Below are 143,331 nucleotides of genomic sequence, written 5' to 3'. Positions count from 1 at the left end.
TTGGGAGGAGACTACTTCCCGAGGACATGCTTACGCTTGGAGCTATGCAAAGTGAAGCTTCACCGTGCTGGGAGCTTGATCTTCCCTCCAATCCCATGAGCACCCCATCCTCTCCTCCCCTTCTCACCTCACTGTTCAATACTCAAAGTTTAGACTCGTCCCCCACATGTGTGGATCCTTTTTTCTTGAGAGCATATAGTGGCTACCTCAAGGACAGTGTCTAGGTTCCTCTCTTGGATTGTAGAGTTTGGTTCAAGTGTGTCATGACAGGTATTTGCAACAGTCTTTCTACTATTGACACTTGACCACCCCTGGCCCTGCTGATACCTACACCTTTACAAAGACTATGGGATGGCAGGTGGGTGCTTACTTAGTGTGAATGACATGACTGCTGGGCATCTGTGTTGGGCCACACAAAGATGTCCAGATGCCTAACATTCTGTACCTATTGTCTGGAGCTCTCCAGTTGGTTAGGAGACAATTATAAGTCTTCAGCAGAGGTCTGTGGGGGGGCAGGGAGAGTCAGAATGTTTTCATTTTCCTTATGTGATAGGGAGGGACAGACAGGCTTTTGCCTGTGGAACATAGGACCCTTCCTGGTGTTCAGGACTGCAGCCATAGGAACTGGGCAGTAGAGACTTGAGGGGACAGTGTATCTCCTTGGCATAGGAGATTGTGAGACAGTGTTCTGTGCTCTCAAAGCCTGTGTCTTTCTTGGTTGCAAATCGATAGCAGGGGAATTTGGCTCAGGGATTTCTTCAAGGTCACTGTATCCCATTGCCTCTTCCTTCTTCTCTTGGCTTCAGGCTGAGTGCAAAGGGGAGGGTCCCATGTTGGTGGAATCAGCAAAGGGTTTGCTAAGGTTGTCACAGCCAGTTATCACAGGCTGGGGGGCGTGGACAATAGTCATCTATCTTTTCTCAGTTCTAGAGATGGGAAGCCCCAGTGAAATTGTTATCCAGGAGTTGTCTTTCTGTTGGTTCTAGGGATATGTCCCTCTGTAGGTACAGGGTACATGTTTTTCTGTAGGTGCTAGAGACATGTCCTTCTGTTGGTGCTAGGGACATGTAAGCTCCAAGCCTTTCTCCTGGCTTCCAGGCTTACTTGGCCATGGGAGCATTAACTCTAGTCCTCACATGGCTCTCTCCTTATGTGTAAAAGTTCCTTTTCAGGTTCTGGAGAGATAGTTCAGCTGTTAAGAGCACTTTTTGCTTTTCCAGGGGACCAGGGTTCAATTCCCAGGAAATGGGTAGCTATAGCCACTTGTAACTCCAGCTCTAGCTCACACACACCCTTTCATGTATATAATTACATAAATATATACGTTTCATTAAAATGTATATTATACATAATTTAAAAATTAAAACTTCCCTTTCAATAAGGTTATCAGTCATATTGCCAGGGGTCTACTATAATCTCATATCTAATTTTGTCTACAGTGACCCAGCTGGTGTTCTGGAGGTAAAGATTTGGACAGGAGAATTTCACAGTTTAGTCCATCATCATTACCTTCTTGACTCACAGGGGCTCAAGATGAAGTGACATATTAAGAGTGAGGGAAGCAGAGAGGAGGGGCTGTCGTCACCTTGAAAATCTGGTGGGCTTTTTTCACATTGTTTGCTCAGTGGTTCATTTCATCTAGTTAACAGTTTGGTTCCCAGGAAAAACTTGGGGACTTTCAGGGCAGGTATTACTTTAGATTTCTGACCTGGATCTGCCTGCCACCCTCCTCATCTGGCCTCTCTAATGACTCTTTGGCTCTTTGTATCTCTGTAATCAGTGGGGATTGGAAATCCACTTGATGATTGACAGGTGCAGCCACTTTACTGATACACAGTTGGAGACAGGCATGCTCTGTTGAATAAGTGGAGAAAATAATGATGGAGTTCCTGACCGTGAGAGTAATCTCCACTCTGACAATCTCAGGGGAGTTAGGAGAGAGGATGGCTGTGTGAGTGCTGGTGAAGGCTCAGTGACTGCTCAGTGGGTCCCTCAGCAACTCCTGAGGGTCACTGTCCTCTTGGGGGTACAATGGTTACTATCACATACATCTCCTGTCAAACCAAGGAAATGTGTGTATAAAACAGTGTGGGATCATTTACTGTGACTTCCTGATGAATCAGAATATAAGCCAGCCCACTGTTAAATCTGCTCCTCTCCCTCTTCCAGCTTCTTGTTGATAAAAGTCTGTGCATTACTGACCGTTTTCATATGTTATGACTTGGTTCAGTGAGTGAGTATTTTCTCCAAAACTTCATGATCTTTGCGAATGAATTTTTTTTTGTTTGTTTGTTTTCCTACTTGCTTCTGGTTTTAGAAATAAAGGTCATGGCTCCCTGCAGACTCTTATAAAGTATCTGTTGTACATGCCGTTAGAACCTTTTGGACTTTTGGAAAATATGCTATTTTAAGTGGTTGTTCCTTGACATTTTGGCTGTGTACCTTGTTTCTGTGTGACTGACAGGAGAGCAGATAATGAAGGGTTTGTAATACACCCAGCTTTTGGTTCCATGTCAATTTTGCCTGCTAGTTTCTTTATCTATAACCATGTGATAAAGTAGCCACTGTGCCCACCTGGGTATATACTGACCTCTGTGTGTGTGTGTGTGTGTGTGTGTGTGTAGGTCAGAGAGCTACTTCTCACCCTTCCATCATGTAGGTACCAAGCACTGAACTCCAGTTGTCAGGCTTGGTGGCAAATGCCTCTACACACTTAACTGTCTTGCCAGCCCCTAGTCTCATTGTTTTGATGACAGGCCTTTGAAAATGTTTTGCCAGGAGGTACCAGTTAGTTGCTTGCTGCACCCTCTTTTGACCACACTAGCTACATTGCATACAACAGGTCTATATCTGTGCCTGGTGGAGCTACAGAAGCCAGGAAGGTAGACAAGCTCTGTGAGTTCCCAGATTGGAGGGTTCAGCCTATGCTGACATATTATTTGTATGATTAGATGGTTTTTGTTTTCTTTTTTGTTTTTTGTTTTGGAGGATAGAGTTTCTCACTGGTCTGGGCTCTCTGGCCCCTTCTAGGCTGCTTGTCCAGCCAGCTACAGGGACCTACCTGTCTCAAGTGCACAGCATCAAGTCTGGCTTTTCTATGTGAGTTCCAGGGATTGAACTCAGGCTCTTATGCTTGCAATGCTTGCATGATAAAGAAGTCTTCCCATGTGGGCTGGAGAGATGGCTCAGAGGGTAAGAGCACTGGCTGCTCTTCTAGAGGCCCTGAGTTCAATTCCCAGCAGCCACATGGTGGCTCACAGCCATCTACAATAGGATCTGATGCCCTCTTCTGGTATGCAGGTATACATGCAGAACACTCATACATAAAATATGAAATTAATATTTTCCTTTCATAATATTTCATAAAATGATGAAATAAAATAGAAAAAAGAACTCTGCCCACTGAGTTCCTCCTCAGCCCTATAATTAGACTTTTTTTGTTCTTTCCCTAAGACAGGGTTTCTCTGTGTAACAGTCCTGGCTCTTCCTGGAATTCACTTTGTAGACCAGCTGGCCTCGAACTCACAGAGATCCACCTGCTTCTGCCTTCTGAGTTCTGGGATTAAAGGCATGTGCCACCACCAGCCAACTGATCAGACTTTATCTGTTAGCCTTGATTCCAATGTGAAAGAACTCTGTGACGGACATTAACCAACAAAGAACTTCTTGTAACACATGCTTCTTCTTATTTTTTTTTTTAACATTTAGAAAATTTTATTTAACTTTTATTTTATGTGCATTGGCAGTGGATCCCCAGAGCTGGAGTTACAGACAGTTGTGAGCTACCATGTGGATGCTGGGAACTGAACCCAGGCCCTCTGGAAGAGCAGTCAGCCAGTGCTTTTAACCACTGGGCCATCTCTCCAGCCCACAGCCCATGGTTTGGGAGCATGACTGATTCTATCTTGCCTCCCACTTGGGTGACCTTGGGAGAGCCCTCACTTTTCTCCTCTTTGCCTCTTGGGGGTATGTGTGGATGAAGGGAAGTGATGCGTGACACCTAGGTGGGACAGTCTGTGTGCTATGCTCCTGGACGGGAAAGCGCCACCTTTGCAGGCTCACAAACTGTCCTCACCCACACTGCTTCAGCCTGTCTGAACGTCCTCTTCTCCCAGAAGGTCAGCACGACCTCCTAGTCTGGGACGGGTTTGGCCCTGGTCCGTTTGGTCTTATCGTGGCTTCTCATGCCTTGCTTTCCAAAACACATCACTCATTTCCTCCATCCTGGGCTGAACGGATGCTGGGCTCCAAGGACGCCTGTGGCAGACAGCCCTGCCCACTCCTCCATCTCCTTGACAAAGAGCCCTGACTGTATTAGCATAGCCAAGTGCCCAGCTGAATGCTTGATTTCCCAGGGCCCTTGGGAGCTGAGGTGGCTGTGAGGCTTCAGGCCTCACAGAAGCCCGATGGGTGGAGCTTCCGGAAAAGCAGTTGTTTTCTGGCTCGGGGGCGTTGTTGCTTTTATCCTTTGCCTGTATTCCTCCTCCTGATATGGAGTGGGATGAAATCTCCCTCTTAATGACAGGAAGGAAGGAAGAATAGAAGGGAGGGAAGGAAGGAAGGAAGGAAGGAAGGAAGGAAGGAAGGAAGGAAGGAAGGAAGGAAAAAATATTCTGCCGTAACGAATTTTTGAGTGTGTGAATTTGGAGTTGATGCAAGGGAGAGCTACAAGCCTTTGTCCTATCACAACAGTGCACACTGGTTTTTCTGTAACTGGTCTTTTTCAGACAAAAGTGAAAACGTTGACTCAAGACCTTTGCCCAACATACACAGCAAGGTCCAGAAGTATCCAACACAGCCTCCATGTACAGCTTCCCTGTCTTATGTATCTGGTTAAATGATCAATTCCACAACCCAAGACAACTCATCTTGAGATTCTATATGATGGTTCCATGAATGTTGTGGGGTATTTCTTTTAACTATTTAAAGATGTGTTACATTTATTTCTATTGCATTTAAGGATGTAAAGATGTATTGCTCTGCCTGCCTAAGGTACCTGATTGGTCTAAAAAAAAAGCTAAATGGCCAATAGCTAGGCAGTAGAGGGATAGGGGGGCTGGGAGACAGGGAGAATAAGTAGGAGAAGGAAAATGAGTAGAGAAGAGAATGAGTGAAAAAGAGAGGGAGATGGCCAGTGCCAGCCAGCCAGGAAGCCACAAGACAAACAGACACAGAGTAAGCAGGCAAAGTAGGACACACAGAATGAAAGATAAAAAGCCCCAGGGCAAAACATAGATGAAGAGAAACAGGTTAAAGTAAGTTATAAGAGCTAGTGGGACAAGCCTAAGCTACGGTCAAGCATTCATAATTAATAAGTCTGATTTGGGAGCTGATTGGCAGTCCAAGAAAGCCTGCTACACATGGCTATTTGCAGAAAGTAGATTAGCCTTCATAAATGCTAAAGGGAAGGGAAATTAAGGGCTGCAGGGGCTGGTAAACTCTACAGCAGTTTGGAATGCTGTATTAACAAAACAACACAGGCGGTGGACTTTAGCATTAGGGCCTGGAGACACACCCTCTTGGAGCATCAGTCTCAATCTCAAATCTGTTTCCCATCATCCCACAAGACCAGGAACTCCAGACAGTCTAAGAGACATGCTGTTCACTGAGGCCTCAGGTACACTCTAGGACTCAAGTTTTACAAGACTCTTTCAACTCTTTGAAAACCAGGGATGGGACAGGCCCTCAAGAGTGATTTCATCTCATCACAAGAGTCAGAAGTCTTTGAGTATGGCTTTGTTTTGTGGGTCCTGACCAAAGTCTCACGGGACTCAAGGGAGGCCATCATTCTAAAAGGAAATCCACATTAAACAAGGACCCAGCCTACACTCTTGTTAAAGTAAAGACATGAAATCTTTAGTGTCATGTCAGGGTGAGTGGAGGGAAGACTCCCTTATAGGCAATCACGCCAGGTTACATGGACCGAGAACTGGACTCTGGAGGCTTGACCTTCCAGGTCAAAACCAAAACCAAAGCTCCTGATACATGTATGCCAAGGTGCATTTTTCTAGCCAGGAATGTAGCTCAATGGTAGAGTGCTTACCTAGCATTTGTAAGACCCTGGTTTCAATCCCCAGCACCAACAGTAAGTCAAAGTTTCCTTACTTAGGATTGGGTTTATAGAGCTGTGTGGGGTGACTCAGACCTGTAACCCTAGTTCTTGGGAGGCTGACACAGGAAGATGGTAAGTTGGAAGCCAGCCTGGGTTAAACAGTGATTTTCAGGCTAGCCCTTTCTACAGAGTGGGTTCCTATCTCAAAAAGAGAGCAACAACAATAAAATAAACAGAGAAAACAAAAAAATCCAAAATAAACAAAAAGCTACAAAAAAACAGGGTTGAAAATACCATCTTGAGCCAGGTGTGGTGGTGCATAACTTTTTTTTATTAATTTTTTTCATTTATTTTACATACCTCCCATAGTTTCCCCTTCCTCTTCTCCTCCCATTCCCTTCCTCAGCCTCCCTTCTCCCTACCCCCATCCACTTGTCTCCATTCAGAAAGGGGCAGGCCTCCCATGGGAGTCAACAAAGCATGTCATATCACATTGAGGCAGGACCAAGCTCCTCTCCCTTCATCAAGGTTGGGCAAGGCAACCCAGCACAGGGAATGTGTTCCCAAAAGTAAGCAAGTGGCACACACCTTTAATTCCAGCACTTGGGAGGCAGAGGCAGATGGATCTCTGTGAGTTCAAGGACAGTCTGGTCTACAGAGAGAGTTCCAGGACAGCCAGGGCTACAGAGTGAGAGCCTGTTTTGAGAAAACAAACAAAAAAACCAAAACCAAAACCAAAACAAAAGCCTCTGTGTGTGTGTGTGTGTGTGTGTGTCTGTGTGTGTGTGTGTGTGTGTGTGTGTGTGTCTGTGTATTTGTGTATGTGTGTGTGTGTATGTGTGTGTATACATGTATATCCCCCCAACCACACACATTAACTTTGAAGTTCCCATTTACCAGGATCTACAGAATCTGTCTTATTTGAAAGTGATGGGAAGGAATTATATAGAAGTTGAACTTGTGAAGATTGAGGAGAATCCCTCATCCCTCAAAGGAAAGAAACTTATAAACCTGTACAAAGAGAGAGGAGAATTCCAGGCAAGGAAGGAGCCAGAGTACAAGTGAGACACTGATATTCATAGATGTTTCTTTTATATTCGGAAAGAGAAATCCAAGGGATAATTTAAGAATGTAGAAAGGGACAAGAGAGAAATGGATAGATAAAAAGCATGAAAGATGTTGAATTTTACCTGTAAGGAAGGGAGAGCAAAATAAATCCACAGTGTGGCTGGAGCTCAGTTGGTGGAGTGCCAGTGTGTACAAAGCCCTGGGACAGCATGGTGCGTGCCTGCCATTCTAGTTCTAGGGTGGTGGGAGCATTCCAAGCTCAAGGCCATGCTTGGCTACATAGCTAATTGGAGGCTAGTCTGGGATATATAAGACCCTATCTGAAAAAACAAAATATCACGCCTCCCCCCAGAAAAACAGAAAAAAAAAACCCCTTATAATCAGCTACCATTTCATGTGTTACCAGCATGCAAAAGAGAGAAAAGATGGTAATGGGCAGGGGTGGACAAAGATGTGGGCACCTAGAACATGGTTTCACTGATGTTGGGAATGTAAGTTGGTCCAATGCCGTACTTTTGGGGATGCCATCTGTGTAGCCTACACAGCTCCATAGTTGTGTGCCAGCCTGTGTTTGTAACAGGGGAGGTAGGAGAATGCTTATCTAAGGGTTGTGTGCAGGAACTCAGGGACAAAACGAGCCCTGGAAATAACTCCACTAACCACTAGCTGTCCACCGGGAGAATAAACTGCACAGTGAAACACTACACACCAGTGATGGTGCAGGCCTTATAGGCAGAGGCTGTGTCGTGGATCAAGCTGAAGGCTGTGTATGAAGCAAAAAGCCCATCATAGAAAATGTGTGCCACACAAGTGCACGCGTGCAGACTGTAGCAGTGGGAAGACAAATGGCATGCTGCATAGGTCAAAGTAAAAACCAAACCGCTTGTTAGAGATGGTATTTCCTGCCTGGGAGGTGGCCCTGCAAATAAGTGTTTGCTATACCAGCCTGATAACTTGAGTTTGATCCCCACGGACCCATAAAAAGCCAGATGTATTATTGTCCATCTACGGACCTAGCATTCCTACTGTGAGGTGGAAGGCAAAGGTGGGAGAACTGATTGGTGGAAGCTTGTGGCTAGACTTCAGTACACGGCATGGCGAGACAAGAGAAACCCTGTCTCAATAGTGAAGAAGTTGGCCAGAGTCCACTCCTGAAAGCTGCCCTCTGACCTCCACAGACCCTGATCCCCACCCTGCTGTGATACCCACATGCCTTTCTCTACTAAATAATATATATATATATATATATATATATATATATATATTATATATATACACACACATTGAGACAGGGTTCCTCTGTGTAACAGCTCTGGCTGTCCTGGAACTCACTCTGTAGACCAGGCTGGCCTCGAACTCACAGAGATACACCTGCCTCTGCCTCTGCCTTCTGAGTGCTGGGATTATTGGTGTGCACCACCATAGGGTGACACATAATTCTTTTTAAAAGGGAAGAAGTAGTATTTTCAGCTCTAGCTCAGATCTACTGAAAGAGAGTTGTAACAAGGCCCCTCAGGCATCCCTGCATATATTAAAGCTGACCTTTGCAAAGCAGGAAGAAAGATCAGATTGAGTCTATGTTCAATGTTAAGCTAAACATGAAGTAAGAGTTAACATTGAAAACCATGTCAAGCATAAGAAGAAAACCATGGGACTAATAAGACATAAAATTCAGGCCAGTCACAGCAGAGTGAGTCCTAGCACAGCTGGGGCTACATAGATCCCACCTCAAATTAAAAACAACAACAACAACAAAAATAAAATGCAGATTCTTGATTACTTGGGAAGATTGAGTAGATAAAGAACGTGAGAGCTTTTCAGGGATGATGAGGGTGCTTGTTTTAACATTGCTGGTGGGGACCAGAGCCATCATTGTATGCTGAGTCTCTGAGTCCCGCTTTGCAGCATTAGTGTGTTACAGATATTCCTTGCATCTATTTCAATAGGATAGACACTATTTTTAAAAACAAAGAGTTTGGAGGGCTGGGGAGATGGCTCCGTTGGTAAAGTTGTTATGTAGACATGAGGACATGAGTCTAGTCCCCAACATCCGCAGGAAAGCCAGGTGTGGTGGTAGATGCCTATAACCCCAACACTTTGGAGTTATAGACAGCAGGATCCCCAGGGTTCACTGGCCCCCGAGTCTTGCTGAGTGGGTGAGCTCTAGGTTCATCGAGAGCCTTGTCTTAAAAAAAATAAGGTGGATGTGGCTGGGGAAGACACCTGACTTGACCTCTGACTTGGACCTGTGACCTCCTTGTGCACTTGGGGACTCATGAACACACAGTTGTCCACATAAACATGAATACCCACACAGAAAAGGAAGGAAGGAAGGAAGGAAGGAAGGAAGGAAGGAAGGAAGGAAAGAAGGAAGGAAGGGGTTAGTGACAGTTACATGGAGGAAAAAGAACTGTGGTTAACTGTGGTTAACTTGGTGCCCTGTTTGGGAATATTAGTTGGAGATGTGGTCCATTTGTTTATGCTGTGGAATGATTATTTAATGATGCATTCTTTTATGTTGCATTTGTTTAACTATGTAAAGCTGTGTTACTTTGCCTGTCTAAAACACCTGATTGGTCTAATAAAGAGCTGAACAGCCAATAGCTAGGCAGGAACACGGATAGGCGGGGTTGGCTGTCGGGGAGAATAAATGGGAAGAGAATTCTGGGAAGAGAGGATCAGGGATCGAGAAAAGGAGGAGCCGGGCGTTGGCGGCACACGCCTTTAATCCCAGCACTCGGGAGGCAGAGGCAGGCAGATCTCTGTGAGTTCAAGGCCAGCCAGGTCTCCAGAGCAAGTGCCAGGATAGGCTCCAAAGCTACACAGAGAAACCCTGTCTCAAAAAAAAAAAAAAAAAAAAAAAAAAAAAAAAGGACAGGAGGATGTCAGAGGCTAGCCACCCACTACACAGTCAGCCATGGAGTAAGAAGTAAAGAAAGGTATATAGATTAGAGAAAGATAAAAGCCCAGAGCTAGATGAGAACATTTTAAGTTAAGAAAAGCTGGCTAAAAACAAGCCAAGGTAAGGCCGGGCATTCATAAGAAAGAATAAGTCTCCGTGTGATTATCTGGGAGAACAAAGAGCCAAAAATATATGAGTTAAAAAACAATAACAAGAAGCAACAATAGTGCCCTGAGTCTCTTGTAGACCCAAGGATCTCCCTGTGACTGTGTGTTCAGTTTGTAAATTGTCCATGATTGGGACCAGAGAGATGCTCTTTCAGAGGGCCAGGGCTTGGTCCTTCCCAGCACCCACATGGTGGCTGACAGCTACCTATATGATTCCAGTTCCAGGGGTTCTGATGCTTTCCTCTGGACTCTGCATGCCTCAAGCTTACATGTGGTACACATACATGCATACATACATGTAGGCAAAACACACACATAGAAAAAAATCTTTAAATAAATTTTACTCTATCATTTGCATAATCAAAACAAGTAGAGTTAGAGGATACAGATTAGGAAGAAGGAAAAGATGCCCATAGTCTTGCTTCCCTCAACATTCCTTGTTTCCATTTTAGTGCATTTCCTTCCAGCTTTTCTGTGTATCAGTGAACAAGAAAGCATGGTAGTACTTGGAAGGGGGGATGATCAGGTGTTTAAGGTCAATTTTGCCACATGGTGGGTTTGAGGCCAGCCTGGGCTAATGAGACATGTCTCAAGAAACACACACACACACACACACACACACACACACACACACACACACACACACACTCTTATATAAAGTGCTAAAGTAGTGGGTCCCATGACATCCTTCCCGAAGTGTGTGCTCTCTGCTATTACTAATTCATGTCTTGTCCATGTATTTGAACATATCACCTTAAATGCTTTGATGAGTTATATGAGTTAAAAAACAATAACAAGATATTAATAACAAGAAGCAACAATAGTGCCCTGAGTCTCTTGTAGCCCCAAGGATCTCCCTTCGGCTGTGTGTTCAGTTTATAACAAATTGTCCATGATTGGGACCTGAGAGATAGCTCCATGGTTAGAGCATGTGCTGCTCTTTCAGAGGGCCAGGGCTTGGGTCCTTCCCAGTCCTTCCCATAGAAACCAGCTTTGTAATGAGCTAACACTAGCAGGAATAATGTGGAAAATGTTAATTATTTTTTTTCTGGAAGGTTTGGCAAGGATCTGATATTGAGGGTTTATTATTGCCTGCCTCTAGGAGAACATTCTCAGAAATACTCACAGTACTTGTGTGTGCTCCATGTTGGGTGGTGGGCAAGATCTCTTGCAAGTAATTCTGTCATTACAAGAAAAGAAGAAAGAAGAAAGTACCTAGGTGGTGGTGGTGCACACCTTTATTTCCAGCACTCAGGAGGCAGAGGCAGGCAGATCTCTGAGTTTGAGGCTAGCCTGGTCTACAGAGTGAGTTCCAGGACAGCCAGGGCAACACAGAGAAACCCTGTCTTGAAAATTGGGGGGGGGGGAGTTCTGTTATTGAAGAATTGTGTATGTGTATATGTCCCTGAAGAGTGTATTCATGGTCAGTTGTAGCCAGAAATCTAAATGCATTCATGGTTTCCTTGACTGGGACCTGCACTTCAAGGGCAGCGTTCCTAAAATTGTTGCTTGGAGTAAAAGCCACTGAACACTTATCTCTTCTTAAGTCTTTAGTTTTGGTTGGACGCAGCAAACTTGGGGGAGGGGGAGGAAAAAAAAAACCAACAACAAAACAAAACTGTGGCAGCTGGGTCACTCTGACCCAGAACCGCCTGGAATGCTTCTAATTGAGCAGCTGGCAGGGATGAGTCACCTCAGCCAGCCCGTGCCTCCTCAGTGGTAAGAGTCATTGTTTCACAGCCAGGGATACTTGCCCAAGCCTGTCTGGATCTGTATAGGAGGAGGCGTCAGTCCTTCTTGTAAGCAGTGAGCTGTGTGCACACTTACCTGTCTTGGTGGGTTCAGAAGGATGTCCTGTTCATGCTGCAGGAGAACTGATGGGACAGGATCCGTGCATAGCTTATTCATTTCATCAGAGACAGTTTCCTTGTAGATTGCATTTGCTGAGCGTCTATAGCGTGCCAGGGTTTATCGAAGGTTCCTTAGGGTCTCCCTACTTTTCAGAACTTTTCAACTCACCTATCTTCTAAGGGTATTTTAGGCCTCATTTTGCCAAGAAAAATGTAGGCTCTTGGAGTTGTTACTCATCCCCACTATATAGCAGGCACCCCTAAATGTTTGAGTGAGTGAGTGAGAAATTAAGTCCAATGCTAATGGAAGAAAAAGACCTTAAAGAGACAGACTGGCTGAAATGGACCCAAAGAATGGGTCTTAACAGTTCTGAGGTTTCCTAACTTCCCAATGATTCACCCCTCCCCACATTCAGTTCTTAAGTTCCAGGTTCAATAGGCTAACAACATAAGACAGATGAGGAAGTATGCTTATGGCCAACATAAAGATTTATAATCTTCATTTTAAACAAATGGCCAGGGGCTGGAGAGATGGCTCAGTAGTCAAGAGCACTGGCTTCTCTTGCAAAAGACCCAGGTTTGATTCCCAGCACCCATATTATGGCTTACAACTATCTATAGATCCAGTTCCAGGGGATCCCACCCCTTCTTCTGGCTTCCATGGGCACCAGACACACGCACGCAGTGCACAGTCATACATGCAAGCAAAGTACTCATACACATAAAATAAACAAACCTTTTAGAAAAGGACAAATACTGACGGCAACTACTGCTAAGTACATCATCCTACTTAATCTCCTCCAAACCCCCAAGGAAGCATCCTTCACTCCATGTACTGCCAAGGAGGCTGGAGGTCAGAGAGGTACGGGGTCTGCCATGGGTCACAAGGTAACAGCTGGTGAGGAGGCTGGGATTGGAACCCAAGCACAGATGTTCCAAAACTTCACTGGAGATTCTCCTTTGCTGTAAACCAATGCCGGGAACAGAATTTTTCACTGTGAGGACTGAACTTCATTGTGTATTCAACAGAGGAAAGAGACCAAATGACATGAAGTGTCATAGCTTTCTTTTGTAGAACCAAACTCCAAGTATTGGTCCTACCCCAAGAAGAGATTCTGTGAAGAGAGCCAAACAGATGGGGAAAGTTTTTGGTTTAGATTAAGAGTGTGTGTGGTGGAATTTGTATGGAGGGTTTTTGTTTGTTTGTTTTTAAACCAACACCAGCATGCTGTTCATTTTGGTCCATCCCTTACTCTTCACATAGACACATAAATCAGAAACTTAAGGTATTTTTGTTTGTTTGTTTTATTGAGGGTTTCATGTTTTTCAGGCTGGCTTTGAACTTAATATGTAACATCAAAGATGATCTTGAACTTCTCACCCTTCTGCCTCTACCTCTAGGGTTCTGGAATTATAGGCACATAACCACGCTTGGCTTATACTGTGCTGGGGCTTGTACCCAGAGCGTTTTGCATGTCAGGCAAGCATGCTACTTTTTATCTTGTATGCAAGCATACAGATATACTTCCTTACTCCAAGGGGAGGTGGTAAAAATAATACAGATATACAGTCATTTGTGCTATAATACAGTGTGTGTGTTCTTAAAAAATCATTGCACCATGCAGGACTGTGATAAAATCCTGTGTTTATTGGGATAGGGTTAAAGATGCAGCACTCAAATATTTCATCAGTGGCATGTTTTACAAATAGATAAAATCCTAATGGAAAGGTAGCATGTCTTGCACGTGTGAAAATGGTTAAGAAATAGATAAAAAGCCTACAATAAATACAAAATGATAACTTTGAAGGGCACAGGCAAATGTGGTGAAGTCGTACACATCCAGGTGGACATTGGAAGTAGCCTGTGTTACTTGTGGTATAGAGGAGAGGGGGAGTGTAGAAATCTGGGAAATTCTAGTACTCCATGTGCAGGGCAGGTCTCCTAACTATGTGCTGGCTGGAATAGCTGGTGGGGATTGAAATGTGTGCATTCATGCATGGTTTTTGTGTGTTCCTATATATTCCAATCCAGCTATATGCCATTTAGACCCACTTGCTTAGTATGACATCACTCCTAAACATGCACACATGCAACTTGAGAGGTGTTCCCTTTACTCCTCACATGTAATATAGTCATACAAACTGGAAGTTTCAAAGCAAGCATGGCTGCAGGCCTGACTGCATGAATAAAACCTAAAACTCTTGCTGGCCCTGAGTGTAGGAAGTGGGTCCCCCATCTCTCCTGTGTACTACCTTGTCTACACTGGACCCTTCCATGGGGACCAAAATGAACAGTCTCATCTCCCAGGGTCCCTCCAAGAATGTTTCTGACAGTCCTTTCAAACAAGGATTGTATAGGAAGCAGACTCTGACTCCCCAGCTCTCTGAAGACAGTAGCTGTTAAGTTTCATTCTTAAAATTTCTTGCTGTATGCTGGGCTTATCTGATTCCCCAGAGTCACCTCTTTCACTTCTGGGTGCCGCTTTCATGCTCCATTCCTTTTCTGAGTGCTGGGTGACCCTTGGCTTTTCCTGTGTGTTTAGGAATGAGGGCAGCTGACAGAAGCCACTTTGGAGGCCCAGGACAGAATCTGCTGGTATTCTGGAGGCCTTTGGAGGCAGGCTTGTAATTTGGGGGATGATGTTAGCTCTTGGGAGTTTAGCATGTGGCCTGAGCTAAGAGTGGGTTCCAGATGCCTCGAGGATAGCATTCCCACTCCCCAGACTTGCTGCAGGCAGGGCTGGGTGCCTCAGTGTGCTTCACCCACTAAAGCTAAGTGTGTACTTCCTGGCTTCTGGAAGTTCAATCAACTTGAACTTCTCTCACTGTCTATCAGCTTCCCTTAAAATTGTGGCTTAAAATAACTCCCCCATTTAAAGCTTAAAAACAAACAAATATGACATCTTTTTTCTTTTAGGGCAGGCATGGTGGCCCATGCCTCTTTGAGTTCTACATGGTGAATTCCAGGCCAGCCAGGGCTGCCGAGTGAGACTCTATCTCAAAAAGAACTTATTGTAATTTTTCAGTGTGTGTGTGTGTGTTGGAGGAGTGTGTACACATGTCACAGCAGCCATATGAAAAGTCAACAGGTAATTTGTGGGAGTTGGTCTTCTTCTACCATGGGGGTCCTGGGGATTGAACCCAGCTCATCAGGCCTGGCAGCAATCACCCCTGAGCTGTCCAGTAGGCACCAAAACTAGATGATTTCAGGAGGGGTAAGGAATAGTGGGTGTGGAGGTAGAAATTCATTGTCATAAAAAGTTTCTGTTTGTTAATCTCTTTCAGTTAGCTGTATTTCTAGAGAAAAGGACTTCTTTCTTTCTCCCCTCCCTCCTCTCTCTCCCCTTTCGATCCTGGCACCTAGCCCTTAGGATGACAGTTGATTGAGTTATATATAAATGAAAGGTAAATAATGCATTCATTCATTGATTAAAATGTACTAAACGAGTTCTTGGCACTTTTATCCTAGATATTCTGGAATTCACTTACTCAAAGGAAGGGGCTGAGCACGGTCTAGCTAGATGGGAAAATTAGGGCCCACTAAAGGTTACATCAGTTTGGTGTATGCTGTTTATTTTGTCTTCTTAACTTCCTGGCTATTCCCAAAAAATTCATAGGCTTCTCATAGTTTGCCTAAATATGGGTATTTGAAGTATTCATAGTGTTTATTGTCTTGTTGTAGCTCTGAGCTCTTTGCTCCTCCTTTCTCCTTCTTTCCTAATAAAAGGCAATCATTGCAAATAAGTTCTTTCAAATACCCTTTGTTGTGTGAGGCTGTGGCTCAGGGGCCAAACACACACACACACACACACACACACACACACACACTTTGGGAGGTAGGGGTTTCAAGATAGGGTTTCTCTGTATAACAGCCCTGGTTGTCCTGGAACTCTATTTGTAGACCAGGCTGGCCTTGAAGTCACAGAGATCCACCTGCCTCTGCTTTCTGAGTGCTGGGAGTAAAAGCATGTGTCACTACTTCTCGGTGCACAGATATATTTTTTATTTCCTGGACACTGTGATTGGCATGGGATGGTCACATTTACACTCTCTGTTCTCTTGAAGATCCCTCCATGTTAGAGGAGACAGCCAAGCATACAGACTGACTGTTCTGAGAGATAGATGTAAGTTTAACAGCCTACACCGAGAACAGTCGGGCTGTGAAGAAAGAAGGGAGTGGGGAGGATTCTGTCAGTACTGGAAGCAGGTCCTCCATACTGTGGAAGAGATGCTTGGCTGGTTATTGAAGAATGAGTAGGAGTTTGTGCTATGAATAGAAAGAAAGGGCTTTACAGTAGAAGGGAACATACAGCAAGGTGCTTGAACTTGTGTACGTGTGCATTCGTGTGTGTGTGTGCATGGGTGAGTGCTGGGATGTGGTAACTCCCTATGTGCACGTGGGAAGCTTCGAGTCCTAAAGTGATCTGGAAACCGCTCAGGGACATGTTTTGTGAAACTCAAGGCATATTTACTTGCTGCTGGTGGTTATCATAGTCTCTGGGGCATTCTGTTGGATAAACAGAGACTTTGCTGCCTCTTGAAGGCCATCATTTTTAGTCTTGGCGGTCAGGAAGGAAAAATAAAAGCTGACTTGGTAGCGGCTGGTGTGATGGTTGTGCCCATGACCTTAGCATTCTGTTTACATGGAAGGGGCTTCTTCAGGGTAGAGCAGCATGTGACATGGAGAAGGGAGGGACTGAGATTTCAATCAGGAGGTCAAGTCACACCACACCCTTAGCAGCACTGCACGGCGGGGAGGGGGAAGCTCTCTCTGCCTCGCTGTCTCCCCTGGTCCCCCTTAACCATGTGGGAAAGGCACATGGCCAGTGCAAAGCCCCCATCACTCAGACCTAAGGAAGACAAAACCTGCTTTGTGAAATTTCTTCTTATGCTAACTTTGACCCACTTAAAAAGTTAACAGAATAGAGCAAAGAGAGAGAGAGAGAGAGAGAGAGAGAGAGAGAGAGAGAGAGAGAGAGAGAGAGACTAAAAATGCTTGAGGCAGTAGCAGCACGTTTTCTGTCAGTCCCTTTATGATTTCTGCATATTCACTGGTTGATCGCGTAGTGATGATGATTGTTGCTGTGACCCTGTTGTACCCGGTGTTTTAATGTGCCAGGAACTGCTGCAAGCATCCTGTGCATAGTGACTTACTGAATCCACATAGTACCCCCCCAAGAAAGGGAGGATTTCTTACTCTACTTTTCACATTTGGGAAACTGAGGCACACAATGGTTGATTTGCTCAAGGGTGGACATCTAGAAAGGAAGGGTACAAACTCAATCCTGGAGCACATGGAGACACACGGATGTTTAACCGTCGGTGTTACAATCGATGGAGTACAGTAAGAAGAATATATTCTATTGTATGTCTACAGCTATGGAAACTTCATGTTATATGTATGTCTGTGAACCATGCATGTTCAGATGCTCATAGAGACCAGAAGAGAGCATTAGATTCCCCGAGCTGGAGTTAAAGGTTACCATGTGGGTTTTGAGAATCAAACCTGGGTCTTCTGTAAGAGCAGCAAATGCTCTTTTTTACCACTAAGCCATCTCTCCAGTCCCACAGTAGCAGTGTTAAATCTTTTTGTTTCCCCCTCCCTCCCTCCCTTCCTCCCTCCTCCCTCCCTCCCTCCCTCCCTCCCTCCTTCTTTCTTTTCTCCCTTGTAGTTTTGTATAGGGACTGAACTGGTGGCTTCTAGGTAAGCTCCATATCCCTCAGCCATATCCTCAGCCCATACATCATTCTCTTGCTGAGTGTTACAGCTTAAGAAGGTCTATGTTATTTGCAATGCCTTCTTGCATAGCTTTCATTGTATGTGGGTGTTGTAGGTTACCTAATATATTCCTCCTTCTCAGACGTTTCTTTAGCTCCCAGCTTCCCACCATTACCAACAGTGCTCTGGCAGAAGGCCACAGGTGTTTTCTGTATGGTGGTCCTTCTCCATTCTCCTCTGAAGGAGAGTAATGAGGGCAGAGGCTCTAGGAAGCTGTTTCAAGGTTCCTGGGTCTTGTCAAGCAGGACCACCAGGGGGCGTTACTCCACAGTTGCCAGGACGTACGTACGTACGTGTGTGTGTGTGTGTGTGTGTGTGTGTGTGTGTGTGTGTGAGAGAGAGAGAGAGAGAGAGAGAGAGAGAGAGAGACTGGGTGGTCTGGATGACACCTTTCCTAGGAGCCATTGCTCAGGCAGGGGTGGGGGTGATGGGGGTCTGAGGGTGTGTGGATATCTTAATTCCACCCTGTGGTGCCTGTTACCTTTGAGAATGACACTCAGAAACATCTAGGAACTGCCTTTGCTGACTTGAGCAATAACAAGAATAATTCAGCTCTTTAGATTTTGTCATATAGGTAAATGGCATTGAAATCCCCAAGTTATATTCAAGTAAGTCGTCATCATAGGGAGATAAAGATTAAAGTTGCCTACCACAGATAGAGTTGTCTCTCACCTCTCTTCTTCCCTGTTCCAGTTAGCATTTGATCTAGCATCATGGATTAATAGAAGAAATGTATAGAATGTATAGAGTACCAGCTGGGGTTTTCTCAAGGATTTGTAGAGTAGCAGCAACGAAGTTGAAATCTGCCCTTAGGGCCAGGGAGATGGCTCAGTGAGTAAAGGCACTTACAGTGCAAACCTGGCAGCCTGAGTTCAGATGCCTAGAACCCATGTGAAACCCATGTGGTTTGTCCCCACACTTCCACACATATGCGCACATGTATGTAGACACACCCATACAAAACTAAATAACTAAAAATAAAATCTGTGTCTCTTGTGATTCTCATGGGAGTTCCAGGTGCAGGGTGTACCCTGTGTTTAGGAAATGGTGACTTTGATGGACACCGGTTCCTATTGGTTCACGCCAGTGCAGTATACACCGCACTCATCACTCACAGCCCTGCACAGCAGAGAGCTCTGGTCACCACCCTTTGCTCTCCACACAAGCATGCTTGGTTTTGTACTCCAAGTACAGACACTTCTACATTGTTGAAAAAGGACCAGTGGACTGCCTGCGGTTAGACAGAAGGGTTGTCATGTACCTGCAGGGAGAGCACTGTGACCCACGAGCGCTTCAGTTCTGAGAATACTGACCTGGCAGGAGCGGGGCAGATGAAGCTCCTGGAACAGCCACTGCCAATTCCCTTTTCTTTTCTGAGGGGAGTGGTTGTAGCCGTGGTATGGCTAAAGATACTAGTTTTGATATCATTCAGTATCAGGGCTCTAAGCTATGGTGTCAGGTCACCAACCCCCCCCCCCCCCCACTGGGGCTGAGTGATGTGGGTGGTGGGGGACACTAAACTCTCCGGCCCTCCCTCCCTTATGAGGATTTGCAACCTGCTCTTAGCTGGTTGGTTTAGGGGCTGCCTGAAGTGACCAGCTTTCTGTCAGGTACAGTAGATTTGACTTGGGGGTTGAAGAGGTCTGTGTGGGCTTTTGCTTGTTTATGACAGTATTGGCTGGGATAAGCAGATTAGCTGCGGGGGGGGGGTGGGATGGGGGGGAACAGGCTTTGTACGATGTGAGAATCCATAACCAGAGGGAAGCTCATTTAAATTATGTCCTTGGTGCTGTTTGCTGTGGTATCTAAGGAGGAGGTAAATGATTTGTTTTGCACAAGGTGGATACAAAAGCCACACTCTCCATTATCACAAAGGGCAAACTAAGGAAACTTCAGACACCTTTTTGGAGCCCCCTTTGCTGGCCCTGGAGATGGGGCTTTCCAGTGACATCTTCCCCGGCTTTGTGCTTCCATTCACATCTCAATATGGCCAGAATGAAAAGCTTCCCTCTTTGTCATTCTTTTCGAGAGCACTCGAAGATCTCCCAAGAATCGCCCTGACCTTCTCTGAACAGATGTCTGCAAAAGGTGCAGGGAATGTGTGGAGCTTCCTCACAGGCTGGGCAGGCTCAGAGGAGGAGGGCTTGTAGCTTGGCCCCCAGCCACCTTCCCAGCCCCCACTTTCTTTCTCCATAGCACCTGTGGAGTTCATAGTTCCTGTAAGACAGACCAAGGAATCTCCATTCGAATGCCCACATTTCCTGCCAGCAGGGCCGCCAAAGGGTTTATGGGATGCTATTCTGCAGTTCAGTGCCTTTATTGCCATACCATATATTCAGGGCTTACTACTGCTGTAGTGTGGGAGCCACCAAGCCTGAAAGGGATGCCTGAGACTGATGAGCAGCATGTCATAGTCACAAGGCATTGCTTTGTTCTGCCCTGTTCTAAATTTTGAGCTCAAGTCACCGAGATGGCTCAGAGGGTAAAGGCACTTGCTGCCGAGTCTGACAATCTGAGTTTGATCCATCAGACCCCCATGGTGGAAGGAGAGAAGCAACTCCTGCATTACCTAAGCAGGCAATGTGAGTATGCGTTCACAAACATGCATGCACATATACACCAACTCTGGGCTCACTGGACACAAACCATCCCATTGTTGGGCATTGTCTGGAGGATCGTCCTAGACAGTTTGTTCAGCAGCTGGAAGCTGGAGTCAGAGTTAGTGGTAGCTGGAGTGTAGGGTGCTATGGAGAGACCTTGGGTGGTTTGTGGCCCCATGACTGCCTCTTTCAATCTCATCTATGGTCCTGGAAGGTGGGTAGAGATTCTGGGGGATGTCTCCAGAAAGAGCTAGAACTTAAAGGAGGCCCGGATAATGTTTGGGCTGCATTCAGAACAGACAGGACAGGTGGAAGGTTGAGAAGAGAGGCCAGTGGGAGCCCTGCATAGGGCCTGATCTGGGAGCCTGGCCTTTCTTCTCAAGGTGTAGGGGAGATTGGCTAGTGGTGGGAACACATGAGACTGGGCCCCATGAGTCCCCATTCAGGGAGCTTTGCAGGACTGGGTGAGGAGTTGGAGGGTTGGGAAGGACTGGTTTGTTGATGTCACTCATTCCAGTCTTGCACTGCTTCTAATATTTTCTGCATTGCTGAGACCACTGATGGCTTTTCACTGTTGTCAGAAACGGAGGCCAGCTGGGCCCCTCCACAGTCTTACACAGGGTGACGTCTTCATGCTCTCAGCATCCTTCCCCATCTCTCTATGCCATCTCTCTATGCTTCCCTAAATTCCTCTGTGACTCCATAGGGCTCATTCTGAAGGCTGGGACCATGTCAGGAGTCCTACACAGATTAAGCCAGATGGAATTTTCTACTCCCCATTCCCTTTCTCTCGAAGGGCTTCTGCCCTTTTCTTACCAAGGAAACACACAGCATTGATGTTCACACTGACCATCTGTACCACCTGCATATTTCAGGGCAGGATTTCGACCTCTGCATTGCAACAGGCTTAGCTCGTGGAAGCATTGAACTCTTGGGTCAAGTTCTACAGGGGGAGAATGGTCTTTGTTTCACACAGGAGCAGGGCAGGCAGAGGTGAGGCCAGAGCATTTGTAGCTTGAGATACACCACCTCTCTGAACTTGGGCTTTGAGATTTTTTTTAAAGTTTTTATTTATTTATATTTTGTGTATGAGTGCCCTGAATGTATACCTATGTGCTGGAAGAGGGCATTAGATTCCACTATAGATGGTTGTGAGCCACCATGTGGTTGCTGGGAATTGAACTCAGGACCTCAGAACAGCCAGTGTTCTTAATTGCTGAGCCATCTTGCCCAGCCCAGAATTTGAGACTCTTGAGGCAAGTGTACGTCTGTCTCTAGGAGCCTGGGGTGTCCTGGGTGGTGGAGAGACTCTTCTCCATAGGGAACTATTTCAGATTGGGAGGGAGATGGGGACAGCAGTGATGGGATGGGGACATCAGTGAACATCTTTGCTGCATTCTGCAGCTGATTTTCAGGGGGACTGGTAAACATGGACCAGTCTCTGTGGCTTTTGGGAGAATAAATCCAGGCCCATGTGGAGATGCAGGCCATTTACTGGGGATGGCGGGGCAGTGATAACTTCTGGCTGAAGCCTTAGCTGAAGGAAGGCCATATAGAAATGGTGGCTGAGTGTGTGTGTGCTCTAGAGAGAAAAAATGACAGGTGTGTAGCTCTTTCCCTGATTCTCACAGGAAAATTCCTCTTGGCTGCTATTGGAGCAGAGAGCAGTAAGGACTTCAGTTAATTCCTGGGGAGGAGAGTCAGCTGAAAGACTTTTTAGATTGTAATGGGGACATCCTGGGGATGTAAATTATAACTCCAACTGTGCTCATCTGATGTGGGTTGCATCTTCAACACTGCCAGACAGTCCCACGCTCCATCCTCCAGACCTCATTGTCTTCTCCCCTCACTCCTGCCTCCTCTGAGAAGATGGTGTCTAGGGTCTTCATTAGCCTAGCACCATGGGACATGAAGAGAACAAATATAAGTATATACTCAAATGTGTATCTCTAGCATATTTATTTATTTATAAATGTAATACATGGACTAAAGTGTCATATATTATTTATGCTATAAAACATAAATTTTATGCTACAAAATTTAAAATTTTATACAATAAAATGGTGAGGTGACTCTGTTGGTAAAGTCTTGCTGTGCAAGCATGAGGACCTGAGTTTGGATCCCAGGGACCCACTTAGAAAGCAGGGTGCTATGGCATCCTCTGTAATCCCAGCACTGGGGAGGCAGAGACAGGAGGGTCTCTATAGCTCAGTAGACTGCTGGTCTTGCTGAATTGTTGAGTTTCAGGTTCAGCGAGAGACCCTGCTTCAAAAAATAAGATGGATAGCAATAGAGCAAGATGATCAACATGGAGTTCTAGCCTCTACAGACATATACACAAGCATGCCTTGCATATCCAAAACGTTTTAAACAATATACTGGAAAGTGGTGGAAGTGAGTAAATAAAACAGCTAAACTCAAGTTTTATGTTTTTTGTGTTTTCTTTGTCACCATGAGGGACAGGTTCTGCAATGGGGACTATGTGGGCTTTGCCTGAGGTTGCAGCAGTCTAGGCAGGGCCTTATTCTCCAAATAGTTCCTAGTAGCTTCTAGAGACCTTGAATTTCTAGAAGTGTAGTCCCTCTCTTTTTTTCTTTGGATCTTGAGTCTGATTGGGTATAAAATTCTAGGTAGGAAAGTTCCCTTGGAATTCCAAGGGCATCAGTTATTATTTCATGTCCCCAGCATTGCTGCTGGGAAGTAAGATCCATTATGGTCACTCCAAATTGAGACTGTGACTCTCTCTCCTCTCATTTCCTCGTTGGTGACCTAATATTTCATGATTGTACACCTCGGTTTGTATCCTTTTCCTTTTAAGTTGCTGGGTACTCATAGGATCCTTTCAGTCTAGAATCTTTTATCCTACAGTTCTGGAAAGTTCTCTAGATTATTCCTTGAGGGCCACCACTCTCTCTTCCCTTTGTTTCTCTTCATGGAATACCTATGGAACTCCTGGATTAGTATTAAAATTTCTTTCTTTTTCCTTCCAAGGTCTTGGTTATCTTTCTTAAAGTAGGGTAGGGGGAGGATGATTAAAAGTATGAGTATTCTTAGTGACTTTATGAAATGTTTTATAGTTAACTGTGGCTAGTGTAGTTCTTTTTCCTCTCATCTTGGAAATAATATGACAGGACAATTACATGGTTAAATACTAAGAAAGTTAGCTTAATATTACAATTGTTTCAGTATGTAACAATTAAACAATACATTGTTTCAGTATGCAATAAATTATATTGTTTCTGCATGTAATAATTAAATAATACATTGTTTCAGTATGTAATAAATAATATGTTGTTTCAGTATGTAATAATTAAATAGTTCAAGTATCCTTATCTTTTCTGTCCTTTGATTTCTTTTTCTTTTTTTATTTTTGTTTTCTTGAAACAGGGTTTCTCTGTGTAGCTCTGACTGTCTTGGAGCTCGCTCTGTAGACCAGGCTGGCCTCAAACTCAGATCTGCCTGCCTCTGCCTCCCTAGTGCTGGGATTAAAAGTGTGTGTATCACTGCCTGTCCCTATCCTTTGATTTCTTAACTTCAACTTTGCTTTCAGGCTCTTCTTCTGGTACTTCAATTTCAGATTGAAACAATTCAGAAGAATTCCCTCTTGTTTCCTGCATATTCGTGTTTTGCAGCATTCTGTTCTTGTTTCTTGAATACAGTGTCCCAGTGAGAATGCTAATTGTGGGAATTTACTCTCTCTGTAGTTTTGTTCTTTGTCCTTTGGCTGTTTCTTTTGTCTGGAGTTTTGAGGATGAAGAGTTTCTCAATAGCCTTTGTGATGGCCCTATGTAGCGATGCATTGTTTATGATTTATTAAAGGCACTGGAGATCACAATAGCAAAGCAACCATACTAGTTAGCTATAGAAGCTAGGCATGGTGTTATACACCTTTAATATTTTTCATGCTACAGTCCTGCATATTTTTCTCTCTCTGACATCACATATGGATACTGGTTGTCATTTACTGCGTATGATCTGAAATTGTAATTCGTTAAACATGTGAATGCTCTGATTTAGCTAGAAACGAATGACCATGCTACAGGTACCATGCCAATCCTTTCCAGACACTATCTCTTTCACACTCTTTAGTGACCGATCTGCCTGTCCCCAAGCCCTCACTTTTGAACTGAGCCTGTGAGGAAAGTTCTTTGCTTCCTTCCAGCTTCTGTGAGCTGATGAGGATGGTGTTCTGATGTGGCTGCTACTCTGCCTGACAGAGTTTCTGACTGGGAGGGACTTCAGATGCTGAGGGTAAAGAGTGTGCTGGGGGCAAGGGTGGGGGGACTGCTCTCATCTTTGTGATGCAGCCACTGGGCTTCTGTTTTGGGACAGTGAGAGACTTCAAGAGGCCCTTTGCAACCTTGCATCTATGGCTACAGGAGTCCAACAGTGTTGTGTGGTCAGAGCTCAGGCAGGGAGGGAACCATTAGCCCAAGGAAGCCTTCTGCTGGCATTGACTTCCATCCATGAGACAATGGGCAGAATTTGTAAGTTGCATTTATTTACTCTGTGTGTGTGTGTGTGTGTGTGTGTGTGTGTGTGTGTGTGTGTGTGTGCGAGAGAGAGAGAGAGAGAGAGAGAGAGAGAGAGAGAGAGAGAGCGCTCAAGCATGTGCACATGTGTGTACTACAATATTCATGTGGTCAGAGGACAACTTGTGGGAGTTGTTTCTCTCCTTCCACTGTGTGGATCCTAGGGATCAAACTCAGGTCACCAGGCTTGCTGGCAAGTGCCTTTTGCTGCTGAGCTATCTGGCCCACCCTATTGAGCAGTTTTTAAGTGCTAGTGTTTGATCTTAGCTCCTTTGTGTGGGCCTTTGGTTCTCATGGTCAAGTGGATGATTCTGACAAGGCATACATGCTTTCCTCAGGCCATCTCAACCCTCCCTTAGCTGGCAGGGGAGATGTCATGGCCATGGTCTGTCTATAAGGCAGGCTATTACCATGGTATGTGGAAAGTGCTCACACTGCCTGGTTGTGCTCCAGTAGGGAAAACAAAAGGGCCCTGACATTTAGTAACATCCCCAATGCTGCTTCTGCAATCTTATCTACCAGGCTGTCCTCACTGCTGTGATGTCAAAAGCGCCTGCAGATAGGGAGTGGTGTACATTTTCTCTATGGCTATCTGTGGATATTAAAACTTAAATGTTTGCTTAGGGTTGTAAGATAAAATTATTTTCTTTCTTTCTTTTGAATTTATTTTATTTTATGTGGGTGGGTGGTTTGCCTGCAGGTATGTCTGTACACCACATATGTGCCTGGTATCTGCAGAGGCCAGAAGAAAGTATTAGATCCCCTGGAACTGGAATTATAGACAGTTGTGAGTTGCCGTGTGGATGTTAGAAATCAAACCCGGATCCTCTAGAAGAGCAGCCACTGAGCCATTTCTGCCTTTTTCTTCTTGTTTTAAAAATTTATTTTTGTTAATATTATTATTGGTGTGAGTGTGTGTGTCTGTATGTGTGTGAGGTATATGTGAACACAGGTACATGTGTGCTGTGACACAGGGGTAGAGGTCTGAGGACAACTTTTAGGAATTAGTTCTTTTTTGCATGTTGGATTTTGGGGAGTGCACTTAAGACTTTAGGCTTGGGTGGTAAGTGCTTTTACCTACTGAACCATCCTGTCACCCCAGTCCTTTAAAACCAAGAATAATTTTTTTTTAAAGATCAAAGAGGGTCTAGGTACTAATTGGCATTTCACTGAGAAGATACATAAATTTTGCTTTTTAGAGACAGGGTTTCTCTGTATAGCCCTGGCTATCCTGGAACTTGTTCTGTAGACCAGGCTAGCCCAGATGTCAGCACTATTTATAAATGCCAATAAAATCTTGTGCATAGAAAAATATAGAAGGATAAATGTCAGCAATAACTGGATCTCAGTGATGGGATGCAGGTAACTCTTTCATTCTGGTAAGAATTTATACATTTTAAACTTTAAAAAATAGAAGTGAAGCATAAAATTGAGCAATTGTGTTTATAGCATAGCCGTGAAAACTATGTGTCCACAGAAAAGCTTTATTTATTTATTTATTTATTTATTTATTTGTTTGTTTGTTTGTTTATTGAGGCAAAGTCCCACTGTGTAGCTCTAGCTGTCCTGGAACTCACTGTGTAGACCAGGGTGGCCTTGAACTCACAGAGATCCATCTGCCTCTGCCTCTGCCTCCTGAAGTGCTAGGGTTAAAAGCATAAGCCACTGACACCTGGTTCAAAATTTTAAAAATGTACATTTTGTTTTATAATTATACATATATATATATATATATATATACACACACACACATATATAATGTTCTTTAATCAAATTCCCCCATTATCTTTTCTAACCTCCTCCTCCCACTAAAGTCTTTCCTCTTCCCAAGTACCCTCCTACTTTCATGTCTTGTGTGTGTATGTGGGTATGTGTGTGTGTGGCCCACTGCATGTAATCATGGTTGTCTGCATAAGCATGAATGTGCAGTTATTTGCTTGAGTGGGGACAGTGTGTCAGTGACTATATCACTGTGGAATGTGACTTAAGCGAAGGACCTTAGTCTTAGACCCTATCACACCTTTAAAAAACAGTGGAATTTACAGCCTTGTTTGAGAACATTAAACTTTAAAACTTTTACTTTAATGTGTGCCATTAGAGGACAACTTGAGGGAGTTGGTTTTCTCTTTTCATCATGTGGGGCCTGGAAACTGAACTCAAGTCCTTAGGCTTGGTAGCATTCATCGTTACCCACTGAGCAATCTTGCTGGGCCCCTGCAATCATTTTTGTATTTTACGTTTGATGTGTAGTAAAAGCAGCTGGCTGGTTTTATTTCTACGTCATTGATCAGATGGACCCATTACTTTTTGGGTCAGGAATCCAGATGTTTTGTGCATGAGTTAGTTTATTCTGCATGCTGAAAACCATTGCTCTGGTCAGTATTCCATGCTGTGGATGGTGATGTTTACCTCTTTCTCCAGTGGCCTGTGTCTCTGCTAAATACCAAGAAGTTTGTGTCAGTCAAGCAGTAAATGTTGCAACCGGAGGAGAATATAACACGTTGATTTATGCTTGCCTGTCTTGAAATTTGTTGTCATGTTATGCCTTTCATTCAGAAAAACTTTCATTCTATGTTAATTGCTTAGAACATAGCAGCAATTTATTTTAAAAAGAAAATTTTAGGATGCCCTTTGACATGTTCAGACATGTATAAAATGTGTATTGGTTATATCTACCCTATCTCCCCCTCCCAAGGTAGCCATTTCTTGAAAGTAAGAACTTGCCTTAGCTGTTGCCCTTTTATACTTTCTCCTCCCATTTCCCTCAGGCTCTGCACCTCTAGGGTTAATCCATAGTCAGTAAAATGCGCAGTGGAATGTCCGTTCCCTGGCCACCATTCCTGAGAAGTAGGGAAGAAGCCTGGAGCCTGGAGCATGGCCCCCCTAGGAGGATCTGTGTTTGGTCCTCTTCCCTTTGGCTGCTCTCTTCACCTTAGGTATCAATCGGCCTGGGCTCTCGGTGCCAGTCTGGTACCACCAGGCAAATGGATAGGGTGTTGATAAGGTACGGTTTGCAAGGTTTTGAGCCAGTGTGCTAATAGAAAGCTCCTCCTGTGTGCCTGGCTTTGTTCAGACGAGGATGCTACATAAGCAGGAGGCCTTTGTGTGTTATTAATGGCGACAGCTTAGATGGTCCACCTTGAATTGAGAACTACACCAGGCCCCTAGAATGTACCTAACCCTGAATTGATAACTATCCGAGGCCCACCAAGGATGGCCCTGAAATATTCTAGTGAATATCTTAAAGTATGAGACAGGTAAAACAAAACAACAACAAACCCAAGCAGCTGGTGGACAGGAGACCAAGACTCACTCCTTCAGTTGTCCTGTCCACTCCAGAGAACTTTCCCTTTGTTGGGGGTGAGTTCCTGAGCTATTCTTAGGTCATTTCCCGGGCTGTATCGAGCTGGTGGAGCGGCCTGTGGGCGGTAATTATCACCACAGGCAGGAAGTGGTTAATAGGCTCCATTGACTGAGCTGAAAGAGAAAGGTTGTTGCCCCCTGCAGTAGAGGCAGGAAACTCACACCCCACAATGTTCATTGCCCCCTTAGGTATAACTGGAGCTTCTTAAAACCCACAACCACATCTTAGAGGCTTATCTGCCACCACAGAGCAAGGAACAGGAGAATTTGCTGCACACGTCTTAAGACAAAAAGTGATGGGTCAGACTTTGCTGAGCAGTGAAGCTGAGTTCCCCACTAGTGTGTGTTGTTATAGGCAGCAGCCAGGAACTGCTGTTCAGGCCTGCTGCTCTCTGTATCTGGTGTTATTCTGTGAATCCTAAAATGTTTTAAAGTCTAACAGTATGCTAGACAAGAAACATGCCAGGACATACAAGGAAGGAATAATTTGGCCTGCTGTCTTATACCCCTCGAACATGGACAGGGCTGTGTATTCCCTTTTGTGTACAGTAAACTCCCTCAGGCATCAGTCAGAAAGAGATCTTTAAACGGTTTGGGAAGTAGAGCATCTAAAGACTAGCCTTAATTAGAATTTGGTTAGCAAGACCCCCTCCCCCCACACACCATTTTGATTATTTAGAAATTGAACACTCTTTTATAGCATTGGAAAAAGGCAGAGGGAACAAAAATGGAGGACATAAGCTGTTCAGAAGGAAATGAGAAGCTGGCACAGTGGTACACACCTGTGATGCCAGCAGTCAGGAAGTGGAGGTGGGAGGATCAAGAGTTCAAGGTCAGCCTTGGCTATATGATAAGCTTGAGGGGAGCCTGGGCTTGTATCTCTGTGTGTGTGTCTGTGTCTTGTCTGTGTGTGTGTATGTGAGCATCTGTGTGTCTATGTATGTGTGTTTGTTTGTGTGTATGTGTGTGTTTGTGTATGTATGTCTATGTGTATGTGTCTGTGTGTATGTGTGTGCCTGTGTGTCTATGTCTGTGTGTGTCTGGGTGTATGTGTGTGTGTCTATGTGTGTCTGTGTATCTGTTTGTGTGTGTGTGTGTCTGTTTGGGTGTATGTGCGTGTTTGTGTGTGTGTGTGTGTGTGTGTGTGTGTGTGTGTGTGTGTATCTATGTGTGTGTATGTATATATGTATGTATGTATGTGTGTGTGTGTGTGTATCTATGTGTGTGTATGTATATATGTATGTGTGTGTGTGTGTGTGTGTGTAGGGAGGGAAGGAGGGCAAGAGAGGGAGAAGAAGAGATTAGCTGACTGACTTTATGGTTTAATTTACATACCATAGCAAAGAAATGGCCAGAGGATGGTTCAACCTTACATGTCCCTATTGTTGAAGTCACATGAACAAGTTATTATTTTAAGGGAGTTAGAAGGAATGCAGTGGATGAAACTAAAAGAACATGAAAAGAAGGAAGGAAATATAAACCCAAAGCTAACATTAATGTAAGAGCCAAGGAATGGAAACCGTCGGGAGGGTGTGGGAGTTGGATGCTTGCTCTTGGAAAGGACCGATTATGGAAACTTAACTCTCAGTAAATCAGAGAAATGTTTGGGCAAGTACCTGGGTCTTCAATCAGTGAGATGCCATGCAGTCATTAAAGTGATTTTAAAAGCATATGTAAGAGGGATGTGTGACATGTGTATGTCAAGTGAAATAATTATGATTAAATCTCTGTGAATACAACCCCCATCCCTTCTCACCCAAAGTTCTGAAGAGTTTAGTTTGCAAAAACACATCAGAATATCACAGTGGCAGGGCTGGCCCAGGAGTCAGTGGTAGAGGTTTCACTTAGCAGTTGATCCTCAAGATTGCAAGCAAACCAAACCCAAACACAACTCAGACAAATCCCAGTGGCAGCACACTGCTGATTCATACCATGATGCATTTGTATCTTGGAGTTACCATGTTAAGTGAAAGAAGCTGTGAGCAGAAGGCTTCCAGTAAAATGCTTCCACACGTGCAGTAGACGGAACAGGGAAGGAAATCCACAGAGAGACAATAGACTCTTGGTTGCAGGGTTGGGGAATGACAGCTCGGAGGCTTCTGTCTGGGGATGATGGACATGCCAGATCAGTCATGTCACAGTTACATAAAATGGTGAATATGCTAAAAAAAAAACAATGAGTTGTCTACTTTGGTGTGTGAATTAGTTATGAAGTTGCCACTGATAAAAATGAGGGTGATTGTCTGGGGGTGGGGGTTCCGGGTTGTTCTGCATTGCTTAGATGATAGGTAAAATATAGTCTAAAGCAGTTGTTCCCAACCTTGCTAATGCCCTTTAATACAGTTCCTTGTGTTGTGGTGACACCACCAATCATAAATTTATCTTTGTTGCTAATTCACAACTGTAATTTTACTACAGTTATGAATCATAGTGTAAATATCCAATGATTTTAGGAAACCCCAGTGGAAGGATCATTTGACTCCAAAGGGGTTGCAATCCACAGGTTGAGAACCATTGAGAACTCTTTGGACTTTAAAGGGAGAATTTTAATAGCCAGCCTTTTACCCAGGAACAGCAGTGATGGAGTCTGCTAATCCTGCCTTTGGGTATGTGTGTGCATATATATGCGTGTATGTATTCATTTGTGTGTATGTGTGTGCATATGTGTGTGCCTCCTGTAATCCTAAGACCTGGGCTTGTGCTCTGATCCTGTCTGCCTCCTGAAATCCTAAAACCTAGGCTTGTGCTCTGATCCTGTCTAGATGTGAATGGCCATTTATGGAATAAGTTGTATCATTTGCCTGGGGACCCTATCACTGGGAAAATCAGGAAAGCTGAAGCAGCTCTTCCTGGTGCGACGTTCAAAGAGGTGGTGGGCTCTGTGAGTGCAGAATCAATGGGGGTTGTTACTTATATAACTTCCTGTAATTGCCTGGCAGTAGCTTCGGAGAGCCGCCCTCTCCTGTCTGGGGCTGTGCAGAGGCTGCAATCCTTCCTTCTCACTGCACCGTTTACCTCCTCGCCGGGCATTGTGTGGAGGCAGCCCTTGGGAGAACTGAAATGTCATTTTAACCAGAAGACGCCATCCTCTCTGTGCTTTGGAGATGGGCAATTCCTATGCTGGACAGCTAAAGAGCACGAGGTTTGAAGAGGTCCTCCACAACTCCATCGAGGCTTCCCTCCGCTCCAATACCCTGGTGCCCAGGCCCATCTTCTCCCAGCTGTATTTAGAGGCTGAGCAGCAGTTGTCCTCTTTAGAAGGTAAGAAACATGTATTTCTTATGTTGGTGTGTGTGTGTTTTATTATGTGCAGCTAATGTGAGCAGCATAAGCCTGCAGTTCTCTCTTTCTCCCCCCCCCCCACTTTTCTCCATTCAGGAAATCTAGAGTCTAGCAAAAACAAAAACACCTGAAACTTGCACACAGATTTTTATTTGTTTAAAAGTAAGTTCAGGCCAGAAAATTCAACAAAACAAATGAGTCTTGGGCTCATAGGAGGCAGGGAGAGTACTGTGTGCTAAACCCTCCTGAAGCTGCTATTTGTACTCTGATTTGGTAGCTGGCCATTTTAGCTTTGCTGAGTAAGGGATTTTAATATGTTTGGCCCTCAGTTGTCTACTTTATTTTTTTTTTCCTCCTGTGAGTCATAGTCTTATCTTTGCAAAATAGTCGAGTGGTTGAGTCTCTGTGTGGTAACAGGTATAAGAACTCCCTAGAAACTTAAAAAAAAAAAAAAAAAAAGAGTATGCCTTTGTGAATTTTGCATGTACCGAGAGTTAAATTACAAGTATGGGGATGACTTTGGAATTTTCTTTATCTGGAAGATAAAGTGTGTGATTATAGGGGTGGAGAGATGGCTCAGTGGTTAAGAGCACTGACTGCTCTTCCAGATGATCCGGGTTCGATCCCCAGCGCTCACGTGGCAGCTCACAGCCGTAGCTCCAGGATCCAACACCCTCACACAGATATACATGCAAGCAAAACACCAATGCACAGAAAATAAAAATGAATAGATTAAAAAAGTGTGCGAGTGTGTGTTTTCATGTCAAAGTAAACCTGATGCAATGTACAGGGTAAAACAGCTACTGTTTTGTTAAGTTCATGTTTTTTGCTTAAAATTTCACACAAACGTCAGTAGTTTTGAAGTAGGAAGGGCCATGATTTTAAAGTAAAAAGCAAACAACAAAAACAAAAAAACCACCCTTAAACAAAAAAGAAAAAATGTCCACCAGGTTTGCACTATGTTAGGCTTCAGGTTCTGTGTGCGGGTTGCCTGCCTTGAAGTAACTCTGTGCTAAGTGTATGGATGCCTGCTAGCCCTTATTTTGCAGAAAGGATAATGTAAGTCATTATCTGGCTTCCTTAGTAAATTAACCTTGCAAATGGCACAGATAAGGACCTAGCCAACCTGGTCTGGGTGTAAGAGAAACTAGATTTACCCATCACTATCTATTAGGAAAACATGAAATTCTCTGATAGCCATTAAGAGAGTGTCAATGTTTCTGGCATAGTGTCACTGTGACTTCACCAGGAGCCAAGAAGTTATTAAAGAATTTGCAATTGATCCCAGTTTTGACCAGCCAGAAGCCTTCTGTGAAATATTCGTTCCAGGGCCATTCTTAACTACTTACTGTGTTGACAAGCCTTGCAGACAGCAAATTCACAGCAGTCATTGATGATAACTTAGAATACCCCAGTAGTGTCCTAAAATCTACCATCTGTTCACTTGCTACTGCTGAGACCTACCATGATTTGGAGATGTTGAGGGGTAACAGAATTGTGCCTTCAGTGTTGGCTGTCAGGGGTGGGACAACCATGGCGATGTGTGTGTGTGTGTGTGTGTGTGTGTGTGTGTAGTTGGGGGAGGGGGAAATGTGTGCCCAGCTGCTCACATGGGAGCAGAGAACAACAGAAAGACCTTGGGGCTCCCCTAGTTGCCTTCTCCCCATATTGAAGGCTGCCCTTCCTAGTTGGAAGGTCACATCTTCTCAGGGGCTCCCCTTTGATGGCCACTTGGTGTTTTCCAGGGATCCCCACCCCACCCCCACCCTGACTATACTGGCCCAGACCCAGGAGTTCCTAAGCGCTAGCCAGTTTTCTACCCCTGAGCTTCATCTCAGCCCCCAGGGACAGCATTGAGGCTCATGAATTTGATTCCTCCGGGTTCTGAGTGTTCCCAGCCCCTTGCCAGATGACGGTGGAATTGCTAGGCCTTTGAGTTCCTGTGCCAGCTTGACCCAGCCCCTCTGCACTTTAACTCTCTGCTCAGCAAATAGCCCAGAACCATCTCCATCTCCTGGGATTCTGTTTGTCCAGTGCAGAAGTCAGCCCAAAGGGTCGGTGGCAGAGGGAGACCTTTGGGTTTGTTAAATGTCACCATAAACCAAGCACTAAGCTTGGACCATATCTTCTGCATCATAAACCTTGGAGCAGACAGGCTTTTTGGGGCCTCATCTTGTTTTGTCTGTCTTTCTCTTGTCGGGGTCTCTTATCTGATGACTGGCCTTCCTCAGATAATACCATTGTTGATGATGCTTATGACCAGGGTGCCGGGACACTAAACTCCAAGGGATCTGGTAACATTTTATGTATTTGTGGAGGTAATTCAGCAGGGGGTCTTATTATAGCTTTGTTCTTTGAATTGGGGCTCTTACTGCCCACTTTAGGGGGAAATCCTTTCACACAATATTGACTTTTTAAGAGAAAGACCAACAGAACAGATGACTGCATCAGTTCTAGGCATCATAAATTGGCTATTTAAACAGGATGCAGGTAGATTCCTATAATCCTACCTGCTCAGGATGCCCGTAAGGTATGCCTCATGGCAAGAAAGGAGAATTGAGCATAAAACACCAGCATGGATAGCTTCATGTGCCTGTGTTCAGGGGTGCTGTGGGGTCCTTGGATTTGTGTTTTATTATTACTGCACTAACGCTTCAACCTGATGGTTTCCTCTAAGACCACTTTAAGACTCTCACCCTGCCAGGAGACCATCATAAACATGTCTGTTTAGTCTGCTCCAGGGCTTATGCTGGCTGAGGAGTCCATCAAAGTCCGGAAAGCCTGCCACAGACCCTTTGACCTTTAACCCTGCCTGCAGTTTGAGCCCTTTGGCTCTCTGTGGCTTAAGACTCTCTTCTCTTGTTTCTTTCTAAGTGTGTTGGAATGTCTGTTGGTTGGGCTTAGCAGAATAATGCACAGCCCGGTCCCTGTGAACTCAGGGCTGATCCCCAGCTCTGGCTTTGGGGAGGTTTGTTTTAGCTGTTGGGGATCTTGTGTGAATGTCCACTCGAAGGCTGTTATCTGTGCCACTCTTGGGGTCTCTGCAGAGCTAGAACAGAGTGCCATGTGGACTGTGCCATCTGCTCTGTTGCTAGTGCCTGCAGTCTGGCTGGATTCTGAGACCTGCTAGAGGGGTCAAACCGTGACTACTTTAAACACAGGAAGAAGATGCCAAGGATTTGTGCAGCTGGGCCCATTCCTCCCACCCTGTGTGTTCACCTTGTGTAATCTTTCCATGGTTTTCCTACCATTTGGTATTTGTCCTTTGCACCCACAAGGCCCAGGGCACTAAGAAGGTTAGAGAGTTGCCATTTCCTCCTCAAGGCCTTAGCCCCAGTCAAGTTATGTCCCCAACGGCTTGCACAGTTAAATCACAGGTAGAAAACTCGGTGCCACTCAGAGGTGCCATATTTTCTAGAATATCACAGCTTGCTGCTACCTTAGGGTTTACCTTGTAACCAACTCATTTTGCACAGAAAGGTAAATTGACTATCCTGTGGCCACACAAGCAGCAGCCATCTAGGTACCGAAACTTGACTCTCTAGAGTTGTGGTCTAGACTTTTCCATTACGCATACTTTTATTGTTAACCTAAAACCTTCAGATGGAGGGAGGAAATGTTAGAGCCAAGTATGAGAACAGTAGGGAGACATAAAAACAAGCCAGTAGCAAGAGATAGGGACCCTGTCCACGAGGAAATCTCCGTGTTGTTTAGTACTTGAAACTTAAAGACACTGAAGAGTATTTTTACCCACAACACCATGAGAGAAGAAGACATTGGAAGGACTAAATGTTACCAACTTTGAAACAAGTTGATTTTTGTGAACCTCTTGCTTTCCCCAAAGTGGGTAGGGCCTGAACAGTGGGCAGCTCTCTCCTCAGAATGGCCCCTGCACAGAGAACCTTGCTGGGTGCTGGACCACTGAGGGCACAGTCCTGCTACACTACATCGAGGCGAGGTGCTCACGGTCAAAGCTTTGCTCACCAGCTCCTCATTGGCTCTTCTTCCTTTCCTAAAGGCACAGCCTGCCCGGCCATATTCTAGAATTTCCTGGAATGTGTAGGCACGCATGTGTGTGTGTGCGTGTTTGCATTTCCAGCAATGAATATTTGCATTCTTTAGATGAACACTAATGTATGGCTCAGCAGCTTCCTTATGCAATATTGAGGCAGTGAATGCTACTCCTGTTTGCAAGAACACCCAGTGCACCTGCAGGCCCACAGGCTCCACTACAGGCTATTGAACAGCTGTGGGTCAGTGACCCCCTCTCAGCCCCAGGTTCCTTTTTTTTTTTGTAAAAGGGACTACTTGCTTCATGGTCTTACAAAAATGTTTTTTGGAATGCCTACTGTATTGTGTCAAGGCTTTGCCTGCGGTCCTTAGCAAGCTACCATATTGATAGCAACTCCCCCACACCCAGGCAGGCGTAGGCAGCTGTCGTGGCTAAAAGAGAAGTGAACTTGAGCCTTAAGTCTGTGTGCACCTTGGTCTGGGGGAGTCATCCTCCCTGAGAGATGGATCAGAGTGCCCAACTTCCAAGTGTTTCTGAGAATCAGTGAGTTACACAACAGCTTCCTAGAGGGGGTGCAGACCTCCTTTATGTGATGAGTTCCCCAGGCCCGGTGTCTTGGGTGTCTTCCTTGAGCTTACAGCTCCAGATGGAGTGCAAGGCCCTGGAGGAGGCTTCCGAGGCCCCACAGCAGCTTCCTTACAAATCATCACTCTTCTCTCCCATATCCAGGTGGTGGTCGAGTGGACAACGAGGATGAAGAGGATGAGGGAGAAGGGGGGTTAGAACCCAGCAGTCCTTCAAATGCCTACCAGCTTCCCCCTCCTCCTGAAGGCTGTTGCACCACGGATGGTAAGACACTCTAACTCTACTCAGGATCTGCAGCTAGGTCATAGCCTTCCTTGTCCCCTCAGATGTGAGCTGGGCCTGTGTCCCTACACAGGTTATGGGAGGCTGAGAGTCAGTCCCAGCTGCTATGTCTCTATGGGCACCCTCTGCTGTAAGAACCGCATGGGGTCCAATATTCATTGTTTTGGATCCGTTTTTTTGGAAATGAGAGTATACTTTCCTTGCTCTTGATTTGGAATGGGTTAGGATGGCCTTTCATGCCTGTCAGTTCTTGGCTGTGAAGCGAATTTTTCTGCATTATCTCAGGGCAGCCAGCGGTGTCACTGCCATTTAGCTGACAAGGAAGAGAGGCAAGGCATACTGGGTATGGCAACGTCTCAGTGCAGTGGCGAGAGCTTATGTTGTACTCCTGGGGAGACTGCAGGTTTATGTTTTAGACCCTATTACACCAAGACCTGTCCATCACTAGTAATTAGCAATTAACATATTGACCTCGTGCTCTGGAAGTTCAGAGATTAGAAATGAGAACTTGGGGGGGGGGCTTCTGGGGGCTTTGCCATCTGTGGATGGCAAGTGTAGCATGGTAGCCGAGGGAAACTCCAAATGCAGCTAGAGTTTTGGAGATGTTTCCTGGAGAAGGGTGTCTGTCCTTCCTCTGGGTTTTGGAGGATTGGTAGGAGTTAGACAGGAGGCTACTGGGGCTTAGGGAAGCTTGGAAACTGCAGAGGAAGCAGTGGTGCAAAGGCTTATGGGGTGAGATGCATGCTGCCTGAGAGCTGCAGGCAGCTGAACAGGACATTCAGGCAGGGCCTGGGGGTGATGACAGACTGTCACTGGACAGTGATCCGGGTAGTTGCCAATGCCCTCCACACTCTGAGGCCTGAACTTGACCCCTGACCCTGACAAAGAAGTGAGTACAGCTGTGAGACAGTCCCCAGAGGGGGACAGTGAGAATGGTGATCACAAAAGTGGCTTTCACAGGATTTGTAAGACACTGAAGTAGACCCACACTGCCCTAGCCCATATTCTCCAGCTGCCCGGAGGGTGGGCTACTTGCTGGGCTGAGAGAAAGCCTGAGAAAGGGACCAGTACAGATAGCCTGGAGCAGCCAAAGAAAGAGAAGCTCGTGAAGGGCGGCAGGGGCCTATAGTTGGCTCCTGGGATGGAGTGGGGATCTTGCATCTCTCCGATGGTTGACAGTGCGGAAAGCCCGTGATGTTAGCTCACCTTCATCTGGAACAGTAGTTCTCAACCTGTGTGTCTCAACCCCCTTTGGGGTGTTAAGCCACCCTTTCATCAGGGTCACCTCAGACAACTGGAAAACAGATATTTACATTACAATTCACAACAGTAGCAAAATTACAGTTATGAAGTAGCAATGAACATAATTTTATGGCTGGGGGTCACCACGACATGGGGGACTGTACTAAAGGGTCACAGCGTCAGGGAGGTTGAGAACCACTGTGCTAGAACAAGACTGGAGAAAGCCTCATGATCCCTGGCCATTTCCTCCTATTTTTCCTTTTCTCGGATACTTTTGAGAACTTATTTTCCACGTTGGAAATATGTTTAGAAGTTTTACAATACAAAGGTTCAAAGGCTACAGAGAGGCTTCTGCTATGGACCTCAAGTTCCCACAGAGGAAGCTGAGGTGGCTTGGCTCTGGCCCTCCTCCTGAAGGTACCCGTTCTACAGACCCATAAAGAATAGTATGTGAGACTACCCTCACCTTCTCATAGTTTTGTCTTGTCTCAGATGTAATTAATGGTGGTGTTTGGTGTTCCTGTGACCACTAACCCCGCTCTGCCCTTGGTTTTGGGATGTCTTGGGACAGTGTGTGAACCCTGTCTACCCCTTCTAGGCTTCTGCCAGGCCGGGAAGGATCTACGTCTCGTCTCCATTTCCAAAGAACCCATTGAGGTCCCTGCAGGCTTCCTCCTTGTTGGGGCCAAGTCTCCTAGCCTTCCTGACCACCTCCTGGTGTGTGCAGTGGACAAGAGGTTCTTGCCTGATGACAATGGTCACAATGCCCTGCTTGGTGAGTTATTGCTTTCTTTTCTTTGTGGCTCTCTGCTTGGTGTTGGAGCATGGCAAGGGAGGCCTCAGCTGCTGGAGACAAAATACTTGCTTGATGTCCTACATCTGTTTGTTTGCACATTTCTTTATGGAATGGCAGAAAAATGGGAGTTACATAAAAATATGACTGGTTGGGACTGGGTAGATTGTTCAGTTGGTAAAGTGTTGCCATGCAACAAGTTTGATCTTTAGCAGCCACATAAAATGGCAAGTCTGAACTGTGTGTATCATAACCCCAGAAAAGCAGGTCCTTGAGGCTTGTTGGGCAGCCAATTGAGCTGAATTATCAAGTCCAAGGATATTTAAAAAACCAGCTGAACAGTTGAACAGTTCCTTAGGAATGGCAGCTGAGGTTGACTGCTGGCCTTCACACTTGCTCACGCGCGCGCGCGCACACACACACACACACACACACACACACACACACACACACACACACACACACACTCATATGCCTACATGCATGCAATTAAAAAAATGACTGGTTGCTTCCCTCTAGAAAACCCACGATTTAATATTGCATTTTTCATAGTTGGCTGTTCAAACCTTTCTTTGCCTGTTGGGAGGAGAAAGGGGCTTATAATCCCTGAACCAGGTAGTTTCAGAACCTAGCAGGCAGGGTAAGACGGGAGAGTGAGGCCGTGTGTGTGTGTGTGTGTGTGTGTGTGTGTGTGTGTGTGTGTGTGTGTGTGTGTGTATGTGTGTGTATGTGTGTGTCTGTGTGTGTGTGTGTGTGTGTGTGTGTGTGTGTGTGTCTGTCTGTCTGTCTGTCTCTGCCCCTGCAGTGGGGTGGTCATGTCTGACTGATTGCCAGACTCTAGCCATCTTCTGCTTTCATTTATGGCTCCCCTTTGGGAGGTGGTATCTGTCACAATTCTGTAGGGGAGCTTAGACTTGTTCATGAATTTGTCCTAAGTCATGGAAGTAAAGAAGACACCAGGGACCCAAGTTCAAGCCTTTTAGGCTCCGAGTTCTCCCCTTACACATTGTGCTTTTGCTGTGGTCAAGGTTCAGTCAGGGTCTCGTTCCCTTGTGGCCATGGGAACCTGCCTACTGTCTTTTAAATCATCACTGTCCCACTAAGATCCTGATGACTCAGTGTGACACTGAAGCCATGCCTGACCTTCTCTTGCTCAGATGACATTATTATGTTCTTGCTGTGTACCATGCTCCCTTCCTGTGTGGCAGCATCAAGGAAGAGGCCAGCTAGAACTGAGAGACCAGAGGTCAGGATAGGGTTGATTTGTTGCTTACCCACTGACTGCCACCATGTGGCCTCCTGTACCCCCTTCATCCATGCAGTAGACAGGGGTTTGGACACATGTTCTGGTTTTGGACAGTTTGTTCTTGTTTAGCAACTTTGGATTTGGCCATTCATCCCTTTGGATAATGGACAAGTAGGCAGTGGTCCATTTTCACGGGGAGTCTTGTCACTGTACAAGAGAGCATTCCTGGTACAAACTTATGGATGGAGAAAATTGACAAGCTCTTCTGTATCACCCATAGGTTTCAGCCCTTTAAACATCCAGTTGTGTTCTTAGGGCCCAAAAGGGGGATGGGGGGGACCTCACTGTGGAGGAAGGGCTTGAGGGATTGGGGTAGAAGAGAGTGGGGATCAGGAAGAAAAGGAATTGTTCCTGTTTCCAGACCATGGGGGTGGGGTGGGGTCACAATGTGCGTAAGCTGTCAAACAAGGCAGATGAATGCTCCCGGGGGTGGGTGGGTGGGGGTGGGCAGCATATCTTGTGGGGGCATTCTAAGGCAGGTCTGTACACTTATTGAGATAAGCTCTTTAAGAATAATCCTAGAAAATTACCCAAGCAGTTGGCAGAATCCCTGCAACTGTGCTGGAAATTGCTTCCTGGGTCTGTGTAGCCTGCCCCCTGGATCTGTGGTGCCTGCTCCCTGGTCCATGGAGCTCGCCCCCTGGGTCATTGAAGCCTGCTCCCTGGGTGCACGTAGTACCCGTATTAACGGTGGTGCCTCACACAGCTGTCTTTTGATCTGCTGGTGGGGCGGGATGGGATGGGATGAGGTGGGACAGGAGGGGGGGGGCTTGTCTGAATTCCACCCCTTTGTGATTACAAGGGAATTGCTGGGGCAGTAAACCAGGGAGGTTCTGCCTCTTGAGTTCTGGAGACAGGAATCTTCCAGCTCTTTCTCCTCCAGCCCCTAAGAGTCTGGCCCCTCCCAGAGTACCCAGGAAGGAACTTCGTTAATTACTGGCAAAAAGCCATCCTGAATGAGGAACAAGGGCTGGCTGGAAACATCCTGGGCTTTCTCCTTTGAACGTCACTTTATGCTCTCAGTTTGGACACTTTTAATACAGTTTAGGTTTCCTGCTATTAACCAGGGTGGCTGCCCAGGACAAGGTGGTCTCTACAGGCCCTGCAGTAATCAGATCCAGCCATGTTTAGTGATCCATAAAACTGGCTCTGTGGATCATCCTTTGGGGAAGCAAAGCCTTTAGGAGTGTTGTTCTAGCAACTTTGAAGCTGTTGAGGGAGTTGAGAAAATGGAAAGGTTACAATTCTAGGCGTGTTCTTCAGCTTTTGTTTCTGTTGTCAATAATTAAGTTGGCCAATCCCTTAGTCATCATAGAAGAAAATATCTCTCTTCCTAGTATGCTCATTTCATAGGAAAAAATGAGTCTGTTGTTTTAGTTAGCAGGCAAATTATGCACACATTTGTTGGATGTATAAGGTCAAACTGAAGGCTGGTGTTTGGGTATACCTGAGAAGTCAACCCTTCCATGGGAAGTTCCTGGTTTGGTGTGAAAACACAGGAAAATGGAAACAGTTTGGTTCATGGGGTCCATAGGGTCAATAGAAAATAATCACGTCGACAGATCTTATACCCAACCTTATGGGAGCATTGTGCCCTCAGAAAGTTACCAAGGTGTTAACATGGACTGTTGGTGATGGGAGGATGCTTTGGTGGCTGCCAGGTTCAAGTCAGGCCCTGGCAAATTAGAAAAAAAACATTCTCATTGGAAAATAGTGATAACAGTGGTATAAGCAACACACACATATTAAATCTTATTTATTTAAGACTCACTCATGTGCCTGGAACTGTCCTGAAGAAGTTGAAATAACAAGTGAGGTAGAAACACTGTAATCTAGTGTTTGCATGTGACACACGGAGTCCCCCAGGCAGCAGCTAGGGGGACTTGAACACAGATGGTAAAGTATTGTTTTAGGGAACCATGGTATGGACACTCAGAGATGAGTGAAGCTTGGCCTTCATTTGGGTCCTGCAGGACAGAAGCTGGGAAGCCATCTTTGACCTTGAAATACAGAGGGGGAAGAGCCGAGAAGGCCGCCATGTTCTTGTCTTCAGTGATTTCCTGTGTGGGGTTCAGCAAGCCCTGTGCTGTGTGACTCCTCCCTTTTCTCCCTGCCAGGCTTATCTGGAATCAAATTCCACTCCCTATGTACTTCATCTGAAATTATTTCCACGTGTACCTGTCTCTAAAAGACAGTTTTCTGGAAAGCCAGTGCCATTATCCTATCTAAGAAGTTTAAGCATTCTTTAATATTATTAAATACTCAGTGAGTTCAGATTTTATCATATACTCTTTGTTCTTTAAGTTGGTTTATTAAACTCAAGGCCCCACCAAAGTTTTCTCAAAGAGTTTGGTTGATTTATTTCTTCTCTTTTGCATTTTTGGTATGTATTTATATTTTGACACACTGTCTTGTGTATTCCAGGCTGGCTTCAAACATACTGTATAGCCGAAGATAACCTTGACCTTTATATGTAAATATATATATATAAACAGTGTTCTGCCTACATGTATGACTGCTGGCCAGAGAGGGCACCAGGTCTCATTACAGATGATTGTGAGCCACCATGTGGTTGCTGGGAATTGAATTCAGGACCTCTGAAAGAGCAGTTAGTGCTCTTAACCTCTGAGCCATCTCTCCAACCCCCCAACGTATATTTTTAAGAAATATTAGTGGTGTTATGAATAAGGCAATTAGGGGCTGCAGAGAGGGCTCAGTGATTAAGAGGGCTTGCTGCTTTCTCAGAGGACCTGCGTTCAGTTCCTGGTAACTACTCCAGGGTCAGGAGATTCAGTACTCTCTAATGATCTGTGTGGGTACCTGCACACATAAGGCATCATTCCCTGCCATGTGAATGCAATACATATAAACAAAATAATAAATAAATCTTCAAAAAGTAAGGCAGTTATTGTGTTTTAGAAAGCTTTCTTGGGACTCCCACATATAATTGATTTTTATCGAAAAGGAAACCGAGGTAGGAGTGAGTTTTGAGCAGAGTATAAGACTTAAGATAACTATGATGTTCTGACAGAAATTTCAAGCCCTGCATAGCCTGCCTTGGCCCCGTCTCATCTGGTGTCTATCGGATTCAGCTTTGCTTGCATCTTCCACACAAGTAGAGTGTTTCCGCCCGGGCCTGGGATTTGTCTTGAACTTCAAGGTGGAACTCAGAAATTGTTGCTTCCTCCTTTGCTGTCAGAACACACAGCCACAAATGGGAATGTGACAACGAACATGGTGTTTGTAGCCACTCATATCTCCCGCACGGCTAGCCAAGAGCTCTTCTTTAGACTGTGGTTCATTAGGAAAAGTCAGATGTTAGTGGAGGGCTGGGTGATGGAGACCCCCTCTCTGCAAAGGAAATAATCCTGGAAACAAGCCTAGACACCCTTCACCACCCGCTCCACCCCTGCCCTGCCCCCTGCCCCACCCCCATAGCCATAACACTGTGTGCTTAGACACCACCCACCAAGTCCAAAGGAACCCATGGTGAGAGCTTCCAGGAAGCATCATGTCACTTCGGTCCTGGGAGGAAATTACAGCTTTTATTCCTGTGTTCCCCTCTTGTCTTCTGCGACTGGGCAACTGGAACCCAGAACAGCATTCCTTATCTCTTGCCCCCTGCATTCGTCTCTCTCCCACTTAGTCCAAAAGGAAGGAGAGAGAGGATGCCATGCTCTGAGTCTGGGAGGGGTTAGATATCCAGTAGACACCTTAACCCTTGTAGTGTTCCTGTGGGGTGGTTTTGTGGAAGAAGATGGCACGGCAGAGTAAGTAAAACGGGGCTCAGCCCCTCCCTCCACCCCAGCCCACTAGGAAGTCCTGATCCCCTCACCTGTAAACTGTAGACATTATGGATTATTTTACAGGGTTCATGAGATTCAAGGAGGGAGATGGGCACTGGTAACATAAAAGGCTTCACACATACAGCTTAACACGTGGTGGCTGTGCAATAAATATTAGCTCCCATCATGTTGTTTGCAGAAGGTGAAAATGAAGCACAGAAGTGTGTAGGAGCCTGCCTGATACACTTGAGTCAGGATGTGACCCCTGGGTCCTGCTGACTTCTGTGTTCCTGCTTGCTTGCTTCATGGGAGGGCATGCTTCACACAGTGGCTTGTAAGGGCAGCATCCTTTCAGGCATGTGATCTTAAATAGATAACCCTCTAGGTACCAAACTGGATCCATGGGATGATCTCAGCCAGGGAGCTGAGGTTACTAGTCAGAAGAGGGTTATTTGTCCTGCCCACTTTTGGTGGTGTGGTAACTGAAGAATAGTCCCTCCCATCCTGGCCTCTGTGTCCAGCAGGAGTCTGAGTCTTTAGTCTAGATACCTCATTTTCTGGTTTTTTTTTTTTTTTTTTTTTTTTTTTTTTTTTTTTTTTTTTTTTTTTTAATAAACTTCTAAGTCCTGAGGTCGATTCCCAAAAGGAATGGCTCTGTGTTGTAATCTTTCTTAAAAGTGTTTGTTGCTCTTCAAGGAATTTCCTGAAGTCTTAGGATGATGTCATCTGCTCAGTTGATGGTTTGAGCCATTCCTTTGCTCCAGGCTAGGTCCTGTGCTCTCACCCTGACTTCTTTGCTCATCCCCCCAGCTGCTTCTGGGAACAGCTTTATGCCTCTTGGAACACCTATGTCCCCATCTGGAAGGTTTTGCTTTTGCAGGGGAGCAGTCTGCTTGCTGGACCCAACTGGACCAGGAACATACTTTTACCTCTGAGTCAACAAGGGTGACTGCTCCACGTGGTTGTAGTCATGCCCCTGATGGGGCATGGTCAATGACATCATGAGGTCCCCAGGTACATGGTTTGTAACCTGCCTAGTTGGTCTCTCAATGTCCTTGACCTTGAAGTTCCTGTGTCTTGCTCAGCATCTTTTCTCTACTTAGGCTTAGAATTTCTTCTCAGGAACCCTATTTCTGTTAATCTATGTATTGCCACCAGGCTGTGGCTATGGTTTACCTGTAATCCAGCATGTTACTCCTTCAGCAGCATGACGTCTTTTGGCCCTCTCTCTGCCCTCCTCTCTCCAACCTTCTCCTGGTCTGGTAGCCCTGCCTGTCTTCCTGTCTGTCTCCTGGCCAATTAGGGTTTTATCCATCAACCAACAAGAGAAACATATATACAGAAGGACATTCCCCCATCATTTGGGTACAGGAGCTGAGTACTGAGGAAGGAGTGGACATGGGTAGGGATTTGTAGAGGAAGAAACTGAGGTACGGATAGTTGGAATAGGTGGGTTAAGAGGCACCTTGTATCAGTGAGGAGAAGATGAAGCTAGAGATGGATGGAAGATTACACAGCCTTTGGTATCTGTGAATCTGAACTTCATCCTTGGACTTCGGTTAAATGACACTCTTCGTGTCTCTGTTTCTGCCAACTTCACAAAAAAACGTTTTCCTTTCCATAGTGACTGGCAATGGGGTCAGTTCAGCAGAGAGTCCTGTGTACTTGACAATGAATGGTACAATGAAAGGCACTGTGTACTCACCAGCCTCCCCCAAGCCCCACTCAACATTGTCCATGTCCGTGCTGCCTTACCTGTTCACACTGGTGGGACATGAATGGGATATGCATAGCTAAGTCACCCTGTAGATATCCCAGCCAGGCCAAAGTTTCTTCTTGTTTCTAAGACCTTTTATATAATATTAAAATGCTGAAGACATATGCAGATTGGAGATTTTTGAGCAGTGTGGCGTCTTCTCTGCTTTGGGGAAGTTTTTCAACTTTCATGTCATCTATTGGACTTCTGAATGCTAGCCAGAGTCCCTAGGGAAAGCCTGTTTATGTGGAGTGCCTACATAGAGATATGTGGTGTTTATGACCTCTGGAGACCATCAAGCAGAGAGTGTGACCAAGGAAGTAAATGTGGCTCTGTCTCGGGCCTCCCTTGACCCAGGACCTTGGACCCACAGAAACCAGGCCTGCTATTGACAGAGCAAGGTTGTCTTGATAGAGCAGTGGTCAGGTGGAGAGACCCAGTTATTACGTGTCTCTTTTATTAACCAAGGCCTGTGGCTGGTTCTGTTGGAATGTCTTTGTGCTTTGTAGAGACACTTTCAAACACATACTCTGCATGTCCATAGTTCACACGGGGAGGTTTCTCATCACTGCGCAGATGGCCTATCTAGAGGGCTGCAAGCTGGCGGAGAGGCCTGTCTGTCACAGCAGGAGGATGGCTTGCCTGACATAGCCATGCTCTTGAACAGTGTCTCCACTCTGCTGGCTGCTGAACTTTAGAGCTTACTCCCAGGGTCCCCACCATGCATTCGGTATTTTTTGATCTGCCTGAGCAGCTGAATAGGCTAGTTCTGGCCCTTTAAAGTGAGCTCTATGTACGGCTTCTTATTTTTTATTTCTTAGTATTGGGTTTTATTATGACATTTTCATGTTTGTATATCATTGTATTTTGCTCATATTTGTCCCCAGCTACCCTTCCTGGTCTCTCCTCCTATCCCCTCACTAATTCCCTTCCTCCTCTGAATGTTACCCCTTTATAATACATCTAAAACAATATATATATGTATAAGTATATATCATATATGCCAGATATACTTATACAAAAAATCCCAATTTTGAATATCAGAAAATATGTAATATTTTGTCTCTCTTCCCCCATTATCCTCTCTTATTCCTCTTTCCCCCTCTTTTAAAGCCATATATATATATATATATATATATATATATATATATGATATATAGGTGGATATATATATCCACTTACCCACATATATAAACATATACATGCATACACATAATGTTTAAAGTACAGATTCTGCATATGAGAGAAAAATGTGCAATGTTTGTCTGATTTATTTTAGTTAACATCATCATCTCTAATTCCACTAATTTTATTTCCCTTCAAATGATACAATTGTGTTCTTCATCATGGCTGGATAAAACTCCACTGTATGTGTATACTATATTCGCAAACATGGAATTTTCAGTATACCCCAAGAGGGTAAATTCTTCCATGCTTGCCAACACTCAGTCTCTTTATTCCTGTTTGAGTTGAGGTAATCTTGACTCCTCAGCCTGATTACCATGCCTATGGCATTCTCTGGGTGATGGGTGTGTGTGTGTATGTGCGTATGCACATGTGTGTATGTATGTGTGTATGTGTGCATGCGTGTATATGTGTGTATGTGTGTGTACTGTGTGCATGTGTGTATGTGTATGTATGTATATGTGTTTGTATGTGTATGTGTGCATGTGTCTGTGTATGTGTGTATGTGTGTATGTGTATGTGCATATATGTATGTATGTATGTGTGTGTGCAAACGCTCAGAGCCCTGATGAACTGCGACTATCAGAAGGGAAGTTGAAAGGGAGGCAGAGAGGCTCATGGCTTACTTCTTCCTGTCCAGGTTTCTCTGGGAACTGTGTTGGCTGTGGGAAGAAAGGCTTCTGCTACTTCACCGAGTTCTCCAACCACATCAACCTGAAGCTGAGCACACAGCCCAAGAAACAGAAGCACCTCAAGTACTATCTGGCCCGGAACGCACAAGGGGCGCTGACCAAAGGACCTTTGATTTGCTGGAAAGGCTCTGGTGAGGGGGCCTTGAATCTGGAGGGACAGGGGTGGGGAGCTGGGAGTGCACCCTCGGTGGGCATTGTGGGGCATGGAGGGGAGGGTGAGGGTCTTCTGTATAGTGGTACAGGCTGTGGCAGGATGGCTATCCCATGGTCCTGAAGATGCTCCGTGGTGTCAGCAGTACTCAGCTTATTATGTGACAGACTCACTGCATGGGACAAACAATAGCAGAGGGCCATCCAGTGCTGAGCCTCTTTCTGTTGTATATAAGGGACATTGATTTTTTAGGGGGGTTGTTCGAGGCAGGGTTTCTCTGTGACTTTGGAGGCTGTCCTGGAACTCACTCTGTAGACCAGGATGGTCTCGAACTCACAGAGATCCACCTGCCTCTGCCTCCTGAGTGCTGGGATTAAAGGTGTGCACCACCACTGCCCAGCTCAGGACACTGATTTTTATTCCCAGGGGACATTTATCACTGCTTTTGATCATAATGTCTAGAGGCTGCTCCTAGTATCTAGAATACTGCTAAAAACTCTGCAGTGTGTAAGATGGTCCCCAGAAATAGGTTATGGTTTCCTCAATGTCACAGGGATGAGGTTGAGAAAGCTGTTTGAACAATGCCATGCCATTACCACCTCTTGCATCCCTGAACTCTGCTCATTGTGACCAAAGAGACCAGCTCTGGGGTCTGGTCCCCAGGGGTGAGCTGGACTCTGGCTTTACCAGGAAAAGCTGCACTGTGGCCTTCCTCAGTCTCCCTTGTAGCTCTCCTATCAGCCGAGGGGAGAAGCTAGAGCATTGGCTGTTTTGAGGCCTGCCTTGGGCGGTGGAGTGTGTCTGAGAAGGAACTTTCCAGAGATGTCCAGGAGAACTGTCCTTCTGTCCCCCACTTTTCTGCATCTCCTGGAATAATCCACACAGGTTCTTTGAGTGGAAGGACGAGGTCTCAGGTGTGAGTGGCTGACTTGGAGTACTATCCCTTGCTTCCCCTCTTCCCCTCTCATTTCCTCTTCCTCCTTCACTCTATTCTATGAATGGTTAATAAGTTCCTACCGTGTACCAGTCAGTCCCAGGCCCCATGGATGAAGCTGACCTTCCCTGTGGGTCTCGTTCTCTATCCTGTGAGAAGGTTAGAGCTGCTGCTGGGTGGCAGGGGGTGGGATGGGGGGACAAGGGAAGATTTATAAAAGAGGATGGTGTCGGGGAGGATGGAGGTGCTGCTGAGTGGTCCTGTGCCTTAGGACATTATGTCTCCTTGGATGTTAAGCACAGGGCTCAGATAGCTCAGTTGCATAAAGTATATTTCTTGTCATCCCCCACCCCGATACTCTTATTCTGTCTGCAGATAGAGAACTCCATTTACAAGCCACCCTTTCTCAGATAACCATTTATGGAACATGGTACCTCTGCCCTGCAACACACTGAAACAGACAAGCATGGCGCTGGCATCCTTTATAGATACTCATGTGCCCCATGTTCCAATAGACAATTCCACTCTAGGAAGTCATTCTGTAGCCGTTAGATATGAGCCAATTAGATTTCACTACTACTTCTTTCTTCTTTTTCTCCTCCTCCTCCTCCTCCTCCTCCTCTTCCCCCTCCTTCTCTTCTTTCTGTTTTTTTGAGACAGGGTTTCTTTGTGTAGCACTGGCTGTCCTAGAACTAGCTTTGTAGACCAGGCTGGCCTCAAACCCAGAGATCCATCTGCCTCTGCCTCCCAAATGCTGGGATTAAAGGTATATGCTGCCGATGCCACCACCACCATCCAGCCTTACCTGTCTTTTTGCCTCCATTAGAGTTCAGAAGCCGGCAGAACTCCACCAACACCTGCTCCAGTTCTCTGTTCCCACCGCTGGAGAGCTCAGGGTCTCCAGCTGCCTTCCCCAGTGAGCCTGTTCCTGGGACAAACCCCAGTGTCCCAGTGGGAGCTCAACAGGCAGGTGAGACTACTGAGTGGCATCCCAGGTGCTAAAACCATGCACCTGGGGTCGACATTCTTCAAAAGAAATAAAGGGCACACTTTGTGTGTTGTTGTTCTGTGCCATTTTGTAAGTTTTGCTTTGTGTGTTGTTGGTCTATGCTATTTTGTAAGTTTCACTTTGACTGGTGTTGTTCTATGTTGTTTGGAAGGTAGCTGTGCTCACCACAATACAACCAACACAGGTTCTATGCCATTTTGTATCTGTAAGCTTTAGCAATGTGTACATACTGGCTTTCATTTGGAAAGCTTGCCTGCGCTCCTGTTTGATAAGGAATGTGATTTCCCTTAGTGCTGGGATCCTGTATCCAAGTCATTCTGCATCCCCAAGTTACTACACAGTTCAGTGGATGACAAGCATCAAACCAGCATTTCAAGTGGATTTCTAGGTGGGGCAGAGGTTAGGTTTCTGTCCTTTATTCCACGGTGGGTGTGCCTAACCTGTGTATCTCACTAAAGCTCGCCATGCCCCGTGAGCAGTGGAGTGTTTGGGAAATTGAGGCTCCGTGGAAGCTGAGGCTTGCCCAGGACCTCACACAGAGCAATCAGGAGAGGCAAGTTTGTATATCAGGGGTTTCTGTTTCACACGCCTGACCCTGAGCCACACCGATGATGCCTGTAAGTAAGTGTGGTTGCTGTTGTCTAGAGACATCAGCCTTCCTAAAGACTCCGGAAGGCCATTGGTGGTTTTCAGCCCTCCTGCCCAGAAAGTCAGTGTGGCTCATTGCCCTGGAGTGAAGCCAGTGTCCTGGGTTCTGCAGACCCATCAATCACACTCACTGGGACATGCTGTCCTTCAAGAGCTCTAGGCAGCCTTACATAGGCTGGCCTTTGGCCTCTTCCTCCTCCAGTGTCCTGGCTCATTTCTCCCTTTGCCACTGTGGACTGGGGAACTTGCTGTTTTTGTGTCTAAGCACCTGGTGTAGACTCCAGCACTGATGTCCTTTGCTGAATGGTGGTGTAATTCACTTAATTCCTGGAACTTAACTGTTTCCCCATGTGTAAACCTGGGGATGGGGGTGGGACGTCCTTTTCAGTCTAAGGACATAAGAAGTAAATGAGATTATAGTGACAGCAGCCCCTCATGGTACTTGTTCTGTGCCAGCTCTGTTCCATGCACTGGCTGCCTACCTGCCTTCACATAGTAGCTTTGCCAGTTGTTATCATGACTCCCATTAAAAAAATTATTTATTATGTATACAATGCTCTGCATGTACATCTCAGGCCAGAAGAGGGTACCAGATCTCATTATAGGTGGTTGAGAGCCACCATGTGGGTGCTGGGAATTGAACTCAGGATCTCTGGAACAGCAGCCAGGGCTCTTAACCACCGAGTCATCTCTCCAACCCCCTCATGGCCCCCATTTTATAGAGGGGACATTGAAATTTGGAGAGATACAGTATGTGTCTTAGGTCACATAGCTTGTAAGTAATGGGACTGTGGTGCAGACACAAGCTGGGCAGCTCCAGAACTACACTCTGGCTCTGCCACAAGGGCCACTGATAGGGAGTTTCATGAAAGCCTTCCTACAGTTCTAGCCAACGTAGGCCTCCTTATGGGACCAGAGTTTGTGGTTGTCCCCAGAAGTATTCTCGAGAGTTAGGAAACTTGAACCCTCTAAGTAGCCCAGACACTGTCAGCATCCAACCTGCCAGCCTTCCCTGTGGTGTTTTGATACAAGCTGAAGTCTGAGGTGGAGGAAAGTAAAAAGCAAGCTGACCCAACCATCTCAGATATGGGGCTGCAGGTTAGGAAGTCCTGGCCACACATGCAGCCCAGGACCTTCCCTTACCCATGTTAGACCCTTGGGGGTGAAAGCAGAAGGTTCATCGTATTTGTGAGTTCATGTTCATATGTGTCTGTCTACTCACATGTTCATGTGTGAGCAGGAACATGTATGTATTTCTAAGTGTCCATACATGTGTTTGTGTATATTGGTTCCTTGTACATTTATGTCTTTATTAAGTATGTTTCTGTGCACTTACATGTATAAGCAGGAGAGCATGCATATGATCCTATGTGCATACTTGTACATATGTATATGTGTACATGCATGTGAAGTCAGAAATGAGTTAGCATTCATATGTGTGCATTTATGTCCACATGGGCAAGAATGTGCACACAGCTGTGCATGTGTTTCTGTATGCACACATGCATGTGTGTGTGGGTTTATGAGTGTGTGAGCAAATGTGTAAATGTGAATGCATGCATGTGTGTGTGTGTGTGTGTGTGTGTGTGCATGTGGCAGAATCACCATGTCAGAGATCTGCTTTCCTGATGGGACTCACCCACCAGCTCAGAGCTAGTTTGTCTGCCTGGTTCCAGTGCAGCCTGTGGTCTGACCCCTTTCCCATTCTTTCTGCTTTCAGGACCAGCCTCTGATCACCCCTCAGTGACCACAGCATCAGGTCCCACTGTCTTCAATGGCAAGGACTCCCCCAAGCATCCCCAGCTGGCAAAGAGTAGCCTGTCTGCCCTGCCTCGTCCCTCAGCCTTAGGTAGTGCCATGGATCCTTGGGGTGCTGGGGACGTGGGAGGTACAGGACTGGGAGCATGGCGGCGGCTCCAGAGTCTAATGTTGTGATGGGGAGCACCAGGGCAGGTGTCACATATCCTCAGGTCTGTGCGTGGGCCAGTGCTGTGGGAGAGTCATGTGTGCTGAGGGGCAGTGAGGGCTCTGTCCTGGTGGCAGGTGTCAGGAAGATGGGGACTGTTGGGGGAAGATGAATGTCAGAGCAGTTAAGTATGAATCCAGAGGCCAGCTCCATCTTGGAAGGTAGTGGACCTTGCAGCTTTCTTCAGCAGTTGCCCCTTGGGGGTAAGAAAGCCACCCTGGGGCTGGAGAGATGGCTCAGAGGTTAAGAACACCAATTGCACTTCCAGAGGTCCTGAGTTCAATTCCCAGCAACCACATGGTGGCTCACAACCATCTGTTATGAGATCTGGTGCCCTCTTCTGGTGTGCAGATATACATGGAAGCAGAATGTTGTATACATAATAAATAAATAAAATTTAAAAAAAGAAAGCCACCCTGAGGACAGTAAGAGGACCCCCCAGCTGCTGTGTGCCATCACTGCACATCTGGGAGCTCACTGATAGACACTGGCTATTGTTATCAGTGTCAGCCCACCACTGGAGCTTGTGTGTCCAGTTAACACCTAGGGGAGGTGATAACGGTGGGGGTGGGGGGTGGGGGTGGGTGATAAATGAGTTGTAGAGGAAGGAAGTGGCAAAGAGACTTGGGGACTGCATTCAGTCTCCATCTCGTGCTCTCCCACCACGCTGTTCCTAAGAATGTTACAGCAAGTCTTTTCTGCTCTCCTTCCCTTCCTGCCTTGCCCTCCCCCGACTGACCCCCCCCCCATGCACCATGACGACTCTGAGCTGGAGCTTAGGGTCTGAGACATTAAATTGGAAAGACCCTTAGAAAATGTCCAACCTGGGGATGGAGTTGCAGCTCATGGGTAGAGTGTGTTTGCCTGGGATTGATGTTCAGCATTAAGAGGAGACAGGTCCAGAGAGGCACCCTGGGCTGGAATACAACTCCGTTGTACCAGAAGGCAGAATTCTCTGGCCCAGATGTGTCAGTTTGCTGAAGGATCAGCTCCCCCACCCTTTTCTCCCCAGAACTGACTAGCTTTCACATTCTGGAACTTTTATCACTCCCCACCCTATCCACAAGGCCTCCACCTTCCTCTGGTGGCTTTTTCATCTCCAGGTGCTGGATGCAGGGCAACCATATGGCCAAGGAAGCCCCATGGCGTCTTCCCTGAGCTTAGCTCTGTGGACACTCAGTCTTCACCTCATACAATAATTACCGGATTCTCTCAGCCTGGAGCTCCAGGACCTTGGCTTTGAACAGGTAGCCTACAGAGGCTCCTTTAGGATTGGACTAGAACTTTCCAAGCCTACTTTGTGGAGGCGTGTGAGGAATGGAGATCTTTAAGATCCCTGCTGGGACCACAAAGGCTTTCTTGAATTAACCTGTTGAGGCTCATTTTCTGTCTTTAGCTGTTCACTTTCTTGGTGGCCTCACCATGATGTCCGCACTCCACCCCGTCTCTCAGTGCTCACCCTACCTCTGTTGGATGGCTGTGTAGATCTCAACTCAAAGCCATCACTCTCCTTCTTCCACAGAAGAGCTCCTAGTGGGATCCCAGCAACCTACTCTAATCTTTGACTTTTGGAGGTCCCTTGCAGTTCCTAGCACATGGCTGTGGTAGAGCCTGACAGAGGGAAGGACTGACTCAGAGACACTGGCTGACCTGGGTCACAGGATTGAGCACAGACCTGTGTCAGAGCTACCATGCCTGGGCTTGTCCAGTTTCAAAAGCTGTTAGAAACTGCTTCCAACTGAGTGAGGCTTGCCACTCGCTGCTCTTTATGAAATGCTGCCCCCTGGTGGAGAACGGGAACTAGGCGCCTTGTCTTGGATGAGGGCTGGTGCTCTCAGATGGAGGGGACAGGAAGCTAAAAGTCCTGCAGCGAGTGGCTGCATAATAAACCACCTAAGGAAAAAAAAAATGCCAAGTAGGTTTCCCTCTAAGACAGAGAAATAGCAGCGGCTCACACTGATATTAGTGGTTGCTCCTCGTGATGTTTTAAGAGCACTTATACTGGCTTTGAGCCCAGTAGAGACATTTTTGCTTGACCTTCTAGAGTAGGAGGGATGCCTATAGATTACCCCTGCATTCTCAGCTCCAGCCCCACCCTCTTGTAGTTCAGAACTACTTCTCAGAGGAACCGGCCCTGTCTCTGAGAGCTCCTCCTCTGCTCCTGGGTCGGTGTTTAGCGAGCTGGACACCTGGTGCAGAGGTGACAGCCCTGCGTTTAAGGGCAAAGAAGCTATTTGCAATTGAAGTACTTTGTGTCCTTTTGCCATTGTGTTTGTTTGGTTCTTAATTTATTTTCTTCCACTTTGGTCAGTCGAAGGATAAATAGTGTTTGAGGTTCCTTCCAAGAGACTCATTCTCAAAGTGCTGTGGCTTCCGAGTAACCTGAGCACTAGGGACAAGGTGTATGCTCTTCCTGTCACTTCAGGGGCTCCATGTGGTAGCTCTAGGCAGATCCTGGGGAGGGACATCCAGGCCTGTGTGTGTTCTCTGCCTAGGCTGAGGGAGACATTACCCTCAGCCCTCAGGGCTCCACTCTGACAATAGGTTTTCATTACCCTGGAGCCCCAGGTGTCAGGGTGACTCCTTCCGGGTGCCAGGATTAAAGGCCACACTTGGCTGGGTACTTTTAAACGTGTCCAGGTGAGGTTGAGTCGGGGCTTTAGAGATGTGAACATTTGTGTCCAGAATTTAAAGAAAACAGGGTAGCCAATGCTACTAATTTATGAGTAGTGAGCATGTTGATATCAAGAGTGGGCAGGGATGACTCACAAGCAACAGTGGGTCTAGCTTCTGTTCTTGCTTCTTAATGTCTGAAATTAGTCCTTCGGGTGGGAGTGAGCGTGGGGTCAGGAAGAGGGTGTGCAGGTGGCTCAGTACTGCCCTCAAGCCGCAAATCTGTGCTGGTGCATCGAACGCTTGTTGTGTAGGTAATGCCTTTAATGTTGGGGTGACTATTCATTTCCTGAGCCCAAATCCCTGGCTAAGTGTTTCATTTAACTAGTGTACAGGTGTTCTCTCTATTGCTGACTAAGCCACTTTCCCAGGAGATTGTGTTATTACTTTGGCTGTTTTAAAAGCCAGGGCACTCAAACTTGGAGAGATGCAACTTAAACACAACTTTGGAGTGAAACATTTATGAAAATTGACAGGGTGTTTCCTTTTGCCTAGATCCTTGACTAGAGGCTTAAAGTTCATTATAAAGCCAGGATTTCAAAAAATACCAAGGGTTGCCGTCAGCGGTGGTGGTGGTGGTGACACACACCTTTAATCCCAGCACTCGGGAGGCAGAGGCAGGTGGATCTCTGTGAGTTTGAGGACAGCCTGGTCTACAGAGTGAGTTCCAGGAGAGCCAGAGCTGTTACACAGAGAAACCCTGTCTTGAAAAACCACTGGGGTTGGGGATGTAGCTTAGTGGAGGAACATCTGCCTAGCATGTACAAGGTCCTGGGTTTGCCCAGCTCTGTAAACCAAACAAGGAAGCTAAACAGATGTACTCTTCAAATCATGGGGGAGTTTAATTGACACTGGTTCCCAATGATGGCCTAATTCATGCTCTGAATATTGTCTAGGTATCTTGCCAAACTCTGGGCCTCCCAAAAAACGGCACAAAGGGTGGTCCCCAGAGTCTAAATCAGCCATGGATGGTGGCTTTCCTCAGTGTGGTGGCAACAGAGCTCAGCATGGTAAGTGACTAGGGCCTTGCCCAGATCCCAAAGTTGGGTGGTGTGTCCTGCTAGTACCTGTGTACATGTGTGTACATGTGGGTAGGTGGATGAGTGAGGGGCTTCTGGGTAGCTAGACTGTGGCATAACAGAGGGACAAGCAACCTCTCTACCACACTGTGGCCTGTGTGATGAAGATTGTGTCTCTTGGTGGGGAAGATGGGGCTAAGAGAGTCCACAAGTCTTGTGAGCAGGGACCCATTCAGGCAGCAGTTTTGTACCCTGGATGGATGCTGGGTGGACTGGGAACAGATGCCTTGTTTGCCATGTTTTGCTGACATGCTTGCTCTGTTCCTAGAAGGTACTGGCATACCCTGTGTGCCCCAGCCTGGCTTGGTGGGACCAGCTTCAGTCACCTTTCCGGTGGTGGCCTCTGGGGAACCGGTGTCTGTTCCTGACAACTTGCTGAAAATCTGCAAGGCCAAGCCAGTGATATTTAAAGGCAAGTATAACTGTGCCCCAGCTGTGCCCCCAGCTGTGGAGGTAGCGAAACCTGCAAGGAATCCCACACAAAATTGTGACTTCATCCCAGTCCAACTCCAAAGGCAACCCCCCCTGAGCCAACCCCAAAGCTCTCCAGGGCATGAAGATGAAGCAGGCCCAGTCTCTAGACCTCTGAGAATGGCAGAGCATGTCAGTTTGTCCTAGCAGGCATGTTATTCTACCCCCATGATATTCATTTGCTTGTTCACTGTCCTTCTATTCATTCACTCTGTCTCACAGAACCCGGGCTATAGTCACCCAGCTGGTGCAGAGCACTGAGGACTGGGGGGATGGACAAAGCACCCCATGGCTTGTTCCATTGTCACCCCAAAGCCATGCCCTCTGATTTTGATTGGGCAGAGACAGTCATGGTCACTGCTACAGAAGCATTAAATAAGATACGATTTGCTCTCCTATGTATGGTGGCTAGGGTATGTTACCAGGGAGGTAGCCTTGGTGCTCAGCTGAAGAAATCCTGTTGTGATGAGCAGGAGACTTTGAAATGGGGATCTGTGTGCAGGTTCAGCCAGCAGTGCCTCAGGAGATGAGGTGTGCAGGGCCATATACCTACTTCCTTGATTGTACATTTCACATCCTGCTTGTGGAAATAGAGGTGGGGACATGGCAGGAAAATGGCAAAGGCATCAATTGCTTAGTGGGACAGGGCACCTGCTTTCTTTCCAGAAATAAGCCATTGCCCCAAAACCCAGGAACAAAAATGACACACAATTCAGAAAGGAGGGTGCAAGTCTGATCTTCAGTTCTTCCATGGGGCCCTGAAGGCTTCTACCATGCTGTGTATTCTCTCATGCTATTCTGTGGGTGAGAGAGGCTGGGGCTGGTGGCAGGCTCAGAGGTGGCACCAACATCTGCACTGACTAAGATCCTCATAGAAGGGGCCCCACACCTGCATCTCACAGTGAGCCATCTTAGAGGACAGGTCCTCTTCTTTACTCAAGTATGTTCGCTTCCCTGACACCCCATGTAGACAGTTTCTTTCTGTCCTGCCTGGTCCTGCAGCTGTTTAGTCCCAAATAAACACACGGAGGTTTATATTTATCATAAACTGTTTGTCTGGATGGCTCAGGCTTCTTATTGGTTAGCTCTCTCTTAATTATTACCCAGTTTCTATTAAGCTATTGAAGGGGCCAGCTTCCCTTTCGGCAGCCATAACAGCCAAACACGTGCTTGCCATAAACCTGCCTTGGTCACTTAGAGGTCAGATGCCTGTCTCGTGACAAGGAGTCAATCAGAAGTTAGCTGGTGGCCCTATGCTTTACGACCCTGGGTGTGCTTTACGGATAGCAATGACGCACAAAGCATAGCAACCACCCTGGGAGGGTCTATGGGCCATAACAACCAGTTGACCAATCAACACAGGGCAAACCCTCCAAGCCTGGAGGCACACCAATCGTGAGCCTGTGCGTACCCCTAGACACTCCCCTTACACTGTCCTATAAGATCTCTTGGGAGACCCTAGGAGCCGTCTTTGCTAGCCATCCGCCATGGTGGGTGGGTGAAAGACCCGAGCTAACATGGGGTTAGCTCGTTAAATTACAATAAAGCCTCATGCAGTTTGCAGCAAGCTCGCGAATCCGCCTGGTGATTGGGGTGACCACAAACGTGGCCTGGGACCCCGGATACTTGAGTTTTCTGGGGGTCTAACACTATGTAGTGCTACGAGGCTGTGGCTTACCGTAATGCTCTGGCATGGTACTCCATCATTGGCTATATGGCATCTCTCTGGCGGCTCCTTTTTGCCTTCCTCTTCCCAGCATTCTCCCAGTCTAGTAGCCCCGCCTATACTTCCTGCCTGGCCAATCAGCATTTATTCATCAACCAATGAGAGAAACATATATTTCTAACATACAGAAGGACATTCCCCATCACCCCCATCCAGGGTCCCAGACCCAGCCATCGGCTCTGTAACATAGCTCTCATCTGGTTCTCAGGGCAGCTTCTAGGAGTCCCTGGCATGTTAAGCACTGCTCCCTTTTGTTAAGGTAATCGAACTGTCCTTGTAAGGCAGCACATTTGTGAACAGTGCTATCTGGCTGTAGTCCCTGGTCCTTCACCCCAGGATCTGAAGGGAGTGAACAGAGATACGAACTCACATGTCTGTCCTGGAGTCAGAACATGCCTAAATTCTGAATCTGGAGCTGTGGGTGGGGCTGGCATGTGTCTTAGCAAATCGGTCACACTTAAGTATGAGAATCATTTTTTTTTTCTCTCAAGACATGGCCCATGGAGCCCCACATGACACCCATGTATATGCATGGGGGAGATTTGGTCTCATTTGGATGACAAAGGAGAACATTCATTCACATCATGCACTGACCATTTGGCATCTCCCCATTATGCAAAGGGTTTGAGAAGGTCAAGTTCTTGCTTAGGGTCATGCAGCCAATGATGGCAAAGAGGGGATCAGACCCTTGCTTGTGTGGTTCTATCCCAAAAGCTGCCCTCAGAAGGATGCTAACATCCACTCCAGCATCACTCACGGTCTTTCATTGTCTAGAGTCTTTGACTCTAGACACTGACCTGTTTTGCTAACTCTGCTCACTATAGAACCTCAGGAGGGTGTAAGGCTGGCCTTGGGGACACAAGGTCTGGTAAACAGTCCCTACTGCTACGTGCACTAGCTGTGTCAAGGTCATTGCTGTCTGGTTTTGTGCAAGCTTTTATTTGACCTTGAACTTGACCAACTGCAAAATAAGGGGATTGGACAAAAAGAACAAGCAAATGCCCTCCAGGTGGATATGACAGATGACATTTCTGTCCTAGGTCCCAGGAAGGCAGAGTAGATTCACTAGGTCATCAAGGGTTGTAGGAGGTCTGAGATTTCTTAGAAAAGGGACCCCCAGGAGATCTAAGAGCTCTCTGGCTCTTTTGGTCAGGGGATCCACAGTGGTACCTCATCCAGGCTGAGCACAAGACTAGTTGCCGAGTGACTGCTTTCTTCTTCTCTAGGTCATGGGAACTTCCCCTATCTCTGCGGAAACCTGAATGATGTGGTCATCAGTCCCCTGCTATACACCTGCTACCAGAACTCACAGTCACTTTCCAGGGCCTACGAGCAGCATGGGGCCTCTACCATGCAGCCTATATCCGAGGAGACACAGCTGTTGCTCACTGTCTACTACCTTGTCCAGCTGGGTGAGCCTGTGTCTATCTGTGGGCTAGGGATGGATCTTACTGGGAGGGCCAACTAGACTCAGGAGGCCAGAGAGGAACAAGAAGACCAGGTTACCCCTAACCTTCCCAGAGAGGGGTCAGCAAACAGAAGGGTGTAATCACCAGGGTGGTGCAGAGACCAATCACTCATTCACATGCCAGTCTATACACAAAGACACAGGTCATATCAAGCCAACACTTTGAGCTCTCACTCACCTGCCGATCCATACACAAAGACACAGGCAAGGAAGCCAACACTCCACCCCCAGGGAGAGTCAGCTCAACTAAAGAAGAAAAGCAAGAGGCAGGAGAGAACTTGGTGTGGTGTGGGCATGTAGGGTCCACTTAGGGTCACCAAGAAAGGTCTCTGAGTAGAGACTTGGCCACCAGAAGGAACAGCTTTGTGAAGAACTTAGGAGAGAGGGCAGGTGGGGGCTGGGTGTGGGTGAGAGCACAGGTTGGTGGTATGGGTGGGTGGGAGCATAGATGGGGGCTGACTGTGGGTATCAGAGAGCACAGTGGGGTGAGTGTGGGGGTTGAGTGGTGGGAATTAGTGAAACAATAGTTGGTTACTTCTAGTTACATTGCTCTTAAGGCCAGCTGCTCTCTGGAGGGAGAGCTCTTGAGTCCCATGGAGGCTGAAGCCAAAGGTATAAATTTAGGAAACTTGAGCTTGAGCATAGTCTGTGTGCAAGTGTCCAGCCCAGCCACGATCCCCTGTGAGCAGTCACTGGTAGACAGTAAGGAACTCAGGCTGGACCCCCAACACCCAGTTAGTCAGAGGCTCAGTGGGTGAGGAGGCTCAGGACGGAAGCACAGGATGGTCAAGGGTCTGTCAGACCCAGCATCAGGTCTCTCTGAGGCTCCTTTCCAAGATCCATGTGAATCTATCAATTAGTACAGCTTCACCCAGTATCTAGCCTTTCTTGCCATCCTCATCACAATCCTCCCTTGCCTCTTGGTCTCCATGTCTGTGACAACTGTGGACCAGACCACATTTCCTCCCTCCTTGGAGCTCACTGTCAGTTTCCATTCCTGCTCAATAGATATTTATCCCCAGGTCTGGCAGCTGCCAGCTTTCCACTCCCATCTTCCTACTCTGCCCTAGCTGCTGCCTCCCGAGCAGTGTTACCCATGCTGAAGCATTGTGAGCTTGCAGCTTCCCTTTGAAGTGCTCTGGTCTAGGACATCTAGGAACCTTGCCCCTTCTTGTCATTTGAGTTTTGACCCATGTGCCACCTCAGACAAGTCTTGTCACCACCCAGGACAGCTCCCCATACCCAGGCCCCTGGCCTGTATCTAGTTTCCTTTGTAGAGCAATGTCTGTCACTCTAGGAGCCCACTGTGGGCTGCTGTGTTTCCATGAGCATCTCTCCTGGGTTAGGATGCATGTGCTTCAGGACCAAGAACGCTGGTCTGTAACTTTATATGTGGGTGTAGCCTCTGCAGGGCCAGCTTGTTGCTCACTGGGAGTGTGTTGTGTGTGTGGGGTGTGATGAGGTTGATACAGAGGCCACTGAAGGAAACTATGTCAAGGTCAAGGGCTGAACACCCATCAGTGTGGCTAGGAGTAGAATGCAGGGACACTGGTAATTGATTGTGGTTTGGCCATATGGAAGGCTGGATGCCTTGATGAAGGATATTGGAGGGAGGGGGCAGTGACAAAAGTCATGTAAGAGCAGGTCAGAGAGAATGGAGGCAGAGAACCTAGTGTAGGGCATACAGCCACCTGTAAGGAGCTCTGCCTGGAGGTGATGGCTCTAGAGAGATATGGGCTCAAGGGAGAGTTCTTAGAGACAAGGGGTATAACAGCTAATCTGCCAGTTTGATTACCCACTTGAAATAGCTAGCCACAATCCAGAAGCATCTAATAAAAAATAAAGACAACAGGGCCAATGAGGTGATGTGGGGGTAAAGGTGCTGGCCACCAAACCTGAAGATGAGTTTGGTTCCTGGAACCTACATGGTGGAAGGAGAGAATTGACTCCTGCCTGTTGTATTGTGACATCCTCACACGTTTTATAGCACACACAAGAAATAAGTGGAAAAGTAAATGTAGCTAGAAGCCCAACTCTGGCACAGCCCTGAGCTGCTACTACAAGCTACCTTTTATAGACTGGGGAGTTGTAATAGGCTTGGCCAATCTTGTGACATTTGCAACCCAGCATTGTCACCTACAGAATTCACACTCAAGGACCATGCATTCAGAGTTCTTAAAATAGCAAAAGTATCTTGGTGTTTTAAGAAAGTTTATGATGTTTGTGTTGGGCTGTATTCATAGCTGTCCTATGGGCAGGGCTGCTTAGGTACCATGGCTGGTGTGAGGAGAGCTGGGTGCAAGTCTAGGACCTCCCCTCTAGCTCCTCAAAGGCAATATTAGGCTAGAATACCCAGATAATTCACAAAGGAAAACGTTCACAGGGACTTTTGAAAAATGTTTGGACTCACTAGTCACTGAAGAGAGACACATGAGCAATTGAAACATGTCATTTTTTTCAGTACCCAAGAGATGGTACCACTGATGCTCAAGAGTGCTGGACCAGAATTGTCACACACATCATGCTGAAGGATGAGAACTCAAGCCTTAGGCTTTCTTTTCCTGTAATAAAACACCATAACCAAAAGCAACTTGGGGAGGAAAAGGTTTATTTCAGCTGACAGCTCCACATCACAGTCCAACACTGAGGGGAGTTGGGTCAGGAATGCAAACAAGACCATAACTGAGGCAGGGGCCATGGAGGACTTGCTCAGCCTGCTTTCTCACACCATCCAGGGCCACCTGCTTAGAGGTAGCACCACCCACAATGGGCTGGGTCTTCGTATATCAGTCATCAGTCAAGCAAATTCACCACAGGGCAATCTGGTCATATTTTCTCAATAGAGGTTTCTTCCCAAATGACTCTAGCTTGTGTCGAGTAGACATAAAACTATCCTGCATGCCTAGGAAGTAACACGGTGGTGTACCTAAAGACATGCACTTCAGAAGTACCTACAAGAGGAATTTCTTGAAGAAATACAAAGATCTGCAGTAGTGACGAGGATGACCCAATGGCCCCTCCAAGAGAACAATTTACACCCATCGGCAGTGCTCTTCAGGGAGACCATAATATATGGAAACTTGGTTGTAGGTTGATGGTTAAGAATCAAGTTGAGCGTCCACAATCCTTACAGTAGGTGGGGAGAAAGAGTATGTTTTTTTTTCCTCTGTGGCTCTTTCAAGATGGTAGACTGGTGACTGGCTTCATTTTATGTTCTCTAATGTCCAAGCCTCGGTGACTTGACATCAGTATTTTAGGATGTGTTATTTCAAGCAAGCCTATCTATTCTCAGATGCCCATAGCATTGGTGGCAAGCTGCCTGTGCACCTGCTAAGTAGGCACTGACGTCATCTCTCTGCCACCATGTCTGCAGCTGCAGATCAGGTGCCGCTAATGGAGGACCTGGAGCAGATCTTCCTGCGTTCCTGGCGAGAATCACACCTGACAGAGATCAGGCAGCACCAGCAGGCGCCTCCACAGCCCTTTCCACCAGCTCCAGGCACGGCAGCCCCCGTGACCTCTGCACAGCTGCCCTGGCTGGCAGGCTTGGCTGCCAGCTCTTGCAATGACAGTGTGCATGTCATTGAGTGTGCTTACTCCCTGGCTGAGGGCCTCTCAGAGATGTTCCGGCTGCTCATTGAGGGTAAACTCTCCAAGACCAACTATGTGGTCATCATCTGTGCCTGCAGGAATGCTGCCATTGACTCCTGCATCGCTGTCACTGGTAAGTCCTGGCTGCCTCTTGGTCAATGGGAAAGCCATGCTATGGATTACCCACTCTCTCTCTCCTTGGAGGATCCCCCTCTTTGGTCTTGGGACTTTATGTTGCAGGGCAGTTAGTACCTTAGCCCATGCTGGTGGCTTTAGAAGGTAGCCTTGTTCTCAGCTACTTATCCCTGGAAACATGCTTAGTTACAGGCATGATGGCTCTCAGGGGCTAGGTTAGCAGTGCCCATTTGGCCTCTGGAGAGCCTGGGCCCAACTTTGGAGTCTGAATTGCCCTGGCTATAAAATTTGGCTAAAGAAGTTCATTTGTACTACCACTCTGGTCCCCAGTTATTTAAGGACCAGACTGAGATAAGAAACAATGATTCATTTTGCTAGTTAAGTATTAAAAATTTCCCTGAAGCCTACTATCTGCAGCCATTGCTCCTGGGGCTGGGATTCAGGATGCCATGTTGGAGAGAATTTCCTTGGTAAGGTAAGCACCAAGCACACAGGCTTTGGAGGGCTGGGTTTTTTAGAAAATGATTTAATTTATTTCTATTTTATGTTCATTGGTGTTTTGTATTCATGTATGTCTGTATGAGGGTGTCAGATCCCCTGAAAGTGGAGTTACAGACAGTTGTGAGCTGCCATGTGGGTGCTGGGAATTGAGTTCTCCAGAAGAGCAGTCAGTGCTCTTAACCGCGGAGCCTTCTCTCCAGCCCCCTTGTAGGACTGTTATTATATTCCCAAATGGCGTATATTTTCAGCCTGAAGTTTTTGTATGCAGCATCTCTGTGGTCACTTAACATTCTTTGTTTCTAAACATACTGTTCTTTATTAATTATTTTTCTGGGTTTGAGTCTGCCCATCTTTAATAAGTCCATACAGAGTCAGGCCCAGATGTTTTCTCTAAGTGAGCTTGGCTGTCTCAGTCCTTTGTATTATCCCCACTTGGTCAGGATGTTGCAAGTCTTTGATTCATTCCTTCATCAGGCAGGGGTGGGTCAGGAAAGGACCCTGTCGTATGAGAGCTCCTGGTGATTCTATACTGAGGATCCAATGACAGCTGCCTTTTGTCTTTCAGGGAAATACCAAGCCCGGATACTCTCTGAAAGCCTCCTCAGCCCTGCAGAGTACCAGAGAGAAGTCCACTATGAGCTGGTCACTGGCAAAGTGGACTCACTGGGGACCTTTTTTAGCAGCCTCTGTCCAGGTAAGCTTGTGAGAGGCCGCTGCAAGTGTGTGCATTGAAAAGAAGTGAATGTGTGTGGGGGGAGATTGGGGTCCCCTCATGCCTGGGGTCTGTTGCAGCTTAGCTTCTCTGCCTGAACCCCTCTTCTGTGCACTGACTTGTCCTCTGCTTCCTTCCTATTGCAGCTCTTTGGCTGTCCAACTGTCCTCCTACTCTGGTTGTCAAGTTCCAGGGTTGGAGAAGAGTTTTGTGCTTTCTATGTGTGTCTGTCTGTGTCTGTCTGTCTGTCTATGTAACTGTCTGTGTGTGTGTCTCTGTCTCTGTCTCTGTCTCTGTCTCTGTCTCTGTCTCTGTCTCTCTCTCTCTCTCTCTGTGTGTGTGTGTGTGTGTGTGTGTGTGTGTGTGTGTGTGTGTGTGTGTGTCTGTGTCTTTCTGAGGCAGGGTGGTCTCCCTTTACAGCCTAGATTGCCTCAAGAGCAGCACTCCCATCTTATCTTCTCAGGTGCTGAATTACAGTACTGGGCCACAGCACACAGCTCTCTCTGTGTCTAGAGCCCCTTTTTCTCTATCTCTGTGGCCTTTTCAGCCACTTAGCTGCCCCTCCCCCTACAACTCTGGTCCCTCAGGACTCATTTAATGCACTCCAAGAAAGCTCTGTGGACCAATCTTTGCTTTGGGAAGGTGCAAAGACCCTCCGCCTCTGACCTCAAGTATTCCATTTCTGTTTCGTCCCATCCCCCATGGAGCCATGGTGTGATCCACCTTGTGGATACAGCTCTGCAGAGGAAGGCCACGCCTTCTCCACACATTACTTCATGCCAAGACCAGACACAGTAGCTGGTCCAGAGAGGTTTGCTGAAGTTCTCTGAGATGCAAAACCCACTTCTGTTCTCTGTTTTGGGCAGAGGGTGACATTGACATTTTGCTGGACAAATTTCACCAGGAAAATCAAGGCCATGTTTCTTCCTCATTCACTGCTTCCTCTACCAAGAAATCAGCTGTTCTGGATGCCAGTGGGGTTCCTGTGTGCACAAGTGAGTGGTGGGGAAGGGGACAGGTATACACAGTAAGTGACGGAGGGAGAGGATGCAAGTGGGACAGTGAAAGATAGAGGGAGTGGCTGTTGCATAGGGAACGCTGGCTCCACTATGCACACCCTATGCACAGTGAGTGTCGGCTGCAGTATGCATAGGTATGTGCAGGTGGTCTCAGGTGTGTTCACCGCCTGCAGGGATGGTTCTGCAGCATCTCTCCAGACGTTTTGGGACTTTAAAGCTCCCATGGTACACCTAGAAAGCTTAAAATAGCCCTACTTAATTCAAGGGCATCCTCTCCTTACATTTCCTTTGTGCCAAATTCTTTTCCCTCTGTGCACTGTCCCAATTGTTCATTCAGAGGAGAGCTTTTCTTTCCCCTCCAGGGAATGTGGTACCCCTTGCCAAGCCTAGCATCAGCAGGCAGAGTATCTAACTATTTTGTTGCCCGTGTGCTTGCTTTAGACTTTATTATCTGAGGAAGGAGGAGGTGTGAGAGGCTGCCCAGGGTCTGGCTGAGAGAGTGCACACTCTCAATGACATGATGATAACTGCCTTTCTTTCCTGTATGGCTTTGTGTGGCTAGGCATCCCCCCCTACACTGGGATTTATCAGTCTCTCTAGCTGAGGGTGGTAGCTGCCTGCTGTGCTCATCCAGGATCCCTCCGGGCTCTGACTGCAGGTTACCGTCTGGAGCCTCGGGGCGTCCGGCCCTTTCAGCTGGCAGTGGCACAGAAGCTCCTCTCGCATGTATGCTCAATCGCAGATTCCAGCACCCAAAATCTGGACTTGGGGTCCTTCGAGAAGGTGGACTTTCTCATTTGCATTCCACCGTCAGAGGTGACCTACCAGCAGACCGTGTTCCATGTCTGGCATTCAGGTAGGTGGGCAACTTTCAAGGAGGAGGTTTTAAGGCTCAGGGGAAGAGCTTTGAGGCCTGGGGGAGGAACTTTGTTCCCTCCATCCAGTTGTCACTGTTCTATTGCTGTGAAGAGACACCATGACCATGACACCTGTCATAAAGGAAAACATTTAATTGGGGGTGGCTCACAGTTTCAGAGGTTTAGTCTGTTATCATCATGGAGGGAAGCATGGTGCCGGGGAAGCCGCTGAGAATGGAGAAGGATCTCCATCTTGATTTCGCAGGCAATAGGAAGTGGTCTGAGACACTGGGCGAGGCTTCAGCATATATGAGACCTCAAAGCCCATCCCTCACAGTGACACATTTCCTCCAACAAGGCCACACCTACTCCAACAAGGTCACATCTCCTAATAGTGCCACTCCCTGTGAGCTTATGGGGGCCAATTATGTTCAAACTACCATAGATATGGATGTTGTCTCCACGTTTTGCTGTGTGGTAGATGAAGCAAGTATTATTGTGGCCCATTTATTAGATACCATAAAACATGTCCAAAGACAATGATTTTTCTGACCAGGTCATAGAACAAGACATTTGAGTGCCACCAATATTAAAAGTAGAACCTGAAAGGTAGAACCAGTAGTTGGCTTTTTTGCTGTTTCTCTCTTCAGTTCTGTCACTGGCCACCGCTAACCGGCATTCTTATGGCATGTCCTATTTCCTCAGTGGCATGATGTTGGGCCTGTGGCTTGAACCTGAGATGGTTTTGTTAGAAGCTTGGGTCTTTCCCATCCCTTAGTCTTATCTGTTTGAGAGCTGTTACTTTAGGAGCTTGCTGGCTGGTACTCTTGGGTGGGGACACTATGCCCATAGCCAGACCTCAGCCCTGTTCCCTGGGCTGAAGAGTTCGGAGATACTCGCCTGCCCATGTATCTCCACTGTATGCATTCCTACTTCTGCCCTCTCCATCAGGGCATGCCACATAGGCTGGCCCACCTTGTGTTGGTCGGTGGTGAATGAACCCAGGGGCTCCTGAGGTGTTCTGCTGTGTTGCAGGGGTTCTGCTGGAGCTGGGCCTGGAAAAAGAGCCTGTGACCAAGCAGAGGGCGGAGCAACATGTTCTGAAACTAGACACGGAGGCCCAGGCAAGATTTAAGGCCTTTCTGCAAAACTCCTTCCAGAACCCACACACGCTCTTTATCCTCATCCACGACCACGCCCACTGGGATCTAGTGAGGTCAGACCTCCTGGTCTGTGACGGTGACATGTCTCTCCTTGGGGGTGAGGGCATAAGTCTTGAGCGAGTACTGGGGCTTGGTGTTTGTAAGCAGAGGGTCTGGGCAGTTTCTAGCATCATAGAGGTCACTTGGCACACTCTCCAAGGGCGAAGGGCTGAGTGCCACAGAAGGCAGAGGTCAGGTAGAGTTGGGAGCCAGGTTGGAGGTGTTGGTGGAAGAGCCAGGCCTTGAGCCATGGCCCCTGAGTATGGTCTGAGACTGTTGGTTGAAGCCGTCCCTGATGGAAGCCTGTCCTGCTTAGGACTGTGGTGGTGGCTGGCTGGTTTGGCCCCTCCTGAAGACAGGCACCTTCACTCTAGATGAGTGTGAGGTTGATCAGTGGGAGACTGCAGGGGGCTGGTCTCCTTTCAGAGGTTGGCCTTGGAGCTGACCAGCTAGATGTTGCCTCTGGTGGAGGTACGGAAGTTCGTTCCTGGACCAGGTCATAGAACAAGACATTTGATTGCCACCAATTGTAGCTGTTTATGCTTCCCTGGACCTGAATGGGTTTATAGTCTAGAGTCTGCATATGGGTTTGGAGGAATGGAGTGTCCCAAATGGTAGAAGCCATTGTCTTTTGGATCTTCATTTTGCGGACAGTGTCTTAGGTAGTTGCCTGGCACCCAGGGGATGAAGCACTGACTTTTTTCTTCTGTCCCCTAGATATAAGAGGGTGCTAAGGCCATTGTCTTACAAAGAAAGCCTGGGCTGGGCCTGGCTGCTAAGACCCCAGATCCAAAGTGCTTCTCATGGCTTCAATGTTGTCTTCTAAACAAATGTAGAATTTGCTCTCTTATATTATCTTTGAATCATCTCAAGTCAGTAGGACTTTATTTGGTTTTGTTATTATTAATTTTATTTGAGGCAAGACCTGGTCTTGTGTAGCCTCAGCTGCCCTTGAACTCAGTACATCACCAAGCATGACCTTGCATTTCTTATCCTCCTGCCTCCACCTGCCAACTGCTGGGTTCACATGCAGGCACCACCAGGCCCTGTTTTATGTGGTGCTGAGGATCAAACTCAGGGCTCTGTGCATGCTGGGCAAGCAAGCCAACATCCTCTGCCGAGTTAGGAGGACAATGGGAGGCTCCTCCTTTCCTCACTCACATCCCCATCACTTTTTGACATGGAGTAAGACTGGGTATGAATCATTATTCCAGAGCAGACACACAGTATCATGCACGGAATCCACTGCAGTTTCTTTCTTGATAGTTTTCCTGTGTGTGCTGAGTACTGATTGAGTCCCCAACAGAAACCAGCTCTAATCACCTCTTCTGGTTTTTCTAGCCACGGGCAGGGCTATAAGCTTCAATTGTAGGTGAAGTCGGGGAACCTAGTTAGATCCTTTATTAGCTCCCTTATCCTTGTAAGATCGTCAGAGTTAGTAATTCCACTTGACATTTCTGTTCTTTTCTCCTCTCAGCAGTGCTGTTCATAACATCTACTCTCAAAGTGACCCCTCCGTGGGATTAGTGGACAGACTGCTCAACTGCAGGGAGGTGAAGGAGGCACCCAACATTGTCACCCTTCATGTGACCTCTTTCCCGTATGCACTGCAGACACAGCACACCCTCATCAGCCCCTACAATGAGATCCACTGGCCTGTCTCCTACAGTAATGTGAGTGATGCCATGCTGCAGTGTAACCAGTCTGCTTAAGTTTGGAGATATTAGCTTTAGTTCAAGTCCTGTCTGGTTGGGAATGAGTGGGTTCCAGCTCCTTCGATCTTTGGTTTGGCTTGGGGTTAGATTTCTTGGCTTTTTGGAGAAATTTCCAAAGTCCATCCATGGGTGGTCTCATCTTAAATGTATCGGCAGTACAATTGGTGTGACATCTTCCCCAGGAACTGAAGCCCTGAGTCTCAGAGAAATATTCTGAGTGATTGCTCTCCTGGTACAGGATAAGATGCTGAAGATGGAGCCCTGGGAGATAGTAGAGGTTTGGGCTCCCATGGATGGCTTGGTGTGCAGCCATGTTCAAAGTATTCTTCAGATGGAACTCACCCCCTCCCTTGGGAGGCTTGTTTTAGTTGGACACCTGTTATCATTTATGAAAGTAGAAGCCCACAGTTAGGGTAATTTGAGAATTCTGCATGGCTGGATTCTAGCTGGGTACACAAGGAATAAGTACCCTAGATTTCTGGACTTCTTAGAATGCTTCAGCCATCTCACAAACTCCCAAGGTGTCTGGCTTCCAACCTATGACGTCAGAACCAATACTTTTGGGTCACTTACCTTGGACCCCAGTCTGAATGCTTTATACACATGAATTTATGCAAAAGGGCCAGAGGGCCAGAGGATATTCTGATTTACATTTGGTAAGAATGAGAAGAAGGGGTGAGCCACTCGCATAGGACCACACTGATGACCCCAGACAAGCTCCTTGGCCCTAGTACTTAACCGCTCTGCTATTTGAGAGCAGAGTTCCCACCTTTGTGTTTTGGACAACCCTCACCCCCCACTCCCAACTTTGCTCAGCTCAGGTTGGAGGAGTTTCTGCATTAATTTGAAAATAATTTTATGTTGATGTAAGATTTGTTAGATGAATTTGAGTTAATTCATTCGTCATCCCCAACCATGAAGATATTGGGGCCAAATGAATGGGAAGCTTGACTGGTGGGAACACATCATCTTCGTTCTTTGCACTAGGCCTGCAGAGTGAGGTTTATGAAGTACCATCAGCACTGTTTAGATTCAAATGCCAATCAAACACAGTCCACAAGCCTGGCCTGTGAACCCTGACTTTCCCTGTGAATGTGACATCGAGTGACTGGTGCTCTTGTGTTTTAGGGAGTGGATCTGTATCATGAAAATAAGAAGTACTTTGGGCTCTCTGAGTTTATTGACTCCACTCTGTCAGGGCACAGTCTCCCCTTGCTCCGCTATGACAGCTCCTTTGAAGCAATGGTCACTGCATTAGGAAAAAGGTATGTTTCTCCTCCATGTTACTATAAGTAGCTTGGTAGCATCAAGTGTAAATGGAAAGTGGAAGTCTTTGCATCTGGGCCAGGGAGTTCTAGGAAGGGTGTTCACCTCCCTCCCTCCCTCCCTCCCTTCCTCCCTCTCTCCCTCCCTCCCTCCCTCCCTCCTTCCTTCCCTCCCTCCCTCCATCCCTCCCTCCCTCCCTGGGAGACTCAGTCCCTCCATCTCCTGCACTTGAAGCACCTTGGTTAGTGACACTCCTGTCACACAGGTACTTTAGAACATTGTGAATTTTACCTTGTGGTGTCTGTTTTATTCCTTTTAATCTTGAGTTTTATTCTGGGGTACAATTAAGTTGCTGAGAAGCAGTTAAAGCCTCCCAGGTCTTACCTTTAAGCTTTCTGGACCTCGAAGAACAGTATTTAATCTTACACTCCATACCTCATTGCCCTCGAGTGAAGCAAAACCTTCACGATATTCCACGACTCTTGGGGTTTCCATGGGGTTTATGAGGGAGATGACTATTTCTAACCACGTGTGTGAGCTCCAGCAAGTAAAGTGCTTGCTGTGCAAGTGTAAGGGCCTGAGTTTGGATCCCAAGACCCATGTAAAACCTCTGGTGTAGCAGTGCACATCTGTACCTAGTGTGGAGAAGTAGAAGAAAGTCACCACTAATGTCTGCTGCCTAACCTGCCTAGCCAATCAGTGAGCTCCAGGTTTAGTGGCAGAGAAGTCATGATAGGAGTGTGAGGCAGCTGGCCCCATCACAGTTACAGTCAGGAAGGGGGGGGGGCAGGGAGGGAGAGAGAGAAAGAGAGAGGGATGCTGGTACCCAGCTTCTTGCTCTCTCTCTCTCTCTCTCTCTCTCTCTCTCTCTCTCTCTCTCTCTCTCTGTGTGTGTGTGTGTGTGTGTGTGTGTGTGTGTGTGTGTGTGTGTGTGTGTGTGTGTCTGTCTGTCTGTCTCTGGACAGGGTTTCTCTGTGTAGCTTTGTAGATCATGCTGGCCTCGAACTCACAGAGATACACCTGCCTCTGCCTCCCCAGTGCTGGGATTAAAGGTGTGCACCATCACCACCCAGCTTTGCTTTCTTTTTTTTAACTGAGTCTCCAGCCTGTGGAAAAGTGCCACCCACATTCACAATGTCTCTGCTCCATCACTTAAGCACCTGTGAAAACACAGGCATAGACAAGCACACTCGTGGACATATGGAGGGGTGTGTCTCTGGGATGACCCTAAATCTTGTCAAGCTGATAATGAAGATGGATCATGACACCTGGCTTCTGGGGTGAGGCGCCTGAGCTAATGGCAAACTAGGTAGGCATGCCTCTCATGCCTAGTGCTGGAAAATGCACAAGTAGCTGTGGCAACAAGACTATGCTTTTGTCTCCCAGCTGGGCAAAACAAAGGCATTTATTTTTGCTTTGCTTTCAGAAGTCCCCAGCAGCTGACCCCTACAGGTTTCCATTGAGTCTATCACTTGGGAGTTGCCCGTGTCTTGGGTGGCAATCGTGGCTAGCCCTGGGGTCATGGGCATGGTCTCTTTGTGTTCCTTGCAGGTTCCCCCGCCTGCACAGTGCGGTGATCAGGACCTTTGTTCTTGTGCAGCACTATGCGGCCGCCATGATGGCTGTGAGTGGCCTCCCGCAGATGAAGAACCATACATCGGTGGAAACCCTGGAGATCACCCAGAACCTCCTCAACTCCCCGAAGCAGTGCCCCTGTGGCCATGGGCTCATGGTCCTGCTTCGTGTTCCCTGTTCGCCCCTGGCAGCTGTGGCCTATGAGCGACTAGCCCATGTGCGAGCTCGGCTGTCTCTGGAGGAGCACTTTGAGATCATCCTGGGCCACCCCAGCTCCGGCATCACCGTGGGCAAGCACTTTGTGAAGCAGCTCAAGGTAGGTGTGTGCTCAGGGGCTGAGGGGCTACCTGGGAGGCACCAAAGGATGGCAAGAGGAGGTGGTGGCAGTAGACCCTTCAGACCTGACTACTCTACCTGCTTTGCTGCTTTCCCACTTGCCTGTGACCCCCAGTACTGCCTGCAGCATCAGTCCTCCAATATAAAACATGCTTCTGTCTCTTCCTGAGGCACCTTTCTCCTCCTTTGCTTTAACTGATGCTTATTCTTTGAGAATTCAGCTTGATTTCATTTCCCTTTTGAGGAAGGCATCATATTCCACACTTGGGGCCTCTATTCCTGTCCAAGGGGTAAAGGAGAGGCAGATCTAGGTTCCCTCAATGATGAGTACGGTACCTGGTTCCTTGGAGCTCTTATTAAGACACATAGGTAGCAGAAAATATAAAAGGGGCAGAGAAAATTGATTGAAAGAGTAAGTGTAAATCATGGAGGGAAGGGCACAGTCAGTACCACTAGAGAACACAGGGAGAGATGTCAGGGACAGCTGGAGCCACCCACTGTCTTCCAGAGGATTGGCCAGTTTTCACATGTCCTCACACATCGGGCTCCTGCTGTGGGAGATAGGAACAGAACAATCCCCACCTCACCCCCCAGCCAAAAACATGGTAACTCACAACATACTTATATGCGGAATAAAGTTCTTCCTTTGTTATTACAAGATGGGTTGTGAGGACCACCAATTTGTGGATGGACATCAGGGTGTTCTAGTGCCAGGATAGTTAGGAAGTGTGGCCCATGTTAAGTGTATATTGTGCATTGTGTGTCTAGTGTTTTTTTTAAACACTTATTGTGCATGTGCATGTACACATGTCACAGGGCACATGTAGAGGTTAGAAGGTAAATTTTTTGAGAGTTGGTTCTTCTCTTTCTACTGATTGGGTTCTGGGGATTGAACTCAGGTCATAAGGCTTGGTGGAAAGTGCTTTTCCATCTGAACCATCTTTCCAGCACCAATTACTGCATCTAATCCACCATGGTATCCTTTGAGCCTCACTTGTTTCAGATGGGAAAAAATCAGAGCTTCAGGGAAGCTCAGTAACAACCCCAGGAAGAGGCAGTTCTGAGAGTCAGGCCTCACTTCTGCAGCTTTCCTTCCTTGTCCTCTCTGCAGATGTGGCAGAAGATTGAGGATGCAGAATGGAGGCCCCAGACTTACTTGGAGTTGGAGGGCCTGCCCTGTATCCTAATCTTCAGTGGGATGGACCCTCACGGGGAGTCATTGCCACGGTGAGTTGGACCTCAGAGTTCCTGAGGAGATGGGGAGGGTAGGAGGACAAACTGTGTTACCACTACCCAAACCCAGGTGGAGGCTCTCCCACTCTTAGCACAGATGGTATGTTTGGGCTGGTTTCCCAGGACAATATGTCTGAGGCCAATTCTCAAAGGATACTATTGGGTGTGGGTAGAGTTTTGGAAAAACAGCAATGCCAGACTGAGGGGAAATGAACCGAGTTGGGAGGTGTCTCTGTGTATTATAGAGGACAGACAGTGCTATGTGGGATGATGACCATTGTCTCCAGAGCTGGGGCCAGTTTCACTGGTACTTTGACCATTGTGATGATTGGTGTAGGAGGGGGCTCATGATGCCATTCAGAAAAAGTAGGTTGTGAAGTACAAAGAATAGATGTTACCTTTCTTAGTTACTGTTCCCTATGACCAAAGCAGCATATAGAAAAAAGTGTTTAATTGGAGGCATGCCTACAGCTTCGGAGAGTTAATCTTTGATCATCATGGGAAGTATGGTGACAGGCAGGCAGGCATGGCACTGAGCAGTAGCTGAGAGCTTACATCTGATCTGTAAGTTGGAGGCAGAGATAGAGAGTGAGACTGGGCCAGTGGCCATCCCCAGTGACACACCTCCTCCGATGAGGCCACACCTCCTGATCCTTCCTAAACAGTCCACCAACTGGGAAAGAAACATTTAAGTATATGAGCCTACTGGGGCCATTCTCATTCAGATACTACATCTGTGTGTTTCTACAGTCATCACAGATACGTGTCCATTGGGTGACTCCCTGGGATCTTTAGGCTATACACAGACCCTTAGGATGGAGGTCACTTGTCCTCCTGTAAGGCATGACTACACAGAAGTGACTATGTCTGTTCCCATTGCTGTCAATTCTTAACTTCCAGCACAACACAGGGATGAATTAAGTGTGGATCTCTCAATTGGGTATCCAGTTAGTACATTCAGTCTACAACAGTTCTTGTAGGTCCTGATGAATATTCAGCCTCATTTTTTTTTCCCTCAAGATGGTTTCTCTGTGTAGCCCTGGTTGTCCTGGAACTTGCTCTGTGGAACAGACTGGTCTCACACTCACAGAGATCCACCTGTCTCTGTCTCCCAAGCGCTGGAATTAAAGGTGTGCCATCACTGCCTGGCTCAGCCTCATCTTTTAAATGGGGAAAAAGCAGAGCCTCTGAGTAGCTGCACACCTTGTCAGTTTTCAGCCCTGGGAAGCGGTGATGCTGAGGTTCAATCCTCACTTCTACCCAACCTGAAAGTCAGTGATACCTAGATTATATGTCCCACAGGAGTAGACCCCTGGTGGGTGCTGCCCTCAGAGACTTAGTGTGAATCTGACTTTGTTGCTCTGAACTCACAGTAGGCTTCTCCATGTATCAGAGAACCATGGTCTGTTTAATGAGGAAGGCAGGTGTGGCACCATCACTCTGACCTCCAGCAGTCGAGCCTCCTGGAGGAAGGCATGCGATGGATGAACACCTTCTGTTCTCCTCAGGTCTCTGAGGTACTGTGACCTGCGTCTAATAAATTCCTCTTGCCTGGTGAGGACAGCACTGGAGCAGGAACTGGGCCTGGCTGCCTACTTTGTGAGCAACGATATCCCCTTGGAGAAGGGACCTAAGAATGAGGCCCTGGAGAGTGATGGGGAGAAGCTAAGCAGTGCAGATGAAGATGAAGAGGCAGGGATGGAAGGTGAGGGGGTGGGGTTTGCAGTACCTCGGTGTTCTTTCCTCACACCCACCTGGGCCATCCTCTAAGTGACAACACTGTCATTAGATTCAGAGTCCGCCTTTTTGCCCTTCTCTGTCATTCTGGTATGGGAAGATGAGAATTCCTGTAGGCTCTTTTAAGATCTGGAATTCTTAAAGAATAGGAAGAAATGGCAGCATCTTAGGGTATAAGTTTGTGCTTTGTTTTCAGTGCTGATAGATTCACTCACTTGTTACCTCTGTTGGAAATCAACTCACCCGCCCGCACATGGTATGTTGTTGAAGTTTAAGAGAACAGGCCAGCAGCATTTTTAGATTCCTAGAGTCTCATGCCATATTTTTAATATGACACACAAATAAGAGCAGTGTCTGGATGTGGTCCATAGTACAATGGGAAAATAGAAGCCAATGATGTAAATGTGCTGTGCATTTGGGGGTACAGAGGATAAAGAGAAGAGTGTAAATTCCCCTTACTTCTCAGTCTGCTGACTGGGTGACATGAGGCAAGAGTATAGTCTCTCTTGGCCACAGCTTGTCCCATAAGATGGCAAGACTTGCTCACCAAGATTTTATATGTGGTAGCTAATTTTAGCATGACTGTGACCATGGTATTAAATGTTGTCTATAGTGAGTGTGACTAGACTCATTGGTCTGTTCTGACCCACCTCATTCTAGTCTCTTTATTCCTTTGTGAACTCAGTTTAGCTAAGAGTTGTCTTTGCCTCTGTGTGTGTGTGTGTGTGTGTGTGTGTGTGTGTGTGTGTGTGTGTAAGGGGCAGGGCTAAAATGGCAGCAGGTGAATGAAGGAGTGAGAGAAGAAACTGGCAAAGAGGCGTGATGTTTTCATGAATTCTGAATGCCATGCTACAGTCAGGGATGGTGATTCTTCTGTGTTCACAGGGTGTTTTGAAGCAGGCTCCACCTCAGAGAAGAGGAGCCCTGTGAAGAGGGAGCGTTCCCACTCCCACGACTCGGCATCTTCCACCCTCTCTTCCAAAGCATCTGGTGAGTCTCCACTTGAGAACATCACACATGGGGCTGACTCCAAGTTCAGAGACTGGGAAGAACACCCAAGGCCATGCTGACCCTTGGCTTCCTGTCAGGACCTATGAGAACAGACTCTCAAGAATAGCCTAGAACTGAACTTAACATCTGAGACATTGAAGATAGGATAGAACTTTCGGGTCCAGCTGTTCCTGCTGTTAGGAGAGGACTAGTCTACCCATAATGCCCTGGCAATGTGTTGGTACCACTTTTGGATATTGCCTTGGGCAGCCCCTGCCTGAAGAGAGCAGAAGTCTTGTCCAGAGAAGTAGACCTAGGAGGTACAAGCAACAAGAGCCCACAATGCCTGTACCCAGGAGTAGAGACTATGAACAAAGTCTCTTATGTGTACCAACCCCAAGAAATCCTTTGTCTCTGGGCTCAGCCAAGACCCCATGAGCAGGAAATAGCATTACCTGTCTTAAAGTGTGTATCAAGCTGGGCATTCAATATAATCTGAGAGTTGAAAGTCCTTCACCTTATCTCACACACAGAATAGATTTAGGGCAGTTGTTCATCGAAGGTTCCAGAATCCTCTCCATGTGGAGCCTCAGTGGAAAACGTGTTCCTAGGGAGGGAATATTCCAGGCTGAACTGCTGAAGGGCATGTAGGTTTGTGTGAAGTTCTGTGGACCCTAGCTGAGATCAGGGCACATCTGTTTGTGGTCTAGGGTATGGAGAGCTCAGGGCCCAGTAGGACATTTGCTTTTCAACCCAGGAGTGACAGCAGGCCCTGTGGGTATGGTCTACCCCACAGATATACATACCCTTTTTGCATCAGCATGGCACTCTGTGACTGAAGAAAGGTCTGGTTTGTGGAGGAGATATTGGCCAAATGTGTGCCCACCAGCTTTGCCTGAAATCATCGCAGCATTCCTGGGGCAGGCACAGAAGCAGCTGCGAATTTGTGCCAGGTCATTCCCAGGGTGCCTCTGACCATATTCCTCTCTTTTGTAGGCTCAGTGCTCTATGGTGAGTCCCTGGTTCAGCTCTCAGGCCCTCCACAGGGAGAGCTTGCCAGGTCACCTCTGCCCTGTGGCCCTGCAGAGGAAGGCAGGACCCCTGGTGAGGTACAGCAGCTCCGAGTGAGTCAGGGACCTACAGTCATCAGCAGGCACAGCCCTGGGCTGGCCCCACAACCTGATTCTAGCCTCAGGACTGGCCAGAGGAGCCTGCAAGTGCCAGCTGCCCCATCCTCCCAGTTGTCCTCCTCCTCCTCCTCAGGCTCATCATCCACATGTGCGGTGCCCACTGCCAATGTAGTAGTCCTCCAAGCCTCGCAGTGCTCCATGGCCAAGGCCTGCCGGCAGCCACCCATTGTCTTCCTGCCTAAGCTTGTGTACGACATGCTCGTGTCCACCGACAGCAGCGGCTTGCCCAAGTCTGCCTCCCTCCTGCCTTCCCCTTCTGTTATGTGGACCAGCTCCTTCCGCCCCCTGCTCAGCAAGATGATGACCTCAACTGAACAGTCCCTCTACTACCGGCAGTGGACAGTGCCCAGGCCCAGCCACATGGACTATGGCAACCGAGCTGAAGGCCATGTAGACAGCTTCCACCCCCGCAGGCTGCTGCTCAGTGGGCCACCTCAGGTGGGTGCCATGCCTGCTGCCCCTGCGTAGGCCAGGCCTCCAGGGTCATCTTTGTTTTTGCTGCCAGAGTGTCCATTTGTTCATTGTGTTCCCTTCTATGGATGTCCTAGTTTCCTTTCTATTGCTGGGATAAAATACCCCGAGCCAAAGCCATCTAGGGAAGAAAGGGTCTATTTTTTGCTCACAATTCCAGTCTATAGTCCATCATGTCAGGGAAGTCAAGATGGCAAGAAACTAGTCACATCACATCCACAGTCAAGATCATAGAAATGTATTCATGCATGCTTAGTGCTTGCTTTCATCACTGTTCAACAATTCAGGACCCAAACCCAGGGAATCATGGTGCCTTCTTCAGGCTGTGTCTTCCCACATCAAATAACATAATTAGGATAATTCCTCACAGATGTGGCTATAGGCCAACCTGATCTAGATAATCCTTCATGAAGATCTCTTCCCAGCCAAGTGTGGTGGCGGCACACTTTTAATCCCAGCACTGGGAGGCAGAGGCACTGGATCTCTGTGAGTTCAAAGCCAGCCTGGTCTACATAGCAAATTCCAGGACAGCCAGGACTACCCAGAGAAACCCTGTCTCCAAAAGCAACAGCAAAAAAGTCTCTTCTCAGTGTAGTGTCAAGTTGACAATTAAAACTAGCCATCATAGTGAAGAATCTTTCTAATGGCCGGGAGTGAGTGGTGGATGGTAAGGATAGTAGTCACATTCCATACCTTGCTAGGTTCCTTCCATTGGCCAATACCAGTTTTCTCCTCTATGGGTGTGGGGTGTGGGGTGTGGGGTGTGGGGATGACATATGGATAGGAACTTCTTGTAATTTCAGGCTGAGTTCGGCCTTCACCCTCAGGCACAGTCTCTGAATATTTCTCCAATAGCAAACAAAGTGAGACAGTATGGGTTGGAAGGTTTTGGTGGACTATTAATGGGGACTCTGGGGCTTAGTTCCTGGGCCCAGATTACTCTCAGTTCACTGTGTATCCAATGTAGACCACTCTACCTGACAAATCCACAGAGAACAAAACTGGGTGATGGCTCATCTGGTGAGGTGCTCACTGTGCAAATACAATGTCATGCTTTCAGTGCCCACTAAAAATCTTGGTGTGATCTATACACCTATTATCCTAGTGCTGGGGAGACACAAACAGGATGATCCCTGGGGCTCACTAGCCAGCTAGGAGAGCTGCCTTAGTGAGCTCCGGGCTCAGTGAGAGACTGTGTTAAAGGATATAAGGTGTGTCGGGGGGATTGAGGGAGACAGCCGATATTGACCTCTTATCTTCATGCACACTTGCACACTCACACATACTCAGACACACTCACAGAACCCTACCCCAAGGTCTCTCTGTGTGTCTTATGGTCTGCATGGGAGGAGGAGAGTGGCATGTTCTTTAGAATTGGTCAAAGGAGAAGAGAAGACCCTGAGACCACATTTGGTTCAAGTGTCACCTGATTTGATCTTGCCTGTGTAGAGGCATAAGGTGCTTAGAGTATTGCCCGACTCCCAAGAGTGCACATGGACTGCTCTGTATGTCTCATTACTGTTTACCATGTGCTGTCTTCCCACTTGCATGCTCATCTCCAGAAATTCATCCCAAGAAATGCAAATGCACAAAATGCATGTAAGATCGCTCATGTTATTATCATTTATAGTGTTAAGAAATGACCTATCTGGGGATAAATGTATCTTAGAATTCAGCCACAGAAGTTTTACGCAGTCTCTTTATTCCGCCAATGAGATTTCTCTAAGAAACTTAACTTGTAATCAACATGCCTTTCACATAATGTCCTATCAATTAGGAAAGAAATCACTGTATATGTGAACATGTCTTGAGGGATGTTGGGAAGCACAGCTTTGGGGGGGGGGATGAGTAACTTTCTACTTTATTCTTTTTTTTTTTTAGATTTTTATTTATTATCTATACGACATTCTGCTTCCATGTATATCTGCACACCAGAAGAGGGCGCCAGATCTCATAACAGATGGTTGTGAGCCACCATGTGGTTGCTGGGAATTGAACTCAGGATCTCTGGAAGAGCAGTCAGTGCTCTTAACCTCTGGGCCATCTCTCCAGCCCCTCTACTTTATTCTTAATCTGTATTTTTTCATGGTCTAAAATGACTATGCATTACTTTCTCTAAGTAAAAACATTGGGAAATGGAGTTGGGGTATGATCTGTTGGCAAAGTAGTTGTCATGCAAACTTAGAGACCCAAATTCTATTTCCTAGCACCCACATAAAAATCCAGGCACAGGGTTCATACTTATAATCACAGTACTGGGGAGATGGAGACAGGAGGATCCCTTGGCCAGCCTAGCTGGATTAGCAATTTCTAGGCCAATGAAGAGACTCAATGTCAAAAAAGGAGGTGGGTAGCAGCTGAAGAATGACTCCCAAGGTTGACCTCTGGCCTTTACATGTATATACACATACAAATACATACATTAACACACATAAAAAAGTAGAAAAAGGAACAGGTTTTCTAGGAGTCCCTACATGTCTGCTCCCCGCACAATGCTGAATCTTATAGCTGTAGAGCTTTTACTCATTTAATAGATGGGAAACAGGGTATTGGTTAATAAAATAGAGCACACTACATTGTCCATTGGTCCTTTTTCAGTAATTATTTTAAATTTGTGTATGTTCATGTATGTGTGTTTGTTCTCCTGTGTGTGTGTGTGTGTGTGTGTGTGTGTGAGTGTGTGTGTGTGTGTGTGTGTGTGTGTGTGTGTGTGTGTGTGTGTGTATGTTTCTTGCCACTGGGCTCTGATTCTAATGTCTTCACAGATAGGGAAGACAGGCGCCTATCTGCAATTCCTCAGTATCTTATCCAGGATGCTGATTCGGCTGACAGAAGTGGATGTTTACGATGAAGAAGAGATCAATACCAGTGAGTTTTATATTTTGTGACCCTTGGGCTCAGGCAAGTATCCATTGACCTTTGTCAATGGCCTTGGTAACTGTGTCTCTCTCCCTTTCAGGATGGACTTTCAGTTTGACTTGTACCTGGAGCCTTTTATTTCTTTCTTCTTTCCTTTCTTCCATCCTTTCTTCCATCCTTTCTTCCATCCTTTCTTTCTTTCTTTCTTTCTTTCTTTCTTTCTTTCTTTCTTTCAGATTTTATTTATTATGTATATAGTCTTCTGCCTGCATGCCAGCAGAGGGCACCAGATCTCATTCGAGGTGGTTGTGTGCCACCATGTGGTTGCCGGGAATTGAACTCATGACCTCTGGAAGAGCATCAGTGCTCTTAACCGCTGAGCCATCTCTCCAGCATCCCCCCCTTTTTTTTCAATGATGCATCCAGGAACTTCGTAGAGATAGAGTTGCTAATTCTGAAGTAATTCATATTTGAGTACTTTCCATGTGTCGAGCACTGTGATAGATCACTATCCCCATTTGATCTTCAATACAGTCAGTGAACTGGGATATTGTCCTCTTACATGGGATGCCCAGCTGGACAGTACCAAAGCTGGAATTGGCCTGCATTGGCCTATGCCCTGTAGAATGTGGAGTTCTGCATCAGGGGAGGTCCCCCACAGCTCAGTAACCAAATACCTAGGACAGCGTCTGGGGTGGAGAAGAATTATGTGAAACTTGGAGAAGAAGGTGTCTGGGTACCCTGTTTGCTGAGTAGATTTGCTCTTGGTAAGGCAAGTATCTCTCTGCACATGCCCTGTGCTAACTGTAAGGCCTACTGTTTCTTCCTTATATCCTGCCCTGTGGTTCATAGTCTTGGCCTGGAAAATGAATCTGTGCCCTTGTGTAAGGGAAATTGACTGCCATGCAGAAGCCACCAACTACCCACACGCTTTCTGAGGTTGAACTTGAGTCACCCTGACTGGGGTGATTTAGATGATAGAGTAAGAAAGAAACCTACACATGCGCCACAAGGACAAGGAGCATGGACCATGCATGAAGTAGGTGTTGCTGGAAGACAGGGTGAGCTCAGGGCTCAGGACTCTGGAGGACTGGAAGTCAGTGTGTGGCATAGAGAGCAGACCTGTGTCTGTAGGAGACAGAGTGAAGGCTGTTCACCTGGGTGGAGGCAGATCTCAGTGAATGGCCTTGTTCTGTTAGAGCCATTCTGAAATATGTCAGAAACTTTCTAGAAACAGTAGGGATCCCAGGAAGCCATTGACTTGTCTCTGGGGCCTTTTCTTTCTTGTCTTTTTTCTTTTTAAGATTTTCAATTTTCAGTTCTTCTCATCATCCTTGGGCACAGTTAAATAACACATCCTCACATCTTGTTTCTCATGTGTCCCTTTTCTACCAATCTTGTAGGTCTCCAAGAGGAATCAGATTGGCATTACCTCCAGCTCACGGACCCCTGGCCAGACCTGGAGCTCTTCCAGAAGATGCCTTTTGATTACATCATTCATGACCCGAAATATGAAGATGCTAGTCTGATTTGTTCACATCATCAGAGCATCAAGAGTGAAGGTCAGGGGGTGGGGAGACAACTTTGTTTGATAGCGCGCTTGCTGCCCACACACAAGGACCTGAATTCAGATCCTCAGCATCCATGTATAAAAGATGAACATGGCAATGCACATCTGTAGCTGGGGGAGTCGGAAGAGATTTTTTTTTTTTTTTTTTGGTTTTTCAAGACAGGGTTTCTCTGTGTAGCTTTGGACCCTATCCTGGCACTCGCTCTGGAGACCAGGCTGGCCTCACAGAGATCTGCCTGCCTCTGCCTCCCGAGTGCTGGGATTAAAGATGTACGCCACCAATGCCCGGCGAGATAGGTGGATCTTAAGGGCCTGCTGACCATCCATTCTAGTCAATTGCTGAACTCCAGATTTAGCCAAGAACTTACCTCAAAAAATAAAATGGAAATGCTCTTGAGGAAGACATCTGGTCAACCTCTAATTTCCACATGTTCCTATATGGGCATGTGGACATATGGGTAACACACACACACACACACACACACACACACACACACACACACACATGAGGGGGGTGGAAATACTTGGCCAGTGAGAAGCCAGTGAAGTAAGGTATCTTTCTTCACTCTTGCCCAAAGTACATAGGCTTAATTGCTTATATATTATTGGATGTCAGCTGGGTTGAGATGTATCCTGATAGGGATGCTCTTTTGGTAGGAAGTGAGTGACTTACCAGAACCTGGTTCAGCACTGAGACTGCCCCCCACAGTAGAAGGAAAGAACTACCACAAAGCCCATAAAAACCCATGGACTTGTGGTCAGGGTATGTTGAAGTCTTGGTTAATGGAGGGTAAAAGATGAGTATTACCATTTGTCAACAAATAGGTGCATATATGTTCCCATCCTCAGTCTCTTTTACTCCTCAGGTACAGTGGCTTCTATGGTATACGAGGGCAGCCAACATTGCTGGGAGTGGCCCAAGGGATTATTAGTATAGCTTGAGAAAGTCTGATAAATGACATGTTAGTAAAATAGCTTACCTGTAAATTGGTGTGGCATATATACCTGTAATCCCAGCACTCAGGAGGCTGGGGCAGGAGGATCAAGAGTTGGGGGTTAGCCTGGGCTACATAGTAAGACCCTGTCTCCAAAAAGATAAAAGGTACTTGCTTGCTTGACTCCCTGTCACTGACAGGAGGGGTGGGGTGGGGTAGGGGTCCTTTCCCATAGATAGCCCTAATGAAGGTCTAGTGTTACAGTCTTATCCCTACCAAGTTGCTTGAAGAAACTGTGGACCACACATGCTGTTAATTTATTTCCTAGTCATGTAAAGTTTCCTTCAAAGTATTTATAAAGTGTTTTTAGGTCCACAAGTGTGATGCCACTTGGTGTGAATTCTCTCTTGTGAGTTTCCCCACTGAGAAGCTGTCCTCCCTTGACCAGGGAGTAGGAATGGGAAAGACAATCTTCAGGGCAGGTACATCCTGCTTGTGAACCACTAATTTTGAGCCATCCACTCACTTGAGTTTGGCAGTCAGGGATGAGGTGTTTGCTCTGGGTTGATGTTCCTTAACTCTGGGAGTATCTTTGCAGACAGAGAGATGCCCCGGAAGCCAGAGGACCTGTATATGCGGCGTCAGACGGCACGTATGAGACTGTCCAAGTATGCAGCATACAACACATACCACCACTGTGAGCAGTGCCACCAGTACATGGGCTTCCACCCCCACTACCAGGTAGGCCTCAGACACTGGCTACCTCTCTGGTTGCTCCCAGCAGCTCCTGCTGGTGCCACATCACAGCCCATGTGTCTGTTTCCCTGTGGCCCCTTGATAACATTCCAGGAGAGGAGAGGAGAGTTCTAGAAGCCCTTGATTCATGGGTTGCATGCCTCCCAGGGTCCCCTCATAGGCTGTGAACATATTCCTGACCCCACAGTGATTCCCTTGTGGTCATCCAGGCCAAGATCAGAGGTGTCATTCCTGTCTTCAGGCTCTAAAGAATGCAAAAGTTACTTCAATGTTAGGGCCACTCACTGAGCACTTACTAGAAGGACCTGGGAATGCAGACACAAATAAACCTTGTTTCCATCCTTAGGGTTCACGGTCTGGAAGGGAGATGGGCACCTGAGTAAGATTTCAGAACAGCATGAAGCAGGGAGAAGAATGACATGGTTGTGGCACAGAAATCACATAGATAAGAGAGGAGTTTGAATTATTGAGCACCTACTGCATACCAGCAGCTTGCACATGTCCTCCTTATGTACCAGCTCTTCCTGTCATGAATAAATAAATGGATAAACTCCTGGGCCATGGCTCTGGATATCTCAGGCTCTAGCTGGTTATCAGGGCATTGTGTTAAAAACTATACTCGTAATTCATTCAGGGTTCCCAGGCTGGAAAAGCATCCTATCTAGGTTCTTAGTGGATTCTGACCTATGCCTCATCCATCCCTACTTTACAAATGAACATAACCTGAGCATCCCTTATCAGGAAATAAAGTCATCACTAACAAGATGCTCAAGACAGATCTCAGGGCCTTTGGGATTTTAGACTTTGGATGCCCAGCTGGAAAAGTCCATAGAGATGTTACAAGGTCTGAAAAAAAAAGTCGTAAATCTGAATGATCCTTGGGATCAAGCGTTTCAGATTCGGAATATTCAACCTTTACAATTCAGCTGGGGTAGAGAAATGATCGGTAGGGATTTGCTGAGGGGCCAAAGCCAGTGAAAGGGAATATAGCATGTGCAAAAGGAGGGTGCCGAGTGTGGGGATGAGAACTGATCTCAGTCGGGTATGGCTGGAGCACAGAATGGAAGATGTGGGTGGCCTGAGAGGCAGCCAGGAGGGAGTGTACAGACCGGGTCATAGAATGCCCTGGGCACCAGAAGCAGGCTGACTTCTTCAGAGAACTCTGTAGGAAAGGCTGCAGTGTGGATGGGCTCCCCAAGCTTACTGGTCTTTACTATTAATAAACACATAGACTCCAGTAGTTTAGATTTAAGAATTTCATTGTAGTTCAGACCCAAGCAGGGGAGGCAGGGCGACATAGAGGGCTGGACCAGGTAGAAACCAGGGACACCTGCTCGTGATGGGGATCTGAAGGCCACTGTTCTTCTGGAAAGGTCCAAGACAAGGACTCCTGCTTCCTGTTTGTCTTGTTTATGAAGGGAAGTGACATCCAATGGCTTTAATTCAACCTGGCCTTTGGCTTATCTACCCCAGATATAGCAGCTGCCTTTTTTTTTTTTTCTACATATTTTTAAGTATGTGACTTTACTATGGATGGCAGTGGAAAGAATTTTTAAATAGGCCAAATACTACTCGTGTCACATAAACGAAGGCCATTTTCCACACCTTCAGCATGAGGTTTTTGTTTCACAAAAAAAAAAAAAAAAATGTGAACTATTTCCTTTTTTTTTTTTTTTTAAATAAGTCCCTACATTTCCGACTTTGAGAGCCCATCCCACGTGAAGGGATACACTCTGGCACATGGGGAAGGGCCCAGGCCCAGCACAGGAAGATTTGGTGGACTTTGCAGAGCCCCTGTTGAGGGCCCTACCCTGCCTGGGGAGTGGTGGGTGGATGGGGTGGGGGGTAGGTTGGGGGTGGGGAAAGAGGGATGGGGATGAGGGGAGGGAGAGGGAGAAGGGACTTACATGTGAAACAAGCCTGTTCCCTAACTTGAATTAATAATAATAAAAAAATAAGTCCCTACATTTCATTGGATTTTATTTTATTTTTTCCACCACCAGGATATAGTTTATTTGGACAGGAAGAGTTTATATTTTCTTTACATTGAATTTTAATATCTTGATTCAGTTAATACACTTGCAGATTCCTGCCTCAGTTCCTACCTGCTGTAGCATCATTTACATGCTAAACTATTGAAGGCATTCAAAAATTATAACCATTTACTCCAAAACAATGCCATAAACTTATTATCCAGCATGCTTCCAACTTAATATATTGGGAATTTTCCTACCTAATTATGCAGTTACTATAGTTTTCCAGATAACATTTCTCTTGTAAATGTGGAAAATTTACAATATATAAAAGCAACTTCTCTATGTCTGTGTACTCACTAACAGCTAGAATATCATATACATACCTGTGGTGAGACTGTTTTCTTGATTTTTGAAATTTAGTAAACTGAAAAGGACTCATGTGCTATAATCACAACTCGCCACATTAGCTTTCAATGGCGAATTGTTACTTAAAATCAAGAACATCTCTCCCTCTTCTCTGTATTGGTGGGAGCCCAAAGCACACGAGGCAGGAAGCAGAGCCACCTGTGTTTAGGATGATGGGGATACTCCGGGGCCTGTGTCCATGAGGTGCATAGGTCTGGAGTGAGTCAAATAAGAGCTTGTTTGGGATGGCAAGAGGATCTAGTTCCTGTCCAGTAAGGGACGCAAGAGCATCACCCAGCTGCTGGCATCTGATTCTGGCCCCATATCATCTTGGCTCCTTCTCTCCTTTTGTCTCATAAGAGTCCTCTTATTTATTTTTAAACAAATCTTCCCATTGCCACCTTTACTACATAGCCCCTCCCCCCCCAGTCTAACCCCCTTGCTCCCCAGAAGGCTCTAGTAGAGCCCTAGTGGAGATAGAAGGGAGTGTGTGCTGGGATGTTGGGCGGCCACCTTCCTCTGCAGCTCCTGTGTAGCACAGAGGACTGTCAAGTGGGAAAGTGGGAAAGGATCCACTGTCAAGTGGATCAGGAGGATCCAAGAGACTACTCAAGTCAAGAACAAAACTAGACTGGGGATCGCTCCCAGAAAGGAGTTACACAGTCACCTGGGGTAGGAGGAAAGTGACATTAGACCAGGGCACATGAATGATCCTGGGACCTGTGGATGCTAGCCTCTGTGTCCATACAGTAGGATAGCAATTGTGCCTCCTAGGAATGCAATCCTTCCCAGGGTTATTATTGACAACACAAAGGGGGCAGAATGGTACCCAGCACAAGGCTGAGTGTGTTAAGGTTGTGTGGCTATTACTGTTCTGCTATATGCCAGCTCTCATGACACCTACAACAGAAAATGCCCTATTTAAATGAAAACTGAAAACTGATCCTAATGGCACAGGCCTTTAATCCTAGCTACACAGGTGACCAAGGCAGATCACAAGTTCAAGGCCTGCTGAGGCAACTTAGACACTAACTCAAAAAGTTGAAGATGGCTCAGGGATTTAACTTAGTGGTAAAGTGCTTATTTAATAGATGTGAAACCTATGTTTAATAAACAATAGTTTAAAAGAGGATCTGGGGTGCACTGACCAGCCGGCTTGCTTAACTTTGCAAATTCCAGGCTAATCAAAGAGCTTGTCTCAAAAAATGTGTGGATAGTACTCAGACACCCATGGTTGTCCTATGGTCTCCACATGCACGCGCACACACACACACGCACAGATACAGACACCCCTTCCCTCCCCCTGCACACATCTCTAGGTCAAATCTCAGGAGCAGAAAGACTTAGTGATGGTAGTGATGGGACCGGGCAAGCATGATTGGGATTCAGGATGGAGCCAGCTCTGGCCCTGTGTGGGTGGTCTTGGGTGTGCTCACCCAGTAGCCATATCTGAGCATCTTATGCTCTATGCTGTGACTCTCTTACACTGTGGGGCAGAGGTGGGTGTGACGCAGGTGTTGTCATGGCCAGGCTGGGCCTGGATTCTTTGGGGAAGCAAGTTGGTCTCTGATGATAAAGCTCTATCCTCTCCCCTCACATCTCAGCTCTATGAATCCACCCTGCACGCCTTTGCCTTCTCTTACTCCATGCTAGGAGAGGAGATCCAACTCCATTTCATCATCCCCAAGTCCAAGGAGCACCACTTTGTGTTCAGCCAACCTGGAGGCCAACTGGAGAGCATGCGTCTGCCCCTCGTCACAGACAAGGTACTGACTTGGAGTTCCAGTGGACCAGGTGATCACTGAGTTGGGCATGTAGATACAAAGCTACCTGAAGAGTCAGGGATATTTGGAGCAGGACATAGAAACAGTATGATGATTGAACCTTGGGGACACTGGTGAAGGTGTGGGCTTGGCAGTCAGTCACACATGAGCCTTGTTATAGCACCTTCTAATTATGTTAATTGTCACTTAATATTGCTGATCCCCAGTTTCCTTACTTTTTTTTTTCACGGTGGTTGTATATTTTATTTTAGATAAGTTCAGAATAACATCACAATAACATCATGCAGAATAGTCTTGCTGCCCTGAAGTGTCCTATATCCTGCTTATTTATTCTTCCATTCCTTCTCCTGCCAGTACCTGATGATCACTGATTTTGTCTTCTATACTATCATTGTTATTACCATCATCATCTCTTTTTTCAGAATGTTATATAGTACGTGTCCTTTTATGATTCTTATTTCACTTAGCAAAAATGTGAGGGTTCCTAATTCTTTCCCTATCTGTTTTGTGTTGGTAGGTGTAATATATGCTAGGCAAGTGTTCTTTCTTAATCTTTTCATGGTCTGAGAGTAATTTTTTTTTTTACTAGCAATGAATAATATTCTGCTTTTTTTTTATAGTGTTTGTCTTTTTTTTTCCAACTTTTTTTATTTGGATTAGGAACAGGATTGTTTTACATGACAATCCCATTTCCCTTCTCCCACCTGTCCTCCCCTACCCGCCTCCCCCCCCCACTAAAACCTTATCTGTCACATATCTTACTTATAAAGGTGGGCAGTAACAATTCATTTTAAAGAGCTTGCTGGGGCTGGAGATAGGACTCAGTTGTTTGAGTTCTTGCCTAACATGCACAAAGCCCGGGTTCTCCAGTACCACATAAACTGGGTGTGGTCACTCATTCTGTGATCCTGGCACTGGGGAAGTGGGGGCAGGAAGATCAGAATGTCAAGGCTGTGGAGACATTCATCCCAGCCTGGGCTGTATGAGACCCTATATCAAAAAGAGCCACAACATTTGCTGTAAGAATTACTTAGACTAATCAACATGAAGCATCTGGAAAAAAGCACACCTGGGTGAGATGTCCCCTCCCCCCCACTTCTTTAATGTTCTGTCATGAGACGTTTGGCTAGGATGAGGTAGAAGGAATAGGAAAAGGATTCCAAGTCCCTCAGGGCCTGTCTCCCACTGTCCACAGAGACTAACCCACAGTCATTTGTGTTTTCTGTTTTCTCTTCTCTTTCCCCCCATCATTTTGGGGAAAATAATCCCCAGCATCTCACCATTTGTCTCATGAACAGTTCAAGGGAGGTTTCTAAACCCTTGTCCTCACCATCTCTCCCCTTACAGAGATGCCCCTTATAGGGTGCCTTGCTTCCCACATCCACCTGACAGCCTCAGGGTTTACTAGATGATTTACCAGCCCCTGCTGGCACTCAGGAGCAGAGAACACTGCTCCCCCTTTTCCTTCAGAGTACCAGCTGTCAGTCAAGCTGGACTTGGACTTGCTGACTCAGCAGACTGTTGACAACAAGGCAGATCACTGTACAGCACCAGAGGGCTCTTGGTTACTGAGATCTTGAGACCCTGGGATCTGGTGGTGGTGTGGCCCTTTTGTAGGTACACCTGGAGAGTTCAGACTCAGTTCACTTTCCCAGCCTCCCAGCCGCAGCCCACAAACACCGATTGTGTATATAGCCGGTGGTGCTTTGAGTAACTGAGAGGCAACAAAAGCTGTAGCTCAGTCAGAGGCACTTATTAAGCAAGGAACCAAAGAAGAATTATTGGCATGAAACATTCCCACTTGCAAGTATTGATATCTAGGCTGCATAGGATGTCCATGTCCATAGTGAGCAGAGTGTTTGGGCATACAGGAATAACACCTACTGAGACCAGCTTCCAGTATGAGATGGTGATGGATTTGGTTAGCTGGTAGATGCCAGTTAGGTTTTGCTAACACCCAAGCTTCTCATTCGGAGAGACCTGAAGATAAGATGGATGCTTACTCTGAATTTTAGCAAGCTCACTCTTGTGTCTGGGTTAGCTGTCATTGGCTAGTGGCCAGTGGGAACAAGTGGCCTCACTGGGCTATGCTTCTCTACACTGTGGAGCTCTGAGCACCAGCAGGCTAGCCCAGGCCTTGCCATGGGCACATTCTGAGGGGGTGCACTCTGCAAGGCCAGGCTCTGAACTGGGACAGCATCATTTTCCCTATGTCTTAATTGGCTATATCCAGTCACAGTGCTCTCCCTGAGATCAGAAACAACTGCATGGTTCCATGAAAGAGGTGAGACAGGGCAAAACATTATGCCCACATTTACACATGCCCTCCCTCGCTATCCCACCACTTTGCAGAGTCATGAATGTATCAAGAGCCCAACCTTCACTCCAACGACGGGCCGTCATGAGCATGGACTCTTTAATCTGTACCATGCGATGGATGGAGCCAACCATCTACATGTGCTGGTGGTGAAGGAGTATGAAATGGCCATTTATAAGAAATACTGGCCCAACCACATCATGCTTGTACTCCCAAGCATCTTCAACAGCGCTGGAGTCGGTAGGTGACTTTGACATACACTGCCTGGTATGCTCTCTCTCAATGAAGACTCAGGAGAATGTTTCACAGAGGGAAAGAGCTGAGTGGTTGACATTAAATTCTTTGCTTGTGGAATGACAAAGCTGCTCTGATGTGCTTGACTGTGTGTATACACATGTGTGCCAGTGAATATGCATGTGTGTGGAGGCCAGTGGACGATCTTGGTGTCACTTCCCCAAAGTAGTCCACCTTGGTTTTTGAAAGTAAGTCTCTCATTGCCTGGAGCTCAATGATTTGGCAAGACTGGCTGGATGGTGAGCCCCAGAGATCTGCTGGTTTTTGTCTTCCTAGTGCTGGGATTATACACACAGACCACCATACTCAGCTTTATAAAAACCATGGCTCCTGGGGCTTGAATGCATGTCTTTGTGCTTGCAAGACAAGTACTTTCCCAACTGAGATATCTCTTAGCCCCTCTGTTAGAATTTTCTTATAAATATCATTTTAAAATGTTTATTCATTTAACTCATTTTTCTCAGCTTTTAGAAAAAAAGAACAAATGTGTGTATAAACTATGGAGGGGTGTTTCCTTGCTGGTGGTCAGTGGTCATTAGAAGACGGATATATAGTATTGCTTCTGGTGTGTCTGGTGTGGGCTCTGTTTTGTGAATCTGGGTGCAGGATTGAACATTGAGTCAGGTCACTTGGCCACCACAGGGGCTGCCCACTTCCTGATCAAAGAGCTGTGCTACCACAACCTGGAGCTGGAGAGGAACCGACAGGAGGAGCTGGGGGTCAAGCCCCAGGACATTTGGCCCTTCATCGTCATTTCTGATGACTCCTGTGTGATGTGGAATGCAGCAGATGTAGACTGTGCTGGAGAACGGAGTAGGTGAGGCAGCCTGGGCACACTTTTCCAAATTCAGAGAGCCATGGAAGACAGTGATGGGCAGTCCCATCTCGGCCTAGAGGACCACGGTGTGCCTCTAATGACAGAAAGCCAGGGCTGCGGATGTGGCAGAAGTGGACCCATTGTCCATGTCTTGATTCTTTTGAGTTTAAAAAACCATTACTGAGATATATAATACATACAGAATATTAGGGTTGGGAAGCAATACTTCAGCAGTAAGAAATACTTGGCTTCAGAGTCACAAGGATTCAGTTCAGATCCTAGAACCTACATAACGAGAGAGACATTCAGCAAATGCCTGTAACTCCTACTCTAAGGGCTCATATGACCTCCACATGTGCACAAGTATATGCACCCAAATACACAGACAGGTACATACATGCACATGTACATATAATCTTTAAAAATGAAAAAGACAACGTATACATAGTATGATATACAGATAGACACACAAAAGCAAAGTATAGCGTGTATACCATGTATAACAAAGTGTAGCACATATAGTTTTTTTTCACATATCAATAAATGGGTATTGATAGTTTCCCAAGATGCCCCTCGTGTTGTGCTCTAGCCCTGATCCTCTTAGAACCTTTTGCTCCTGGCATTGATTTTTGCTTGTGTCTTTTAGCATGCAGCAAAATCTTTTGGGTTCTAGTTTTCTCATTTTTGAAGGGTATCAATCCCGAGGTTAGCTTTCACTGTAGAGATGAACCAAACCATCATCTGTAGGTGGGCTCAATACTCGGGATGTGACTATATTCTGCACCTCAAAGTAATAAATGTGAAGAACTTGCCAGGATACCTGGTGCCCCTTGGTTGGATGGGTCTGGGTTCAGGTCATATCAGCCCTGTCCATGTAGTTAGGAAGCTATGCCCTGGCTGGCTTGTCATCCCGGGGACATTGGCCTCTTTCCTCCAAGCAGGGAGTTTTCCTGGTCCGAGAGGAATGTCTCTCTGAAGCATGTCATGCAGCACATTGAGGCGTCCCCTAACATCACACACTATGCCCTGATCGGCATGCGCAAGTGGGCCAGCAAGACGAGGGGCCGCGAGGTGCAGGAGCCCTTTTCCCGATGCCATGTGCATGACTTCATCATCCTCAATGTGGATTTGACCCAGAATGTACAGTACAACCAGAACCGGTGAGCATGGGGTCCTTGGGTGGGGGCTGGCCCTAGTACCAGTGGCCCTGAGCCCTGTACAGGATTCACATTCTTCTCCACTCTACCTGTGCTATACTGTTACCATGGTAAATGTGACAGAAGCAACTTGAGGAAAGAAAGGTTTATTCGACTGGGAGTTTGACAGTTAAGTCCACTAGGGTGGGGAAGGCAAGGTGGCAGGAATGTGAGGAAGCAGAGAGAGAAAGATGAGCACAGATACTCAACCCACTTTCTCCTTTGTATTTAGTATAGTACCCCAGCCCAAGAATGGCACTGCCCCCATATAGGGTGGATTTTCCCATCCCAACTAACCCATTCTAGAGATTCCCCCAGAGACATGCCCAGAGGTTGGTTTCCATGGTGTTTCTAAAGCCTATCAAGTTGACAAGCAGGATTAATCACCACAGCCACCGAAGCAGTGACTCTGCCCACAGCCCTGGAAGTCCTCACCTGCTGTGTAATTATTCTGAATTTTTATAGACATATATAGAATTTTTATTCGACTCCATTCCTTCATTCATAGATGTTTTCCTTAGTGACCTACCTTGTGCTGGGTGTTTCTTTTGCTTGGGCTTCCTCAACAAATAAGTCATTTTTTTTTAGTAATGTTACCATCTGTCTTAGTCAATGTTCTACTGTTGTGAAGAGACACCATGACCATGGCAACTCTTATAAAGGAAAACATTTCATTGGGACTGTCTTACAGATCAGGTGTTTAGTCCATTATCATCATGGAGGGGAGCGTGGCGGCACACAGGCAGTCATAGTGCTGGAGAGGTAGCTGAGAGTTCTACATCTGGATCAGCAGAGAGCAGGGAGAGAGAGAGAGACACTAGGCCTGGTTTGAGCATTTGAAACCTCAAAGCCCAACCCTGGTGACACACTTCCTCCAACAAGGCCACACCTCCTAATCCTTCTCAAGTAGCACTACTCCCTAATGATCCAGCATTCAAATCTATGAGCCTATGAGGGCCATTCTTATTCAAACCACCACACCATCAAAGAAAACTTAAATTGATTTGAATGAGTTGCTTTCCAGCCACAAGTCTGTTGACTGAGCATCCTGAATGCCAGGCAGTGGGCCACTTGGGAGTGTGAGGTTGGAGTCAGATTGACAATCCTTTTGGAGCCCAGGTTCACCCATTTACTACCCCTGCAGAATAGGCAGTAGTTTCCCTCTGAACCTGTTTGTCTCAGCTAAAAAAATATACCCAGTATTTTTTTTTACACTCTGGGCTGTGTTGGTTTTTATGTTTTTTTTCAACTTAGTGGAGGCCTGTAGCTTGCCTAGCACATTTGAAGGCCTGAATTTGATCCCCAGCAGGACATAAATTATATTTAGTCCTAGCTCTTGGGAGGTGGAGCCAGGAGGACCAGGAGTTTGAGGTCATCCTTGGTGCATAGTAAATACAAAGCTAGCTTGGGCTTCATGAGACCCTGTCTCAACAAACAACAAACAAACCAGACAGTACAGTGGACTTGTGTCTGTGAAGTGTCCCTCATGGTGTCTGCACTCACATCCAAGTCCTTATGTAAGTGATGTTTCAGGCACACACAGCCTCCCTGGGTCCAGTGACGCTATGCTTTGCCTTCCATTTTGCCTCACATCCCCAGTAGAGTAAGATTTTGAGACAGGAGTGAAGTTCACTTCAGCCTCATGATTCAGTATAGGGGGTACAGGAACAAGTTCATTTTTTTTGCTAGTTGAATTGAAAGGTAGTAAAAAAGTATCATAGGAAATCTTGGAGAATCCCTGAGTGCCATCATGTAATGCTGGGGGAAATCAGTAGTGTTCCCTCTTGGGCTTCCTAGTGTCATTAATAAAAAGTATTTAAGAGCAGATGTCAAGAGGAAGCTCAGGGTAAATGAACAGACTCAAATGGAAGCTTGAGGCCAGTTAGAGTTTCAAAGGAGACCCAAAGGCGGTTGCGCTGTAACACTCAAGAGGCCGGAGAAGGGCTGGTGTGGAAGGGACCACTGGGCGGCCGGCAGCCACACTGCCAAAAGTATGTGTTAGGTAGTTTAAAAGTGCTTGTGCCTATGTGTACACACACATACACAAGCTTGCTTAGGCCTTGGCCAGCACCCAAAATAAGAGGACAGAAGCGCCAGGTGTTGGTGGCGCACGCCTTTAATCCCAGCACTCGGGAGGCAGAGGCAGAGGATCTCTGTGAGTTCGAGACCAGCCTGGTCTACAAGAGCTAGTTCCAGGACAGCCTCCAAAGCCACAGAGAAACCCTGTCTTGAAACCCCCCCCCCAAAAAAAAAGAGGACAGAAGCAAGAGTTTTGCCTTTCTGAAATGGGACTCAGAAAGGCAGACGGGATGGCTGAGCCTCACAGTAGCTCATAGGGACCATATAAGGGGCCTGAAATTCTGGGATGGGAAAGAACATCTTCTCAAGGTGAACCCACCTTTGTAGGGGTGGTCCTCTAAGCATATCAGAACAGTCCTCCCCCCATTAACTCTAAAGGGCATGTCTCCACCTAGCGGTAGGTTCCATCACTTACTGTGACATGTGTTTTAACACTGTAGCTCTCGTGACGGGTGTCTGGGGGACTGGGAACTGTGCTCAGTCAGACTCACTCCTCCTCTGGCCCTGGGCAGGTTTACATGTGATGATGTAGACTTCAACCTCCGTGTGCACAGTGCTGGCCTCCTGCTCTGCCGGTTCAATCGCTTCAGTGTCATGAAGAAGCAGATTGCGGTGGGTGGGCACAGGTCCTTCCACATCACATCAAAGGTGAGTGTAGCAGCACTGACAAGCAGGTGCTCAGGCCACACCCAACTTGCTCTGGTATCAAAGCTGAGAGTAGGAGCCTGGGGATGGAGGGTTGTACCTCATCTTTTCAGGGAGTCTGAGCATTGGACACTTGGTACCAGGCCCTGGGGACTGATCTCTACTCTTCTGATGTTAAATAGCATCCAGTGTGATGCTGCACAGTGCAAGACCACCAAGCAGGCCTCTCTTGTGCACTCCTGCCCTCCCTACCCAGGCAGGCTATAGGGATCTAGACTTTTCTTCACACCATTGGATAGTACTTGGCTAAAGAACTGTTAGCTTCATACACAAGGCTAGCAGCTCAGTGACCACATTTGTCTGCCCATGAGCTGGGGTCTAGTTGGAGAGATATGACTCCAGTTGTCCTAGCTGAGCAGACCCAGTCTTTTAAGAAAAAGCAAATTAGATATCCCCCAGAATGCCAGGTAGGCCGGTCAACCCCTGCCTGAAGGTCCCTCTGATTCTCGCTTATAATGTTTTGACTCTTGCCCTCATATGTGACATCAGGGTGTCTTTTCCCGGTGTCTGTCTCCACCAACTCCTTGCAGAGTGACCCTTCCTGAGCTGGAGCAGACCCGAATCTGGCAACAGTTTTCACACAGTCACCCACAGGCAGGAGTCAGAGCTTCCTAAGAGAACAAAAGCCCGTTTCAGAGTATCACATCTGTAATTTTGCTACTGTTATGAATTGTAATGTAAACATTTTTGGAGACAGAGGTTTGCCAAGTGGGGTCTCGACCCTCAGGTTGAAAACCGATGCTCTAGATGCTTATGTAGCTCAAGGTCAGTGGGAGTGTTTTCAAGGCCTGCATGTGCTCCTGTTGGATCTGTTTTCTCATGGAATGATCATTAGTCAGTTTTCATAGGCTCTCTTTGGTAGAGATGGTGATGGTGGTGGGTGTGTGTGTGTCCATGTGTGTTTGCCTGCTTGCAAACGTGTCGGCATGCATGTGAAGCCAGACATTGGAGGTTGTTGTTGGATCTCTTGCATTACTGCTCTCTACTTTAGCCTTTGAGATGACATCTGTCCCCGAACCCAGAAGCCATTGATTGGCTGTACTGGTTGGCCAGTGAGCTACAAGGGACATGCCCTGACTGTGTCCCTTTCCCAGCCCTAGGGTTACAGATATGTGTGACCACAACTGGTGTTTACATGGGTGACAGGGACCTGAGCTCAAGACATCATGAGTGTTGTGCTTCATTTTATCTGAGGTATCTGAGTGGCCTGAGGCTTGTCTCTCTTCCTGGCAGGTATCCGACAGCTCTGTGGCCATTGTGCCATCCCAGTACATCTGTGCCCCAGACAGTAAACACACGTTCCTGGCGGCTCCTGCCCAGCTCCTACTGGAGAAGTTCCTCCAGTACCACAGCCACTGCTTCTTCCCGCTGTCTCTGAAGAACCACAGCCACCCTGTGTTGTCTGTGGACTGCTACCTTAACCTAGGACCTCAGGTAACTTGGCTTGGAATCCACAGAGCGAGAGGCCCAGTACCAGGATCTTGAATAATAATTAGGGTGTCCTTTAGGGATCCATGGAGATCGGCCTAGAACTCTGAGGGTAACAGGAATTTGCATGCACTCACGTCCCTTGCACACAACGGTGCTCTTTTAGCATTATTCATGTATTCATGTAATCCGCCTATATACTTGGAATTACCTCTAGCTGACTTAGAGCCATCACAGTGTAGGTGCTGTGTACATAGCTGTACTATACTGCTCAAAGAAACAAGGTCACAGAAGCTGCACACTCAGTACAGATTCAATTCTCAAAATGTTTTTGACCTGTGGTGGACAGAGTCTGTGAGTATGCTTAGAACCTGTAGATACTGTAGAACCTGTGCTCCAGCCTTTATCTCAGATGCTCACTCATGCTTGACCTCTGCTAAAACTGAGGCAGGGGGCGCTGTGTTAATCTATCAACTAGAATTTAGGGTTCAAACCCAATTCTGATGGCAAAGCATTACTGATTCTCAAATCAATTTATGAATTGGAGCAAACCTCCTAGAACTGATTTTTTTTTTTAAAGGATATACCTTGGCGATATCACAACTACCTCTTCCCCAAGCTCCATCTTGAGCTTGACCAATCACCTGGTACTTGCTGGATATTAGTCCCAAGTGTGACTGAATACTTCCTGGAGGGTGACACTTCTCGTGGGTCCCTTCTTTTCCAGATTTCTGTTTGTTATGTGAGCTCCAGGCCCCACTCCTTAAACATCAGCTGCTCTGACATGACTTTCAGTGGCCTCCTGCTGTACCTCTGTGACTCTTTCGTGGGGGCCAACTTCTTGAAGAAGTTCCATTTTCTGAAAGGTAATGCTCCTAGCCTGGACCTCGATTTGATAGGCCACTGTCACCTACATCTCTGCTGACAGGACCTTAGGCCTGATCCTTATTTGCCAGAAGGTAAACAAACTCAGAGAAGGAAAGTAATGGCCTCAACTCTCAAAATAGCAGAGAGCTGGGACTGGACCCCCAGGGGTCATTCAGTAGAGGATGGCAGGCATTTCTCATTTCTCTGTCCCTTCCCCTCTAAGTCCTTTATGTTGGTGCCCGAGGTTCCTCAGAGGCTTCTGTGTGGTTCAGGTCACCATGGCCTCCTTTGTCTCTTCTACAGACTTTCTCCTTTTCTTGTTAGTGGTTAAGGCTGGAAAAGCCTTGAAAACAAATGCTTGTCCACCTGTGGCTCCAGGCCTACTCCAGTTCCTTGCCGGCATCGAGTGTCCCTCGCCCATTTTCCTTGCTTTCATTCATTTAATTAGCAAGAGCAGGGTCAAACCTCTTACCTCAGGAACAGTGTTTTAACAGGTTTGTCCAGCTTGTGGACTGGGGGGTCCCACATGCCCCAGGTTAACTTAGAATATGAATCCCACCCCTGCAATGGTAAACTTACTTAAAACATGCAGGTGGGGTGGGGCAATTTTGACCTTTTTTAAAAACTTTATTCAGAATCTGGTAAATGTCAGCAATGTGATGTCTCAATGTGAGAAGGTTGGACACTCCTGCCAGGCTCCAGGGATGACTGAACACATGTAGGGAGGGAGGAACAAAACCTGTGAACAGAGCCTGGCAGATGGATGGATGGATTGCTGCAGGCTGAGAGCTTTTTAGATGGAGACTTCCTATGGCGGGCATGTGGCAAAGCTGCCCAAGGCCCACATGACTGGGAAACAGGGTTGAACTGAGATAAGCAGTGGCTTGAAAGCCCAGACTGGAGCTGAGATGGCTTGATTTGGGATCAAGCTCACATCTCTCTTCCCCTTCATCCCTGTTCCATTCATCTTTTCTGCCCCCACCCCCACCCCCACCCCACTGTCTGCCCAGCAAGCCTGCCTAATCCCTGCTGCTGCCATCTAGGATGCTGAGATTAGACATCACTCAGACAGGAAGAGAGGCCACTGGGCACCTGGCACTTCCACCCAGCCATGTGGTTATTGTGAATGGGATCCCCACACAGCTCTCTTGGGAGAACTCACCCCTTTCTCTCCTTGCCTCTGTCATTGCCCTCTCAAGGAGCCACCTTGTGTGTGATCTGCCAAGACCGGAACTCACTTCGCCAGACTGTTGTCCGCCTAGAGTTGGAAGACGAGTGGCAGTTCCGGCTGAGAGATGAGTTCCAGACAGCCAACGCCAAGGAAGATAGGCCACTCTTTTTCCTCACTGGACGGCATGTTTGAGAGAGTGAGAGGCTGGCAGAGCTCCTGAGAGTGTGGGGTCCTCAGGACCCACCTGCCACCAAGGCTAGTGAAGGTCCCTGACTAAGGGGTGGATGAACTCTGATATACCCCGAGATGGTCATGGGAAGCCCCTTGTGACACTTGTCACAATGTGCTGTGACAGATAATGATTTAAAGCCACAGCCATGAGTCCTCGATGGGCAGAAAACTGAAGACTACTATGTTCTGGGCCAGACCACATGCCCTGGGCTATCTTAAAAGTCCATTTTATGCAGAATGAAGTTTTGCTAACTCTGCTGTCATTCATATGCTTCCATGGACAAACTTGACCTGCTCTAGAGAATCTTGGGTTATCTTGTCACGGTGCCGGTGACTATGACTTCACATAATAGGTTTCCCATGACTCCCTGCAGAGCAATATTCCAAAGGAATGTTTTAACTGTAAAGTCTGGAGACAAGAAAAAACAAAAAACAAAAAACAAAGATCATTTTAATAAGAATTATTTAATCACCTACAAGTCTCCTTTGCAGAAGCTAGCCCAAAGGCATCCAATTTAATATGATAAAATGAATTGCTTTACTTTAGAAAAAAATGTCTCTCTATTTAAATAGTATGGGGTAAAACCAAAAGGGCCTTAGGGAGGAAATTAGAATTGTAGCAGTGGACCGAAGATTTGCCTTTCAAAGGAAAGAGGACCAAATTGCTTACATGATTAAAAAAAAATAATGAAAGCCAAAGTGATATACAAGACAGTTAAGGCCAGACAGAGAGCTGGTCTAAGTGTGCTTGATGTTCAGTCTTGAAGACTGGAGTTTGGAACCCAGCACATAGATAACAAGTCACGTGTTCTGCAAATGCCTGTAATTCCAGCTCCGAGGGATCCAATCCTCCCTTCTGTTCTCTGTTTTACTCAGGCCTGCCTCTCTCTCTCTCTCTCTCTCTCTCTCTCTCTCTCTCTCTCTCTCTCTCTCTCTGTGTGTGTGTGTGTGTGTGTGTGTGTGTGTGTGCTCGCGCGCGCACATACCTGAGAGCACACATACACACATGCACACACGAGAAAGAATCTTAAAAAAGAAAAAAACAATTAAGAACCAGATTTATAATTTTTTTGAAGCACACTTTTCAGTGAGACAGCCTGCGTTTTCTTATTCATCTTAGTTCATTTAGATTGAGTCTGGCCTGCCCAGAGAAAGTTGGACCAGGGAGAAGCAAGCAGATGTGTGTTACCTCAACGGTGTTTAGATCAATGCCCTAGGACGCCACCTGGTGGCCAGGTGCTTGGCGTATTGTTTGCAGGACTCCTTGAATGATTGCTCTCATTTGAAAGATGAACAGGTTATGATGCAAAGAGCACAAGCCATGGCAAGGACCAGAAGCTCAACTCAAAGCACTGTCCAGCTCCATCTGAGATCACAGTGCTTTAGGAGTGTCCCATGGGTAACGGAAAAACTGAGATTGTTGAAGACTTAATCAGAACACAACCCTTGTGCCCACTTAGACATGGATAAACACTATGCTTGGTGACAGTCCAAGGAGAAACCTGTTCAAGTTGATGCCAAAGATTTACTGCCAACCTTGTTCCCCCAAGGGAAAAATACACAGGTATAAAATATTTAGATCAATGTTTATAAAACAATCGCTTTGTGAATGTCATGATTCCTGCTTTGGAACAAAACTGATATCCTCTAGTTCAGTTTGTTTTCTGTAAATAGCAGCTCCTATGCCATTTTCCCTGTTTTATTAGTTAATTTAAACTGACACTCTAGACTGTTCCAGTCTTATAAATAAAACATATAATGTGTTTCTTGTTTGTATGGTGGATACAGGTTGTATTGTTTTGAGAAGACAGAGCTTAGCCAGTGATTTCCTGGGGCTGCCTGCTGAAAATCTCATGGCCTGACAGTATGCTTTGGGAAGGGAAATAAGAATAATGCCATGGAGGGCTAGGGAGGTCATTCAGTGGGAAAAGTACTTGCCGTACAAACATAGGGACCTGAGTTCAGAGATCCAGTACTCACGTATAGATGTGTGGTGGCATGGGAGATGGAACAGAACCCCCTGAATCTCATGGCTGACATACAGAGTCGGGAGCAATGAATGACTCTGTCTCAAGGTAGGTGAGGATTGACTGTATTAGTTATTTTGCTTTTGGTATGACAGAATACCCAAACACAAAGCAAATTCCCAATCTCTCTTGTTTTTTAAGATTGCTCACTGCAAGCCCAGTGTTTGCTTTTAGGCAGTGTTTCTGAAACCTGTGTATTGACTCTAGGACGTGGCTGTGTTAGAAGAAAGGCCCCAAGAAATGGAAGGGGGGAACCATAAACAGAGCCATCTTCTTCCTCTTAATGGTGTTCTATGACAAGAACCCACAACCCATGACACCCCCACCCCGCCCTGGGTTAAGCTCCTGAGATCTCAGAATTTACTTGCTGTTTCGACAGAGCCTAATGGTTGGATGACCATTTCTGTGGCCTCACAGATTCACTTCTGATTGCTTGCTCCTGTATCAAATGACTTCTCATGAAGTTGAGAAACTCAGTGTATTACCTACTCTACTTGTTGCTATGAAAAATACCTGACAGATCCACTTAGGCAGGGGTTTATTGCGACACTGGGTTTGAGAGTGTAGACTATCACAGTGGGGAAGGCATGGTGGCATATGCATGAGGCAGCCGGTCACATGGCATCCACAGTCAGGAAGCAGAGGAAGATGAATGATGGCGCTTAGCCAGCTTTCTTCTTTTTGCTCATTACGGAACCCCAGCCCATAGAAGGCTGTCATCCACTTTTAGGGTGGATAGTCTGACCTCAACTAATCCAGTCTAGGAACCTCCCAACCGCCTCACCTCCTCACAGACATGCCTAGAACTTGACAATGTTAACCATGCGATTCTAGATCCTATTAGGTTGGCAGTGTTAACCACCATACTTAGCAAGATGGCAGCCCTAGCCATTTCTGTTATTGCTTTACCTGCTGTGACAACTGACTGTCCTCAGCTATTCAACTCAGGTAGGTGGTTTGTAACCATACCTCCCCAGCTGTTGAGCTATGTGTGTGGGGGGGGGCAATGGGGCCTGCCTTCCAGGGAGGCTGCCCACCTTCAGGGTTGTTTCTGTAGAATTGCCTTCCCAACCCTGGTAAAGGCAGGATCCCTCACCATCCTCCTTCCTCATTCTCAAGTGCTCCTGGCCTTCTATAATCTCTGCTGCATCTTCTGCCTCTCCTGTCTCCTTAAGATGACCTCTTGTTTCCCTTGCAGTTGGAGTACTTTTTAAAATTTCTTGAGTTTTCTGCCCAGACATTTGTTTTGCCAATGTCTGTCTATTTGGTTGTCTTGGACTCCTTGAGGCAAGAGAAATGAGTTCCATGTTTAGGATCTGCCAATTTTATGTGCCAGGCAAATGAAGTATGTTCATTTTCATTTACTTAATGAAATACATATTTATTATTTTCCATTTATATAACATTTTCCCACCCTGTTCTAAGTGCTTGGCAAATCTTTTTTTTTATTTATTTTATTAGTTCAAATTAGGAACAAGCTTGCTTCAGATGTCAATCCCTTCTCCCTCTCCCTCTCCTCCCCCTCAACATCCCACCTGCCCCTAGCCATCCCCCCTCCATTCCCTAGGCAGGGTAAGGCCCTCAAAAGGGGTTCCCCAAAGTCTACCACACCATCCTGGGTCAGGCCTAGACTCTTCCCCATGTGACCAGGTCAAGAGAGCATCCCTTCATATGGGAATGGGCTCTCAAAATCCCTTCTTCTTTTTTTTTTTTTTTTAGGCCTTACATATTTAATACAGTGCGTTACCCCTGTACAAATGGAAAAAAAATTAAGTTCAACATTTCTAGAATAATATGGCTGTTAGTTTTTGTACAATGCCAACTGAACGCGACTTCTTTCCCTGCATCGAATAAGCCATACAACGAGTCACGGTATAGGTCAGTCTTGCACCCCAGCCTGGACTTGATATGTCCACATCTGTCTGGCTCTCTCTGGTGACTACATCCTGTCTGGGCTTTCCCTAGAGTTGGTCCATCGTCCAAACACCTTTCAAGGGTTCTCCCTCAGAACATGGAGAACAACAATACTCTAAAGTAGGTGTCATTGGGACTGTCTTAACCAAGAGGCTAAGTGACCTAAGATTACACTGAGGAGAAAAGTGTAGGCCCTTCGCTTTCAAGTATAGTAACATCCCTGTTAACAGAGCAGCTGCTTTCCTTCTTAATCAGCCTACTTCCACCAATGTCACATAGTTGATGATACTGTCCTATTCTCCAGCTCTATTGGGTAAATGTGTTGATCCCATATTTTTTCACTGGAAGCCCATTTGGTCTGCATGTTGGACAGGAGTCTGTACCAAACACGAGTCGTTACCAAAACCACTGGATTTTTCATCTTCTCTAAATTGTCTGGGGATTCAAGCACTGAAGTTTATTAATCTTTTTTCATTTAGAAATTTGCACTGAAACCACTCGACCTGGCTTCAGCATCTACAGACAGCTTTTATTTGAGGGAGGACCATGAACTAAGGCTGCCTCCAGCGTCAACTGATCTCATTACTTTTTCAATCTGCTTGTCTGGGCAGATGTCCCAACTCAGAAAAGATTAGCATCTTAATGGACAAAACAGTTGGAAAGACCAGTGCAGATTTTTAAAACTCTCTATGTCCAGGGAAGAAACAAGAATTCTGAGTACATTTGTCATTCGCGGAATATACTGCCCCAGTTTCTCACTTTCTTCATTAAACTCTGGCGAGCTCTTGTATTCTTTCTGGGGACTGTGGTCATGCTTGTGTCTGTTCTTGTTCCACAGAAACTTCCCTCTGGAGGTGCAAGCCTGCCCTCCCAGGTCGGGGTTTTCATAATCTTCAAAAGAGGCATTATTCCCCGAAATGGCATATTGGTTCTAACCCTCAACCTCCTCGGACTTCTGGCCTCATTTGGAAATGGGTCATTAGAATGTAATTGACTAAGATTACACTAGAGCAGTGCTTCTCAACCTGTGGGTCATGACCCCTTCAGGGATTGAAGGACCCTTCCACTGGGAACGCCTAAGACCATCGGAAAACACAGATATTAAATTATGATTCATAGCAGTAGCAAAATTAGTTAAGAAGTAGCAAGGAAAATAATTTAAAGAGCTGCAGCATTAGGAAGGTTGAGAACCACTGTCCGAGAGAGAAGGTAGCCCTAAGTGTCATGTCCTCTGAGGATCCACAAGCATGCCTAGATCATGAGACAAGGAGGTGCAGACTGGATTTGCCAGCACAGAACATCAAGGATCATCTGCCAGAAAGCAAAGAAGCAAGGTAGGCTGTGTGTGTGTGTGTGTGTGTGTGTGTAGTGGGGGAGCTGGTCTAATTTGCTTTTCTGTTGAGGTGGTAAAATATTGATCTGAAGCAACTTGGAGAGGAAAGGGTTTATTTGGCTTATACTTCCAGTTCGTGACCCATCACCATATGAAGTCAGGGAGGGAACTAAAGGCAGGAACTATGGAGGAATGCTGTTTACTGGCTCGTTCCCTAGCTTCTGTTCAGTTACCTTTCTCATACTGTCCAGAAGCCTCTTTCTGAGGGATGGTACCACCTGCAGTGGATTGAGCCCTGCTACATCAATTAGCAATAAAAATGTGCTCCACAGACATGCCAATAGGGCAATCTGATCAAGGCAACCCCCAACTGAGACTTCTACAGGTAGCTCTAGCCTGTGCCAAGTTGACAGCCGAAGTTAACTAGGAGACTAGCTAAGGTCTGGCTTTCAGATCTGCAGCCTCTACAAGTATGAGATGTGCTGGGGGTTCTTTACAATCATGTTGTCTGGGTTACATCGTCTTAGCAACCACACAGCCAGGTAAGCAATGCTGCTTCATTTCTACCCTGAGCCTGGCCACTCAGGCCAGCAGGACCCACTTCTAGAGCGGCCTCATAGGCCACTCTGGCCTTTACACTGTGAGCCACTCCTGGGCTCAGTGAGTGTGTTCCACCTCATAGTACTCTGTGAACTCTTACTGGGGCACAAGGAGGCTAAGGAGCCTAGCATTGGCCAGGAGCCAGGGAGAACAAGGCTGTAACATCTGCTGGAGCCACTTTGCCTGTTAATGGCCATGGGCATTAGAGAGGACTCAGTCCAATGTGGTGGTTGAGTAGCGTGTGGGGGAATGTTACACGAGGGAATACTGGGGCTGTCTTTCCCATCTGTGGACAAACCCATCTTATGGCCTTCCCCTCAGCCATGGCAAGAGTCCCAGTGCTGTGCTGGCTTCTACCATTCAAGTGGCAACTCTGCTAGCCCACCTTCTTAGGTGGGGAGAGGCTGATGGGGGACTGGTCTCATGAGAATGGGTCCTGGGAAGTATGGTCAGTGCCTCTGGCTGGCTCTGGGGCTGGAAGACAGTCACATCCAAGCTATGCAAAAACCTCAGCACAGTGACCCATGTTGTGTGGCAGGGCAGCCTGCCTTCTGCTTTGTGTGCTTCCCATTGTCCCTTGCCCACACCATTTACTCCTTTCAGACAGTTACTAGTGTGTGTATGTGTGTGCGCTTGTGTGTATATGTGTGTTATGTATGGGCATGTGCTATATATCTGTAATGTGTGATGTTCACATAATGACTCTTGTTATGGGTGTGGTACATGTATGATGAGGTATGGATGTCTAGGTTGTGTGTGGCATGTATGTGTGAAATGAATGTGTAGTGTTGAGTGGTGCCTGTGTGATGTGTGCATAAATAAGTTGTGTAGTATGTATAATGCCTGAGATAATGTATATGTTATATGATGTGAGTTGTGATGTGGTATGTATGAGATATGTGATGTGTACATACATATGTCATATGTGGTGCATGTGTAAATAAATTAGTGTGTGTCACGAGTATGCACTGCACATCAGTGGGGATAGGGTGATAGTGAGTGCTGAGCTGGAGGAACTTAAGGAAGCAGACAGGCCATCAGATGGAACCATGGTTCTTCCTGCCCTTCAGAGCCCCGTTTGTCTCCTTTATAGCATCTTCCACATTCAGGAAGAATCCCCGTTTCTCTGTTGGCTTGACAGCAGGGCCATACTGTGAAGTAGAACCTGGTACTGGGTGGCAGTCCACGGGAGTTAAGCCTGGTTAAGACAGACTGGGTATGGATTCTCCTTTTGTCCAGGATGGTGCTGCCCAAGTGCATCTGGGCCTGTGTGTTCTACAACCAGCAGAGCATGCAGACGGCTATTTCCCTGCCATAGATATACATCACATAGTCCAAAGGCTGACAGGAAGCTAGAGATACCCTGGCTTTCCAAAGCCTGTAGAATATGTCTGTCTGTGAGCAGCTGTCCCCACATAGAAGAGACAGGAGAACTCAACTACAGCTCATGCAATGCCACCATTCAGCCAGCACCTGGATGCTACTTGTTTGTCATTTGTGGAAACTTATAGGACATTTGAGTAACAGAGGACTATAGCAAGTGTTCAGAGAACACACATCAGCAGTACTGCTAATGTAAGAACAGTAGTAGCAGGCCTGGGGGGATGAGTGTTGGCGAAATCCTTGTTCTACAAGCATGAAGACCTGAGATTGATAACTGTGGTGGTTTGAAAGAAGATGCCCCCCAATGGGAGTAGTGCTATTAGGAAGTGTGGCCTTGTTGGGAGTAGGTGTAGTCTTGTTGGAGGCATTGTGTCACTGTTGAGGAGAGCTTTGAGGTCTCATGTTTGCTCACGCTATGCCCAGTGAGACAGACCACTTCCTGTTACCTTTGAGTTAAGATTAGGACTCTAGGCTACTTCTCCAGTACTGTGTCTGCCTGCACATCATGATGACAATGCCTGTTGTACCATGATGATAATGGACTAAACCTCTGGACTGTAAGCAAGCCACCCCAATTAAATGTTCTTCCTTTATAAGAGTTGCCATGGTCATGATGTCTTTTAACAGCAACAGAAACCCTAAGACAATTACCATATTCCATGATTTTTAAACATGCATGGGTGTGGTGGCACTCACTTGTAATCCTAGCACCAGGGAGACAGAGACAGGACACTTGGGACTCTCTGTCCAGCTAACCTAGCATGTTTGGTGAACTCAAGGTCAGTGAGAGACTGTGTCTCAAAAAACAAAGTGATGGTTGTGGTGGTTTGAATGAAAATGGTCCCATAGGCTCATAGGAAATGACATTATTTGAAAGGATTAGGACATGTGGCCTTGTTGGAGTAGGTATAGCCTTGTTGGAGGAAGTGTGTCACTGGGGGTGGGCTTAGAGATTTCAGATGTTTAAGCCAGGCCCAGTGTCACTCTCTCTTCTTGTTGCCTGCCAATCTGGATGTTGAATGCTCTCTGCCATGCTGCCATGCTTCCTACTGTAATGATAATGGACTAAATCTCTGAACTATAAGCCAGTCCCAGTTAAATGTTCCTTTATAAGAGTTGCCATGGTCATGGTGTCTCTTCACAACAATAGTAACTCTAACTACGGCAATGGTTGATCTCTGGTCTTCATGTACACAAACACCTGGATACACTTGTGCATCTGCATACACACAAGACCACGTAAGATGCACAAACATGCACATGATCATATTCTCTCTCTCTCTCTCTCTCTCTCACACACACACACACACACACACACACACAGAGAGAGAGAGAGAGAGAGAGAGAGAGAGAGAGAGAGACAGAGACAGAGAGAGAGACAGAGACACATACACATACACAGAGAGAACAAAAAATAGCACCAGCTAAATTTATTGAGTACTGGCTATGTATGTACCAGGGCAGGCACTGAATACCTTTGTGACTATGCAAGGGCTCCTATTCTTTAACTGTAGCACAGGCGGGAAGCTGAGGGCAGTAGGTGTTACGTGGCTTGCCTGCAATATGCACTGGTCAGTGACTGAGCTGGGTCAGGAGGTCCACCTGGACTGTTAGTGATGGCGTGGCTTGTCTGATGGGCATGTCCCAAGCAGCCGTTGTTCATTCTCTTCATACTTGTATTTCGCCCAGGCTGGGGTTTCTTGGTGATCCCCAAAGGCGGAAACTGTATGTACTAGGGGGTGACTCTGGGGCTTCTTGGGGTAAGGGCACTATGGAATGCTGTTCACCACACAGGGAACTGAGGGATTCCAGGAAGAGCTTTCTGAAGGAGGAAGACACGGCGTTGTAGAGGACTGGGGTCACTGCCGAGCTGACGTAGAAGAGCGTGTTGGTCACCATGTAGAAGTAGTGATAGAAATCATAGAGTGTGCTGGAAGGAAAACCCAGGGGTCTGGTTAGACGCTGTTAGCTCCTCACAGTGCCTGCAAGACCTGCTGTAGAATGCCTGACTTCCCTGGTTGTGATGACTGATCATCTATGTAGCAGATGGCACCCCTGATGACAGTGGCTATCCATCTAGGTCAATAAGATGCTGGAGTCATGCATTTCATGGTATGGACAAGGAGATGTGGCTTAATAACAATAGAAGGTTTTGGTTTTTTGTTTGTCAGAAGTCGAGCTCCCTGTGGCAGAGATTGTCTGCAGTGGTAAGCTTGGCATATGTTCCTTGTCATAGTTTGAATGTAATTGGCCCTCATAGGCTCATAGGGAGTGGCACTATTAGGAGGTGTGGCTTTGTTACAATAGGTGTGGCCTTGTTGGAGGAGGTGTGTTACTGTGAGGGGTGGGCTTTGAGGTCTCATATATGCTCAAGCCACACCCAGTGTCCCAGTACACTTCCTGTCACCTGCAGATCAAGATATAGCTCTTTCTCCACTCTCAGCTCCTTCTCCAGCACCATGTCTGTCTGCATGCTGTCATGCTTCCCAACATGTTAATAATGGACTCAACCTATGAACTGTAGGCTACCTAATTTAATGTTTTCCTTTGTCAGAGTTGCCATGGTCACATTGTCTCTTCACAGCAATAGAAACTCTAACTAAAGCAGATCAAACACAGGGCTTTGTGCATGCTAGGCAAACTACCAACTGAGCTATATTTCCAGCTCATGATTTTTCTCTTCTCTAACTTTAATAAAAGAGGGTTCACATCCTGTTTTCTATGCAGATTTTATTAGATCATGGAACTATCTTGTGTCTTTCTCTCTCTCCTTGTAATAACATGGCCTTTGTCACCCTCCCTGGGCTGCAGGTGTTGGTCTATTCTGGTGCCAAGATGCTCATAGCCCTGGTTGTCATACCCAAGGTCTTACCAGGTCAGGAAGGTTGCTAGAGAGTGCCCGATTCTGCCAGGCATGATATATGCCTCTTATCACAGTCCTTGGGAGACTGAGGCAAGAGGATTGCTTTGCTTGGCTACTAAGAGAATACTGGGTCAGCTGAGGCAACATAGCAAGACTTTGTCTAAAAATAAACAAACAGGGCTGGAAAGATGGCTCAGTGGTTAAGAGCACATACTGCTCTTTCAGAGGACTTGGGTTCAGTTCCCAGCACCCACAGTTCTGGTAGCTCAGAACTGTCTATAACTCTAGTTCCAGGGGATCTGACACCCTTATACAGGTATACATGCAGGCTAAAACACCAATGCACATGAAATAAAAGTAATTTAAAAACAAACAAAAGAACCACACAATGCCTTGTTCCCCACCTCCAGCTGAAAGATTCTCAGACCCTGGGCAGGACCAGATAGACTACAGGCCAGAAATTCAGAAAACTTGGCAGCTAAGGATCCATTGCCGGCTCCAGGCCTTCTCAGTGGTCCCTTTTCAGTGGCCAGATAGCCTCAGTATACTTACTCATTCCATCCATCATCAGGAACATAGCAGTACATGAGCCTTCGGGCATGGTACGGCAGCCAGCAGATGACATACACAGCCACGATGGCTCCTGCAGGACAGTGGGAGAGAGAGAGGGGGCATAGCAGACAGAAAGCAAACATGTTCTCAGTTACATCATCGTCCAGGGAGGAAGGTGCCCAAGGTGACAACAGCAATTCCTGTGGCATCTTCCTGGAGCCAAAGGATGGGAAGAGAACTTTAAGTTATTGGATATGAATTTGCCCTGTCCTTGGATACAACATGCTTTCAGAATCTTCCATTGATTACTGGAATACACTCCCACCTGAGTGACTATGTGGGTAGCATACTATAAATGCCCTTTCTACTGTGCAAAGCTTGTCCCGAAACTCTTCCTTCTGGATGGATGGTGGTACCATCATCAGGCCAGAAGCCAGAACATTCATAGTTTTCTATCATTCCAACACTTGCCTTTTAATGGGCTCTTCCTTGGCAACTGCCCACTGTATCTTGTCTGTGTCTCTACTGTTGCCACACTATGAAACTCCTCTCCACTGGACTCTGAGAACCTTCCCTCTCCTCCCATGACCATCTACCCACCAACTACCCAGTGTGGCCCTGCAGCAGCACTAACTAGTATCCTGGTAGAAATGCAGAATCATCTCATCCCACTTAAGACCTTGTGGGTTGGAATCTCCTGCCTGGACCCTACGCTGTGGCTTTTACATGTCCTAGATCACTGAGTACACCCTGAAGTTTGGGAGCACTATTTAGCCCCAAATAGTGCTAAATAGATCTTCTAGACATTGGCTCTTGGAACTCCAGCCCAGCAACTCTAAAGTGAAGCCTGACATATGCTGGAACTTAGGGCTAGGCATTCCCACCTAGTGACTTAACTTAGGGCTAGGCATTCCCAACCAGGTGACATTGTGCCAATGGTCACATCACAGTGCACTCAGCTCTTAGCATCTTTTCCTACAGGACTGTGATGTTGCAGAGAGTGCTGACCTGTCCCATTGGATCCTCCCAGACTTCAGCTAGTGCCAAGATTTCAACTAGGGTGTGATGGGTGCATGGAGAAACCTGTTTTCCTGTGCCTTTAAGAGTGTCCTTTACAAGGCCAGATTGTTCCAGATCCTTACAAAGGCAAGCAATTAAACAGATGTGCTAGAGGGGAAATGGGATTTGGGGACCCAGCCAGTCTGAGAGTCCACAATCGCTAGACTGAAAGTCATTCACAGTAGCTACTCCTGGCCGCCTTACACAGCTCAACTTTCTGAAACAGGGCCAGGTCTCTGCCTGTGTGGGTGAGCTGCTCTCTGGATGGATCTGTACTTTCATGCAGAGAACTCCATTTCTTTCTTTTGACGATCCCATTGTGCTTGTGAGGAAAAGTTATGGATGAATGTACAGCTCCTCTGAGGTACAGGGAAAAGAAGACCCAGAGAGAGGCAATATCTTGCCAAGGTCATCCAGCTCGGGACTGATAGAGGCAGCCCTGGTACCCAGCCTCCTCTCCCTCAGAGTGTTATGGTGGAGTACTTAACTGAGAACCTGGGCGCTGCGCTGGAGGCTGCGGATCTGGCTGGCATCCTTGTGTCTCACCAGGCTGGCTTGGACCCCCAGGGACAAGGTCTTTCTCCATGTGATGACACCCAGGAGGCCTTCCTCACTCAAGAGCTCCAGGCGGCTGGGGATAGAGCTGACTTGGGCAGAAGCTGATGGTACCTGGGAGTAGAGGGCCATCAGATGGTTGATGGTGACCCCGTTCAGGAAAGCAGTGAGTGCCAAGGGAAGCACGAAGGATACCAGCACGTTCACCTGTGAAGGTAATTCCAAGCATCACAGGGGCAAAGGCCCATGACTCTGGTCATTTAGGTTTGCTCTGTACTCAGAATCTGCATCAGCAGAAGCAGGAGACAAAAGGGCCTGGAAGGTAAAGCTAAGGATAGCCTAAGAACTGTGATGCTACAGTGCAAGCCCGAGGCCACAGAGAAGCCATTCTTCCCTGTGGACACAAGACAGAAACTCGTTCCAAAGAGAGACATCACTGATGTTCGACCTCCTCATTCCACTTTCTTCTCAGCTTTGGAGTCTGGACTCTGAGTGACCCAGCCTGCTTTGCAGTCTTTATGCTCGAACAGGGTCTTCAAATGGCTTCTACTGGCTGGATACCTTAATTTTAAAATCACAGTCCATAAGCCAGGCAGCAGCAGTGCACACCTTTAATCCCAGGACTCAGGAGGCAGAGGCAGGCACATTTCTGTGAGTTTGAGGCCAACCTGGTCTACAGAGTGAGTTCCAAGACTGCCAGGGCTACAGAGAGAACCTTGTCTTGAAAAACAAAAAAAAGTCACATTCCATGGGCTGGAGGGAAGGTTCAGTGTTTAACAGCACTTGCAGAACACCAGAGCTCTGTTCCCAACATCCATGCTAGGCAGTTCACAGCAACCTGTAATTCTGGCTGTGAGAACCAGGGAATCTGATGCCTTCTTCTAGCCTCTGCAGGCACCTGCATTCTATGTGGACATACTCATATACCCAGAAATAGACACATGACTAAAAAGAAAATAAATCATTTTTTAAAAATCAGTCTGCTATCACAGTTCAGAGGTTGACAAACAGGTCAGAAGGCTGTGGCAAGTGTAGGCTCTGGAGGTGCCCCTCAGTCTGTCCAGGAAGAGCAGCAGCAGTCTCCAGAGCCATGTGACAAAAGGGAACCTATGCTGGGGCACCCTGGAGATACCAAGGGCAAAGACAGCAGAGGGCATGCGTGGCTTGTGGGTAGTCTCTCCCCACTCATTCTCTCAGTGGTTGTCTTAGAGGCCATGTGGGCAGCTCCTGTAGGTTCCACATGGCACTCAAATGTTTATGGGAAAACTTCATGAGGTGTGTGGTGGTGGTGGGGAGTCTGCATGAATAATGTCTTCAGGTGGTCCAGGCTAGGTGCTTCAGTGGGAAGGAACACTGGAAATCAACCCTCTAGAGTGTAATGGGAATGGAAATTGGGGGGAACACGTACTGAGGACCCACTATGCTGTATCCCTGGTACTTTCACAGGATCACATTTAATTATTCTCATGACACTGGCATTGTGTTTTTGGTATTCAGGAAAACCCAGGCATGTGAACATCACTGATGGACAGGCAACAAAGCAGGGACAACAAACAAACAAACAAACAAACAAAAAACCAGAGAAAGTGTCTCCTAGGAGCCAGCACACCCTTCATTCTGACTCAGGGTGCCATTCTTCCTCACCATCCTTGTCCTGTAGGCTGAAGTTTCTTCCTGTGTTTGTATCACTGGAAACAGAGTCTTGACTAGACTCCTCCAGCTTCCCTCCATGCACCCACCCCCCACATATAGTGGCTGAACTCTCAGTCTAGAAATGGGCATGATGTTTCAAATGCCAAACTCTTTTAAAAGTAAATCCATTACAAACAAACCATTGTTAGGAGGCGTTTGGTCTTCCTTTCCCCTGGAGGAAAGTTCCCTATCCAAGGAGAGTGCTGGACCAGACAGGGATAAAGCAGCCCTGTAGAACATGGGTAAACATGGGCACAATTGGCCTCTCCCCCGTCCTTTCCCATTTTCACCTCTTGGGTGAAAATGAAGGTCCTCTCTCCCTACCCACCAGATCCAGCTGGCACACACAGGGTGGGGCAAGGAAACAGAGGGGGCTTTATGCCAGGGGCTGCAGCCTTGTGCCATGGCAGGAGAATAGGGTGGAGAGAGAGGTATCAAGATTAATTTGAGAGAAACCAATGGCAGAGAAAGGCTGATGACCCTTACCAATGGCTGCATGTAAGGGACAGAGCATGCAATAGAAAAGCCCATGAATGACATATGTGGAGGAAGGTAGGTGCTATATAAATGACCCATAAAAGGTCGCCACCGTCCACTCTCCTGTCTCAGATCTGTTGAGCTTCTAACAGTCCTCTCCTGTTCTCTGTTCTCTGTCCACTTCAATCATGGAAGTGCTTTCTCCTCTGACAAACCACCGCCTGTGTGCCCCTAGCACAGTTCTTTGTTCTGGGACACAAGGACCTGAATATCACAGCAGTTCCCTCTGGACTGCAGTCCCTACCTGGCCAGCAATGCAGAGCAGGATATGGTGGTCCAGCCACCTGTGCCGCCCCTGAATCCCACACTGTGTCCTGATGTACCTGCACTTTTGTGTGCCTATCTCCCCACTTCCTCAATGTGCTTGTGGCTAGTGAAAGGACGTTAGCTATACCCTGTTTTGGTCCTTTGCATTCCCCGGAAGGACGCTGGAGTGGCTGCTTTAGTTTCTCTCACTACCCTAGTGTGCGTCTCACTCAGGCTCACTACCCATCTGAGCAGTGGTCTGGCAAACTCAGAGGGCCCTGGGTTACAGGACCACTCAAAACATGAGACTTGGGAAGTCTTGGAAGGCGAGACTTGCTTTCAGAAAAGGCGCTGCAAATCTCTGGGAGTAGATCACAGACTAGGGGAGCAGGCCGGAATGGAGAAGCCTTGGGAGCAGCGTGTTGAGGGAAGGCTTTCAGAAAGAGGCAAAAATATAGCTCACTTCCAGGGTTAAGAAAAGTTGGAGAGGGAGGATGCAAAGAAAGACTTGTTGACCTAAATGCCAGAGAGAGGCCAGGCAAAGCTAGGGAAAATGGGGGTGGGGAGTGGAGTAAGTATGGGAGAGGACGGCACAGGAAATGAGGCCAGAAACCTCATCAGCCCCCAGAAGACAGGAGCAGAGAAACGCCTCCTCCGATTTCTGAGAGGCCCATTCCAGAGCCACATGTTTGGAGTGTGCATTTCACAGGCTCACCTGTGGTTCCTTTTAAAAAGAGGTGTGAGTGTGTGCACATGCGTGAATGCGTGTGTGTGTGTGGGGGGGAGGGTCAGAGGACAACTTTAGGAATTGGTCCCCCTTACCTGGATGAAGACCTGGAGTGTGGCGCGGCTCACCATTACCGTGCACACGCGCGAGGCGGGCTCAGGCTCCCCGTTGGCACGCTCCACTTCGTGCTTCTGCCCCATGATCAACGCCATGGGCAGGGCAAGGCCCAGTGAGGCGACCCAGACCAGTGACAGCAGACGGCGGGTGCGGCGCGGAGTGAGCAGACGGCGGGCGCGCAGCGGCTGGCACACAGCCAGGCAGCGCTCTGCGCTCAGGCTGGCCACGCTCAGCACCGTGGCGTAGGCGCACAGCTCACGCACGAAGTAGTAGCCACGACAGCCCAGATCCCCGAAGACCCAGGGGTAGTGGGACCACACGAAGTTGTAGAGTTCCATGGGCACGCTGACCAGTAGCAGTAGCAGGGCCGACAGCGCCAGGCTGAGCACGTGGTAGCGCAGGCGCCCGGGGCGACCGGCCCGCGCCTTCAGCACCACGTGCACGGACAGCGCATTGCCCGCCGTGCCCAGAGCGAAGATGAGAGAGTAGAGCACGGTGAACAGCACCTTGGCCCAGAGGCGCGTGTCCACGCCCAGCCGTGCGTCCAGGCTCAGCCCTGCGCTGGGGCTGGGCCTCGTAGACCGCGGGCTGCTGGTCTCCATCACTGTCTCGTGGTGGCCTGAGCTCCCTCCCTCCCTCTCACTGCCCGGAGCCTGGGCTAGCTGCCCGGTGAACCAGCACCTCCTCCTTCCTGGGAAACTCCAGAGCTGGGAAGGCACGCCCCCAAAGGGAGTTCCAGAGGGGCATCAGACTAGAATACTTCGCCCATTTGGCTCAATCCAGAAAAGCACGTGTTGGTGGAAAAAGAGGTTCTTTGAGGTTCACCTGGATAGCATCACTAATAGGCTGTGTGACCCACGGGCAAGTTTTTAAAACTCTCTGTGACCCCCCCCCCCCGCTCCCGTTTTCAATTTTTAAATACCACTCATGATGCAGAATTTCTCTGCGGATCAAAAGAGTGGATCGACATGCAGATGTTATACCTCTGTCTGTTTGGTACGTCTCTGTGAGCGTCTGAGGAAGACAGTTCAGGGAAGGCTTTGCCAGGCTCCAGCAACCTTGTCGACCTAATTTCTCTCATTAAAGGGCTCCTCTGCTACAGTAATAGCCTCAAAAAGATGGCCAGTGTAGGCACCCTCCTGGTATCATGCGGTGCCACTTCGTTGATGGATGTCACACTCAGAGGGAAGAATGTGTGTTAAGCCTATTTAAGATCATTTTACCGTGCTCATTTATAAGCTCATGAAGAAACGAGAACTTTGGAACTGGATGGATTTCTAGAGGCTTAGTGTAAACTGAAAACAGAATTAGATCAACACCCAGGCCTTGTTCTTTTTTTTTTTTTTTTTTCTATTGCAGGTTGTATGGCCCAGTGACAATTAGTTTAGTCTTCTGGATATATATCCATAGCCACAATGACACTGAGATAATATAAATTTACTTTTCACTCTGCTCCTACACAGGAGTGCTTCTGAGGCTAGGAAAGTGAGGGTACAATTCCGTGGCTTTAGTTAAGCCAGAAATTATAGAAGTCACCAGCATCTGTGGCCTGACCTAGGAGTGTGTGGTCTGCCATCTTATTGGAATCCCTCCTTGAGAGCCGAGTTAGGGCTCCTGTTGTCATCTTGAAATTCTTTGTAACTTTGGAGCAAAGGGCTCTCTCATTTCGCTTGGTCCTGGACCCTGCAATTACAGGATTGATTCTCACTGCCAACCAGAGTGGCCTGCAAGCAAGGAAACTGAGAAAAACTGGCCAGGCTGCCTGTGTTTTGCAGTTGGAGAACTATGAAACAAAGAGTTCATATTTGTTGGGATTCACACTTTAATGTTTCACATCTTTTGAAATATTATTTTAATTTTTTTTTCTTTTAGAAAGATTTTCAGCCAGGTGTAGTGTCAAACACACCTTCGATCCCAGCACTCTGCAGGCAGAGACAAGTGGGTTAGTGCCTTTATTATCTGCTCACCTACCAATAGTGACATCAGGTAAACCTGAAGGCCAAGAATGAGGGCAAACATGAGGGAGCCAACCCTGATGCTGACCTGAGCAGTTTCATGGAAATTCAACCATGCTGAGAGATGCTATAGGAAAAGTAGATGACTTTGCATTAGGAGTCTATTGCCTGTTTGCGCTTATTGGGATCATTAAAATGTCAACACATTTATGCACAGACATTTGCATATAATGTGTGCTCATACATATAATTACGTATGCATTATTACACACAATCATGTACACATTTATGATCATATCTACCCACTATCTCACACGTACATGCTGTTGCTTTTTTCTTTTTTTATTATTTATTTATTTTTTTAATTTTATGTGCATTGGTGTTTTGCCTGCATATATGTCTGTGTGAGGATGCTGGATCCCCTGGAACTAGAATTGCAGACAGTTGTGAACTGTCATGTGGGTGCTGGGAATTGAATCCGGGTCCTCTGGAAGAGCAACCAGTGCTCAGCCACTGAGCCATCTCTCCAGCTCCATTCTTCTTCTTCTTTTTGTTTTTAATACCAGCACTCAGGAGGCAGAGGCATCTCTGTGAGTTTGAGGCCAGCCTGGTCTACATAGTGGGTTCCAGGACAGCCAGAGGTACATAGTAAAACCTTTTCTAGAAAACAACAACAAACCCACTACCACCAATAACAAGAGGATTTGCACCCTCCAGAGGCCAGACATGGAACTGGAGTCACAGGTGGTTGTGAGCCTGGTATGAGTATTGGGAACTGAACCTGTATTCTGTGAGGACAGTTAGCACACTTAACAGCTTAACCGGGCTTTCCAGCCCCTTGTATAGGTACCCCATCCTACTGGGCTAGAACACTGAGCAGATGGGAGGGATGGAAGGAGGGAGAGAGGGAGGGAGGGAGGAGCCAGAGAGGGTGAGGAGTGATGGGTAGTGGATGGACAGAGAGATTTCCTCTGGACATGTACTGAAAGGACTGAGGTTGAGAGAACAGCTAAGCTGGGTGTGCTGTGGCCATGAGGTGGTGTGACAGCTGGGAGAACTTCTCTAACTGCTTGGTGTCACTATTGGTAGGTGATTGTATAATAAAGACACTAACCCAATTATAGTGGGAAATTACCAATACGGAGTCAATATAGAAATATAAGGGTATTTAATAGGGAAAAGCCTTACTTACAGAGCAACCTAGCCAGCCGGCGTGGCAGCGGTCTGTACGCAAGCCCCAAAGAGAAAGCAAAAGAGAAAACGCAGTCACACTACGTCCCCCTGACCATGCCCTCAAAAGCGTGATCAGGCACACCTGTAGCCAGCCCCTAAGTAGGCATGGCTACAGCTTCCCCTACAATTCCCCTTTTAGTCTAAAAGAGGATTAAAACTTAACAGTTTAAAGTATCCAAAATTAACAATAATAAAGGTAAAATATAAGAAGATACAACAATCTGCTTATGTCACATCCTAACTATCTATTTTAACTAAACCCTAAAGTCATCTGAAAGAGGTGTCCAAGCCTGAACACCTCATTCCAATCCCAACCATAAACAATACGAAGCTATCCCTAACTAGGTATATACACTATCCTAAGTGATAACAATGGGGAAAGGGGGCGTAGCATTCTCCAAGTTACTTCCTGCTGAAATGGGATGATGATAGTCATGTGGGATCCTGTAGGAAGAAAATGTTAGTATCCAGTCCATGTTAGATGGGATTCAATTGATTGAAGATCTCGCTTGAAATCCTCAACTTGATTGAAGTCAGTCCCCAAACCTCTGGCCGGAGTGTCAGTTGAAATGGAGCAAGTTGGATCCAGTGCAGTCGAGGAGGTGTGGCCCATTTTTCCCATTCTTAGTTACTGTTCTATTGCTGTGAAGAGACACCTTGTCCAAGGCAAGCATTTAACTGGGGGCTCGTTTACAGTTTCAGAGGGTCAGCATTTTTATCATGGCAGGGAGCATGATGGCAAGTATGGCACTGGAACAATAGCTGAGAACTACATCCTGATCCACAAGCAGAGAGGAGAGAGAGAGGGGAGAGAGAGAGAGGAGAGAGAGAGAGAGAGAGAGAGAGAGAGAGAGAGAGAGAGAGAGAGAGAGAGAGAGACTGGGTTTAACATGGGCTTTTGAAACCTCACAGCCCACCCCTTCCTTCAACAAGGCCATACCTAGAGACACACTTCCTTCAACAAGGCCATACCTCCTAATCCTTCTAATCCTTCCAAATAGTGCTACTCCCTGATAACTAAGCATTCAAAATATATGAGCCTGTGGGGATCGTTCTTTTTCCAACCACCATATCCATTGAAGAGCTCAAAGCTGAATGAAGTGTGGCTCCATAAGAGAAAGACATTCCCCTATGCCCCCGTTGTATAGGTCCCTCTTTTATGTCTGTTTCTTGTCCATCATGAGGTGAGCATCTCAGGTTCACCTTGCCCTCTTTGCCATGATGCCAACCATGTGCTGAGTCTGTGAGCCAAAATAAGCCTTTCTTCCTACACTCTTGAAAAAAAATCATTTATTTTATGTGTTCATATTTTGCTTGCATGTATGTCTGGGTACCATGTGCATGCCTGGTGTCTATGTAGGTCAGAAGAGGGCATCAGATTCCCTTGGAATTGGAGTTACAGATGGTTGTTAGCCACCTTGTAGGTGCTGGGAATTGAACTTAGGTCCTCTGCAAGAATGAGTACTCCTGACCACTCACTGTTTCTCTGAGGGAGAAACTTTGCCACAGGGACCCAAGGCCAAGAGACACAATCACACAGTGTTATCATTTGTCACCATCTGCAGAAGCCCTGGTATGGGATTCCAGTTCCCCACTCAGGATGCTGGGAGCTCAGAACTCTGTCCCGAGAGCAAAAAGCTGAACAAACTGAAAAAGTAACAACCGTTCTTAGGACAGTGAGAGAAACAAGGTCAAGGGTCTAATCACTGACATCACAGTTGGAAAGGTAGTCAAGGAGACACAGAGAAGTACAACAATCCAGAGCAGAAACTCAAACCAACCTCTCCTCCTTTAAGTTGCTCCCATCAGATATGTTGTCCTGACAACAATGAAAGTCACTGCTACATCGGACTTCTCAATACAAAAACAAGCACATCTTGATGGACTATTTATTGTTAATGCCTCTATTAAACAGAATAAAAAGGACTTAACAACAACAAAAACCTGCCAATTAACTATACTTCTACTATGGGGACCTTCCTGACTCAGACCAAACTCTACAGATATGTAATTGTAACCCATGAAATATTTCTGGATTTGCCTTATAAAAGTCATTTCATTCCTTGAGTTCCCTGTGAGACCCATTAAGATGTTGGATGTTTGCTGATTCATGCATTGCTATTTGCTCAAATATGCTTTGAAAAGTTTATGTGTCAGTTTGTTGTTTTACGATGTCAAATATAGATTATGTCTTAAGTCTGGACCTCGTCCTGAAGAGAGGTTACTGTGGCAGTTATGATGTGAGACACAAATAACAGACCCTCCCTGGCATGTCCTAAGTGTCAAGTAACGGGCCTGGGATGTGAAAAACCCTGCCCAACCCCAAGGAAGTTTGTGAGACGATATGTGTAAGAAGAGCATGTGGCTCCCAGAATGACCTCGGTCATGTCAGCCCCAAGCTCTGACCTTCTTCAAAGGCCAGAAGAAGGAGAAACCATTCTGGGCTCCCAGAATGACCTCAGTCATGTCAGCCCCAAGCTCTGACCTTCTCCTTCAAAGGCCAGAAGAAGGAGAAACCATCCTGGGATACAGGAGAGGCCTTGGCCTTGGCAGGAGGCGAGCCTGAGCATGAAGGGTGAAATCATGGCAGCAAATGCTCTGAGAGCTTGTGGGTGGCTCCCAGATATGGATGTGGCTGCCAGGGCAAGGGTGGCATCCTGTGGGTTCCTGACAGCAGGAATATGCAAGGGACATCTCTTTAGGTCCTGGCCCAGTCACTCAGGGAATGGTGGAGAAGTTCAGTGTGCTACTGTAAAAGGTTAGAGCCTCCAGCAACTGATGATGCTCAAAATAAGACAGCTTTCAGGGCTGAGGACATAGACCCTGTCCCGAGGGGTCCCAGTGGTGGTGGGGATGGTGAGAAACAGACTTACAGATGAAAGCCCTCCTTGGCACATTCTAACTGTCAAATAAGGGACACTCTTGTCCAACTGAGTGTGAGGACTCAAGTTTTAGCTCTGAAACCCATGGCACACTCTTGGTAATCCCAAGGTTATGGAGATGGAGGCAGGAGGGTCCCGAGGCTTCCAGCTAGCTGGCCTAGCCCACTTGGTGAGCTTCAGGCAGTGAGAGATCCTGTCTCCAAAAAATGGTGGATGGTGTCTGAGGAATGACATTAAAAGTTTTCCTCTGGTTCACACACACATGCATACATACACATATGTATGTGTACCATACACATGTGTGATGATTATTGCGTGCCGCGTGCGCTCAAAGATGATCAGTAGTCCGTAAGGCTAAGATTTCTTTATTCCGATAAACACCAGCCCAAACACAAGCCAGAGCGTGCCAGGAGCAGCAAGACAGCCAGGCCAGAGAGAGGGGCCAGAAAGAAGGGGCTATTCACGTGTGGGCAGTCCCTTTAGAATCGTCCCACGTCACCTTAGACCTCCCCTGACCATGCCCTCATTGGTGTGTCCCTGCACACCTGTCTGGGCTACTAGCAGGTGGGGCTACAGTGTCTCCCTTACACATGTGGGCACATAAACAGGCACACACAGGCACACACACACACACACACACACACACACACACACACACACACACACACACACACACACACAGAGTTTCTGCATCTCTACAATGTTGTCCCTAATGACAACCTCAGAGTTTCTGTGTAGAACAGGAATTGTCACCATTTTCCAGGGGTTACAATGTACAAGGACCACAAAGAGATCTTTCTAACATGGCCTCAAGTCTCCCCACAACCTCTTGAAAGAATTTCTTGCAGGCTCTCATTAAGTTGTTCAGACTGGCCTTGAGCTCACTGCAACACAGGCTGACTTTGAACTTGTGATCTTCCTGCTGTGGTCTCTCGATTACAGGTGTATGTCATGGTACCTGTGTGGGAGGGGTTGTTTTTATTCCTTGTTTTCCCAGATGGGAAAGAGAGGGCTGTTGGAGGTGGAATGAGTCCCCCTCAGTCCTGTCAGTTTTTAAGGGGTGGAGTCAGATGAGAGCTGGCCTGGTTCCATCTGTAGCTTCCCCTACATGCTGAACTCCTTTCTACTCAAATGAGCACATTCTTCGAGCTCATCCATGATCACATCCCCATTCTTGGCATACTGTCTGACCAGCACACGCTCCTAGCAGTCTGGCCCAGCAGTGAGACACATGTCACCCGAGCACTGTGTCTCTTCCAGAGTGCTGCCAGTGTGTGTGAAAACTCCTGAGCTAGGCTTGGAGCTCCAGGGACAATGTCGAAGATACAGCCCACCATGCCTTCCTCACAGTGCAGTGTGTCTGAACACATATGTTACGTGTGTAGTGGGGTGCTTTTATCAGACTGTGGGCCAGTGCTGAACCTGACAGGTACAGCACCTCACAATCTTATCACCTGTCAGTCATGAGGTTCTTAAAATATCTTGACAGGGTGAATTAAAAATAGTAAGGGCTTTGGTGACCCAGACCAGTGGAAGTGTCCTGGGGCATTGGCATTTTCTCTGTTGCACTTAAGGCCCTTCCAGGACATTCAGATGTGGGCACTTGAGTATGTCATAGTGGTGGGGTGACTGTTCTGAGCTGTGCACATGCATCCTCCCCAGAGTGTCAAGGATGGCCAAGGGTGTTCCTGCTGAGCGGTTAGTGTCAGAGCTCAGTGGGTTGGGACAGAGAGGCTCCAGGGTGGAGCACCAACCTGACTTAACAGATCCAATTTCTACACACCCAGCCTAAGGGCACCGTCTCTAAACTCACTCGCCCTGCTTTGCCACTTAAGGCCAGTTCTTCAAGCTCTTGTTTTCTGTGTATAATCTTACAGGGGTGCTGTATGAATCATACACTGCCATGGACAAGACCATGGAGCAGAGCTAAAGATGACAGAGGATGACACAACCTGTAGGGCTGCAGGAACATGGTGAGGGGGTAAGCAGAAGAGAAACTGAGGCAGGCTTCAGTTTCTGCCATTCACTGTCCTTTGCTGACTCTTTTTCTGTTTTTGTTTTTTGGTTTTTTGAGACAGGGTTTCTTTGTATAACAGCCCTGGCTGTCCTGGAACTCCCAGAGATCCACCTGCCTCTGCCTCCCCAGTGCTGGGGTTAAAGGCGTGTCTTTCGTTATTTTATTAGCATATTTTAATTACACACCATAGCAGATTTCATTATGATACTTTTGTTATGTGTATGTAATGTGTTTGGGTTATACTCACCCCAGGTACCCTCCATTGTCCCCTTCCAGTGATTCCCTTGCTCTTCCCAATGACACCCCCCCTTCTATTTTCAGATAACCCAATGATCTTTGTTGCATGGGTGGGGCTTGTTTCCTGGAGCTTGGGTACCTTGCTAGGACTATACTTGAAGAAAATCTCTCTCCCTTCCCCAGCAACCATTAACTGCCTATCAATCCTCAGGGAGGGGTGGAGCCTCATGAGAGTTTCTCTCTCCAGGACAAGATGTTGAGGGCCCAGATCTTGTGCACGTAATCACAGTTGCTTGCATTCGAGAGTTCGTCGTACCTGAAAGTCTACACCATACTCCCAGTTCCTCTTACTCTTATATTCTTTCTGCCCCTTCATCTGGGATGCTTCATGAGTCTTAGAAAGGTTTATATAGATGTCCTGCTTATGGCTGGGCATGCTTATTCACACATTCTCAACACTCTGGCAAGTTATGAGTATCTGCATTTACCACTGCCCACTGCAAAGAGAAGCTTCTCTGTCCAAAGGTGGATATAACTGTAGTTATTTGGAAGCCTACTCAGCAAGAATATTATGTCTGTTTAACAAACCAGTAGCAATAGCTTTTCTTGCTAGGTCCTATGACCTCCCCAGCCATGGGCTTTTGATTAGATTTATAGGACCAGATGTGAATTCCTTCCTGTGGAGTTGACTTCAAATCCTATGAGAAAGCAGTTCGTTACTTCCATAACTGTCATGGCACTATACATCAGTGGGCACTTCTTGCCTGACCAGTCATAAGTCTTACATGCAGAGCCCACAGCTAAGCAAGACAGATTGATTGCATCCACTCCCTCACCCAGCAGCATGCTCAGTGACAATATTCTGAAGCCCCTTTCCTTGGCCCTGCGGTGGAGGCACACTCCCTCTCATGACCTCTGACCCCAGCTGTGCCCAAAGTCAGTCTTTGTAAGCCTCCCTCCTAGCAATTTCAGGCCATCTGAGCCCAGTAGAATCCGGGACTTGCGGGAATACAAGAATCACCTTAAGGGTCCTGCCCCTTAAGTCACCTGATCTGCTTTGTCACTTCCCACTTCCTGACCCAAGACCAACTCTTGAAGCTTCTGCTTTCTGTGTGTAACATCTACAGGTGTACAAAACCATTGCAAACCCAGAGCTGTTGAAGGATGCATGGAACTGAGTAGGCTGGTGGTAATGAAGGATGCAGGGACACAACTCAGTGTGCTGCATAGCCACATGGGAAATGCAGCTCTACTGCTGAACCCTGCTCTCCTGGCTCCAGCAAGTCCATGACAGTGCAGCACAGAGGGCAAATTCACTCAGATTTGGTGGAAAACCTGTAGAATATGGATGCATGGAATGCTGCCACTTTGTTGTATAATCTTTTGTGTATATGGAGAGAGAGAGAGAGAGAGAGAGAGAGAGAGAGAGAGAGAGAGAGAGAGAGACGAGAATGCTGGTGTATGTATGCCATAGCATGAAAGTGAGGACAACCAACTGCTTGGGTTGGTCCTTACCTGCCTTATTTGAGAGAGAGTCTCTTGTTTTGCCTGTGTGTCTCAGGGATTCTCCTGTTCCCCACGTCCCTCCTGCAGGTTCACCAGGATTACAATTGGTACCAACTTTACATGGCCCTAGGAATTCAAACTTGGGTCCTTGTGCTTACACACTGTGCTGACTAGTTTATGTCAACTTGACACAAGCTAAAGTCATCTGAGAGGAGGGAACCTCAGTTAAGAAAATGCTTCCATGAGATCAAGTTGGAGGCAAGCCTATAAGGCATTTTCTTAATTAGTGGTTGATGAGGGAGGACCCAGGCCAGTCCATGATGGATGGTATCATCTCTAGGCTTTCTATAAGAAAGCAGGCTGAGCAAGCCATGGGGATTGAGCCAGTAAGTAGCACTCCTCCATGGCCTCTGCATCAGCTCCTGCCTCCAGGTTCTTTTCCTCCTCAACTTGCTTTTGGTCATGGTGTTTTATCAGAGCAATAGAAACCCTAACTAAGACACACAACAAGCAATTTTATCCACTGAGCCATATCCCCGACTGTGGATTTCAGTCACTTGAGAGCACCATTTCCCGCATTCAACCAGGAAGGGGGCCTGAGGGTTGGTCTCTCTGCCAACACTTCCTCTCATCACATTCCCTCTGGGAATCTCACGTGGGTTTCTTCTTTCTCGGCCTTGGGAGTTACTCAGTCTCGCATTCTTACTCCTGAGATAGGTCTGTCTCAAAGGCAGGAATGGGCATGGTGATTTGAAGTGCCCTGTTGAGCCAGCTGGCCTTGTGCCCCTCCTCTTGTTGCCCCACACAAACTGGACAGAAACTGGCATTTTCTAGTATCTTTGCATCCTGGGTGTTGTGTTTGCCAGCCAGTCCCCAGGTGGGAAAGGATTTGCAATTCAACACCCTGCTCTTTGCTGGGACCTTGTGACTTGGCCCAGGCTCAGTAAAGGGAAGCAGCTTTGCCTCCTCCAGTGTCACTAGGCCCAGCCTCCAGCTCCTGAGCTGGTGTCCCTGTGGGTCATTTCTCTCCAGACGTTGAATGAGGAGGTGGCTGGACCCTGAAGGTCTAGCCATGGCAGAGCAGGATCGTGTCTGCAGCCCTAAGTGGGAGGTGCCACGGAACAAGAGCTCTGTGGATTCAGCATGGTCATGGGTAAGGCTGCATGTGGCTGTCAGACCACATGTACTGTGTGTTGCTGTGTCCAGGGGGTTCATTCAGGAGTGTCCTGTCTTCATGGCATCCAGCCAAGTTCCCTGAAAGCTCCTACCCCATGGCTCTATGGAGGCTTGCTTATAAGCTGTGGGTGCTGACTTGGGACTTAAAACCTGATTTCTCTGCCCTGATGGAAAATGCTCAGTGTGTGCTTTGACTGTGGGTGTTTTCAGGTCCCTGCCTCATGAGGGAGGAAAGCAGAGGCATGGGAATTACTTGTGTCTGGCATGGTCACTTACAGCACTGTATATGAACTGGCCTCATTGGACTCTGAAGCTATCAGCAATTCTGGCCTGCCTGTATCCGCTCTCATTCAAAGTCCAGGAAAGGGGGAGGTTGGTCAGATGAAGACCCCAAAGCCCAAACTGAGGGGCTGAGATCACCCAAAATGGCAGTATTGATGATAGGACCTAGGCTAAAATTTGGGCCTCACTGTTCCCAAAAAGGCTAGTGGGTTTAGGTGCAGAGCACATATTGTGAGGCTATTCCCCTGACCCAAACAGTGCCCCTGGGTACTCCCATGATACTATGCTGGGACCCCGGATTCTGGGGCTGGACCAGCAGCATGGAGGCTCTGTTATTCTGCATCCTCAGGGAGAAGCCTCCTGGATGCTGGTGCCCTAGAGCACCTGGCACCAGCTAGCTTGCTTGACTTTGCTGTCAGGGCAGGGGGTCCACTGGGGCCTTCTGTGAAGGGATATGCTTCAGTGCAGAGATGGGAGCTGAGGAGGGAGGTGGTTGAAGATGCTGCATCTGCCCCATTCATCACTTAGCCCCACAGGCAGATATTTCCTGAAAGGACTCATGCTTGTGAAAGTGTTAGGGCAGGTCTAGCCCTGGGGACAGGAGTGACACCACCCTTTGAGGATGCAGCCCTGGTGAATCACAGTCACCCTGATTAAATGAACTGGTTTTATGGTTAGTCGGGGATTAAAGTAGCTTTTTTTTCCTTTCAGTACAGAATGTCACTTAAATGTAGCACCTATCCTCATCTGTCTCAGTAGAGATGTAAACTTCCTCTTCCTTTGTGGGCAGGGCTGGAGGCCCACCAGATACATTGGTGTCCACCGAAATGACTGGCACTCTGTAGTACTGAGGTACAGGTCTCATTGTCATGGTGTTGTCTGGTCTAGCTCAGCTAGCAGGCATCTGAGGAAGCCGACTGTGAAACTGGGACTGATGTAGACTGTCAAACCCCCAAGTCCATGCCCATTGGCTCTGTAACCTGAGGAAACCCTGGTTGGATATCTGTGTTCTGCGTGTGTGTGTGTGTGTGGGGTAGCACACATGTGTGGTTAGGTAGGTGTGTGTGTGTGTGTGTTTGAGGTGAAGGTATCATGTGTGTGTGTGTGTGTTTAGGTCAGAGGTCAACCTCAGATGTTATTCCTCAGGTGTCATCCACCTTGTGTTTTGGTCTGGAACTAGGCTGACCGACCACCAAGCCCCCTTGATCTCCATGTCTCTGCTTCCCCAATTGTGTCCACAAGCATGCGCCACCACACCCAGGATTTTTCACATGGGTCTCACGTGGGGGCTCAAACTCAGGTCCTCATGCTTGCGAGTCAAGTACCTTACAGACTCAGCTACCTACTGACTAGGTTACCTCCCCAGCCCGCCCCTTATGTTTTGACTGTGCTCAGTGTAGACCTTGTAGAACACAAAGGCTGTGAGAGAAAGCCCCAGAGCATTGCAAGCAGAGGCGGAGCTTTGTTCTTTGATGGCTCGTTTATAATCAGGGGACAAAAGGGCTTGAGATTCACCCTTTGTCCCCCTTTAGTCTGTCACTTCCCACACTGTCTCTTGGAGTAGATAAATGTTCATTCACTCGAGAAATTCAACAGGTAGAGTCTGCAGCAGGTCTCTTCTGTCACACCATAGCCTGGCTTCTCAGAGCAAAAGAGACTGTGTGTGTGTGTGTGTGTGTGTGTGTGTGTGTGTGTGTGTGTGTTGGGGGGGTAGTGAGGTAGAGTCCACCTTGCTGCTGCTTCTGGAGACATACTGCTATTGGCTCCCTACAATGGGGGGTCAACTTTAAGGTGGGGTTTTCTAGGGCATTGGGACCTTGGCTCAGGCCTCTGCCTTCTGGAACAATCTGACTGCTGTACGGTAGTGCCCCAGACCTCCTAACCAGCAGGCCCAGTAAAATCAATGTCTCCCTCCAACAGTGGGGGTTCATTGGGGTCTGGATCAGGATCTCACATTGAATAAGGGACATGAGAGTGCCCAGGGCTGTGGCTTTAGTAAAGCAGAAGAACTGGGACGAAGTCCAGAAACCAAAGCAGAAACCTAAATGGACTGATGAGTCCAAGGGTGCCATGGGAGGCTTCAGAAAGTCTGGTGAGCACACAGGAGAGGCCGGAGCTGCAGCTGCGCTGGCCAGGTGCCCAGGCTCAGCTGTCTGGCTTCTGGGAAGAGTTAAAGCAGCCCAGTCACTGTGGGGCTGGGAAAAGGGCAGCAGGCAGAGACACAAGCCCTGGAGGCACCTGCTCAGTTGGCACCATACACCTGCAGCATTGGCCACAGACATTCAGAGTCTCTGGCCTCTGTTTCAGGGCCATAGGCCGTTCTGGGTCCTGTGTGTGTGTGAAGAACCCAGCAGGGTGGGGAAATGCTAAGCCTGGTCCCTTAAAAGAGGTCAGGCCAACTGTGGGTGGGCAGGCTGCAGCCTGCCAGCCACAGAATTCTTGAGGCCCAGTTCAGGAGTGATTGTCCCCAGCCCGCAAGGCCAGAAAGGCGCCTGTGAGAAGCTGGCTTGAGAGCCAGGCAGGGGGGGGGTGGATTTCAATAAACAGCAAACAGGGATGGATCCTGCTGGGCTGGGAGGTAGGTGAGTTTGAGCACAGGCAAAGCTTGAGAGTACAGGGTGTTCCCCACCACAAGCCGTCTGCTCTCAGGGATTCTTTTTTTTCCCCTAGTTGGGACGTGTACTGTGACATTTATCTTGGCTGGGCACTCAGCCTCTGAAAGACAGAAAGCAGTCATGGGTCAAATATGAGACCCAAAAGGCCAAGGTACAGGAGCCAGAAGGCCTTGGTTCACAAGCCAGCTGTGGCATGCCCTTGCAGACTTAGCTTGTTAGAGCCTCAGTGTCCCCAACTGTAAAGCAATGTTTCTAATATCTGATGATGATACAAGACTCATGGAAACTCTGTAGACAGTAGTTGTCCTTCACATTAGCACTGAACCTGGGTATGGTGGCCTGTGGCTATGGACTGCAAATGTAATAGGGACAAATAATCAAATTTCTGGCTGGGCAGGGGCATGGAGAGGTGGCCAGGGGTTAAAAGCACTTGTTGCTTTTGCAGAGGACCCAGGTCCAATTCCCAGCACCCACATGGTGATTGACAACCACCCGTCGTTACTCCAGTTCCAGGGCATCCAGTGTCCTCTTCTGAACTCATTGGTGATGCACATACATACATGCAAGCCATACACAGACAAAATAAAAGGAGTAAATCTAAACTTAAAAAAAAATGCATTCAGGGCTGGGGGTGTAGCTCAGTTGGTAGAGTATTTGCTTAGCATGTACAAAGCCCTGGGTTTGATCCCTAGAACTGCATAAAACAAGGCATAGTGGTGTATGTATGTTATCCCAGCACTGGGGAGGTAGAGGGAGAAGGGTCAGGGGTTTCAGGCATCATTAACTATAGTTAGCTGAAGGTCAGGGTGTGGAACATGAGACTCTATGTTATAAACTATAAATATATAAAATCGTATTATATATACATACATATATACACATTATAGCATTTGCTTAGGTATTGGTCCTACAGAGCACTCTCAGGAGGGCATACACACATGGAGCCATGACTCTACCCTGAGCACAGGCTTCATCCAGACAAGACCTTTAGTTAGCTGCAGCCACTCCTGGGCTCTGTGACCTCCTTGCATCCTAGTCACACTTCGACTGGGCCATGTCCTTTTCTCCAGGGAGGTGACCCTTCAGGCCCAACCTGCTACTTCAGATCCTGTAGGCTCAGCTGATGCGATTGCAAGAAAACTACAGAGCATGTCTGCCTCTAGGGTGTTGCTGCCACTTTCCAGACACCGTGGCAGGGACTAGGGATGATTTCTTGGGTTGCTTTCTTCAAGGATCTTTGGTTATCAGGAACAAGGCCTGTGTCTGTCCAGAGCTATGCAGGCTGAGCGCTTGTGTCTCCTGATCACATGGTCCAGAGCTTTTGTACTAGGGGTGTGTGTGGTTGGGGGGAGGGTCAGAGAGAAAAATTGCAGAGATAATGTGGGCAGGGAGGGATGTCTGGTGACAGCCTTTTACAATGGCTCCTGCTCCAGCACCTAGGGCTCACCCTGGCCAGTATCAGCTGAGCGTGGGACTATTGAGCGCCACCTGCAGGTGATATCCGGACATCACATGCAGAAAGACAGCCGTTTCCTAAGGCAGTGGTTCTCAACCCTTTAATTCAGTTCCCCACGTTGTGGTGACCCCAACCGTGAAATTGTTTTTGTTGCCACATCATAACTGTAACTTTGCTACCGTTGTGAATCGTAATGCAAATATCTGTGTGATGGAGGGAGTTCTTCTGTATGTATGTTTCTCTTACTGGTTAATGAATAAAACACTGGCTGATTGGCCAGACAGAAAGTGACATAGCTGGGCAGAAACTTGCCACTATCTAACCATAGAGGTCTGGAGGTCTGTACAGACAGACAGGAAGTGACGTAGCTGGGCAGAAATCAGGATATATGCAGGGACAAACAGGTAAGCCACAGCCTTGTAGCATTACATAGATTGATAGAAATGGGTTAATAATTAAGACAGAGCTAGCCAATAAGAAGCCCTAATCATTGGCCAACAGCTTTATAACTAATATAGCATCTATGTGTTTATTTGGGGCTCAAGGGCCACAAGACCAGCAGGGACAAGAACCTCTTACATCTGTATTTTGCAGTGATCTTAGGTCTCCTTTAGGGGTCAAATGGCTGAGAAACACTGTTCTAGATAGAGAATACAGGATACCTAGGCTTTGGGGTCCACAGTCCCTGGATTGAAATTCCAGTCTGCTGCCTGTAAACAAAGCTACTGTCCTTGACACAACTTCTTTTACAATCTCAGGGTCGTGGGTTCTTTGTCTTTAAAACTGGGGCTTGGTCATGCAGACCTATGACCCCAACACTTGGGAAGCTGAATTAGAAGGACCAAGAGGCTTAAGGCCAGTCCAGGTTACATAGGGAGACCTTGTCTCAAGAACAAAGCAAAAAGAACAATATGGGGCTTAGGGATCTGCTCTCCTAGCTTATGACAAGGGTGAGTCAGGGGAGGTCGGTGAAATGTCTTATTGTTACTGAGATGTTATTTAAAGTTGTAGAGCTTTTTTTTTCTCATGAAAAAATTTATCAGAAGAAACTGTGGGGGAAAGTATGAATTAATGGAAAAGTTCCCCAAGACCTGTAAAGGCTGTGAACCCCAGGTGGGCATCAGGCTCATCCTGGTCTGAGTGGTGACTCTGGATTCCTGCTGGTTGCTGGAATGTCTTTGGGTGGCTGTGCCAAGGTTTTCAGTACTGCACTGTGAAAGGAGAAAATAGGATAGATTTGTGTCATGTATATGCTGGTGTGACTCTGCCCACTCAGCTTTCTTGGGAAAGATGAATATTTATTATGAAACAATGTACTTTCTACCATGGGAGACTGCTGTGGTGTGAACAAGAAGTGTCCCACACAGGTTTATGTTTTGAATGCTCAGTCTTTAGCTGCCGGTGATACTTGAGGACTGTCCTGGCCAGTTTTGTGTCAACTTGACACAAGTAGAGTCATCAGAGGGGAAGGAACTTCAGTTCAGTATATGCCTCCACTGGCGTTTTCTGATTGGACTGTAGGCAACCCTGTGGGGCATATTTTTAATTAGTGACTGGTGTGGTTGAGCTCAGTGTAGTGTGGGTGTAGCCTTTCCTGGGCTTCTGGGTTCTATAAGAAAGCAGGCTGAGCAAACCAGGGAAGCAAGCCAGTAAGCAGCACCCTCCATGGCCTCTGCTTCAGCTCCTACCTCCAGGTTCCTGTCCTGCTTGAGTTTCTGTCCTGACTTCCTTCAGTGATGACTACAATATGGAAGTGTAAGCCTAGTAAACCCTTTCCTCCCCAGCTTGCCTTTGGTCATGTTTCATTGCAGCAATAGAAACCCCGACTAGGACGGGGGTGTTCTGGAAGTCTAAGGAGATGTGGCCTTCCTGGGGGAAATGGGCACTGGGGGTGTGCATGAAGGTTGTAACAGGTCCCTGATCTTTCCCTTTTTCTCTTCTTCCCGTCAGCCATAAGGAAATGACATATCTGGACACTAGTTCCCCCAGCCAAGTGCAAGGAGCCAAGTGACCACGGGCTGAACCTCTGAATGCACCAGCCAATATAAAGAATCCTCCCTTTATGTTGTTCGTTCTCAGTAGGGAGGAAAGTAACATATCTGGCCAGTGTAAGGTCTCTCTCCTTCGTGAAATTATCTCAGTAGATGGGTCCGTCCCTCCCTCCTTCTCTCCCTCCCTCCCTCCCTCCTCCCTCCCTCCCTCCCTTCCTTCCTCCCACCCTCCTTCCTTCCTCCCTCCTTCCCTCCCTCCCTCCACCCTTCTTTGAGATTAAAAGTGGATAATTTCATGTTTGCCTGAAACAAGACTAATGGATGATTGTCTTTCAGTAGCAGGACCAGGGAGGGAGCTGGCTCAGTTGGAAAAGTGCTGTCCTGTCAAGCAGGAGGACTGAATTTAGATCCCCAGCACCCACACACACCTTCCATCCCAGCACTCAGGAGGCAGAAGGCAGGCAGACTTTTGTGAGTTCTAGCACACAGTGAGTTCCAGGCTGGCCAAAGCTACATAGTGAGATTCTGTCCCACAAAAGAAAGAAAAACATAACAAGACAAAAAATACCAGAAACCCAAATAAACAAAGAGCCAGCAGTATGTGCCTATAATCCAAGTGCTGGAGAGGCGGAGACCATCAGATCCCCGGACTGCTGGCCAGCCAGCCCAGCTGAATCTGAGAGCTCCAGATTCAGTGAAAGAACTTGTGCCCAAAATCTAAGATGGTGAGTTATTGAGGAAGGCACCTTCGCCTCCACTTCTAGGTACACACACCTGCACACAAATATACATACATACAGTAAGTAATACATATGTCAGACTCCCTTCTAAGTGCTGAAGATGGACTCCCCTGTGAAAAACAATGCTCCCATGCCCTTCTGGTGTTTGCATTCAAGGTGAGGAAGGAACAAATACACAGGCCAGGTGAGGCAACGCCTTAGAGAAAAATAAGCAGAAGAGAGTGACAAAGGACCCACTTCAGGAGCATGATGGAGTTCCTTCTGTCTGTCCACTTGCTGGCTTAGGTTTCTTGACAGGTGGCAGCTTGTGATGGCCACTTCCATCAAATGAGGCCAGAATTGCCAATTGAGTGTCTAGAGTTGTGCCCTGCAGAGTACTGATGGTGGGAGCAATAGGGGCTAAGAGCCAAATTGTGCTTGTTGCCATCGGACAAGATGCTCAGACCAGGTGTCTCCTAGGGAACTCATCCCTTCTGTGAGGGATAGCCAGCATTAACAAATGGGAAGTGAGTTAATACATAAAACATTTCCAGCTAACAACAGAAGAGTTTTATTGAACTTCTCAAATGAATTCTCATCTAAGAATGAGGTGGTTTAAATTCAAAGAAGTTCAAAATGAAAGGGGTGGGGGTCGGGGGCCTGGCTAGTTGGTACTTTTACCTGATTTGACCTGAGCAGAAATGGAGTTTATTAATAGCCATTTGATAGACACTTTGCAGGGGACAGTGAGGCGAGATGAGATCAAGTGTCTAACTTCTATCCAGTTAGAAATACCCATGGTGTCAGCAAAATAAAGTAAGTCAGAGTGAATCCAAGTGGCCAACTTGGGAAACAGCATTTTGCAAACATGAGTTTGGGTTCATTTGCTTGCTACTGGTAGCTGGTGAGCATGGTTGGGAATGTATAATGCTAACTAGCAAACCCTTCAGCTGATTCTAGTTTTGTTTTTTAAAAAGGTTAGATTTTGTGCCATAAACTTTGTGAGGTGCTCGGCAAACAGTGCTTTGAATTTCTTAAGTGTCCCTCAAATGCTTCCTCCTCTACTTCCCTCCAAGGGACATGGGTTTCTGGGGTTGCCTGGATTGGATCACAGAGGACTGTAGGACAAGACCTGTTCAGGCTCCTTTTCTATGGATGTCTTCCTCTGATAAAAGTCACCAGAAAATGAGACTTGGCTCAAATACCTTTTGTTAAATCTCAAGCTACAAAGATGAATGCAATTCTGATCTTCTCCTGAGATCTTGAGAATGTACTGCAGTCTTAGAGTGGCTGAAGTCAGGAAGATGTGTTGTTTGGGGTTATTTGGGGGCAGGGATCAGCTTTTCCCATGTCGTCAATCATAGAGACTTTGAACTGCGTTGTGGTTTACAAGGAACTTCCGAGTGGCGAGGGTGGATACTTTGTGCACACTAGATGGCGCTGGAGAGTTGGAGGCCACCTCACAGCTGGGTCCCAGAGGTATCCGAAGTCCTGTGACTAAACCCAGTGCTTGGTAGGTCAATGTTGGAGGACCAGGAGTTCAAAGTTGCCCTAGACTACACAGCGAGTTTGTGATCAGCCTAGACTACATAAGACCCTATCTAGGTAAGAGTGTCATTATCCAAGAGTGTCCAAAAAGGCTCATCACAGCAAAGCACGGTTTTGTTGTTTTGTCATTTTGGTGCAGAATTTTAGGGCTCCAAATGGAAACAGAGTAGGTCTTTGTAGGTTGTGGAGAACAGCTGCTCTGAATGGATGAAGAAGAAATAAAATCAAGGTACAGCTAAGTAATGCGCTTGGAGTCTCTGCAATTATCACGTGATCTACCTGGGAGATGTATTCAGGGTTTGAAGAGCCCTCCGATTGTCATCGATGCAGCGTTTTCCTTGGCTCTTGAGAACTGAGCTCAGCCCCTGCAACTCCTCTGCCCTCACACATGTCTCAGTGTCCTCTGATCTTCAGCGTTGTGTGGCACAGCAGGCCCTAGGACTCTAGTCTGGCTTTCTTTCTCTACCCTTGCTGTTCTGGGGCCACAATGTGTGTTCAATTCTAAGACGGGGCCAAGGTTCTCAGCTCCCAAGCTCAAGCACTGGGGGTAGGACTGGCAGAGCTTTTAAAATTCTGTTATTTAAAATATACAATTTTTCATATGCACCCAAGGTATGGAGGAAACAGCCAATTACTTTCTCAGCACCCATGGATTTATTTTGATGATAATCTACATGAGGCATTAGGGGGCTTATTATTTCAATTAACTATTATTACTATTATCATTGTTGTGATACTGGAATTTGAACCTAGGACCTCACACATGCTTGGCAAGCACTCTGCCACTGGGCTACCTCTCAAGCTCCAGATCAGGATCTTAACACCGTGGTCCAAGGCGATCACCAAGCTGTGCAGTCACAGTGGAAGTTAACCAAGAGCTGCTAAGTGTCAGCTCCTCTGCTAGAAACTTCCCGAACAGTTCTGCCCACACAGCACAAACCCAGACTACAGTCTGGCCTCCCTGGAGCTCTCATTCGGGACAGTCCATAAACAATGGAACCAAACTCTCTGTGATGTGCTATATGGGTGGAAAAATAAAGCAGAGTACAGGGACCTGCGGTTCTGAGCAGGAGGCCAGGTGGCACTGATGGTGGTTTCATGGGAAGATGCTATTTGAGCAAGGGCTTGAAGGGGACAGAGGAACTGACACTGAATCCATCCTCCAGATGGAGGAGTTTCTAGGGTCCAGCAGGGATGGGTGGGAGACCTGTTATGTTTTGCATTGTATGGGACATTTGTGCTGTGCATTGCAAAAAAGGAATCTGCACATATGGGCCAAGAATAGCTTAGCGGGAACACAGTGGTAGTGGCTTGTTATGAGTTAGTTCTGAAGCCCAGGTCACTATGGAAGAGTGCTATATTGACACCGATGCACAGTAACCATATTGGCCATTTTAGTTTTTCTTATATTTATTTTGGGTGTGGGTGGTACATGCATGGTGGTACATGTGTGTGGCGGTCAGAGGACAACTTGTGAGAGCTGGATCTCTCTTCCACCATGTGGGCCATAGGGATTAACCTCTGTCCGATCAGCAGGAACCTATACCTGATGGACCATCTCACTCGTCCCCCACGCAACATTTTAAAAGTCTCCGAGTCCCGATCTCCAGACGACGAGGGAGACTGAACGCTGGAAGGACTGATGGACTACCTTTGTTTCCACCCTTCCCTACAAAGCCTGCTGGCTGGAGATGAGATGGAAGACAGAATTTAGGATATTAACCTTACCACCTTCTTGACTAGCCAGCTCTCTAAATAAAAGCACAACTTAAAGATTGTCATTTCTCACTCATTGTTCTGGTCACATAATCACCAGCTCAAAGTCCTTAATGTGGCACACCGGGAGAGGCAAGGGACCAGTTTAGCACAGTGGTACTGGTGCGAATAAGTGTTCCTCCTGGGCCTCCTTTCCCCCATCATATCCTCGGTCCCTCCTCACCTTGTGCGTCTCTGATCCACCCCTTACCCTCAACACACATATATGTGGTTTCCAAGGTCTTAATTTATCAAATGTTGATCTACCCCTGGGAGTAATCATAGCTGAGGAATCAGAGGTACACATTCTGTGGATTGCTTTTGGGGACACAGAGACAGTGGCACCATTTTTTTTTTTTAAATCAGGGCGCATTTGAACTATGACTTAGAGTCAAAGCAGTCTATATCTTTATGTTGTCTGTAAAGAGAACATGGTGGTTGGAGGTACTTATAAAGAACTGGCTTCATCGCTACTGTCTAGGGCAGTGATTCTCAACCTGTGGGTCGTGACCTCTGTAGGATCAAATGACCCTTTCTCAGGGGTCATGTAAGACCATCAGAAATATCAGATATTTGCATTTTGACTCATAACTAGCAAAAATACATTTATGGAGTGGCATTAAGAATAACAGTGGTTGGGGTCACCACAAATGAGGAACTGTATTAAAGGGTCACAGTGTTAGGAAGGTTGAGAACCACTGCTCTAACTTCTGGGCCTATGGGGAATGGGAGCCTGGGTAGAGACAGAGCTGGCCTTCAGAAAGGTCATTTTGATTTTGTAGGCTATAAAATGTCAGAGGAAACAACAAAACAGAATTATGTACTGGGATGACTCTACGAGTCCCAAGACCTAAAGTTCTCAGCAGTGTGTGAGCACCTGGAGGTGATCTTTGACCTTATCCCAGCATTTTCCTCCCTGGCTAACCAGGCTGGGGAACAAGCCCTGCCTCATCTTACTCAGAGGGAAATGAGTTCAGTAATGGGTCTCCTGAGGACAACTCTCAAAGGAAGGAAGACAGGCTTGACTTGTCACACACCTGGGCTTTGGGTGGCTTCCCAGCCCAGACAGACCAGTGATGGCCTTGGAGTGTTGCTCCATGCGCACTGACTGTGCCAGTGTTGTCTCCCAAGCTACAGAACCCTTTTCACCCAGAATACTGCCCAGGTGCTGGCTTTTCCGGGTTGTGGGAGTCTGTTTTCAGGTGGTTCATCCTCATATAGAGCAAAACTTAACCAAGACTGAGGGGGACCTCTTGACTGCTGGCTGCCTTGGCAGGGACCCAGCTGACTGTGCATAGCCTTATTCATGCTTGGTAACGTCACCATGGCTGTCCCAAGAGGCCAGAGGTTTTTAGCGGAGGAACTGGATGTTCTAGAGGCTAAAGGGCTTTCTCGGAGTTATTTATTTGAAACTTCTCTCCTGATCATGCCTGCTAGAACTGGCTGCCATGCACCTACCTCTTCTAAGAAATACAAGAACAGTCCAGGTGCCTCAGGGACAGCGTCTGGGCGCTGATGTCATCAGAAACTGATTTCTCCACACTTTGCTTTTTTTTTCACGTGTCATAGTTGTTGGTGGCCCGATGCCATGCAGCCGCACTGTGACCATTGACTGAATTCTTTCCTCCCACCCTGCAAAGTGCACCGTGTCCTCTAGCAGTCTGCAGTTCTGGGCTGGCCTCCCGAAGAGGAGCTCTGTATAGCGTGAGCAAACTTGCTCAGCAGGAATCTGCTGTGCTCTGAATAAGGTCAAGGCTTTGCATTTGTGAGCAGAAGGCTTGCTACAAAATCTAGAGTACCTTGGTCAATGTCACGTGCCAGGTGTCAGTCCCTCTCGGAAGTTCCTACTCTTCCTGAGCCCACCTGCTGTGAGGGCAAGTCCACGGGTGCTCCCTTTGCGTGCAAAATGCTGTTACTTCAGTAGCAAGGAAATGGAATTAACCCAGATGCCCATCAAACAAAGAATTGATAATAAACTATGGTACATATACACATTTTTTTTTAGACAGGGTCTCACTTCGTTAAAGCAAAAACAGATACAGCAAACAAACAAAGACTATGATGGTAACACCTTCAGTGCTTAGAGAATTAAATGAGTTTAATAGAAAAACATGCTGTGTCATTTAACTCGTGCACTGTCATCATCTCTCTTACAGTAGAGAGAAGAATGTGTGTGATGGGTTAGGGTTGAGCTCTGCTGGTCAAATTCTGGTGTTCTATAGGATAGCAAGCAGACTGTGTCATTTCTGGGGAATCCAGGGCTGATTGGTCTGTTGTGGCTGGCAGAAGTCTGTTTGGCTAGGCTGTCACCCATGCTGTCCTATTGAGCTAGTCTCTGCAGTGTCTGGTTATCAGTATACCAATGTCACCTTGCCTGTCTCCAATGAGTTTCACCTTCTTTCTAGACAAGGAGTTTCCAGGAAACCAGGAGTTTTAAAGGTATTTGGATTTTGCTTTAACAAGGTGTGTTGGACATGTAGGCATGGGCATGAGTGTCATGAAGCGGGAACTGTAGTGGCACCCTAGGAAGCAGGGCACCTGGGGTATCGTGTAGGGCAGGCAAGGAAGCAGGGGCTGCTTGGGAGGCATCGCAAGCCAGGTGAGTACACAGATGATGCCTCTGTGGGAAAGAAGCGATAAGGCCTGACACCCAGGCGAGGACCAGCCATCCTGAATCATCTGGGACAGAGAAGCTGACCTCATGTGATGCCCAGACTGGAGGTGAAAAGGACAGACAGGTGGTTAGAGGCCCAAAGGCATGAGAGCCTAGAGAGGTGGCAGTTGGAGCCTAGGTCTTGACTTGGTTTGCTTGTGAAAGGCTGCCCCACAGATAGGGCCAGTCTTGGAAGGACATCAGTCCAGCATAGTGTAAGCAGACAGGAGAGCTGAGGGTGCAGCTCCATGGTGGCACGTGTGTCTAGCATGTGTCTAGCATGCGTGAGACCCTGCCTTCTGTCCCTAGTGCCTCAAAACTCCCCAAACCTTTCAAATAGATGGAAACATATGACATGTAAGATTTGCAGAGCATGGTGGCACTTGCATGTAATCCTAGCATGTTGGAGACTGAGGCAGGGCGATTACTATAAATTTCAAGACAACTGGGTTGCATTGCAAAATCCTATCTCAAAGAACCCCCAAATTAGTAAATTTAAGGAAGACCATAGTTCAAGCTGCCAGTCTTGACAGTTTGTCTCAAGAAAGACAAACCATGTCATCCTTGCACGGCCTGGCTGGGAATAAACTGGGTGCAATAGGAGCCCCACAGAGAGTGTGTGGATGGCTCAGAGGAAGGTTGCAGTGAACCTCCCCTTCCCTCAGTTCCCTTCTACCTCTCTGTCCCCTGCCTCCATCATATCTCTTTGTAGCATCTGTCCTTGTATGTCCCTGTACATCTCTCTTTTCCCCTGGTTCCCAACTCTGTCTCTCTAACCCTGTTTCTCCATCTTTACCTATGTTTTTCTGTTACTGTTCTTCTGTCTCTCTGATTCTCTGTCTATCTCTATTTGTCTCTTTTTAATCTATGTCTCTGTCTGTCTGTCTGTCTGTCTGTCTCTGTCTCTGTCTCTGTCTCTCCCTACTGATCCATCTCTCTAGCTTTGTATCTATCATCTCTGTCTCTCTGTCTTCTTAGGAAACATCCCCCCCATGTCTCTATGGCACGGACATCTCTTCCTGATAGCCATTCATTCTGACTACACTTCTATGATGTACCATGGAGTTGATATTTACTAAAGCTGACTTGAGTACTGTGAAAAACCCTTTGGGAATGTCTTCCTGCTGGGGGGACTGGAGTAGAGGTGGCTCTGAGCCAACACTCTTGGGCTCCTCTCCAGGCTAAGAGGCCAGGGCTTTAGGGAGGCCTAAGAGGCTGGGATAGCTGCCTGCCAGCTCTGGATCTGAGGCTTGGCCAGTTTCCCAGTCAACCTGACCCCACACAGAAGCATCTATGTGTGTAAACACGTGGATTCTGCATGGTGCTTTTTGAAAATAGCCAGGAGGGTGAGTGAGCCATGGGATTGATTTCACTCAACAGAGAGTGTCTTTTTGCCATAAATACACACACACACACACACACACACACAGAGGTCGGGAGTTGGGAGGGGAATCACACATAGGTCCAAACTGTCCCTACAGAGAAGACAGACATTCTTACCTAGACAGGCACAGTCAGTGTTCCTACCACCTTCCATGTACACGCATGCCACTGTACACAGAAGCACCAAGTCCAGATTGCCTTCCCCTCCTGTGTGCTTGCTCTGTTCTGGCTGTTTACTCTTCTGGAACATGTTGCTCCAACACTTCCTGGCTTGCCTATGGGGAGGGCTCTGTTGTTTTGCTAAGTGGACACGGTGTGCCTGGCAAACTTTCCTTCTAAACAACTCTGTTTGTGCCTATGGGTTAGTGCTGTTCTCAGCTTGGCTCATTAACACTTGTTTTCTTTTTCTTTTTGTGGTGAGCAGTGGTTACTGCAGAGAGGCAGAACTGGTCACAGTGTAGAGAAAAAGTGACGGCTGAATGCCATCCCTAAATGGCATAACTATATCACCACCACCACCACCACCACCCACTCCAAGGCTTGGGGAACATGTAGAAGAAGGGGAAGACATAATATAAGAGGCCAGTGACATGGCTAGGTGCTAATGATCTGAATTTGATTTCCTGGTGCTCACATAGTCAAATGAGAGAGCTTAGTCCTGCAAGGTGCCTGCTGACCCCAGACACTGTTGTGGAGGAGCATCCATACCCGTGCCCAAACGAAATATAAATATTTTAAACAATGTAAGAACTGAGCTGGCCATGGTAGTGCATGCTTTTAATCCCAGCCTTTGGAAGGCAGATAGATAGATCTCTGTGAGTTCAAGGTCAGCCTGTGCCGTTATGGGAATGTATAGTCTGGGGGAAGTAGGTGGGAGTAGTGTGGAATGCTAACTTTAGGGCATGACATGGGCTGCTGCAGTCCTGAATTAATAGCAACTATTTTTTACCTGCACAAGATTGGGGGAGGGGGGAACCCATGCAGCCCCACCTCCTCTCACTGAGCATTTAGAGGCAAGTAATGCATGCTGGGAAGGAAGAATGTTTTCTTCAATAGTGTAGTTCTAGTAAGGTGTTCACGTTCCTGTAATCAACACCTTACCAATGCTCCTGAAAACAGCCCCCCTTCCATGCTCCTGTAATTAACCCTAATGGAACTCATCAGGTCATTTAATAAAGGTGTGAAGGTAGAAGGAAGACTCGGCAGGAAGAGAATCAGAACCAGAGGGGTGGGAGGGGAACAAGAGAGAGTAATGAGCTGGTGCTGAATAGGATCAAAATATGTTACCTGCATGTATTGAAATGTCACAATGAAACTCAGTATGTATAATCAATATATGCTAATGAAAACATTAAAATATTTTAAAATGTTAACCAAATAAGTAAGACACAAAATATTTTTAAAAAAGGGAAAAGAAAACTTACTGGTTTAAGTCACTGCCCTCATCATAGGGGACATTTCAGGTTTGGAATGTGTGGGGGATTCAGCTCAGATTCTTTCACCCCTCAGTGTTGGCTGACTCAGTTGTCAGCTAGAAGAGCTGGTTTGGAGGAACCCATCTAAGCCTGTGTGGGGAGGGAGCTGGAGGGCCCAGCACAGTGGGGACTGTGGACAGGAGTCATACACAAGCCCCTGAGGGGTGGCACCCTCAGGGCCCTTTCCTGGTAGCCAGCACTTCAAGAAGGAGCACGGCTAGAAGTAGAGGAGGATGCCACAAGGACTCTCACAACCTGGCCTCTGAGGAGGTTGTCATGGTCCTTCATGTTGTTAAGTCAGTCACTCAAGTGACTCAGATTTAAAGGCAGGATGGTAGATTCCTTGCCTCAGTGCCATGAGTCATGAGGAATTTAAGGACATTGTTAGTCTAGAATAGATGCACACATGTATGCATGCATGTGTGTCCACACAGGCAATATACTCTGTCACATACACTTACACATATTTATAAACATTCATACACACATTCTCACAAATGATTCTCACACACACTTGAACACATATTTACATCCACTCATACAGGCATTCCCACACACAATTCCCTCACACGTTCACACACACACTCACATGCTCACACACTCTCTCACCACACACACACACACACACACACACACACACACACACACACACTTTCTCTCACAAAACTCTCTCTCTCTCTCTCTCTCTCTCTCTCTCTCTCTCTCTCTCACACACACACACACACACACACACATTTTCTCATGTATACACAGAGTCTGCAGAGCTCAAGTCTGCTTTCTGTGGCCAGGAAGCAGCAGACCTTGGGATGACCCTGTTGTGTCAGAGCCAGGAGCTGGCAGACTCCCTGTAATTGTCTGTTCCAGGTCTTCATGAATCTCCAAACAGTGATTTCTTCCCCGGGACTTAAATCCATCATCTTCTAAACCCCTCACTAAATCTAAGGACATCAGGTATCCCTGGTACAGAGTTAACCACAAGTTCTGGAGCCACAAGTCACATTGTGCATATACCATTGGAGTCAGAGAACGTTAGAGCAGGTAGCACCATTCCCCCCACCACACTCCAGGACACGGAGGCTAAGTCCTTGGTGGATCTACTCTACATCTCACATCTGGACCCCTCAGTCCTGGGCCCTCCTTTCTGGTGACATTCACTGAGTCTGTTCTACGGAATGTGCTCAGCCTGGCCTCCCACCTGCAGAAGGTCCTACAGAAGCTGCTCATGTATGTGGACATTAGGTGAGGTCTCCTTTCAGCCCTCCCACATGTAGCCATGAAGATGTGACTAGGGGTAGAGAAAAACTCCTGAACCCAAGGTAGAGGCACAGATAGCTGCAGACAGTTACCGAGGGAACTGAACAGGCCCCACCCTTCTTTTATTTTATAAGAATAAGGCTGTGCTAGCCCCTCCCACAGCCATCAGCTTGGAATACAGATGGCATCCTGGATTTGAAGTTACTGAAACCTGGGGCAAATCCCAACTCCCAACCCCAATCTGCTGGTTGTGTAACTTTGGCTAACTCTCTTGACTCTCTGGGCTCCAGTGTCTACCTCTGAATGTTGAG

The 143,331-nt window shown here is 47.0% G+C and overlaps 2 protein-coding genes across 2 annotated transcripts; one reads left to right on the top strand and one right to left on the bottom strand.

The window, feature by feature from the left end:
* Positions 1–31,258: 31,258 nt before the first annotated feature.
* Greb1 (growth regulating estrogen receptor binding 1) lies at positions 31,259–100,212 on the top strand. The gene is made up of 32 exons (XM_035448244.1): positions 31,259–31,574; positions 36,337–36,456; positions 38,315–38,491; positions 47,182–47,364; positions 49,145–49,288; positions 51,696–51,824; positions 55,511–55,624; positions 55,962–56,105; positions 59,117–59,302; positions 62,732–63,082; positions 64,151–64,279; positions 65,164–65,292; positions 65,975–66,172; positions 67,209–67,389; positions 68,853–69,048; positions 70,219–70,355; positions 71,908–72,247; positions 73,379–73,494; positions 75,009–75,205; positions 76,123–76,227; positions 77,224–77,855; positions 80,654–80,756; positions 82,151–82,309; positions 83,851–83,993; positions 87,994–88,155; positions 90,526–90,730; positions 91,427–91,601; positions 92,543–92,761; positions 95,389–95,524; positions 96,815–97,015; positions 97,737–97,875; positions 99,076–100,212. Exons 1-32 carry the CDS (start codon positions 31,418–31,420, stop codon positions 99,237–99,239), a joined length of 5,871 nt encoding a protein of 1,956 aa, XP_035304135.1. The 5' UTR covers positions 31,259–31,417; the 3' UTR covers positions 99,240–100,212.
* A 7,991-nt stretch (positions 100,213–108,203) lies between these two features.
* Ntsr2 (neurotensin receptor 2) lies at positions 108,204–115,485 on the bottom strand. The gene is made up of 4 exons (XM_027424656.2): positions 114,862–115,485; positions 111,498–111,771; positions 109,951–110,041; positions 108,204–108,465 (listed from the first exon to the last, which is right to left on the bottom strand). Exons 1-4 carry the CDS (start codon positions 115,483–115,485, stop codon positions 108,204–108,206), a joined length of 1,251 nt encoding a protein of 416 aa, XP_027280457.2.
* Between the last annotated feature and the right edge of the window lie 27,846 nt (positions 115,486–143,331).

This window comes from Cricetulus griseus, chromosome 7 (assembly GCF_003668045.3).
Source record: "Cricetulus griseus strain 17A/GY chromosome 7, alternate assembly CriGri-PICRH-1.0, whole genome shotgun sequence".
NCBI lineage: Eukaryota > Metazoa > Chordata > Mammalia > Rodentia > Cricetidae > Cricetulus > Cricetulus griseus.
The sequence above is the reverse complement of the archived record's forward strand: the minus strand, read 5'-3'. Positions and strand labels throughout refer to the sequence as shown.

What these genes read in the sequence shown, in the direction of transcription:
- Greb1 (XM_035448244.1), top strand. Translation starts at nt 31,418, where the DNA reads ATGGGCAATTCCTATGCTGGACAGCTAAAGAGCACGAGGTTTGAAGAG. An exon ending in TCAGAGCATCAAGAGTGAAG is followed by an intron (nt 82,310 to 83,850) that starts GTCAGGGGGTGG and finishes GTATCTTTGCAG; the next exon opens with ACAGAGAGATGCCCCGGAAG. An exon ending in CTTCAACAGCGCTGGAGTCG is followed by an intron (nt 90,731 to 91,426) that starts GTAGGTGACTTT and finishes TGGCCACCACAG; the next exon opens with GGGCTGCCCACTTCCTGATC.
- Ntsr2 (XM_027424656.2), bottom strand. Translation starts at nt 115,485, where the DNA reads ATGGAGACCAGCAGCCCGCGGTCTACGAGGCCCAGCCCCAGCGCAGGG. An exon ending in CACTCCAGGTCTTCATCCAG is followed by an intron (nt 111,772 to 114,861) that starts GTAAGGGGGACC and finishes TTACCTTCACAG; the next exon opens with GTGAACGTGCTGGTATCCTT. An exon ending in GCGCAGCGCCCAGGTTCTCA is followed by an intron (nt 110,042 to 111,497) that starts GTTAAGTACTCC and finishes ACTGTCCTGCAG; the next exon opens with GAGCCATCGTGGCTGTGTAT.